Raw genomic sequence first — 121,896 nt, 5'->3', positions numbered from 1 at the left:
TATTGAGTATATGGTTCCATAGGAACTTGTATGTACCAGAGGCACTTTTTATGTATTTTTTCGTTTCGTATTTGTATAATTGGCTTAATGCACAAGGTGTGTTTGATAAGGTGTAAAACATTCCTGCTACTTTAGGCAGTAGCATTTTCATGTGGATTAACCCTTAAAGTAGTTGGATAAAATGGAATATAGATGCGATGAGCTTTAAGGAGGAACTGTTGACTAATCTTGCTACAATTGTCAAGCATTTTGATGGTGGTTTTATCAAAGGCCTTTCCAGTCACTCTTGGTTACACTTGGAACCAAAACTTACTGAAGCCTTTGTGATTCGTGAAATTCTTTCTTAGTTGAAATCCATTGGTATTGATCATATTATTGTTGAGACCGATTATCTTCAAGTGATTTTTAGCTTGAACGATAGTGTTAAGGATATTTATTATTTTGGTATGTTGATTTCGGACTGTAAAGCTCTTGCTTCTCAAGTGCAAAATTTGTCTTTTTGTTGGATGCTTTGGGAAGCTAATATGGTTGCTTATGCTTGCAAGGGTAGCCTTCTTGTATGTGGGCTACATAGAATGAGAAACTTTTTATTCTTTCCTTGATTCTACTTTATGATGGCATGTCTACTCTATCCAATAAGAGTAGAGGACATAGGATAGAATGTATAAGTAAGTCTATTGGCTTGAGTTTTAGTTTATGTCCTCTCTTGTATTGCTTATAGCTTATTCTACTTTGCTTTAATGAAGTTATTTTTCTTAAAAAGATCTCAAACTTCCCTTTCTTTTATATTCTTTCCATTTATTCCTTTGGGTCTTTTCTTTTTAGTTTCATTTTTCAATCATTTCCACATTGATTTCTATGATGTCTTAGTTTTGCCAAGCACCATCATATATGAAAGCTTGTGCATAAATAATAGTTCACTCTATTTTCTTTAAAAGTAGTGGTGGTTCTAGTTTTAATTTTTAAGTTTTAATCCATTTTGTTTTATCTAAAAACTAGAGTGGTTTTTGTCCAATCTGTTCTCTCTAAAAGTAGTGGTGGTTTTAGTTTTAGCTTCTTTTTTTTAATCATGTTTTGGCATATACATGAGAATTTCCAAAGTACGGGTGCTACCAAATCTATTGGGAATCGTTTCCGGATAACTTTGTAATGATAAAGAACTATGATGATGTTCACAAGATTAAACTATGAGATAATGATGATGAGAAGGATAGCGAGCTAGGATAAATCATTTAAGACTTGCCTTTCCGTGCATCATTGTTGTGGTGGGTCTTTTGGGCTCACAATTATGGTTTATTGGTTTATCGTAGTTCGTTGTCAGGTTGGTTTGATGATAACGAGCTAGGATGCAATTATTAGTGGTTAATCAAATTTATGCAATTTTAGTTTGTTTCTAAACGTTCGAGTAATATGGTTATTATCAAGTTGTCTTTCTCCTCTATTGATCTTTTTTTTCTTTGAGGCAATGACATTTGTGCAACAATTTGTAGTATTTATCATTTATACTGTGTGTCATATCCATGTAATTATTATTTATAGTTCCTATAAACTATAGTGTTTTAAAAAAATGACTTTTAAAAACTATTCCTTACAAATTGCTTATTTAAATTTGTCTTTATATCAAATTTGGCGTTGTCTACTTGACTTTCTTCAACTTTTATACATATACATATATATATATATATATTATAGGAATTGAATCATATAGTATAAGTATAAAAAAATTGCAAGGAATAAAGTGTAAATTTGTCATTATATTATATAAAAATATTAAAATTTGTCACAATACTTTATTTTAATTAGTACTTGCTTTATTAAAAATATGAAAAGTTGATGCCTAGTATACTTCAAGAATCTACCTATATAATATTTTCAACGTACTTTTGGAGTTTTGAGGGATTAATAGAGACATTTCTCCATTAGAAGTTAGAGGTAATTTAAATATTTTGAAAATAATATAATTTTTAAAATTTATTATTATATTTTAATTGTTTGTGCATGATCAAATAAATTAATTTTTGCAATGTTTTATCTTAATTTTTCATGGTAATTTCATTTCAATATTTTGTTAACTTGAAAAGGAAAAAAATTTATATAGGTAGAAAAATGATAGCTAGAAAATAATAAAATATTTATACGATTATTTAAGGAAATAATAATATTTATATTTTGTTTCAATTAAAGGAAATAATACTATATTTATTAATAAAAATATGAAATTAATTCATATTATTTTGTAAAAAAATATTACCTTTTTTTTACCGTCATACATAATATTATTATCATCCATAAACATTTTAACTAAAATTTATTTACTTCAACCACCATGAAATTTTTAATTTTTTTAAGAAATAATAAAATTTTAAAGTGTAATAAAATTAATTATTAAAAATTCTATACAACAATTTTTTATGTGACAACTTTACATTTATAAACAATAAACTTTTTTTTTTAAGTTTTAAACATTATTAATACTTTAAATAAATATTATAGTTGAATATTTTTAACATTAATTTTATTTTGTAAATTCCCCTTTTAAACTTTTTATTTTTATTTTTTAACTTGTTTAAAAAAATTGTCATTAACAAGTTGGATTCTCCTAACCAGTGACTACCTCGAGATTATTAGATTGAATGAAGACCCTATCATGACCTTGCTCCTGAAGTAGGATTAAACCATCCTGGATACCCCAACTCGACAGCAAAGGCCAAGCACTTCCCCAAAAACCGATTATATCCTCAATTCCCCATTCCATCTCGAACCACACTTCCTATAGCAGATAGACCAATATTCATCTAAACAGCACCATTAGAATTAAGGAAAAAACACATACCTATTAGTGATTGCTCACAAAGTGGTCCCGATCCCAACACCAACACATCCTTGTGTACTAAAGTATATTGGTTGGCTTAGCTATATGAGACCTTAATAATCTCATTCAGATTTATGGATATACCTTGGAAAATAAAAAGATTTCTATTTTTACAAACGCGTCACACTAGTAACCCAAATAAACAAGCTCAACTTGGATCCATCGTGTTAAGATTTGAGTGAACATGTAAATTCGAGGTCAACCAATCTATTATATTGCTAGAAAAGAAAACATCTTGTTGGCTTAGTGGATAACTTGGTACCAAACATCCTTCTCAACCGAACAGTCTCTAAGCATATTTAATGCATCTTCATAACCATATCCATAAAGAGGACAAGATTCACCCTAACCAATCCTCATTTAAACTCTCTCGACATTGGTTAGGAGTCTCTATTTCAGAACAATCCAAATGAAATGCTGAACCCTCTGAAGCCCAGGAAACTTCCAAACTATGTTCCAAATTACATCCTTGGGATTTCAAAACCCCTCCTTCAACATCCAGCACGCACTTTTAATAGAGAAAATCCCTGTTATAGAACAAGACCAAGAAATCAGATCCGAACCTGCAAAAGGCATTAGTTAGTATCATATATATATATATATGGATACATTGAATTCTATGTCAATTTTTTGAGTTCCCAAATGTTTCATTTTTTAGTTATATTTAAAGTGAGTCTCATCTTTATAATTAAGTTTTAAATATAATTTCCTTATCGTTTTTAATTAGAATTATTTACAATTTTAATGAGATATTTCAATTTATCAAGTTTATACTCATACTTATATTTGCTTTATTGATGATGTATTATCACATCAATCGATAATAATAATTACATTTGCTTTACATATATATTTAGATGAAGAAGATATTTGATATTAACGGGTGTATAATATTATTTTTTTAATTTGACGACATGATATTAGTGCATAAAAACCTTATTTTCGGGGATGATACTAGCATAAGTTAATCTCAATATATAAACATAATACTAAAAATACTAAATTAAATTTAAAGTAAAATACAAATAACTTTACAATTTTTTAAAGTCAACCTTGTGGGATCATTGTGTATATTTACCACTAAATTTTTATGTGATTGAATTTTGCCACTAAACTTTAAATATGCTTTGAATTTTGCCATCAACTTTTTTTTTTATTTTACCCCTCAATATTGATTTTTATGACTTGAAAAAAAAATTAACAAGAAAAATATTATATCAAATATTTCATTTTAATATTGAACAATACTTAATTCATAAAATACAAAAAAAAAATTGAACTTAGAATTTTTATTTAATGACAGAAAGACTTGAAAAATAATATATATATATATAATAAAATGATTGTTTTTATAAATAATTGATTTTATTAATTATTAATATTATATTAATTAATTTATTATTGTCTTAACTTGTATGGAGTGGTTGTTAAAATTCTTATCAAACATTCGTTTAGCACGGGTTCAAATTATGTTAACTCCATCCCCACTCACAATATTGTATCAAAAAAATTAATGAATTTATTATTTTTAAATATTAAAAAAATATATTTATAATATTTTGATTAACTTTTGTATTCAAATAGTTTTAAAATCAAATTGAATAAATCAAAATTTAGCGGTCAAATTTAAAATATAAATATTAAAATACACTTTTTATATATCCAAAGTAATAAATATTAATACGGGTATATTTTTATTTTTTTCATATTTTTAATAAAATAATATTATAATGAAATTTAAACTTAAAACACATAAAATTTATTTTTTAAAATAAATAAAGTAAATAAATGGTTTAAAATTAATAATCAAATAAAAATTATAAGTTAATATTCCTATAATCTTGAAGTTGATAACAATATCATTGTTGGGTGTTGGGCCAAGAATGAGTTTTGGGCCTTTGAATGAAATGTCCATTTATTTGGATTTCTGACACATTTATTACAAGTTTCAAATTGAAATCATTAAAACCTTTTTCAAGTAATCATGATTCTTTTTGCCTATTTCCATACTACAACTTCCCATTCTATGTATAATAATGTTTATGCACTAACCAAATATAGCATTCTTTCCAACTTCTTTTATCAATGATTAAATCCATTATGAATAATTTATGGAAACTGTCTTTTCTTAATAAAAACAATTTTACTAATTTTAAATTTATTAATTTGAACTTAATCCGCATGTTGGTTTGATGGTCAGGTGTGTCTTTCCAACTGCTCTTGTAATTCATACAAAAGAAATTATTAATTTAAATTAAAACGATTTAAATAGTTGAATAAGCATTTAATTTATATAAATAAATATTTTTTTAATATTTATGATTAATAAAACAAGTTTACAATATTAAGTAAGGAATTTAATTCAATTTAATCAAGGAATGAAATGAATGAATTATATTAAAATAAAATTTTGGTTTAGTTTTAAATTAAGACATATGCAAATTTTTTGTTGTTTTTTTAAAAGTAAAAAGACTAAAATACATTTAAATAACGTAATTTATTTTAATTTCGGAAAGATATTTTTATAATTTTGTTAATAGGATTGGTGTTGGGTTGACTCATAATCAAGAATTTTGATAATAGTATAGATAATTCTAATACATAAAATATTTTTTAAATTTTTTTAAAAGAATAATATTTTAATTAAATACATAAATAATAACAAATAAAATATAAAACTATTAATTAACTTTAAAAAGAATGTAAAGAGCTTTGTTAATAGAATTATGAGTTTCTGTCAGGTCAAATTCTATATACAGTGTTGTTATGTATTTATAACTTTATTATTATTATTAATTCTGTCAATTAATTTGATATGATTGATTTTTTTATTAAATTTATGATCACATGAAATTAAATTATTCAAAACGAAAAAATATGAAGACTGATTGTATAAATTAATCTAAAATTTTTGTTTGACATAATGATTTAACGTATCACGTCAGTTTGCCATTACACTGTTAGCGGAAATTAATGACTCAGTGAGTAAAATGTTACAATGAGATAACGTAAGTGACTAAAACGTAACATTTCAAACATAAAATACTAAAATGTAATTTAAGGTAAACAAAAGTGACTATTTTGATAGTTTACCCAAATGATAAGGGACTGAATCCATGAAAAATACATTATACAAGACCCTTTCATAAAAAAAATTATGTTTCTGTTCTACGATATGAAAATATAAATCTGAAAATGAATCAAAGGTGCTTGCTTTTTCTTTTCCATGGAAAATCTGGTAGTCTATAATCAAATGAATAAAAACAGAAGGAGAGGAAAAAAGGGAGTCCCAGTTAAAAGAAGACAACATATAAAAAAATAAATGGAATAAAAAAGGTGAGCAAAAAGGAAAGGTGGAGAGTCCACAATAATTGGCATCAAATGCTTATGGGGATTCGCACTGTTGCTGAATTCCAAGATCTGCAAATTTCAATTATGCACATATTTATACTAATAATCAAATTTCACTTTACAAAAATTAAAAAAGGAAAAAAAACCCAAACTTTTTTCTTTATTTTCCTTCATTGCTTTGCAAAGATTCACTTTCTATTGGATGGAGAGGTGTTAAGCTAATCTCTTGTCTCTCCAGCAACAAAAATGGAGATAGTAAATTAAAGCAAAGAACCCCATTCCCCAAAATTATATATAAAACAAAGTAACAGTAGCAAAGCTTTTAGTTTGTAGTGAGAAAGTAAAACGCATAACCGATTAGGGTTTCGTCGGAAAGTTGCCCACAAAAAGGTAACTTCTCCCTCTTCTTCATTCATTCATCCATCTCTATCTGTCATTTTTCCCCCCTTCTTCGTGTCGTCTTTTGACCTTAGATTCTTTTTTATTCAAATTGATGGGATTTTTTTTGTTTCTAGGATTCGATTTGGGGGATTGAGTTTTCGATATTGATATGACATTTTTCTTTTCCTTTTCGGCAATTTGTCATTGTATGCGAGTGATTCAACCGTTGGGTCTTTGTTGAGCTGAAATGAACAATAAAGTTATACAAGTTACAGAACAAACAAGTTTGACACAAGTTACAGTGTGTGATGATGGGAGGAGGAATTTCTATTTTCATATTTGAATTTGTTTTGGGTTTTTGGTAAAGCCAAAATTTGAGTGAGATAGGTGGGAAAAAGAAAGAAACGGAAAATTTGACCACAGAATCGAACACTGGGTTTCATCATGTGGATGATTTAGCTTCTATTATGAACCGACCGGCCGTATCTTTCCAATCAACTACTACTACTGCTATTAGTAGTAGTTCTGAGATGATTCCGATGGGTGGTTTCTTTGCACCGCCGCCTATGTTCTTGCCTGGGAATTCCAGTATTATTACATCCTCCCCTGCCCTATTACAACCGGGAAACTCTTCTGGATCTTCCTTCCTTGTCGACTCTGTTGCAGGGCTCAATCATGATACAGGGTTGGCGGTGGAGTGGTCTGTTGATGAACAGTATATATTGGAGGATGGCCTTGAAAAGTAAGTGCAAGTGTTATAATTCTGCACTATTAAAATAAGTAGTGTAGTTGAATTTGTCATGTTTTATGTTAAGTAAAAGATCCCTTATTATGTTAGTAGGATTGCCGTGTGTTTTTTGTATTTGATTTTTTTTAATGATAGAACTGTTTCCAAGGAGGTACTAATTAGGCATGTCTTGTTTTTGAGATGAAGATTAGGTGCTAATTTTTGTTTTTCAATGTACATGTATATAGATATAAAGAGGAACCAAATATTTTGAAGTACATAAAGATTGCAGCTAGCTTGCCTGAGAAAACTGTACGTGATGTTGCATTGAGGTGTAGGTGGATGCAAGTAAGCTCCTTTCTTTTCTTAATGATACATTTCTACCATCGTTTGTACTGTTTTTTATTGTTTTGTATCATATGATTTAAGGTCTCATTCTTTGTCTGCATATGATTTGTAAGATTATTAGTTTTGATATGGCAGAGATGTTCGGTTGACAAAACTTGTTCTAGATTATCAGTACTAAAAAGACGATGAACCAAAACGCATGTCCTTAATGAATTACCTTGTTCTTAATGCATTGCAATTTGTTGCATTTGGTGATGTTTTGAATATTTGACTTGATAAACCCTAAACCCAAAATTATCTATGCTAATTTTGTTGATCAAAATGCCTTCTTTCTTAATTCTATTTTGACTGATTCCCAAGTAGGCCAAAATTATTTATTAAGCAAGTTGTTAATTAATGTGTTAGCGATTGCCCCCGACTGAAATGGTAGCAAAAAGCTACAGAAGTTTGTTGCTTCCTCCCATTTTGAAGAGGCTGCTAGCCCCCTTTTGTCTTATCACGGTTTTGTCTGGCCTGGTTAGACTATGCTGTCAAGAAACATAAGTTACTTTGGTCTTATTATTTGTATTTATAATATGTTGTATATGCATATTTGATATATTCATCTCTTTTAAAAGATAAAGGTACTTTTTGGAAATTGGCAGAGAAAGCGTAGAAAACCTGAGGAACATAATGCGGGAAAGAAGGTGAACAACAGGAAGGTATGCTGATGAATTTTTGTAATTTCACGCAACAGATAATATTGATTTCTTATATCCCTTTCCCCTAATGATTTTAAGCATGTTAGTTAAATTTCTAGAGAAAAACACATGCTCCATGAGATTGCAGATTTACTATTCTACTCTTCTATTTATGTTTTGGTCTTTTTTATATTATTTGTTTGGGATTATCTTATAATTATTATCCTTAATATTAGATTTATTAATGGATATGATTATCTGTATGTTTATTACCGTTAGTTACCTACTCATGGCATGTTAATTTGGAACATAAAATTTAAGGTTTGAATTTGGCAAGGAACAACAATTTTCTTTCTTTCATTTTTCAAAAGTTTATGTAAATCCTGATTTGTAGAATTTCTCTAATTTTCTCATGGAAAAAGCAGAGGAGATGTTGGGATGAAGTATAGATTTAAGGTAGGGATTTTGTTTGGGGTTCACGGAACTACCCTTGTGATAAGTTCTTTGTTTATTAGGTCGAAGTCTGATTAATATTTTATACATGTTTAAACAGTGCTTTTTAGGATTGAAAGAAAGAAAATAAGTGCAGTAATAGTCCAGGATTGATGCATGGTAGAAGAAAAATATATCAATTAGAGAAACATTCCAAATATGATACCTAAAACTTAAGAGAAAAAAGAAGATACTATTTTTAAGTGAAAAGAAAAAGGCTTATCTTGGTTCACATTAAAAGTTTGACCTTTCCAAAATGAGAGATGCCAATTACTATAATGCAACACCACTGTAGTACAGAAATTAACTATAGAAATTATTTTTGAATTAGAAATTTCTAATTCATATTTTATACTTTTCAAATGTTCTGACAGCATAATGATACTCTTTACACCTCTGGCTCTGTGGCTTTTTTGGTTTTCTTGGAATTGCCTTCTTTCTTTCATGTTAAATCACAAAGAAAACTGTTAATTATGAGTAAAATTTAACAGCAAGTAAATGTGCTGTATCTCAATTTGTTAAGTTGAATGCCATGACTGGGTTTCCTGTCTTCGTTTCCTGAATCAACCACTGTCTTTAGGATGTAATTTGATTGAGGAACCCATAGTCTAAAGATCATACTTCTTCAGGATAAGCTGGTGGAATCATCTTCTAAGATGACTATGCCTTCACCTCTGCCACCAACCATGGCTGCATATCCTCTCATGATGCGTCATCTGGATCAGAATGAAAGAACGCCTTCTGAAGGTTTGTATTTTATGCCTACACCTAGAAGTATCAATATCTTTCTTCTGGTTGTGGCTGCTTTTAATTAATATCTTCCTACCAGTATTTTTCTGGATCTCCCTTTTTTATTATCTCAAGGAATGTAGGAAAATATTTTGTGTAATCTTCCAAAATAAAAACAGTTTCAAGAAAACAAGCTTTGGAAAGTTAACAGCAATGCATTAGTTATAATTGTCAAGTAGCTGAACACAGAATCAGTGAATATCTGTGAAATATTAGCAGCCTAAACACCTGTGGCATTTAACTACAATGCATCTTTTGGATAATGTGACTTCCTTATATTGGCTTGCAGTTAAAGGTATTGTTTAATGTAAATCTAACTGTTGTGTGTTTTTTAGGAATATGTGGTACAACTATGCATCTTTTGAAGCAAAATGCTCAAACTTTTAGTCAAATCACATCCAATCTTTCTCAATACAAGGTGAGTGTGTCATTTCCTAGTTCATAGCATTTCTTTGATTGATAATATGCAATCATGCAGCAAACAATAAGTTTTAATTGACATGAAGTCGGTGCCTTATTGTTTGTGTGCTACTTTTTAAAGTTCAATCTGAAAGTTATGCTAGTGTTTGCTGTAAAGTTCAAGAGGTTAACTGAGGTGATACTCATTCCTTTAAGTGATGAACGTTGATGGCGTTAGAGTGAGAGTAGGAAAAATATATATCACTGATGAAACTAGGAAGAACAAACATTTCAGATCTATCATCATTGTTCAAAATTTTAGGTTCATTTGCAAACTGATACAAGGTGGCATATGAGATATCTGTGATTTCAACCAATCCAGTTCTTCATTATAGAACATGGCAACAGTCTGGCCCATATATGTCTGTAGGTGTACTTTTATTATTCCATGCTCCTTCACTTCAACTGGCTTAATCTCTATTTGACAAAAAAAAAAAAGGATGTATTTCTTCATCCATGCTAGACATTGTGTATTGGTTTTTAAGTGGGCCTTGTCCTTCAAAGGAGGTCACGGGTCCATTTATTTTTCTTTTTCAAAGTGCTCGTTAAATTTTGTTTTTGATTGCCTCATATTATATATATGATTCTTCTTAGCAGTCTTTTGAGGCTGGCTTATTAAGTAAAGCTTTTTAAACAGTTACAGGGTAACATTGACCTCTTTTGTCACGCAAGGAACAATATTACTGCCATGCTAAATGAGTACGTGGATTTTCTTAGTAATTATCTGTTGGTGATTAATACCTTCAAACTAGCATTTTGATTTTTTCTTGGGTTTACCCTTGTGCACGTGTCCGGGTTATTAACTTCACTGTGACCTTTTGCAGCATGAGAGAGATGCCAGGATTAATGAGCCATATGCCACCATTACCTGTATCTGTTAATGAGGATTTAGCAAATGGCCTCTTGCCTGGAGCAACTAATGTCTTGCCTCAGGTAGGTTGTCATTTAAACTGATTCAGTTTGCATGTGCTGGGGTGGGTGGCCAAAAAAGTGGAGTCGTAGACACTGCCATAAGCTAAAAATTTGTTCAATTTATGGAATCTGTTCTTATATTTATCTAATTGAGGTTTCATGCAAAGCCTTCTTTATGCTGGTTGAGAATGTAACCTTTCTGGGTTGATCTGAATTTTGGTCTCTTTTGGTCTTACACTCTGTTCACGTTATTCAGCTTCACCAATTTGCATTTAGTCATGTAGTCATCTTACAGCTGCTCGACTGCTTGTTGATGTCTATTCTCCTTTCACACCGTTGATGACTTACAGCTGACTTACAGGTCAGCATGCAGTCATCTTAGCTTGATGTTAGGTCACATAAACTGAGCACTTAACTTTATCATGAAATTTCTACTGCCCCTGAGATGGAGAGGGGGGAACGATTGAATTTTACCCCTCGAGGTCAATCCATTATAATGTTATACCACCGACTAATGTTGATTTAGTGGCAGGAAATTAGTAGCCCCCAGGGCAATAGGTGACCCTGCAAATATTTTAAGCAAATAAGCAATGGTTACTTGTATTGGTCCACTTGATCACTCTGGAGCATACTTGTTTCACCTTGTTTTGTTTCTCCTTGTGTACCCAGACAATGATTTTTGGCTCGCCAAGTGGGATCCATCTCAAGCAGGAACCGAGGTGCTGATATGGGATTGTTGAGATCGAGATTGGATATATCTGGTTTGTGTAATTACCAAAAGAAAGAAATAGAAATCGAGTGTAAATGCCATCAGGAGCTGTTAGGATGCTGTCTCTTGTGTAAACACAAATACTCATCACAACATTGGGTGCCACCATGGAAGATTTGTGGAGATCCCCCATTTTTTGGAACCTGAAAATGCTTACCCTCCAGATATCAAATTCAAGCACCGGATAATAATTGCAGACCACTTATCAATCTCCTTGCTCCAGGAAGGAAAAACAGATCTCTAACTGGTTTAGATGAATTTTGCATTGAAGCTTATTCATGTGTATAATTTGTAACTTGCAAAACACCTAGGAGTGAATCCCTATTTGGTGCTTTTGAATTATGCAATTGCTTGTATTCTGCCATCTTCTTTTGTTTCAGTATTTGACCAATTTGAAATGCTTGATCAATTTCAACTCACTGAGTTAGGATGATTTTCATTTTTTTGTAATATTTGAAATTATAAAGGAATTGCCTTCAGATATAAATGCTGAGACTTGAATAGCATGAACTTTACAAATGTTGAACTTCAAAATTTAAAGGTCATCTATTAAATAATAATTACATTAACCAATAAAAAAATATAGCATATACATGACAACAACCATCTCTCTTTTTTTTTTCCCATTACAAATAATTTTTTAAAGAAAAATAAAAACAATATTTTATAATGTGAATAAATAAATAAGTAAATAGAAACCTCTATGCTAATACAGCTTCTTCCTGTATCTTTTCCTAATCAATATAAACCTATTTTGGTTAAATGATTTCATCCCAAATCTTCTGCCATCAGAAAAAATAGCATGAAAGGATTGCTGGTATTAAAAAGCAGGGGCAGTGAGTCACAAATTACCAGACCAATCATAATCCTGATACACAATGGTAATAGGGTCTCTATCACCCAACATAGTCTTCAAAAGCTTGGCGTTCCTTCCTTCCAAGTAATTCAGGACCCACTCCAAGATTTCCTTCTCTTGTCCTCCAAAATCTTGGCTAAACCTGTTAGAGAAAATGCCTACGTTATGTGTTGCTTTAATCTCAGAGATGTCACCATCCCACTCCATCTAAAAACAAAAACCTTACCACTTGATGATCCGAGTTAAATAAACAGTTCTAAGTTCCCTATCAATTTTTATCCCGTCACTCTGAAAGTAGTCCTTGGCTGCAGATATGAGCTCATCTTCCACATTGTGGGCAGTGAAAAACCTAAGCTTGGGGCTTGATCTTGTTCCTTTGCATAATCCGAAATGAATCAATGGATTCACTTTCATAGGAACCAGCTGCCATCATTTATCATGAAAAACAACACATTCAAAAAAGTCGAACATTATGTAAAAGAAAGAAAAAGGGAAATAGGGGGTATACATACATGTAAACGGCGGTCCCCTTTACTAAAGGGTTTGGTCAAAGAATAAGGGGACTTTCGGTTGTTTCTGAGGATGCCATTCTCAATGATGCTGAGGGAATGAGGGTAGCCTCCAATGACGTACTGGAAATCCAAGAAAAAGGCTTTATTATCAAGTATGCCTTCGGGATGGCCGATGCTGATCACAGCATGGATCACCATCGCATTGTATAGGTTCAAGAAGAAGGCTAGCCTCTCATTTGGTGTGAATAATTGAAGATTTATCCTTTGCAGATCCCGAGTTAAATTTATATACCTGCTTCCATATATCAATACCCCATTTAACTCCTTTCCTCCATGCATTCATTAACTTTACTTTTTCATTCTTAAATTGTCTCCCTTTTAAGGCTGAGAAAAAAAACCTGAAATCAAACCGAACCGATAATTTGATTCGGTTTGACTTTTTTATAATTCGGTTTGGATTAGGTTTATTTCATTAGATAAGTCTAAAAAATTTGTTTAAAAATTTCAATTTTTGAACAGATAAACTCAATATATAAATTCATTTAAAATCCAAAACAAAACTCATTACTTTTGAATTTTAAATATAGCGTTTATTATATTTTTACATATTCTATATAATTAAATAAAAATAAATCTTAAATTTAATTTCAATGGTAGAATCTTACGAATTTATTGCTTATTTATTATTATTGTTAAAACTTCCAAGAATCTAAGTTCGTCTCTTTTTTACCTATTGTTGTTAAAATCCGAACCGAACCGATTTAGTAGTGTTCGATAATAATCGATTTCTTATGTTCATCGGTTTGATTTCGATTTGGAAAATGAAAAAAAAAACACCCCAATTCAATTTAAAAAATGAAAAAGAAAAACAAAATCAAACTGATGTCACCCCTAAAACGGTCCACAAAAGTGAAAAGAAGAAGCTCAAATCTACACTGCTTTATTTTTTTGGTGAAATACAAAAACAAGATAAAGCCCGAACAATAAATACGATTAACATGATTCGAACCTAAATCACATTTGAGTTTGAGAACACCCTGACCATCAAATCTTCATACGGGTTCATTTAAATTTTTTTTTTAAGTCCTAATATTTGACACATGTTGATATGGATGGGGATAGTAAAATTTAAGTTATTTCTTGGATTTTGCATAGCTTAAAATTATCATTACTTTACCTCTTATAATATAATTTATTGTTTTTTATTTTATTTTATGTTTGTTTTATAATTTATTTTTAAGGTTTGAAATTTGGGGTTATTTTCCTCAGGAGGTTTTTTAAAGTTTAAATTTGTGTTCTCTACTTAGTGCAATATATCTTGGCATTATTTGTGTTCTAGATGCATATGTTTTCAAAATCTATGCAAATGTGGGGCAACCGTTAGATTTAAAATACATGGAAAATGTCGATTGAGTTTTAACTTAATTGATATAGGTATTGTTGTCAATCTAGAAAGATGTGGGTTTAAGTGCACTGAAAGGCAGTATATATCCTCCTATTCATGGTTTAGGGAGAAGTTATAAGTAATTCTAGATATTATTAAAAAAAAAACATGGATGATCAGAACTTAAATATATTGGTAAAAATACCTGCGGAATTCTTCACTTTTGCTGATGCGGAAATAATCGACATGGAGTCTGTCGTCAGAAACATAGCCATCCATTTCCACAATGGAAAACATTAACTTGGAAAGCCTATCCGCCATAAAAGATGCAGGTTTTGGTTCATTATCGTTGGTTGAGCTTCTGAAGTTGAAGCATCCCATTATAAATGGTTCATGTTCTAGGAAACGATAATAATGGTTCCCATTCTCAAAATCATTTTCCCTATAAAAAAAAAAGTAATGTCATGTAAGATTAAACTTCCTGTGATTCTATTTTTATTAATCAACAGAATGTTCCTAACCCAAAGACGTGGTGGATGAAGTGATTCTGGGCCATCACCTTCGCTGTTGCAATGCCCTACACCATCATCATTACCTGTTAACCTTATCATTGCTTTTTCTCAGATAATAGGATTTCAACCCTAACCAAAGCATCATATTGGATTAAACCTTTTGGATCAAAATTCATGCTAGTTTAGATTTTTATCCTCTTTTCTTAAAAGCACTTAGAGAGACGAAATTAGACTAGTTAACTTTTTGAACTAACTAATGAAATTAAATTGGATAAAATTATGTCTAATTAAGTATAGGGGACTAAAACCACAATTTGACCTTTAATTAACATAAGTATAATTAGATGAACGTTGTGGTTTACTGCAAATTATATATATATACCTTTCTTCTGCCGCAGTCAAGGTGGTTAATAATGGCTTCCACCATATCAGGACCAGCAAAGCAACTCTTGACCATTTTCATCTTAATCAGACGGTCCTGAATGGGCAAGCTCTGTCTCAGAAACCTCACTACCCCCACCAATCCATCTTCTTTGTCTTCCTCATCGTTAATTCCATAAACCGGTGCTTTGGGTGCTTCTTCGGGACATTTCGGACCCAACAATTCCTTCATTTTCTCATGCAATTCCCCACTCTCACTCAACGATTTCAGCATCGCCAATCCGCCTATCAAGCTATCGTTAAAGAATATCTGAGGCACTTCGCAACTCCCCGTTCTTTCCATCAATTCATGCCCACTTTTGGTGAACACATCGATGTTTATTTCCACGTATCTAAGCCCTTTTGCTTTGAAGAATTGGCGAGCAGCGATCGAGTGTTCGCAGTTGGACTTCGTGAACAACGTTATTCGACCCCTTATTTGATCTTCCAGCCTTTCCTCTTCGCTTTTCAGCTTTACTATGACTTTCACGCCGGGGATTTTGAACTCCGTTACCTCGAAGTTTAACGAGTCGTTCTTCAACACGAAATCGCCACTGCCTTCTTTTACCGACGATAAACGGTTCCTGATCGCCGCTGAAAAGCTGCTGCTCCGATCTCTTATGTATTTCCCTATCGAAGGCATGCTTTCGGCGATGGACAACGACTGCGAACGCTCCATTTTTGGCTTCGGTGGCTCCGGTTTCGGGAGATGAACTTGAGCCTTGCTGGTCGGAATGTATTTATTATGGCCATTGCAATTGATTTGATGATCAGCCTCCTTAGCAACGTCGGAATCTGGGGTTTTATTAACTTCAGTGGAATCCGAATCTTCTTTGTTTTCACTACTTTTTCCCACCTCGACATCTCCATCTTGACCGGCCCTCACTCCGCCGTTGGGAATAATCTTCTGATCAGCATCGCAGACTTTGTCTTGCTCAGGGTTGATTTCTATTGGATTCATTATTGAAGAGGGAATTGAAAATTTGAAAAAGAAACAAGATGTATATATGTAAAGAAGAAATGGGGGTACACAAAAGAAACCATAGCGATCAAAACGGAGAGATTTTAATGGAAGAAAAAATATAGATAAAAGAGAAAATTTTAGAAAGCACCCAAAATACCAATGGTGGCCCATTCGCCACAATGAATTTCAATTTTTGATTACTCATATATCTACTTATCTATAATTAATTCAAATGATTTTTATAATTATAAAACCAAATTTATATGTTATATATTTATATCAAATATTAAAATTTATATATGGTATTTGAACACATTGGAAAGTTAACTTCAGACATGTTCAGAGGGATGCCAACAGAGTTGTGGACTGCATTGCTAAGGCAGATGGTGGCGTGATGGACCAATTGGTTATTTTTAGGAACCCCTAGATATGTAAGGGACCTTTTAGATGATGGTATTCGACAATCGTTGCTGGTCACAGATAAATTACATTAGTTTACAATATTTTCCTAAATTTGTTTCTAAATTTTCTATTTACCAAACAAAAAGAAACCACTATTGTATTGAGTATCCTAAGGAGCACTAGAAAACTAATTATTTATTTATGAGTCAAAATCTGTTATTATAAGCATAAAAACCGTCAGTATAGACTCATAAAACTTACAGCGATGGTCAAATGGAAGCCTTTAGTGACACTAGGTTCAATCGGTGTACATTTTTTGATCTATACTGACATCTGTTAATGAATAAAAGTATTGTCCACTGTCTTTACTGTCGCCATTTTTAATAAACCTTTTACTGACAATTTTGTCGCTGTCAGTACATTACTATATGATTTTCTGACGATCATTTACAGGCAAATTTCGTCAAATAATTTAGAAAATATATACAACATTTATCGATGGTTTCCTTTACTAATTTTGTTTAAATTTTTTTTTAATATCCATTGGTATAATTTAAAAATATTAAAACAATTTATATTCTTAATTTCTAATAATTTTTTTCATGTATGCATTTTTCATTATGAAGATTAATTTTATTAAAATACTAATCATTTAAAAGCACTAAATTAAAAGGTATTAAGTATGATATTTTGAATTATTAATTATATTTTTTTAATTAAATATTAATTGTAATTTCATTTGTGTGCATTTGGGATTTTCTTTTTCCTAAGAGGGAAAGAATGTTTAAGGAAATCAATAATATATCAACATTGTTTTTGTCCCCTCGGTGAAGAATCCAGAAGAGACTCTTGAGGCCTATTAGTCTTTGCAACTTTAGCTACAAAGTTATAGCAAAGATCATGGCAAATTGGTGGAGGCTTTTCTTTTTGGATAATGTATCTCCTTTTTAATCAGCTTTTGTTATAGGAAGTAGATTCAAGATAATATGTTGGTAGCCCACATAAGAAAAACTAACTTGGCTTTATGGCTATTAAACTTGATCTAAACAAGGCCTACAATAGAGTGGAGTGCGGTTTTCTTGAGAGACTCTCAACAAAGCTAAGGTTCCATGATTCTTTAAACTAGAGAGTCATAGCATGTATCACAATAGTCAAGTTCTTGATGATGGTTGATGGGGTAAGGGGCAATGAGTTTTTCCCTTAGCGAGGTTTGAGACAAGGTGAACCTCTTTCAAAAAGCTATGTTGAACTCCAAGTTCCAAGGCTTAGAATCAGCAACTAGGCCCTCTTTAGCTCATCTCTTCTTTGCAAATGATTACCTTACCTTGCATGGCTGAATAATAAAATTATGCTGCTATCTTTAGATTACTATAAAGTTTCAACAATATGTCTCGTCAACTAGTGAGTCTCAACAAGTTAGTGGTTCTTTTTTTTCTTTTTTTCTTTTTTTTTTTGAAAATATGTCACCTTAGATCAAGTGTTCTTTAAGAGATATACTCGGAGTCAATGATATAAGACATTATTCCAAATACCTGAAGTTATCGTATGGAGTCTGAACAAGAAAGTGGCCCTGGACTTTGCATATGAAAAGATTAGGAATTGCTAAGGGATTGAGAGAGAAGCTACTTTCTTAGATGAGATATGAAGTGCTTCTAAAAGCGATTGCCATGGAAATTCGAATCTCATCGTGCAAGGGATAAGGCATTAGTTGAATGAATTGGCTACCACTTGCACGCCCTAAGAAGAGTACCGAAGGAATGGAGTTTAGGGATTTTTAACAGTTTAACATTGCTCTCCTCACAAAACAAGTATGGAGAATGATTTTTAATCAAGATGCACTTCGGGCTTGTCTCCCTAGGGTTTCTATTTTCCCTTAATATTTGGACTCTGCGATGTTGAGCTCTCCATCTTGGGCTTAGGAAAGTATTCTTTAGGGTATTTATCTAGTTAAATATGTCAAATTGATTGGTACATGATTTGACATCTTTCCAAGTGTCTTCCCCTGCCTTCTCCGAGTTGGGACTATTATTATTGATTTTGATTTGAGAATCTGAAGACCAATCTATTGTGATCATGTTTTAGTCGCAACGAATGTAAGGCTATTGAGAAAGTCATTATAGGTTCCCATAAATGCATGACAAATTTGTGTGGCACTTTTCAGAATAAGAATTCCACAATGCTCGGTCTAGGTGCTAGTGGCTTACCTTAAGTAGATCTAATATTGGTAATGATACATCTTATCTTGTGACATCTCACGTTTGATTTAGTCGTCAAAATCAATTGTGTAACTCATTATTACGTTTAAAGCAACTTAAACTAAATCAACCACAAATATGTAACATGTCATTTAAGCAATTATACTTTCCTTACATTCTCAATCATTCTTACAAATAAATTAAATGAATGTACATTAATCATATTCTAAACATTTGGGGTTAAACGAGGTTGAAGACGTAGTTAGGATTTGAATGCAACCTTTATTGAAAAATTTTAACATTGTGTCTCAAGATAGGGGTCTCCATTTCTCGAGACAGATCTCACCTTATTTTAGGTATTTTTATTTCGATGTGATCATGTCTCGAGACATACTTCCTCCGTTTTATTAATTTAGCTTCAATGTTTAGATGTCAAATTGTTTGTGTGGGACCCATCTAGGATATTGAAGCTCTTGTTATCCATGCAATATGTCTAGAGGAAACAAAAACTAGGTTCGCTGCAAGCCATCTTTAAGTTTGACTGCCACAATGTGACTGCTCATCGCATCTTACCAAATTCATTCGATGATTGGAATACCTCAACAGCTAAACCAGACATTCTGTACTCAATTCAGTGCTTTTCTCATGCTTCTTTTTCTTTTATAGACTTTGAAAGCAACATGGTAACAAATTGGGTAGCTAGGAATGCTAGGTTTGGGTAATTGTCCTAATGATTGGGTAGCTAGGCCACCGCATGAGCTTCAAACACTCCTGTAAAATTTGTGGGCTTGTTAACTGTTGACTTTGAATGAAAAAAATGTCGAAAGATGGAGGTTGTTCTTTCCTTTCAAGAATATGGGATACCAATGAGTTTCTTTTATCAAATGAAATTTTAAATGATAATGGGTTTTTTATTGATGCTGTATTATTGAGCTTTAAGCATAATAGCATATCCCCTTTTATCATCTCTAAAAGCTCTTACATTTTTGTAGGACATATTAAGGATATAATGTTTAATAATTATATAGGAGATATGATGCCCGGAGATTATTTCTTTTCCCTTTTTTTAAGGAAAATGAGATACTAAGAATTTTTGTTTCTTCTTTTTATCAAATGATCTAGCGTTTTTTTTTTTAATGAGAATTATTGAGCTTGGATCATTTTTTTATTTATTTTGTATTTAAGATTTTGACTTGACACGAGAAAAAAAAGAAATAGAAAAATAAAAATACATTATTTTTCCATTGATATGCTTGACAAAAAAAATTAAATGAAAAAATTGAACATATTTTTTCCTTTTATTGTTTGATAAAAGTCAAAAACTAAGATTAAAACCCTTGCTTCAAGAAACCTACATGATGAAAGAGAGTCCAGGTTCGATAACAATCGCCACCCTTGTTACTTTGCCAACATAGCAAGATTTAAACATCGGAGATCCCGAAAGCCCATACCGCCTCAATTTTTTGATACACAAAGTTTGTTTCAAGATGCCCAATGTAATGTCTGCCGATTCGGATGCCCAGATCTTCAAAAAACAAGCATTCATAGTCTTTTTTTTTTTGCAAGGCATCACACAAAGAAAGCGGCAGCAAGAACACACCCATACAACATACTGGCATAGCCTGTGCCACAATTTTCAAACCAATCTCGAATAAAGGAGAAAATTTGTTTCTTATTACGACCAACCAACAAAGGCAACCCCAACATCCTGTTTGACATTGGCACTAAACATGATAGCCGACTTCTGCAAATTCCGAACATCCTGTTCAACATTCTCTTCTCTTATTATTCCAATGTTTTTCCTTTCTCAATCTTTTTTCTATCAAATGCACTTAAATTTTATTTTGTTGTTCTTTGTTAAAATTTTATTCCCCTAAAAAACTGACATTCAAAATGAATATAGGTTGGCTGACACTTGACTTGAGAATGGTAGGTTTTCTATTATTCTAACCACAAGTCAACCTTCTTAAACAACCATTTATATATGTGACAGCTGTGTGTTAAAATTGAAACTTCATTCCCAGTCCTTCAATGAAAATAATCTCCCTTACCTCCATCTCTGCATTATTGATTTCAGCTATCAAGTATCAAATCGAACAGGCAATTTTAAGTCTTGCCAGGTATGTATGTTGCATCTCTTCTTGTAATTCATATGTTAGAAGCAAAACACATCCATGTCTAAAATTTCACAACAAACATTTATCCCAGACATTAATATTACCATGATACACAAAATCATCCACGTTAACATTCCATAAAATTTAAGAAACTTCAACTCTTCTTTTTTGTTCTTTTTGGTTCTTTTGGGTTTTGCTTTTACATGTTGTATGGTACCAAAACAGACTGATATGTTCCACAATCTCTTTCCCTCAGAATTTACAAACTTTCTAACTTCGACCACACCCGAAGGTTTAGAATCCAGGGCCTAAGAGCAGCTCGTTGAGTACAAACACAACAAAGACCATCAGGTTTTGCCACTCCCCCTATTGCTGTTTTCTGCTCTCTTTTTTTGCAGGGTGCACGATGACCCGTTTTTGAAATCGTTAATTCCTTCATAATTTGTCAATCATTCAGCGTATAGGATGATACTGGGTAATACCTCGTTTTGGTGGCAACTTCCTCAAAATGAAAAGGACTAAGGATGAAGGTAATATCTCCACCAACTGCCCATCAAAAGAAAACAAACCAACCAACAAAATTCATTTAAAATTTCACTTTCCATATCTATAAGCAAGGCATGAAGTTCATGTCCCACGCTTAGGAATTATAATAATAGATATATTCAGTCTTAGATTGTTGAGAGAAATCCAAGTTTAACATCCTACTTAGACTGTTTTATTTGGTTATTTTGTGAAGTCGAAACTACTCGGTAGATAGTATATACCAACTTAGCCTATGTGATTAGTGTCTATATTAAAGTTGCAGATAAATAGCATTTGACTGACATGCAATAGAAATATATATATAGGACAAGAATTGACACTCAAGGATAACATCAGATTGTAATATTAAGTAAAAATAATAAAAGCCATATGTATTAAACTAAAGATTATATTCAGAAAAAAAAAAAGCATACAATTCAAAAATAAAACAAGAATCATATTTAGAATCCACCATGATAAATCTATTTTCTATGATAATAGGCAAAGAAGTATATGTTCTTTAATTTAATTAGTAAAAATTAAAAAACTTAACACATGGCTGTAGATGTAACTCACAATTATCAGTGAAACTATTATTAAACCTTAAGTTCAAGGACTAGGTTGCAATGAGGATAAAAGTTGGGTGATGGTGATCTATTTGACCCAGTATACAACATCTGGTCATAACAATATATGATGTTAAAACAACCCCGTTTTATATTTGACAGCAAAGATAGTCATCACTGCACTTAAAAGCTTCTTTGATGTAAAAATCTGATGGCAAAGACTTATAAATTGCTTGTCAAACTTGCAGTTTCTTGAAATATGAATTTCTAGTTAAGTAAAAGAAGCATGCAACAATCATTTAATTTTTATATGGCAATAAGATGAGTTAAGAAACTTCCACACTGTATTTGAACATGAGTATCTAACTTAATAGAAATAAGCAACATAAAACAACCATTCATCAAACTTACCAGGTAATATATTAAGTTTAGAATTGGATGGTTCAAAACATCAAGGTCAGCACCTTTGTCAAATGCATTAAAGCACATCTACACAAAAAAATAACAATAGAGCTCAAATTACATAAGTTTGAACAAATGATCAATGATTGATCAATTAGATAAATGATCTAAACCAACTAGCAGCTAAAGGGTTCAAGTTGAATACTTCCATTTTTTAACAAAAATGCTATAAACATTATATGCATCTAAAGTTTCACAAAGATCAAATAAAACAAGCTTATAGCTTTCTCAAGAGAAATACAAAGGGTTAGTAAAGCCAGAAAAGAAATGAGGGGTCTACCATGATGCATCTGACTAGGAAACATGTGAAGCATATGGTTGTCACATAACCAACCTGCCCAATCCAAAAAGAAACAACAATCAAAAAATGCAAATGGATGGCAAAATTGTTGGACTCAAAACCACAACTGCATTAACGTAAATATATACTTCTTGCAACTTCTTACGCCGTCCTTTGGACTCTACAGGGAAACGCTGCAACATTAAGAAAAGCCTGCAATGATTGGATATGTTATTATATAGCTTTCTCATGCTCACACAATAGACAAGGTATTTTTACAATACAATCTAACTGGTATCTTAGAATATGAACAAGGGCAAATGCAATTAGGAGATGATACAAGCAACATTGAACTACAAGAGTCGTCGTCAATAATTTTCTCTGACAAAAGCCACATAACCAAGTATTCATTTCTAAATAAACTAATAATATTTGTTCTAATGTTGATGCATACAGGATTATCAACAATGAGTACAAATGTTTAGCAAAGCCTAAGTGTCTGTAACTAGGTGCACACATGTGATCAAAGTATATCCATATTAAAAAGTTTTAGTTGAGCTGCATCATTACTATATTTTACATTCATTGTATGCAGATGCGAGTGTTTTGTAGTACAACATAGTGATATATTGCTTTTTTTATATCAACATGATATATTGTTTATTATATGTAAATGTTTAACGCACTGTTATCCTTCCTGGTTTTGTTATAACAGGGAAAAATCCACTGTTTTAATTCACAAACCAGATATCAAAGCTTATGTCAACATATAAAAAGAAAAATGATATAGAGGTTTTAAAATGTGTGCTCCCTAAACATAAACCAAATTATCACACTAAGCTAGCTCCAATGCCATTAAAACAATTAGAAACAATACAATAAATGTCAATGCAATTACCTTCCACCATACAGTAAAAAGCCAAGTGCCGCAAACAGTGACACACCTGCACATATACAGTGAGGATCAAATATCCATTCATTATTGAAACAAATTACAACAGGATTAACATTTATAAAGCATCTAAACTAAGTGATTATCCTGAATCACGGTACATCAACAGAGCACCAAAGTTACTCAACAGTTAACTACTAAAAATCTATTAAGAACACCAAAAAGACTTACCTGCAAAGAACATTTTAGATAGAATGACTAAAACTGGGATATATTTCCACCACAATATCAGCCACATTGCTATCTGAAATCAAGTACCCCCAGCCTCATGTTAGAGAAACTTTATCAACATCTTGTCCGAAGCAATGTTTCAAAGAAAATCAAGTATGCAACAGCACTTACAAAGGTGACAGAATCATTAAACTTGCTAGATAAGAAAAAATATATACCTATGTTACTTGGACTCAGGTATGAGGGTCAGATACGAGTATGTATCTGACATAGGTGTGGCTAGTTTTTCTATGTTTTTCTATGTATTTGAAGGATCCTAGGAGGTCATATCTTCATATCCGTGTTTCGGACATAAATGTCGGTCATGGGTACTTCATGAAAAATGAAGAGTCCGAACAACTTAGATATATTTTGTGGGTTCATATTTACTACTAAAATTTGCAAGTGCTAGAAACATCCTTGCATTGTTCTAGCAAAAGAAATAGCGTATTCTAACTTACTAACCTATTTTATGGTTTATCCCTCATCCAACTAATGGCAAAATAAATATCATATTCTTCTAACCTTCTAAAATCTGCAAATGCTATATACATCCTTCCCCACTTAACATGTATAGAATATGTGACAAATCAACAATCTAAGTTATGTGAAACTATATAACATTATTGTTCTGGACCAAACATTACTAGCTTTCAAACAGAGAGAAAAACAACTTCAAATTCTCCTTTCTATGGGCACTTTACCAAAATAATAGAACATAAATATCACCTGAATAGTATAAACTACAGCATTAATTGTAAAGAAACTAGGCCTCAATCCATCAGTTGATACAGCACGTGCCTGTTTACGATAGACAAAGTTTAAGATAAAGTCTCATAAAATTAGAAAGCAGGAGGTAGGGAGGCAACTCATAAAGCTCAAATAACCTAACCTGGTAGTAAATCTCAGCCCAAAACAAAATCAAAAGTGCATATGTCGTGAAGAAAGCTAGACTCGGCATGTCAAGCAAGATATGTTGAACAATCTAGAAAAGATGCGAAAATCAAGCAACAAATTATGTACAACTTAAGTCCGAGTATATATTTTCAAAAGATAAACGCAATGAGCAATGGTGTCCCAAACCTCTGGATGTAAATTCTGCACACTCCGTCGGAAAACAAAAACTAAGGCGCGAACTGTGTTAAAAAAGAAATCGCGTTAAATACAGAAACCAAAATACTAAAAATAAAAAGCTTTCATTAAAATTTTATAAATACAAACCCCCATTCACCAGAAAATTTAGAAAATGGAAGACCTTCTGCGTGGTCCAACCATACTCGGGAACTCTGATTTGTATCCGAATCAATTGAACCTAAAAATATCAATTAACGACAACAACGTTAAGACCATAAATATACTAAAACAGAATCTTAATTCCACTTGATTTCTTAAATAAAATTTTCTTATCGCATTAAAAAGGTAGAGAAAGCAAATAAGGAGGTTAGTTTTTAAAATTAATTAATTAATTAAAACACAATCAAACCAAGCTAAGCTCTAATTAGAGAAAGAAAAAAGATAGAAGGGAGGAGAGGCATACGAGAGCAACGGCGGCGACGAGACCGTAAAGAGCGGCGAGAATGTGAAAAATGCGATCTTGCCAGAGCCGTGAACCGTTAATGTCACGCCACCAATTGGTTGTGTCCTTCAGCTTGTATGCTATCGCCGCCACATCGACGCTGTAACTCTCCATCTCTCACTCTGCTTTTCTTTTTTTCTTTTTTTCTTTTTTTTTCTGAATGTATATATATTTCTTACATGAAAGAAGAATCAGAGCACTAAAAATCGAAAAATCATAATTAAACAAAAAAAGAAGTAAAAAGTTTGGATTGAGTTTGTGCTGTGGATTTTTTCTTTAGCTTTTAAGCAAACAACGGCGGCGAAAAAGGAGAGGCGTGGAAATTTTGGAAGAGCGAATGGGTGATTTTCTACTTTCGTATCATTATTGAATTGAATTATTTATTTTGTCTGTGGAAGAAGATACTGGTAATAAGAGGTAATCAGTTAGAGAAATATTAGGATAATACGGATGTATGATCTTAGGTGTGTTTCAGGTGACCGTCATTTCAGCTGCCAACGACGTGTGACCTCTATACGGTAGAGGTGGCATTTGAGATTTAAAATATTATTGAATATAAAAAACATTATTGTTATGAATATCTGGATATCTATTATCAAGATAAAATTTTGATGGATTTTAAATTCTAATAGTTATTACTTTTCATATTTTCTTTGTTCTTTAGTCTCTTTATTTCTCTATATTTTATAATAATTATGATTATTATATAAGAAATTATTATCCATTCAATTTTAGTTTGACTAGCATGAATATTTTTATCAACATGGGAGGATGTGGATTCGAGTGCACTAAAACGCATTATCTTCTTATTTATGGGTTGAGGAGGGGTATGAATAATTAGATTATTAAGAAAAGAAATTATTTAAGCTAATATATCAACAAATCACCACACTTCTTACAAGAATAATCAACTTCATTTTTTATATGGAAGAAGGTTATAAGTGGTTTTACGCAAGTGTTGAGAACCACAAGTTATTTAGGAATGGAGATTAAGAAAAATATTCTTGGGGAAGAAAAGTCGTTCTCCTTTGTGTAGATAGAGGGGGATCTATATAAAGTGGTTAGCAATCTAGCATATGCCTCGTCAAACGAGCACCTTACTAGGTAAAGGTAGAGTCATAGAGAGTAATGTGGCTTTCTAGTTATACAAGCTCTTGCCTAGGTGACTGTGCTTTTGAGTTGGGTGACCCTATACCTAGGCAAGCTCTTCTTGTTTGAGTATTCATTCAAGGAAATTCACTTTTGCACAAGGTAAAGCCTTCTTGGATGATTCTTGTTGAGGCAATGTGGTTTAGGTATAACAATTTCCCTCCCTAATTAAAGGGTTGGTTATAAAGTGATGAGATTTTTTTTTTGTGATGATTTAGAAAAAGCAAAGTTATGCCGACCTTGACTTTTGGTACTTAGGAAAAGTTTTAGTTTTTATTGAATGGGCACTTAAGGATTCATATAGAGGCATGCGAGTTGCGTCGGATGTTGTGACCCTGTCATTTCATTTTTTATATGATTTTGCATTTATTTAACAAGTCGTTTGTCACACTTTGTTTAGATACTAGAACGATGTGTTGATCACAACATTTTCCATGTGTTGCACTATGATTGGTAATGAGTTATTTTGCCTATTAAATTTTCTAATGTCATTTTATTTTATAAATAGATGTCTTCAATTTTTGAAGTTTTTCATCTTTTCGTAGAACTTAGGGAAACTTTATTGCTTTTTTCATTTAAATCTTCTTTGCTTTGGTAATGATTTATTGAAGGAGTTCCATTTGGGTAAGTTTGTTTCTTTTTTTTCTTCTTTTATTGTTTTTGTTTGGGAATTTGTTGCCACATTTTCTAAAATAGTGACTTTTCTGTCATTGTTACCTTTGTTTTGTGGTTTTGTACTGTTATGTTTTTGGTTTTTAGGGTAGTCATGGCTCGTGAAGTGAGGAAAAAAAATATAGAGAATTAACCCCTCCGTAGGCATTGACTCATGTTCTAAAACTTTTGTTTATAAAAAAATTGATGTCCCTATGAAGGGCAATTTGTGGGAATATACCATTAAGGAGGAGGAGGAGATGATGGCAATATTGGAACCTCAGGGAATCAAATTGCCTCATTACGAGTATCATTTTGTTGTATTGATAGGATCCATTGAATGAGTGATGTCTTGAAGAATGAGAAGGGCTTCCTACCTCCTCATATCCTTGATGTAAGTTTCTATCCACCCTTTGCATTATTTGTTCACCATTGTGTTAGGAAATTATGGCATTGCCCCTAGTCAATTAGCAGGAGCCTCTAAGTGTATTTTTCTAGCTTTTCTTCTTGGATTGTAAGATGAGGCATGAGTTGCCTATCTTAGTACTTTCAAGGATTTGCACTCACTCAATACTTAGACAGTAGTAAGAGCATAATGATGTTTTGTTTTATGATGCATTATTATATAAGTATGTTGGTATATTTTTAGAAAAATTATCTGCATTTGGAAAAATGTAAATGCATCTACATAGAAAGTAAATTGATGGATTCGTATTTCTCAAAAAATGGACCACGTCTTCATTAAAGCTATGTGTTTGTGCCCAACATAAAGTAAATAAATGGATTCCTATTTCTCATAAAATGGACCATGTCTTCATTAAAGCAATGTGTTTGTGCCCAATATAAAGGGTGGCACTGCTTGAGGATATTATCATCATAAGAAGGCTAGCAACCCCTTGAATATCAATGAATTGTTGACTCTGAACAACTTTTAGTTATAATGTTTTAAGGGAAAAAGTTTCAACAATAATAAGGTTGGCTTGTATGGCTCACTTGGACAAGGGTTGGATGGTCGATAAAAGATCAAGGCAAGCTAGGAAAAGTAATAATAAGAGCTTCTTGAACCTAAAGATTACATTTTTTTTATATGTTAAACACTATGTGAGGATGAAACATAAAAAAGAGCCTTTGATTGGTTTTGTGAATGGAGGGGATTCGTTAAATGACATATTGGATAGTAACTTGGACAAACATATTGGAATTCCTACAAATGAACCTAAAATGGTGAATGTAAGGGGTTTTAGTATTGTATAAGTGAACCCTTTTGTTTCATATTCGAGTTGGTATCTTCTTGATAATAAAGGGGGTTTGCAAAATCCTTGTGGTCAATAGATCCTGGTGGATTTGTATTATTGCAATGTTTCAGAACTTGGTTTCAATATTGATGTTGTTTTTTTCTTTTTTGTTTTTTAAAGAGTGGCTCACATTTTGGTAAGCCTACTTATAAAAAAACTTAAGGTTAGTTTTAGTAAGAGACCTCGAGAGGATTCTTCTTTAGAGTTGCCAACCTCACATCCATTTCTCCTTCCTTTGATGAGGGGCATGGTGATTTGCAAAGGGTTAATTTACAATGTTGGGTTTATTTAGAATGTAACTGTAGTTAGCATTCAAGCAACTTATGGTCCTTTCAATTTGAGGGATGTTTAGCTTATTTTCACCTATAGAATCCCCATATCTTTTGACATATTATGGTCTTGTGGTTTTGAGTGGAAGGCTTAGAGGGATAATGAGAGAGTATTTGGTAAATTTAAGCTTCCTTCTAAGACTCCTTAAATTGCTGATAATGGTGTTGAAGAATCAAATGTTATCAATGAAATTACTTCTTGTATATTGTCCTTAACGGTTTTTGCACACAAAATAAAATGGAAGCAAATATTGGCCCACTGGTTATCTAATGTTTAACTAGTACTAAACAGTATTATGTGGTTGGATCATAATACGAAAAGACAGCTTGTATTAGTAAATAACCTAAACATGTCATTTGTCTAATTAGAAATGAGCAAACCGATTGAAAGACTAATATGTCATTTATCAAGTCCAAATTGAGGAGATGTTTTATCTTGAGCATCAGAATGGATGACTCCCAAAAGATAGAGACATAGATGTGACTGACTAGACTAATAGTACATTGAGCAGAACATAAGTAGAACAAATCCTAGATTCGTTTATGGATTTATTCACTTGTGATGTACATAATGTGGTATACCCTAATTCTGAGTGGATGATGGGCTATGTATGCATGACTCATATACTTTGATATAAGTAAAAGTTCAAGTTCAAATAGAAAAGGAATGGAAAGTTAGTGCGTTGGGTATACGACTTCTACAATATGTAGCATCATTCCACAATAGCGGAATTCATAGCCTAACTAAAAGGAAAATGATATCCTATCATCGGCATTACATGATAGATGAAAAGTAAATGTGGCCACAAGTCATTTGTCTTTGTGATAAATGACTTAATTACTATTTTATAATATTTTTTTATGCAGAAAGATGTAATAGTTACCATAAAATAAAATTGGATCATATTAGGAGAATGGATTTATCAAAGAGGTTAAGGATATCCTATGAGAGTAACACACTTATGACAAGGTCATTGGACGAACACTTATTAAGTAGCTTTCATAATGGTATATAATTAGGGAGAGCTCAATCATGATACTATAGTGGAATGAGTTTGTGACTAATAAGTTTATAATTAATAGGTGAAAAGTTGGAAGTTAATTATAAATTATTTTATCCCTAATTATATATGTTCAATCGGTCCATTCGTTAGCTCATTGAAACTAGAAATAAATTGCATGTAGAACTAAATTTATAGAAATGAACAAAAAAGAATGGAAATGATGAAGTAAGAGAAATGGGTTGCATTCACAAATAATTTAAGGTTTTCAAATTATTATTAATTAAATAATTAGAGTTTGAAAATAAAATTAAATTAATTAGTCATTATGAACTTGTTGAGTAAGAAAATTAAATATACTTCCTCATAGATTATTTTAAGGTAAAGTTGTTATGACTTTAATGAAATTAGAATTGGGTTGGAAAATTATTTAATTGAGAAATTAATTTAGTTAATTAAATTAACTAAATTAATTGAATAAATAATATTTATTTTGAGAAATAGAAAACAATGATTGGGTTGGATTAAATTATAATGTGTTGAGTCAAAAGTTTAAAAAAGACATATAATTGAACTCAATACATGAGAAGCCCAATCTGCTTCACATAAAATATGAAGGACAACAACCATAAGGGAAATTAAGAGGGTGTGCCACCACCCTCTCTCTTAGTTAGACTATGAGAGTGTTTTGTATTTAAATAATATTATTTTACAAAAATTTATTCAACCAAAATTCTCATACCTCTTCTTATAAATATAATTCACAGATTCACTTAAAATTAGAAGTTTTGATACAACGTTATGTTAGAAAATAGTGGGAATTTATTATCTAAAACTAAATTATATTTTCTAGGAATTATGATATTTGTCGATTTCTATTGAGAGGAATTACTTTCCTACTAAAAGTAATTATATCATGTATTTTCTATGATTTTGGTTCATGTTGCTAGAGCCCACACTCAAAGCAATTCAGGATACGAAGATAACGGAGGTCGTTCAGTTGAAAGCCAAGATTGACTTGTTCCCGTCTCACATAAAACACAAGCATTATTCGATTAAAGTCTATTATTATAAATATTGTAGAAGGGCTTGATTTTGAAATTTTTTAAATCTTCTGTTATAACTATAAAAATGATATTCTCAATTAATTTTTTCAATAATTGGTATCAGAGCCAGGTTGTGCTATGTTTATAGTATAATCTGATATCGAATTTTCTCTCTATTCTTTATGTTTGGTTAATTTTGATAAGATGTGGCATTCTTCTAATTATGTACATGTTTTGGGTTATATATGTAAATGAATGTATTTATATTTTATTATATATGATAAAGTAATTTTGCCAAAGTTGTGATTCCTAAAAATTAGATTATGTGTAATTTTAGGTTTTAATAAATTTTGGGATATGTAATTAGATCATGAACTATCATTTCCATTTAGGTTTTATTTTATTTATTTAGAATAATTCATGTGAGTGGGAATAGACTTAGGTTTTTTTGTAACCTAAATTTTTCAGTGAAACCCAAAGAACTGAGACGTATCCAAAGCTGATTGAGACAAGGAAAACTCGACCCAACCAACTGGTAAAAGACAGGTAGTGAACCGATCGACGAAAGTTGGCAGCGGCAGGTGGTGGTCGGCAATAGGTTAATCGATGGTGGCGATGATGACGTCAACAGTGACGTTGACAATGGTGACAACAGTGACACGTGGTGGTAACGAAGGTTCAACGTAGACCCCTTTGGTGAACTTTTTTCATATTTTTGGGTTTTGGAAATCCTTAAACCAAGATGTTTGGCTTTCACCTAGAAGACCCAAAGAATGCTTTGGGGTAATAAATGTAAATTTAATTTTTATTTATTTTTCTAGGATGAAATCATGAAAACTTTGGTTGGTCAAAGTCAATTTATTTTATGCTTTTATATGATAGCATTATGATATTTAAATTGATTGAAAAGTATGTTAATGCATATGTATGATAAGCATGTCATATAGTTTAGGAAAAGAATAACACATGTACTTGTTATGACATTTTAATCATTCATGATTGAAACCGAAAATAAAAACCTTGCATGTTTTCTAAAAGACTGAGTGGGAGAAGGTCTCTAAACAAGACCTACAATCTCCGTCAATGGTCTCTTGTGATGATATGACAATTTGTTGACACTAAATTAGGTATTGTCATATGGGTTTCACTAAGGAGATTTCCCTAAAAGAGATAACTACCTTATGATGACATATGATAATTTGTCGGCCATGAGGTAGGTATTATCATGTGGATTCCACTAGGGAAGTTTTTCTTTTAAAAAAGGACAACTAGTCATACATGTTGCTCGATGAGATTGTCCCATGATGACTCATTCATAGTACATGTTATGGTAGAAGTTGAGTTGATGGTTATACACTCAATATCATTTTAGTTAAGTAACTTCCCACAAAGCTCTACTTAAGTTAGAATGATGGTCAAACATGAAACAATTATTAGTACGTGTGATTACCTAGGGAATTAGGTTCACAATTGGATGGAAATCCATGTTCTTACTAGTTGATTAATATTGCCCCAATGTGAGTTAATTTAATAAGTGTAAGAATTATCATTGTAACGGTTTATACATGTTTTTCAAGGTTTAATGTAAGACATGTGCATCATTTTAATGCACATTGTATGTTGCAAAAAAATTTCAAATATTTTAATTGCTTTATCGGGTTACTATCTCTGTTTCTTTTCTTGTTTTTTTTTCTTTTGCGGAGTTTTAATAAATTTTTAGCTGCTCATTTTTAATTTGCTTTAATGCTTAGTCACTAAAAATACACAAATGGGTTTTTAAAATAATTTTACTTTTTCCTTTAGACTATGTTTAGATGAAAATTTTTAAATTTTTTAGAAGTTTAAAATGCTAGCATTTTAGAATTCATAATGTTAGGATTTGTAATTGTTTTGTTTTGATAAATAATTGATTTAGGAAAATTAGTTTATTAGAATTTTACAAATTAAAAATAAGAATAACTGTATTAAAAATAAATAATATAAAAATATTTAATAGGAATATTATTATATTTATACAATTTTATAAATAGTTTTAATAAATTTAAAATTAAATATATATTTTAATTAATTAAAAATGATTTTTGAAGTTTAAGCTTTTTATCTTATGATGAAACCTGGTGTATTAAATTAAATAAAATTTTGAAGAATTTTGAAAAATCATTTATTTAAGTGGAATTTGAAAAAGGAAATTGAGCTATGCCCTTTTGAAATTACCCATAAATTCTAAGATTCTCCTATATATTTACCTAAATAAGTAAATTCAAAATTTTGAAAACCTTAATATAAATTAAACTCCTCTTACAAATTACTCATCCAAACACACCCTTCATCTCTCCTTAAACCCAAAAATTAAAAGAAACCAAGCCGTTGAATGAAGTTTTGCATGTCCTACAAGATGGTGGGATGAATTTGACTTTGCTCAGATTATCTATGATGTATTTTGATTTATTTCTTACATATAAAAAAATCAAAATTAATAATACTTTTATTGTCACCTTGTTTTTGCTTTCTAAATTGACACAGTGGATAAATAACCCAATAGAAAGGAGTTCGATGAAATGATGAGTTCGATTCTTTTCAAAGATATTTTAGGAATTGAGTAAAAATAAAGTTTGATGACCTTATAGGTTGAGCAAAAATTGGCAGGTTTGTGTTATGTGTCAATTGCAAGGTATGTGACTTGGATTCCGCATAGGAAAGTAAGGCTTAGTTTGGATGGGCGGTGCGCTTAGCTTCGATAAGGTTAAAAATAATGATGGTGGTGAAATTAGTTATTGTAGAGATGATATTGAATATTGTTACAGTGAGATTAGAAATAGTGGTGGGGTGTGTGTTTGGATTCAAACGCAGCTGTAACGGTACTGTGAGAATAGAAAATAACTATTAAGGATATTAGATTAAAATATGTATTTAAATATAATAAATAACTAAATTTTATTAAAATTATATTTACGTTGATTAATAAAAAATATAATTTTAAAAGTTAAATAATAATTAAAATATATTAAGCATATATATCGAAATTATATTTATGTTAAATAATACTCATTAAAACTTATTAAATAATATTTATATTTAGAAAAAAAATCATATTTATTTTAAATAATAATCATTACAAGTTATTAACATAATTTTTGTATTAAAATAAATATTAAAAATGTTAAGAAATTATTAAAAATAAATGCAAATAAAATGGGTAAAGTGGACTTTTTCCACTTTTACTGGGGTTTCAGTTTCCTCACTACAATCTCTCCTTCCAGTAGGAGTGTTATCCAAACACATCTCCTATAGAAGCCAAACTAAGCCATGTTCCAGTTAGAGTAAATTTTAGCTTGGAATCTGAACGCATTGAGGATCAATTGCATTCAAAAATGGTCTAATAGATTTTCTAGTGGGGTTTATATGGACCTAGGCTCTCTAACTTCAATAGCTAGCTTTTGGGGTGTGGTTCTCTAAAGGTTCTTATCAATTGGTATCAGAGCTAGCCATCATGCTTTTCAGTTGCAATTGTGTAACGCAAATAGTGTCGTTAGCATTTTAGTGTTTGCTCGGGACTAGATTAAGCTAGTGCAAAGCTAGCCCGCGTGAGCGTCGGGGCTGCAAAGCGTGATGGATTGTTATGTGCCAATTGCAAGGTTTGAGATTTGGATTCCACATAGAAAAGTAAGGGATTTTCTAGTAAGGTTTATATGAACATATGCTCTCTAACCTCAATAGCTAGCTTTTGGGGTGTGGTTCTCTAAAAGCCCATATTAGTTTGCTTATTTTCGATTGATGAATTTTATTTTTGGTTGAGTAAGAAGAAAAGCATGACTCAGTTGCTAGTGAATAACAGATCCAACTTCAATCTTCATCAAATCATCTCAACTAATATTAATTTATCATTTTTAAAATTTTTAAAATTTTAGGTTATTTAATTTGGAATCTCTTGGATGATTTTGAAATATAAATTTTTTTTGACAAAAGTGACACATGGCACCTTATAATTGAGTCACGTGTCCTAACAAATCATAAATTAATGTCATTAGTAAGAGATACCACAATGATAAACAATGGAAAAATACATGTATCAAAATGAACTTTTTCAAAATAAAAATATCACATTAAAAGATTTGATAAAACTTAAGTATCAAATATGACATTATCTCATTGATTAATCGCTAAGTTGTAATTTTATATAGCTACTGTCTAATTCTTTTAATAAGCTAATTTAGAGTTTAATAAGTTAATATTTTAATTTGGTTTAATTTTGTGTGTGTATATATATATTAAAAATGTATAATGATTTATTTAACCCTTCAACTTTACAAAAAAAGAGAGTCATTTTAGCTTTTCATTTAATTTATTATATCTTTCTTAGCTTTTAAATTTATGATGTTTATCAAAACACTTCAAAATAGATAAAAAAAAGTTAACATTTTTTTAATTTTCCTGATGTGGCATACACGTGGATGCCACATTAGTAATTAATTAATTAATTTTTAAAAATTTAAAAAATTAATTAGTTTTTAGTGTGGTAATCCATATGTATGTCACATCAGTAAAATTAACAAATATTAATTTTTTTCATTCATTTTAAGGTGATTTCATAAACAAAACGAGTTCAAAGGTTAAAAGAAGTGAAAATTAAATGGATGGATAAAATAATTTTTTTGACAAAATTAGAGGTCCAGAATAATTATTATTCCTTTTTAAAAAAATAAATGAAATCTTCAAATAAGTCCATTTTTTATTAAGCAAATTGAAAAGAATTAATTTAGTGTAATTGGTTGAATTTCAATTTGAGAAAAATATAAAATTAATTTTCAATATTTTTTAAATTGAATCCCTAAGTTATTCGCTCCTAAATGTAATAATATTATACATAATCTCGATTCAATTGACTTGAATTATATTTTTAAATTATGAAAAATATTTTATTTAATTAAAAATATATTAAATTAGTTGAATTATAATTTTTCAGTCAAATACACACTTAAAATAAATAAATAAAGAATAATGAGAAAAGATAAAAAGATACGTGACCACAGCATACCATTGAGTGCCACACACAATTCCCCCATTTGTTTGGCTCGTCTTGCTGTCCATCACATCTTTGCAATCTAACAATTCCCACTGGTTCCCTCCTTTTCTTCCATTTCGACTTCCTATTCCATTTCCCCCCCATTTTCTCTAAACCTTGGAAGCTCCAAAGAGAAGAAACCCAAGCTCTCATCTTGATTTTTTTGCTTAATTCCTTCACATAATTCTCCAGTTTATTCATGTTTATTATCATCACCAACAACTATGGTTTCTGTTATCCCCACATTTCAATTGGGGCACTAAAGATCTTCCTCTCATTACCCATACTAAATGATCATTTTACAATCTTCTACTTCCAGTTTTAGCTACCCTCTTCTTCCTCCACTCTGTTGTTGTAAAACCAACATCTCTTTCCCACCCAGGAACAGGAAAGCTCGACTCATCACTCTTTTCATCCCTCGCAGGAAATTATGGCTTCTTGCTTGTGCAATTCCCACTCCAGATTCAAACAAGCTTAATGTAAAAGTGGCTAAAAACCTGGTAGCCAAAGGGTTTTCAAAGGACTTCGTGGATGGGGAGAGTCAAGAATCTTCTATCCCAATGGGCTCGAATTTCACTAATTTCCAACAAGACCCCATTGTTGACAAGTTAAGGACTCAGCTAGGTGTTATCCATCCAATCCCTTCCCCACCAATTAACCGAAACATTGTTGGGTTGTTTGTGTTTTTCTTTTTTGTTGGGGTTGCTTTTGATAAAATCTGGACTTCAAGGAAAAAAAGAAGCAAATCGGGGAGTCTCGATGGGGAGGCTGTTAGAATGGGAAGTGGGGTTTGGCCACAAGTTCCAACAAGCTTTTCATCCTTCTTGGAAAAGGATTTGCAAAGGAAAGAGTCAGTTGAGTGGGTTAATATGGTGTTGGTGAAGTTGTGGAAAGTTTATAGAGGTGCGATTGAGAATTGGATCATTGGGTTATTACAACCTGTTATTGACAATCTCAAGAAGCCTGATTATGTCCAGAGAGTGGAAATTAAGCAGTTTTCTTTAGGGGATGAGCCTTTGTCTGTTAGGAATGTTGAGCGCAGGACTTCCCGGCGCGCCAACGATTTGCAGTGAGTTTTTTGCCACTTAAAACTGTACTTACTCTGCCTTTTTTTAATCACAATTGAACTGTCTATGATTTTTGATTCATGTGTTTAATTACACATAAAAATTCTAGTTGTCAAGTTTAAGGTGTTCTTGAGAATAAATAATTTCTTCCTATAGAAGTATGATGTCAAGTTCGATGCTTAATTGGCTATGACTTGGGGATTATTTATGGAGGTTTCATTATGCAAATTTGAAAGTGCATTTTGACTAACTTCCATTTACTTTGATACAGGTATCAAATAGGACTTCGTTATACCGGTGGTGCTCGCATGTTGTTAATGTTGTCGTTAAAATTTGGTATTATCCCAATTGTCGTGCCTGTCGGTGTTCGAGATTTTGATATTGATGGAGAACTCTGGGTTAAATTGCGATTGATACCAACGGAACCTTTCGTTGGAGCTGTTTCGTGGGCTTTTGTTTCTCTTCCGAAGATCAAGTTTGAGTTATCACCATTTCGCTTGTTTAACTTGATGGGTATGTAATTGTGATGACTCCCTTCTTAAACATATTTCTGTCTTTAAGCTACAGATTAAAAAATAAATAAAGAAGTTATTTGTTAAGGTGTTGGTATGTCTACCGTCAAGGGAAACTAGGACAAATTTGAAAATTTTAGCATTGCTTAATTTACTTAGTGTTCTTCAATGACTCAAGTTTGCTCATTACTATTGTGTTCATTTCATTGTTGACTCGAAATGTTAGTAGAAACAATTACTGGATGACGAGGAATTAGATGGCAACAAAAGAAAACAGTTCATGCTAATCTCTTGTAGAGAGTACATGGTTTTTTGATTTTGGTTATATAACTATGTAGTCAAGAGAAACATTGTGACTTTGTTCATTAGAGTCTTTTTTTCTTTGGAGATTGCCTTCAATTCCTTTGTGTAAGTTTTAAATAAAAAATTATTAGGAGTTGACTATTTATGGGCTGACTTCCATTGAAGATGCTGATACGTATTCCTTTTTTCTCTTCTTTTGTGCATGCACGGCCAATACCAGCAATTCCAGTTCTTTCAATGTAAGTGCAATTTGTTTCACAGTTGTTGTAATTTATTCAAGCTTACTGATTTGGTTTGTAAACATTTTTTATTTTTATTTTTTTGTACTGGTATGTGGGTTAAGACTATCTAAGTATAGGAGTCATTTACATGAAATGGTTGCCTGAAGCAAATACTATGAGAACCTTTCTGTTATCAATTTAATATAATCTTCCTTTCCCTTTCACAGCATTGGAGTCATTAAATTACAGATTTCTTGATGTAGGTTTTTAGAACTTGTCAGAGTAGAGGCAAATGGCAGACATTTGTTTTGCATTTTAGCCTACTAGTCTACTTGTAGTTTTAAGTTAAGATTTTACGTAAGCTTGGTGTAGTTGTACCTCAACGTTCTTGATATTATAAGAACCTCTCTGTTATGAATTTATGATAATCTTCCCTTCCTGCGTATGAAAATGGGTACTGAATTTGGCATTCATTAACTAGTACTTCTAATTATTGTCGCTGCTGCTGCTATTAATATACTTTTTTTATGCATCATTCAGCTTATGTAAATGTTTTATCCGGTGATGGAGCGGAGGAATTCTCTTTGGCTCTTTTCTTGTTAATATTTTCATTTTATTTTAGGTGTTATTTTGTATCTTCTGGGTTTGGCCGCTTCTCTGTATCTCCTTTTTCTACTTTACTCATATTTTGTCTCCCTACATTTATTTTCAGGTTTTTGACAAAGCTTCTCACGGTGGATTTGCCTCGACTCTTTGTACGCCCAAAGAAGATTGTTTTGGATTTCCAAAAAGGGAAAGCAGTTGGCCCTGTTCCAAATGATTCGAAACGTGAGGAAATTCAAGAAGAGAAAAACAAGGATTTTGTTGGAGAACTATCTGTGACTCTTGTAGATGCCAGGAAACTTTCTTATGTATTTTATGGTAAGAGTGCTTACAACAAAAGCAATGCCCAAAACTTTCACCCAAGGTCCAATAAATAACTCACCTTTACTAGTGTCAGTACTCTATCAACATGAGTATGGGATAGCAAAGAGATGACTCGGAGCAGCAGATATATAAATTACTTACCAATGTTGCCTAATGTTTATATGTGCGGAATTTTGATGGGAGATAAGCAATGAGGATGAAATATATTAGTCTTCCAATAGTTATATGTTTAGCATAATCTTTTGTATGCATGCGTAGCTTCACTTCCATTTACCATATTCAAATAGTGCTCATCTTTTGTCAGGCAAAACAGATCCATATGTCGTTCTAAGCCTGGGGGACCAAGTTATACGAAGTAAAAAGAACAGTCAAACTACTGTGATTGGGCCTCCTGGTGAGCCAATTTGGAATCAGGTGCAGCGTCTTAACATTGGTTTTCCCCATATAGGAGTCTATCAATCTCTAGTGGAGCTTCTGCAAACTGGATGGAACTTTTATATTTGAAGCTGCAAAATTTCTTTAATCACAAGTTGTTATCATTTTTCCAGGATTTTTATTTACTTGTGGCAAACCCAGGAAAAGAAAAACTTCGCATCCAAGTGAAGGACTCCCTTGGGTTCACTGATTTCACAATTGGTACAGGAGAGGTAAACTTTTTTTATTTGTGAAAACAGTGTATATTATTGTGGAATATCACTTATATGTGCTTAGATCATCTTCTGGTACGGCCATACTTATTTAACTTCGTGATTTAATGTTTACAATAGTTGCCATTCTATCTTTTAAGGATTAGAAATTACAGACACATGTACACACACATGCATTTTGAAACTGTTAAGAATTGGAGAGGTAAGAGAGCAAGTACATGTGGTAAGGCAGGGCTAGCGGGTTGTTCAAGGAACTTATTAACTGATAGGCGCAATGATCCATCTTTGACATAGCAGTTGATATCTATTTCTTGTGATGAGGAAGCAAGGGTTTCCATTTTGAGGCTGTTATGTTGCATAGTGCATGGACTATTCTAGATAGAGCTTTAGATTTTATGAATATGTCGATGAATACTTGGTCCGTCCTAAGATAGTCAATGGATTAGATGTCACTAATGTAATGCTGTTGCTGTTTGTTTGATTGAGATGGAAAATAGTCAACAGCTGAAGTTGGATTGGTGATAAAGTTTCAATGTGTTCAAAGGCCTATTGATGATAATATATATTGCAAGATTTTCACAGTTATATTTTTCTTCCCTTTTTTATGAATTTGTTTATCTGATGCATGGAAACTTTCAGGTTGATCTTGGGAGTCTTCAGGACACTGTTCCAACAGATAAGATTGTGGTCTTGCGAGGAGGTTGGGGAGTGTTCAGAAAGAGATCTCGTGGAGAAATATTACTTAGATTGACATATAAAGCTTATGTCGAGGACGAAGAACATGACACAACTGCAACAGAATCCGTCAGTGCTGATTTTTCAGATGACGAATTGTCTGATATTGATGAATCAAATGGGACATACGAGCAGGGTATAAAGCTAAATACAGATGAAACCAACAAAGAATCATTTATGGATGTTCTAGCAGCTTTGATTGTGAGTGAAGAATTTCAAGGGATAGTGTCATCTGAACCATTGAGCAAAAACTTGGATGACATATCAAGAACAGGACCTTCAAAAACAAGATTAAACGGTGTTAACACGGAAGCTGCACCGTCCGATTCCGATAAAGGATCTGAACCGCCTGGAGGTATGACATTTAAGTCTTGTATCTGAGATTTCATTTCAATTATGTGTTTTTGTTAATTGATTAGACGTTCAATATCTTGCCTTCTGCAGGCTCAACCTTATTATGGTTTGCCGTGATCACAAATACATTAGTGCTAATTGCACTGAATATGGGTGGCTCAAGTTTCTTCAATCCTTGATGTCAAATGATGCGCTTAGCTGAAGTGTCGTTGCTTACGCTTGATCAGGTAATTCTCTAACGCCTCTTTTCTTCTCAACTTTCTCTTGAATATGATTATAGTTGTCTGCATGTCGTCTTTTCACTTATGTTACTCAGATTCTTTATTTTTCTTAAAATACTCATGTCTAAGTCTAACACATATTCAAACATGGGAACGAGACAATGTATTAAAACCCCAAAGATCAAACCAGTGAGTTACCTCTAGTTATTGGTTCAATCAGTCCAATCGGTTGGATCAATTGAACTGGCTTTGTTTTTATACAATAATAGGGGTGGGGGATGGCCTAACATGGTTTGAATTCATATCAAATAAGTGTCTGATAAGAATTTTAACTACTGTTCCATTTATTGTCAGTTCAATCAATTTTTATTGCTAATTCTCAGTTTAATCGATCTAACTGGTTTTTTTTTTACCATTGATAAGTGTATGTTCTTTCAATTAAATGAAAAAAAAATTGATTGGATGCACTATAGGATTTCACCATTTTCTAAGTGGTTATGTTATGTTATGTTTTCCAGGGGCAGGTATTAGGCCATCGTTTTACGAACCTAACATTGGGTTCTGAAGGGATACAGAGTTTTGATTCCCGTACTGAAAATACCATTATGTAGATTCATGATTGTTAGCAGAAGAGTGTTCCATGGCGGCACGAAAATTTTTGGCTTCTATTGTTATTCAATCCAAAATAAATGTCATTTTACCTTTTATATCTCTTCATTGTTCATGGCGGCATTTCATTATCAGTCCATTTTTATTTTTCTTAATAGTATTTTATTTAAAATTTTAGTAAAATTAGTTTTATTTATAAGCAAAATAAAAATAATAATTTTTAATTAAAATATCATTTCAATAAAATATTTAAATTTTATATAAAATATATTAATCATGTTTTATATTTGGAAATTAAAGATGTTGATTAATATTATTAATATATTATAATTTTTTTAAATTTAAATATTTAAAAAAATTTAATATAATATAAATTTTAAATGTTGTTATAAGTGTCTTAAATACGATTATAAGTATATAACAATTATCTAATGGTATTACGTGCATTCAAAGTCTATTACAGGAATTGATTGAATAGTCATTCCTTTCTCTCATCACTGAATCGTCTTTCAACGCTTAGAATAAGAATTTTTTTTCTTAATTTCAAGTTTTGCCCTCACCTCTGCCGCAAGAAGGAAGAAACTGTAATTTTCTTTTCTTCTCATCTCTACGTTTCTTTTTCTTTTTTCCCTTTGATTACAGAGGAGACCTAAGTCAATCTATTGAAGCATCATTCCTTTGTTGACATATAAGTTATGATATTTGTTGGATTAAATAAGTACAAACAACAAACTCTGTGTGTTGGTTTGATGGTTAGGGAGTTCACTGCCACAAATGTAACCTGAATTCGAGTCGTGCTAGTCACTTTGCTGTTATAATTAAAAAAAGAAAAAGAAAGAGTACAAACAGTATGAGTTTATAAAAGGGAAAAAAAAAATAAAGGAATGCTTTCAATTTGATCATTATGCATATATATTATACTAAACTCATCTTGTTTTACAACTTGGCCTTACTCATTAATGCCAGTGAACTTCTTTTCCGTACTCAAAATAAATTATGTTAAAGGAACAAGCTTTATATGTGGTAATGTGATTCCTTTTTTCAAATCCACTTCTCATTTTGTTGGGGACTCATCTTTCATACTTTTTTTTATTATTCTTGATTAGATTCAAATTACTATCAAAATTATAAAATGTATAAATAAAATAATTTTGTTTTAAATGTTAAACAACAATAAATTCAAACTTATAGATATTTTATTTTATTTTTTTTAAATTATAATAACAGTGTAAAGCTCGAACAATTAATACGACTAACATAACTCAAACCCAGGCCACGCCTGGGCCGGTGAACACCCTTATCATAATACCATCACATGGTGTTCATAGATATTTTATTTTTCGTATATATAAAATACAAATAAATAATGGGTCAAAAAGAATACAAATAAATAAGGTAAATTATCACATTACGTAGTTCGATTATTTTGACCACTCTCGTTAAAATCACAAACGATAAATTGACGTGACAGTTAAAAAAATCATTAATAACAAATTTAGCTTTCAATTTTAGCATATTATATCAATTTAGTCATAATTTTAAAAAATTAACCCTCAAAATTTACAAATAATTTCAATTTCATCCTTATCTTCCTTCCTTTCCTTTTTTTTTTTTTTAAATCTGAGTATGTTTACTTCTCTGCTGATTTGCAAAGAAAGGTGAGCAAATATATAAAGGGAATTGTGTCCCTTTGGTTGCTTGGGGAAAGAAAGCCACTTTGATTCTACAAGAGTTCGGGGTTTTTCAAATTTCTCTTTTTTACTGTGTATTACTAAAAGGAAGGGTCTTCCTCTTGCATATCTAGATATGTGAGCAGCATTTGCTTAAACGATGGTGTTGGGGAGATTTTTATTTTATTTAATATTATATAAATATTAAAACAAAATTTAAATTAATTATTATATATTTTTAAAATAATTACTTAGTTTAAATTTATATATTATTATTATTTGTCAACAATATTTATTTTTATATTTTTAATTTAATATTATATTTTTTGAAATATTTATGCATTTTTATATATTTCTTTAATTTTTTAAAATTAAGATCTAAATGAAATTATTTATAAATTTTGAGAATTAATTTTTTAAAATTATGACTAAATTGATATAATATGTAAATATTGAACATTAAATTTGTTATTATAATCATCATTCCAAAAATTAAAACTTTCAGGAAACAACAAACACTCCTTACAAGTAAAAATAATCTCAAAAATGGACCAAGAAGGACTACTGAAGTATTTGGGTAGACAAAATTAGAAGGATAGACGGCTTTTGAATAGGGAAAGAAACAGGCGGATAATGACAGCGGGATGCGGGGGCAATTCAAGGCGATAATTACGCGTCGCCCACATTTTCTGCACGAAATCGCCCATAAAGATATTGTGATGGACGCCCTGCTTCCCACACGTGCATTTCATTTTCTCAATTTCTATTAAACAAATGATAAACAATTAATTAAAATAAAGAAAAGAAACATCAAAACTGCACTTTATTTCTCAATTCATGCAATTGAAAATTATATATAATATTTTTAAAATATATAAAAATAAATAAATTCATGCACTTAAATATGTATTACCAATATTGAGTTTTTTAGTATTTTTATTTAGGTCGGGCATATGTAAAATTTTCTATTCATTTTTCGGATTGAGCCTAATAAACAGGTCTAAAATTTTAGTTAGATCTAGCGCGGCCCATGAGCACCTTTCCAAATGCAATGTTTTTTATTTTATTTTTATCTTTTTTATGATTGTAATTGAGGAAGAACTTATTGTGCAGTCAGATGCTTTTAGGGTGGATTTGGATGAGCGGTGCGTTTACTTGCGGTTAGTGTAAAAACAGCGGTGACGGTGAGATTATATACTGTAGCGATACTGTAACGTGAGACAAAAAGTAAGCTAAACGCACCGCACCGCACCCAATCGCCCATCCAAATCCACCCTTAGTGTAGTTGTTATGCCACTCATGGTTGTAAGTTTTCGAAAAAATTTGTTAATAAAGTTTTATTGTTAAAAAAATTATCTTTTGTGTATTTTTCTTCAATGATTTTTGTATAAAAAGAAAAATGTATAAGTATATATTAGCTCGCTGATTACTTAATATTTAAATAATATTAAGTTGTATCATGTGTCAGACTATGATGGAGAAGACAACCTATATTAGTAAGTAATCTAAATGGTTCGTACTCTAAGGAATTAAAATTGAGCAAATTGTCTATAAATTCCAATTGGGGAAATATCATGTCTTGGGCATCAAAGTAGATGAGTTCCAAAAAGATAAAAACATATATGCATTTTTTTGGACTAACAATACATTGAATATTGCCTAAGTTGAATTTATCCTAAATTCGTTTATGAATTTATTCACTTGTGACTCTCATGATGTGATTTATCTCAATCTTAAGTAATTGACTATGTGCATATAACTTGTATAATTTAACATACTAAAAACCTGAGTTTAATCTGTGGGGAAGATGGTTAATTACTACCGACACCATCTGAAATCTTTGATGGTTAAAAAGTGAAGTTACAACACTTATCACTATTTTCTAAGTATAGAAAGAAGAACCCAGAAAATGATGGATATCTGATTAAAATAAAAATAAGGTTTGCAAGGCAAAGCTATAGGAAGAAGAAGTGCGGCAGCCATAACAATTAGTTGAGGTTCAAAAAAAGGATCCTCATCTTCAAAATTTTGAGGTTAAAAAAATGTCTTTACATTCAAAAGTATCAAATCTCAAACCCTAATTTCCAATTTCTCCACCATCAATCAACAATTGTTTCTTATTTGATCAGCTCTCTTAGAAATGCTTTCAAAATTGCCCCTTAAAAATCCCAAATCTCTATGGTTGGTTGAATGAGTTTTAAGCAAATGGGCAAAAGATTAAGGCAGTGGAAAAGAACAAAAGAGACTGCTTGATTTACATGAATGGGTTTTGAAGAACTGTAAAATGAAATGGAGTGGCGTGAAAGAAAAAGGACAGCATATCAATTTATTTTCTTCTACTTTTTCTTTTTTTTTTCTTCTCTGTTTTTTGCCCAATTGGGGTTCTTAAATTAGGGTTGTTTAAATGACAGCAAACACTCTAACGTGGCTAGTTGAATCTAGGTCACATTTTCATTATGTCTATAACAGAAAATGAATAATAAAATTAATTTGTTATTTTAAAAGTTGAATGACTGAATTAAAAGTTAAATAAATGTTTTTTCATTAAAATCAAAATTGATTTACTAATTAAAAAAAATTCAAACTTTTCCACCAGGTGAAACCTTAGGCATTGCACGAATGCCGCCACCGTCATCATTGCTCATTACCATCGCCTTTCCTCCAACCAAGCTCATAGTGTCATCTTTCTCCCTTTTTCTTCTTTCTTTCTCGCTTAACTCAAACCCCAAGTAAAAAGCTAGCCACCTTATTTTGTTCTTACTCCTGCTACCTTATTCCGGCATCGGAGCTCCGATTGAAAGCCACCCTTGGGCTCCCCTTTTCCCCTTCCTTCAACTAGTCGACTTAGTTTTTCTAGAAAACCCTAGGAACACGTTTAAGGTTCATTAAAGGTATGAAACTCAAGCTTTCAATCCACCATTGTTCGTCAATCTGACACTGTTAGTGCCCTGCTCTGGCCACCATGGCCACCGTTCGTCAACATCTTCATCACCACCACGTTCCCTGTACTCCGCTATAAGAACCTTGGACCAATCTGGGATGTTGGTCGACAATGAAGTTGGAGCAGCCATTTTTGGGTCTTATGAGCTTCCATCTTTCTCAAAATTTTGTGTTATTTCCATATTAGTGATGGACAATACATTTCCTGACTCTCAAAACATTTCATGTTGAATAATAAATGAATTTTTTAGAAAAGAATAAGAGAAAATGAAAAAAAAAAGGAAATAATTTATTATTAAGGAAAAAATAAAAAATACATGTTGGCATTTCAGTCATTAAAATGACGTGGATTAAGTGTCCACATGTTAGCTTTTATTAGCTCAAACAACCACATCAGATTTTTTTTAACAGAAAACAGTTAAGGGGTTAAGAGTGAGTTTGGATGGGCGGTGCGTTTACCTGCGGTTAGTGTAAAAACAGCAGTGGCGGTGAGATTAGATACTGTAGCGATACTGTAACGTGAGACAAAAAGTAAGCTAAACGCACTGCACCGCACCCAATCGCCCATCCAAACCCACCCTAACTTGAGTGAGGAACTGAAAGTATGGGGTAAAATGATCGAAAAAAATAGTAAAAGGGTTTAAGTGAGAATTTTCCTGTAGTCTTGGGCTAAAAATGATATTAAGCCTTTTAAATATTAACCCACATGTTTTTGTTCAATTATTTTTGTGATATGACATATTTTAGTATTTTCAATATTCATTCTATTATGTTTCAATTACTTCATACAAATACTTCATAATTTGTATAATTTTCTCATAATTCAAATCACCTGTAAATTAATTTATTTAAGAATAAAATTATCAAATAATTATATATTAATATAAATATTATATTAATTAAAATTTTAATCTGATATCAACTATGTAGTGTAATAGTAATGAAGTTCTCTGTTTTTTTTCTCAAATGGTGCCTAAATTATTTTTTTTCCGAAGTTGATACCTTCATTAGTCGAATCGTTAAATGTATTTTAGAAAAGCTTAACCCACAAATTAATACTTAAACTATATTTTTTTTCCAAGTTAATACCTAAATTATTTTTCTTACTCATTTTACACCAAATGTTATATCCATTAAAAAAATTCTAACCAAATAATAAACCACCACGTAATATACACATAAAAATATATTTTTTAATTTTTTATTTCTTTTTTTTTCTATTTCTCCTCCCTCTCTTTTTTTTCTTTCTTCCTTTATAATGTCTAATAATACTAATAATGCTCAAAATTTGTCCTCTCTAGGTCGAGACGTTAATGATTAATTTTGTTTTCGAAATTCACCACATGCTTGCTTAACCTGATGGGATAAAAAAATTTATCCTATTGATCAAAACTAGTGTTTTTAGAATTAGACCAAACCAGTCGGTCGTTCGGATCGAAAACTAGTTGGGATACTAGTCTGGAGATAGGGGTTGAACCGATTGACCTATAGATCGATACAGATCGATTGAACTGATTTATTTATTTATTTATTTTTATGAATTCTTTAAATAATTTATTTGATTGAATGGAATAAATTGATCAAACTGAAAACTAGGGCCTAATTAATTCGACCATCAGTCTGGTCCTAAAGAAAGAAAGAAAAAAAGAAAAGAAAAAATATTTAAAAAATAGTTTTTTTATCATGTGCAAATTTTTAATTGGTTATTTAAAAAAAATGGATTTAAGAATTAAACTAATAGATGTGTTAACTTGGAAAAAAATAGTTTAGCTACCACTCGTGTCTACTAAAAATTTATTTAAGTACCAAAATGAGAAGGCATAACTTAGGTATCAATTTGTGGGTTAAGTTATTTATTTATTTATTTAAATTTAGTGATTTGACTAACAAGATATCAACTTGGGGAAAAAATAAGGCTTAAAGGTGTAAAAAACCCTCAAACTTTTTCAAAAAAAGCAATTAAGCCCCTTTTTTTTACACTCAATTGGGTATTTGAACTGTTAATACATAAAAAAACCCTCAAACTTTTTCAATTAAAGTTAACGGCCCCCAATTTTTTTCAATTAAAGCCATCATGTATCGCAACACAACATGAAATGTGACAAAAATGATAAAAAATAAAAATCAATAAAAATTATATAAAAATTATAAAATGCTTTTTTTTTGGTGCGATAACTTTTATGAGTTTTATATTTCTTTACATTTTTATATTTTTCTTATGACTTTATAAAAGTTTATAAATTTTTTTATATTTCTATATATTTTATATATTTTTAATGATTTTTATAATTTTTTCCTATTTTTAATAAAATTTAAATATTTTTTATATTCTTTTATTAAAACTTAATAAATTTTATTGATTTTTATTTTTTATTAATTTTTTGCCACATGCCACGTCATGATTATGACACGTGGTGGTTTAATTGCAAAAAATTAGGGGCAATTAATTTAACGGTCAAAATGTATTTTTGATATATTTTGACCGTTTAAATACCTAATTTTGTGTAAAAAAAACTTAATTACTTTTTTTTTAAATGCGAAGAACTTTTCTACCATTAAGCGAAAATAAATTAAATATCAAGATGGAAAAAATAGTACAATTTAAGTACTAATTCGTATGTTAAGTACTAATTCGTACTGGTTATTATAATTTTAAAATTTAAATAATAAATAAATAATTATTTTTAAATCCAATTAATGTGGAAAATAATTCTAGTTTAATAAGAAATTTCCTGGTTTTTTTTTCTTTTAAAGATATGTTTAAAAAATAGAAACATAAATAGACACGTGGAATGAATGTAAACGGGGAGTTTGCGATATTTGTGATATTAATTTTTAATAATAGACAAGTGGAATGAATGTAAACGGGGGGTTTGCGATATTATTTTTACTTTTAAAAAGCAGATAACTCTTTTTACATCATATAAAAAAAGTTATTTATCTCAAATTACATTTTAATCACTTATATTTGAAATGTTATATTTTAGTCACTTACATTATCATTTTGTTACGAAGTGTTCATTTTATCATTAAACTTTATTACATCCAAGTTGGTATTTAAAACCTATTTGGACTGTCATTAGGGAGATAATAGAGTTTACCAGTAGAATGACCATTTCGTAACAAAACGATAATATAAGTGACTAAAATATAATTTAAAGCAAATAAAATAAAAAATTATTTCCATTTTATATTTTATATTTTAATAAAACTAAATCATACATGATACATAAGTTTAACAAGCTTCATGCAAGATTCGTGTGGATTTTTTTTGAAAAAAAAAAATCAGTAACATAAGAAACTCCGTCAAAATTTTGTCGTTATTAACTAAAGGCACGTTACGCATAAATAATTAAATACATAAAAAAATATAATTTTCCCACTAATTGCTCACTAATACAAATTTTTTTGTTTTAAAGATAATCACTAATACTTTATTAATAAAGGAAATCACATTTTGATACGTCAGGTGGTCACATGATTTTGGCCTTGTGAAACTGTCAACGCCAGCGAATCTATTGGCCCATCCCCTTTTCAAAATTTATATGATCTGTCTTCGATTTTTTCAAAAAAGTAATTATTTTAATTAATTTATAAATATTCCCCTTATTTTAATTATGTCTAATGTAAATAAAATAAAATAAGATAATAATATATCCGCAACCATTAGCGACACTCTCACAGTACAGTGAAGCTGAGCTCACTATATTTATACTCAACTTCCCTTAGCTCTTCATGATTCCACCTTGTCGGCGGTTCTTTGGAGCTTAAGGTCTTATCATTTCTCTCTTCGCTTGTCTTTCGGTTTGAAATTTTCTTTTATCTGTTTGGTTACCAAGAAAAATGGAGGAAACTGTTATTTTTTTCCCTTTATATATCTACCTTTCAATTTCAACATTTGAATAGTGTTTTTCGTTTTAGTCTTTGTTTGTTTCGGATTTTCTCTTCTCGTTTTAGCCTTTTTTTTGCTGTCGTTGTTACTTGTGTTAGATCTCTGCTTAGTTCCAGTGGAAAATGAGGAAAGATGAAATATTGTTACTGCTACCTTATAATGCTTTGTTTTATGTTCTTAAATTTTGAGAGTACTTTTGATTTCTTCCGTAATTTTTACTATTTTCTTGGAAACAAAAGTATCACTTAGTTTTTAAAAAAAAAAGTAGATCTGCAGCTTTAACAGCGATTGATGGTCTATTTGTTATCTTTTATTTTTCTCCTCCTCTAAGTGCAAGTTGCTAGCCAAGCATGTCTTGGTTAACTGTTGACTGTACATAGAGAAGGAATTTTTTTGTCTTATGTGTTTATTAGACTATTAGAGAAGTAATTGTTTTATGTACATAGAGAAGGAATTTTTTATGTGTTTTCGTCATAGAAATGGTTGAGCCGGTTCGGCTTTTGGGTTATTTTGGAAGACAAAAAGTGAAACCATGGAAAGATCTGATGTCCTGAGCTAACTGGATTAATCTAATACTCTAAATATAATATTTTCATGCGTGGTTTTTATGATGCTGGCAAGACTGTGTCTTGCTGAATGTTTCTGATGTGGATTTTGAGGGAATGAAACATAACCAGTTAGCCATACTAGACTTGTTTTAGGAGTTTTTTTTCTTCTGTTTTAGGAGTTTTTTTTCTTCTTTTTGTAAGTAAAATGTTTATTAATCCAAAAAAAGAAGCAGAAACCTGCTTTAGGAGGTTTGCATTTGTTGTTTGAAGCTTAACTTTCTGTTTTCGTGAATAGTAAATGGATGAAAATCTAATGTGTTGATGTGCAATTTGGTACTGATTGCTTGTCAGCTCGAAACAAGTCAATTTTAGAATTCTCATGTAACTGATGCATCTTTGATGCTATTGAAAATGCCTTTGCAATTTGCTATTTTCTCCTGCTTGAATAATATACTGATCAGTATGTGATTTAAGGAGCTTTTTTCTTCAGAGGATTTGATCTTTGCTTTGCTTCCTATGTGTAAGAGATCGAACCCTTGACATGCATCTCTAGGTATTTTAGTTTTGCCACTTATTTTGTTAACGTCAATCTGATCCTTTTGTGCTAAATGTTTGTCCTGTGCATATTTTTGGATGTATATAGTTTGGTAGAATTACGGGTCCATGAAAATTAAACCTTTTGGGGTTTGTTGTTGCCTCCTCGAACAATGTTGTTTGTAAGGTTTGAACTTGAGTTCTTTCCTTTTGAGTGCAATGTGCCTTATCACTATACTCTCACTTATTGGTGCATGTAAACTTTAATCTCCTAGGTTGACAATGAATGAGTTTTTGGCATTCTTAATCCTTAAATGATAATTTTCTTGGGTTCCTGTGAAGGTTTCACTTTCTAAATCAGCAAGTAAAGTGTCTGGTTTAGTAGTTTATCTCATTTTATCATGAGAAGCTAATCTGTTACTTTTAGAAGTCTGAAAACCCTGAAATGTAAATGCTGTATGGAGTGTTTATATTTATTTAAAACTACTGTCATTGTTGTTGCAGAGGAAGAAGCATTCTTTCACTCCCAAAATGTCAGATCTTCAAGCACCCCTTCGCCCAAAGAGGAAGAAGGGCTTGGTGGACTTTTTGGTCCAGTTTCGTTGGATTTTTGTTATATTTTTTGTCCTTCCTTTTTCAACTCTGTATTACTTTCTCATATATCTTGGAGATGTCAGATCCGAGATGAAGTCCTACAAGCAGCGTCAGAAGGAACATGATGAAAATGTTTTGAAAGTAGTGAAGCGTCTCAAACAGAGGAATCCAAAAAAGGATGGTCTTGTATGCACAGCCCGTAAACCATGGATTGCGGTGGGGATGCGGAATGTAGACTATAAGAGAGCTCGCCATTATGAAGTTGATTTGTCTGCTTTCCGTAACATTCTTGAAATTGATAAACAGAGAATGATTGCAAGGGTTGAGCCACTTGTAAACATGGGGCAGATAACACGTGTCACAGTTCCAATGAATCTTTCCCTTGCTGTGGTTGCAGAGCTCGACGATCTTACAGTAGGTGGTCTCATCAATGGCTACGGGATTGAAGGAAGCTCACACATCTATGGCCTGTTTTCTGATACTGTTGTAGCTTATGAGATAGTTTTGGCTGATGGCCGTGTTGTTAGAGCTACCAAGGACAATGAATATTCTGATCTTTTCTATGCTATCCCATGGTCTCAAGGAACTCTTGGATTTCTTGTTGCTGCCGAAATCAAGCTTATACCTGTTAAAGAATACATGAGACTGACATACACGCCTGTAGTGGGGAATTTGCAGGACCTTGCTCAAGGTTATATGGACTCTTTTGCACCCAGAGATGGTGATCAGGATAATCCAGAGAAAGTTCCCGATTTTGTAGAAGGCATGGTCTACTCACCCACTGAAGGTGTGTTCATGACTGGGAGATATGCCTCTAAAGAAGAGGCCAAGAAGAAGGGGAATAAAATTAACAATGTAGGTTGGTGGTTTAAACCCTGGTTCTACCAACATGCGCAAACGGCCTTAAAGAAGGGAGAGTTTGTAGAGTACATTCCTACAAGAGAATATTACCACAGGCACACAAGATGTTTGTATTGGGAGGGGAAGCTCATCCTTCCATTCGGAGATCAATGGTGGTTTAGGTTTCTCTTGGGCTGGTTGATGCCACCCAAGGTTTCCTTGCTCAAGGCTACTCAAGGTGAATCTATAAGAAACTATTACCATGAGATGCATGTGATTCAAGACATGCTTGTTCCTCTTTACAAGGTTGGGGATGCCCTTGAGTGGGTCCACCATGAGATGGAGGTAAATTTTATGTTATTGCCTTGTTTTTCCTTTCATTACCTCATTATTATTTTATGTTACAATTATTCCATCTCTCACTCTTAATGTTTTTCTTATGATGAAATGACTGTTTTGTGGGTTACCTTGATTGTGAAAACACAAGAAAGATTGGAATGTCATCATGGATAATTTCCTGATTGAACCCATTTAAATTTGTAACTTAAGATCTTAATGATGCTTGTATAAAATGTGGATTCTCCAGATCTATCCCATTTGGCTCTGCCCGCACCGACTGTTCAAGCTTCCTGTCAAGACAATGGTGTATCCTGAACCAGGCTTTGAGCAGCATCGCAGACAAGGCGACACACCATACGCTCAGATGTTCACCGATGTTGGGGTGTATTATGCTCCAGGCCCTGTATTGAGGGGTGAAGTATTTGATGGTGCAGAGGCAGTTCGTAAATTGGAGCAATGGCTGATCAAAAACCACAGTTTCCAGCCACAGTATGCAGTGTCGGAGCTCAACGAGAAGGATTTCTGGAGGATGTTCGATGCTGACCTGTACGAGCATGTGCGTAGGAAGTACGGAGCTGTGGGAACGTTCATGAGTGTGTACTACAAATCCAAGAAAGGAAGGAAGACCGAAAAAGAGGTCCAAGAAGCGGAACAAGCCCACCTTGAAACTGCGTATGCAGAGGCTGATTAGTAAGCATGGGGGAGTTTGGTAGAAGTTATGTGAATCTTTGCATTGTCTTTGTTGTCTCTTTAATTTAGTATTTGCTTTCAGCGATGGTATTATGTGGGGTCGGAACTGATGTTATGGGATAGGTTTAAGCAGTGGTTGTTGTGGAATGATTTATGGCTTTAGTTTAGCTATTATGGATAGACTTATGATAACGAGAGGCTTCTGTTTTTAGCTCTCATATTTGGCTGCGCCTGCTTCTATCACTCCAACATTACCTTTCAACAAAAAATTGCTATTGCTGGTTTGTTGGTTCTCGCGCACCAACATGCTTTCACTATTACGGAGTACAATTCAATTAGGGAATTATTAAAAATTTATTTTATTTGTAAAATAAATTATATGACTATATGGTTTTTTTATACTTTAGTAAAAATTAAAATTTTATCGATTTGAACCAAAAACATTATGTTTTTACCATTTGAACTCGATTTTTTTATTTTTTATATAAATTTTAATAAATATATTTATTATATAAATTTGTATATATATATTAATAATATGATTGGTTGAGTTGGTGTCACAAATTAACTCGATATTAACATTGGATTGATGACAGCACAATAAAAAATAACTGTATTTTTAATCTGATATATTTTTATATTTAAATTGCATTTTACTCACAATCTAATCTTTTTTTTTATTTTAATATAATATATATTTCATGTGTTATTATTAATTAGTTCCAAACGTTCATTATTTGTTGTATGTTATTTTTAAACATATCTCTATATTCTAAAGATATGATTTTCACCCGCATATACATGTGATAAAATTTCTAGTAAAAACTAATAATTTAAATTCCATCATTTTTGAAGATAAATTAAAGGAAACATTTCTTTTTGTTTTTCGGTTTAAATTTTAAGTTAGTCTCAAAATTTTAAAATTGAGTGAAATATTAATATTTATATCAATTAAATAGTTGTTAGCTTAGATATCCTAATTGTTCATTCAATTAATTACTCTTTTTCAACATTATTTGATACACATGTTTTAAATAAGTCTAACGTGATTGTTTAAAATTTAATCACCAAATTATATCTAAATTAATTTTAAAATTTAATTGTTACAATATGAATATTTTAATATTCATTTAAAATTTAGAAATCAATTTAAAGATTAAATCCTGTCTAATCAAATTAACCCTGGATTAAATGAATTATTTGGAAACTTCTTTGCAGAAGTGAGATGGGCAGAGCGAGCGATAATCGGATCCTCTGCAACGCACAAAAAGATGTAAAAGAGGAAATGGCGCTCTTACACGGCTTATCCTTTTTAACAGACTGTTATTATCTGCCAATACAAAAAACTACAATGAAATTCATCAATCACTGAAGCCGTCACATCATCGTCATGAATGGAGTATATCTAAAAAGTCGGAAGCTTTCAATCTCTTTCGTGTGAGTGTGTGTGTGTATATATATATATATCACTTGGCGTGTCTTTTAGGTGAATTTCGTAGGGTAGGCAGATATCTGAAAATAGAATATGGACAGCCAAAAAACCTGAAAATATTTTGGCAATCTTTTTCTTCAATGTGATCACCTCCACTACCCTGTGAGCTTAAATGGCTGAGGTAAGTTTTGCCTTCGTATATATAACATAGCTGCTGCCACAGCAGAACACTTAAACCGATCTGCAACGAAACACTCGAAACAAATAGATAAACAAGAATAAGACCCCTGGCTGAAAGTTGGACCGCTGAGCTCACCAAAGCAAGCATAACTTCCTTGAATGCTCGAATTGCCAAATCTCTGCCGGAACCATTCAAGTGCCCAAGGGATCTGTACTTTACTGGTGGCCAGATATGTAACCCGGCATACGCAGATAAGAATGAAATGTAGATTGTACTGAAAACAGCTGAAAAAAGGAAGGCAATGAAATGCCGATGATTTGCTGCACCAACGCAGTTCCCTATCTGTATGCAACAAAAATCAATCCCGACTTCAAAAATTAATATTGAATACTCTGAGAAACCTTCTTGTTTACCGTACATTTTGCATCTACACTTTCAGAATATGCTTAATACTTACAAAAGGACAGTGATGATCCATGTCTAGAACACATGTTCCACACGAACGGCAGTGATGCGCTCTTGGTGATTTCGGTTTCACACAATAGTGGCAGAAGGTATAATTTTCGAGGTCACCTTTCCCTACAACTGGATAGCTACCCCACAACACGGTTGGAGGTGTGCTGGCACATCGGAATGCAGATAAGCTGAAGGTTGAAACAGTAGTTGCAGCCAAAATCGCTGTTAAGATGTAATGAAATATCCCAAAGGTATAGCTGACAGAGAAAACAAACCAATGCACCGCCCATACTCCCCCACCTGCAATTTCATGTCAACATATTATGATCAGAAATATAAAAATTCATGAAACATTATTAGTGCAGTTAGTAACAAGCTGGATGTCGTCCTATTAAAAGAAGGATACAATTAAATTCAGCAGCAGCAAAAGAATCGACTACGTGGATATACATGATAAAATATTTCTTAAACATCTGAGATCTAACTATGAATCTAACTACACAAAAGTTTCCACAATATTTTTCGTAAACAACTAATCCAATATAATACTATTGTCAAAATTCTTAAACATTTATTTTTCACTTCAAAGTCACCCATGAAAACTTATAAGCAGATGATTTTCCAATGTTAATCTTGACAGCTCCATTTTGGAATAACTATTTTTGTAAATTGAACAGTGAATTTGGAAAGTTAAAATAGTCAAGTCCAGAAATTCTGAGGTTGAGATTGAGCAAAAACAAATACAAGGGATGATTTGAAAACTAAATGCAGAGCTTCAGGGTATCAATTGTAATTTCCTAATACTACTTAAACCTCAAGTCACACTGAAGATGTGCCTTTTAAGTGGAGAGTTTCAACTATTATATAAACCACAATGGAAGAGAGAGAGAAAGAGCATACATATCAAAAAGAGCATAAATACGGAGAGAATCGTAACAAAGCAACGGTCTTGCAAGCGCCTCCCCCAAAGACACTTGGTTTCGGGTTTATTTACATTTTGACTTGTAATGGCTCCACACCAACCACACTTGAAAACAGGTGCATGAGTTGGAAGGAGGAGACGCAATCCACAACCCCAGCATATAGTTGCACGATCCTCATTGACTGTTGTTACGAAATAATCCTACAAAAGTCGAAAACTGTTTAGTATTCTTCAGTCACCTGATTAAGGAAATCCACTTTTTCATTGTACTTGCCCATAAAAATACAAATTTCAACAGATACAATTTTTATACCTGTCTCAACCTCTATATTTGGAGATTGGAAGTGACACACAAAACACTCAATCTCAATCTGCTTTTTTATACAATTTTTATATCAATCTCAACCTCTATATTTGGAGATTGGAAGTGACACACAACCACTCACTTATGCTCCACTTTCAGTATAATAACATAATTTATTTTCTTCCTCACATTTTTTCCCTTTAGGATTCCATCAAATGGTTTTTCATAAATGTTATCAATCAAATCCACAACTGCTCAATCGCCATAGAAAACAAGATCATACAGTTACATATTCGAAGTGGTTTTTACATTTCATGTTGCATTTTTTAATCATTCACTTTGCACTTTCTTTTCCTAAATAAAATCCGACTTTTTATATCTTTAAATCTTTTCTTTATTTCCTTCAATCTTTTACAGGAAAATAGCATATCAAAGAAATGACAGGGAAAAACTTCAGACGTTTTACTTCTATCATTAATTTTAGTTTAAATTTAATAAATTATCTGATAAAACAGCTCAGCAGATAGAACTTGTTTGATATTCCGCAAATAAATGTAAAAAGCATAAGCAAGAGCAAGACTGAAGTTCTCTACATGTTTTTGTAGAAAAAAAAGGTAAAATAAACCAAATCCTACCAACCCCTTCATTTCAGAATGCCGGAAAAAGTCCTAGAGATTACTTAGAATGCAGATAAATTTCAATAGTCAGAACAGGAAATAGAGCATGAAATGCTATACCATCTAGAAGGGCAATATGCTGGTGATAGTTTCATTTTCCTTTATTTTAAATGGATTCATCAAGGATTCTTAGATTAGGGTTCTTAACTATACTAGGTAGAAATTTAGTGGTAGTTTATGTTTATTTTACTAAGGTAGTCTGCTGTGTTGTACAGTTATACCATGACCACTGAATTTCTAGGAGGAATAATATCTACCTGTCTTTTTCAAGTTTTTTTCCCCTTCTTTTTTAGGGTTTGAGCTTTGATTGTTTTTCCTTCCTAGATTACAGGAAACACACAATTTGCATTGTGCAATTCAAACTTAATTTTAATAACTAAGTTTTTTATGTGGAATTACTATGAAATAAAGCAACATACAACTACAAATTAAATATACTGTTTAACATTTAACCATAACTTCATCACCAAAAAATAAATAAAAAGTAAGCAAATAAAACATCCTACTTATATAGCTTAATTATATCTACACAAAACTAATAATAATAAATAATAACAAAAGTAACATTATAAATTGAGCAAGCTAATTTTTCCCTTTCCAGACTGCAAGAAACACACGCAATTTGGATTGAACAATTCAAACTTAATTTTAACAACTAAGTTTTTTTTTAACAAAATTAATTCAACTACCTCATAATTCAATTAGTTTTCAAGCAAAATTTGTGTGCAAATTACTATGAAATAAAATCAAAAGCCTACTACTAATGAAATATACCGATAAACATTCAAGCAAAACTAAAATTCCTTCATCACATCAACAACAACAAAAAAAAAATCCTACTTATCATCCAACTTAATTACATAAACACAAGACTAATAAATAATAACAAAAATGGCGTTATAAGTAGAGCAGGCTTCTTTTTAAAAAGGTAAAACAGAACACAAGAAATAGAAAAGTAAAAATTTAAAAAAGAAAAACGATATGAAACAAAAAGAGGAAAAAAGATCTTAGAACTACGATGAAAGGAAGAGGGAACAGAAGAAAATAAAAGGAAAAGAAGAAGAAAAATAGAAGTAACCTTGCTGGACTCAGCCGACTCAGCCATGTTCTTCGAGCTTTTGTTTTTCTCGGTGAATTACTTATTGTTGTGCGGTATTCTTATCACAGTTCATTTCTAATATTTTACTCAACTCGAGAGAGGTCGTGTCCCTTCTTCCTTCCTCACTTTTGCTTGGTTGAAATCGGAAAAACATTTGAAAATTATTAGATTTGGAATTTGGAGATTAAAACAATAAGATTAATCAATTAAAAAAATCCACTTCGTGTTCTTTTTTAAAATCACGATGGGCCTTAGCCCATTATCCACCAAATTTTGCATTTTCAGAAAATTGACTTTGTTTTTTTAGGGAATTGAGCTAAAAATATTTGGATATTTCTTAATTTGATTTAATTTTTTTTAAATTGAATTGAGTGAAATGAAAGGGCAAATTACCAAAAAAAGTTCTTTTTTTTTTAAATTTATCGAAATGGGCCCTTTATGTAATTATTTACCGGAATGGTCCGTTTTCCGCGAAATCACGTCCACGTCAGCGCGATGTCAAGGTACGCGCCAGGAAATCGCGTCCACGTAAGCGTGATTTGCTGACGTGGACACTAATCGCGCCCCCTAGGACGCGATTTGCTGACGTGGCATGAACAATTTATGTTTTTTAGCTTGGAAAACTTTGAAATGTCATAACTTTTCGCTCGGTTGTCCGATTAAGACGAATTTTTTTTGATTTCGAATAAATTTTCGAGATCTATGTGCTGAAAAACAGCCGAAGGCGGTTTGCCGCAGTTTTCATCGAAAAAGATCCTTTTTGCCCCTAAATTTTGATTTTTTCGGTTTAAATAAGGAAAATAATGATTTGAATGTTTCAAAATTCAATTTTAAACCGAAAAAATCGAAATTTAGGGGCAAAAAAGGATCTTTTTCGACAAAAACTGCGGCAAACCGCCTTCGGCTGTTTGTCAGCGCTTAGATCTCGAAAAGTTATTCGAAATCAAAAAGAAATTCGTCTCAATCGGACAACCGAGCGAAAATTTATGGCCTTTCAAAGTTTTCCAAGCTAAAAAACATAAACTGTTCATACCACGTCAGCAAATCGCGTCCTAGGGGGTGCGATTTGTGTCCATGTCAGCAAATCGCGCTTACGTGGACGCAATTTCCTGGCGCGTACCTTGACATTGTGCTGACGTGGACGCAATTTTGCGGAAAACAGACCATTCCTGTAAATAATTACATAAAGGGCCCATTTCGGTAAATTTAAAAAAAAAGGGTTTTTTTGGTAATTTGCCCTAGTTTAAAAAAAATATCACATAAATTTTTTTAATATTTTATTAAACCTTATAAAACACCGATCAATTTCTCATCTTACTTGTAAAGTTCAAAATTTCCGTTAATAATGTATCAAATATTTTCTCTTAAAAACATAGTTAATAATAAAACTATTGATGAAGGTAATATTACGAATTAATTTTAAATAAATGTTAAAATACACCAACTTAGTTAAGTAAGGAAATATTGCAATAATGCAATTACATAAATACAAATGGGATATTTAAGTAATTATCCACTTCTCATAATTTAATCCCTCATTTTTAGGTTAGCAAAAAAAATCGAGAAATTAAAAATTAATCTATATCAAATTGAAGTATTTGAACAGTTTATGTAATAAAAAACCAGTGATTATTTGAACCAAAGTAAATTATGATGAATGGTTCAAAAAATTTTACAAAAAAATCGAGCCTCATCTCGTTTTATAGATTCTAGTTAAGAGTATATTGTGAGGAAAATTACATTTTTGTACCCAAAATTGGGATTCAAACCCCTTTTGCATCATATTAAATATGCAGTTTAATCCTTGAGGAGGAACCAGCTTAATGGTTATGTTACAAAATCACAGTAACTTCATCATACAGCGGCTGGTCGCTATCTATCACCCACCAATCCATCTCTACCGTCCTTAACCTCCAGTAGGCAAAACCAGCAGCCAAGCAATCAAGATTGCAAGGCAAAGCAATAGTTTTTGGTGACTGCTAGGCCTTGCTGTTAAGCATAATCCTTATAATAATAGATTATTAAAATCATGTTAGCTTCTTGGAGATTCCCATATTTTTATTATTTATCCTTTTATGCACATAGTTAACGAACAATACATGGATATCTCAACTTCTTACAATGGTTGCTTCCAAGGTATATGTAAACACTGAACTACCAACACTTTATTATTAACCAACCTTATGTTTCTAACACTATAAGTATCAATGTGATTCTTTCAATTCCAGCACACACACACAGAGACACAAAAAAAAAATCATAAGCATTTACAAAAAAATGGCAATGCAGCTTGATAGTTGCTTTGGGTCATTTTTTCTCTGCATTTTCTGCTTTGCTTGGTTTCTGACTTTTCCAGCTGAAGCTGCAGTGAGGAAGTATCAATTTGATGTGGGTGTTCTATTTTTTATTATTATAATTTTCGGAAGGGTTAAGGGCTTTATCTAACTCTTTGTTTGTACTTCTGGGTTCAGATAAGAGTCAAGAATGTAAGCAGGCTTTGCCATGCAAAACCAATTGTCACGGTGAATGGAAGATTTCCAGGACCAACCATTTATGCTCGAGAAGGCGATCGAGTTCTCGTCAAGCTAACCAACTATGCAAAATATAACATTTCCATTCATTGGTATGTCTTTTACATCCATCTCTAATCTATCTTTATGCACAACATATGGAAATGGTTGAATCAACTTATTGTTTATGTCTATATCCAGGCATGGGTTAAAGCAATTTCGTAATGGTTGGGCTGATGGACCTGCATACATAACACAATGCCCTATCAAGACCGGACATAGTTACACCTACGACTTTAATGTCACAGGACAACGAGGAACATTATGGTGGCATGCACATATTTTGTGGCTACGAGCTACGGTCTATGGTGCCATTGTCATTATGCCGAAAGAAGGAACAATGTTTCCATTCCCTAAACCTCATAAAGAAACTGAGATAATCCTAGGTTTGTAATGGGGTTAAAGTCACTAATATTTCAAAGTTCTTTGATATAGAGAAATGGAGTATTTAACAGCCTAAGTTTTATATGCAGGGGAGTGGTGGAATTCAGACGTTGAAACACTTGTAAACCGAGCCAATAAGATGGGGTTGCCACCACCAACGTCTGATGCTCATACGATTAATGGGAAACCAGGGTCTCTCTTTCCATGTTCGTTGAAACGTAAGTTTTAGCTTCATGGTTTAGACCAAAAAGAACAACTTTTAAGAAATGATCATCTTCAAGAATTATGCTAATGTAATGCAATGTGACTTGTTTCAATTTTAGATACCTTCTCGATGGAGGTTGAGGCAGGCAAAACTTACTTGTTACTGATTATCAACGCTGCACTCAATGATGAACTGTTTTTCACGATCGCGGGTCATAACATGACTGTGGTAGAGATTGATGCTGTCTACACCAAGCCCTTCACAACCAGGGTCATCCTAATCGCGCCAGGTCAAACTACCAATGTTCTAATCAAAGCAGATCAACCTCCAAGTCGATATTTCATGGCAGCCAGGCCTTTCAAGGATGCACCGGTTCCCGTGGATAACAAAACTGTTACAGCAATTCTACATTACAAAGACATCCCGAAGACTGTTATTCCATCCATGCCCAAATTGCCTGCACCAAACAACACCAATGTGGCCATAAGCTATAACAAAAGACTTAAAAGCCTAAATACCCCACAATTCCCGGTAAAAGTCCCACTAAAAGTCGACCGCCATCTATTTTACACAATTGGTTTAGGTGCAAACCCGTGTTCAAGTTGTCAAAATGGTACACAACTCACAGCTTCATTGAACAACATTACCATTGTGATGCCAAAGGTTGGTCTTCTGCAGGCTCATTATTTCAACATCAAAGGAGTATTTAAAACTGACTTCCCCGACCAACCTCCGGTCCCATTTAACTACACTGGTGCTCCACTTACATCAAACCTTGGCACTTCATTAGGAACAAGGCTCAGCAAGGTGGCTTTCAATTCCACCGTTGAGCTGGTATTACAGGATACAAACCTCCTCACGGTGGAGTCACACCCATTCCATCTTCACGGTTTCAATTTTTTCGTTGTCGGAAGTGGTATTGGGAACTTCAATCCCTCCAAAGACCCTGCTAGGTTCAACCTCGTCGATCCCCCGGAGAGAAACACAGTTGGAGTGCCAGCCGGAGGATGGACAGCTATAAGATTCAGAGCTGATAATCCAGGTAATTTCTCACATATATGACCCTTTCAATAAATAGTTTTGGAGCTTATCGAACATACTCAGGCTTTTTGGACTAATTTGCAGGAGTTTGGTTTATGCATTGTCACTTGGAGCTGCATACAATGTGGGGTCTAAAGATGGCCTTCGTGGTCGAGAACGGGAAGTCACCGGAAGAGTCTATTATACCACCACCAATGGATCTTCCACCTTGCTAGAACATTGCAAAAAACGATTATTAATTCTTTCTTGATGAACACATTTTATGTATTTATTTCTTCTTTTCTTCTAAACTAAACTGCTCCCCTTGTGCAGTTCCAGGCTATTCTTTCGGGATCAAAATATCCCATGATCATAATGCCTTATTTGAGATTGTTTTCCCCATTTATGGGATACCGAGTTTCATCAATGAAGCTTTCATACACTGGCTCCATAATAGTCCTTTCATTTTCTCCATTAGATTACTCTGGTTGTCCAATAATCAAGTGACTACAGAAGGGAGAAAAAAAAAGGGATTGAGTGATCCACAAAACTAATGCAAAATTCTTAAAAAGTGTTGGTGCGGGGATAAAATAAACTTACAAAAAGTTAACAAAATTTTTAATGTGTGGATCAATGTCATCTTCTTTAAGACTCTGTTCAGCTCTACGTTTTGCATGGACGGAAACAATTCACTGAAATACGAAAGATGGTGGAAAATAGAAAGAAATTTTGTTGCATTTATATATTGTTCTAACAAAAACAATCAAGATATTGTTGCATTTATATGCCAGAAATTAAACGAAGTTTTTCAATTAGTTGACCTTCAAAGTTTCAGTTGCCACTACCTCAATATTTTCACAAAATTGTTATCTGTTTACAGTTGATGGGGGGATTGCTCTTAGATTCGAAGGCTTCGATCTTTTTGAGCAACAAGATTGTGACTTACTAAATCCTAACCTTCTAGTGAAATTCTTCCAACTTCTCTTATACTTCACCAGCTTCCGGAGCTCCTCTTTCATACCCGAACAATCTTTTTCCAGCTCGGAAACTCGATGCGTCACATCATCCTCCCCATCGGTTGCATGATGAGACCCATCTTTCTTGAGTCCAACGTTTCCACTGGGATTTGCTGAGTTTTCAAGATTGTCAGAGACGAAGAACCATCCAGAAATCGACTTACGAAGTCGTAGTTGTTCGAAGAAGAGTACTTGGACAATTACTCGAAGCGGTAGCCTCTCGTTCTGGGCTGCATGTGTACTAGCATCCAATGAGAGCTTTTGACAGTTCATCAGTCTACATAGTTGCTCTCTCTCGGGATCCGTAATCCATGGATGTGCCTGTAAATGCGAAATATGTAAAACGAATCAGGGACTGGACCCCTTAAGAATTAACAAAATTGAAATATAGAAGCCAGGGGAGATAATATTACCTTCAAATACATATCAATGGCATGATAGAGGCCATCATCAAGCGGTCTTGCATAATCCGGGATGCTAGAAGCAAGAGCCTCGAACTTTGGAAGCTTGAAATTAACATCCGGTGCTACTTCAGCTAAAAATCCGTCTATCAGCCTAGCCACCGTTGTCATTGGCGCCATTGAATTGGATTCATTCGTTAATTGCCCCTCCTCAACTATGTTATCCGGAGTTGCTACAGCCGCAGCCTGCTCTTCTAAGAAGAAATGATCAAGTATCCTCTGAACACAGTCTATATCGTAAAGTGATACGGGGTTGCGCGCGGACCAAGATCGAGTTGCCAAGTCACGAGAAACTCCTACGAAAACCCTAAACAATTAAATCTGAAACGAAACAGAAAATTAAAAGATTAGATTTTTGAATTTTCAGATCTGAAATAAAATCCTCAAATCAGCAAAGAATTAAATTGAGAATAGAAATAAGGGTTAGGGTTCTTGAAACCCTCAAGGAGATTGTGATTCTGCCCAATTGAACACCAAGATAGTTTTCCCCAAATTTCGACAATCTAATTTCACCCAAAAAGAGTATGGAAAAACCCTAGAAATTGGGGATTTTTGGGCTGATTCCTTAAGATAGAAAAAGGCTGAAAACACAATAAGAATAGAAAATAGATTAGATAATGATTCAGCACAAGTAGAAATAAAGAAAGAATTGACAGTAAGAAATTAAAAGATAAGTCCTAAGAAGCCTTGAAATCTCGAAAGATCTCACAACTCCCTTCAAACGGCTCTAATCTCCCCTCCAAAGAATATCAATGGCAAGAAGAAGGTTGAAGATGGCTCCCACAATCAAAAAGATTGTTAAAACAACTTCTAAAGAAAACTCAAGAGAAAATCCTTGAAGAACTCAAAGAGAATTTTCACTCAAATCAAATCTGAAATTTTCAATGTAATTGTAATGTAGGGTGGCTGGCCAAGCCATATAAATAGGCCTTTCAAATGTTTTCCTAATTTAATTAGAACACTAAAACTAAAACTAAAAAAAACTCCTAATTATTTTAATATGGAAATTCGGCCAAGGATCTTTTATTTGGGACTCTTGGACTGAATATAAAAATTTAAACTAAATAAAATAAATAAATAAAAATAAAACTTTACAATTTGGGCCACTTTGACAATTTGGCCTGATTTTCAACTAAGTATGGGTGGATTTCTTGATTGGGCTGGGAATTTGCTTATTGGGCATTGCCTTCAAGAATTTGGGCTTTTGTGACTCGTATCATAAAGGGTCTCAGAATGACCCATATTTGGTATAAGCAAGTCAACAAGTGAAGCTTGATCCAACTGTGCTCCAACCCTCTTCTCCAAAATTTCCCGGCACGATGGACTTGCATGCAGTACCATAGCCGTACGAAGGAGTCTAATGAGAAACTTGGTTGATGTGACTCCCTTCTTGTTAGGAATTAACCCCACAATCTCTTCCAAGAGAGCCCTTTGTCCGGATTCTGAAGGATTCAGAATATTTGGCCCGGGGTTTGCATCGTCGAAGCTCGATTGTCGATTCATCAAGGGCAGATACCTCCTAGCATAGTATACCACTGATGCAGCAATGCTCTCAGGCCTCATTCCTCTTGATTCAATGGCTAAAATCAGTCTTCTATATAGTGGTAAACTAAGGAACGTTACATCTTCGTACCACCAGTTGTCACTCGTAGGTTTCGTCTTGGTCATGGTCGATATTCCGTTCCATAAGCTGGTGGTTTCAGGACTTTGATTGCTCTTGCGTCCCGCCAAAGGCCAGCCAAATAAACTTGGATCTGCACAAGCCTTGGTTGCCAACGAATCAATGCACCTGGACACAATGTGAAGGTCTTCAGCATGTGCCATAACTTCCTCACATGCTTCAAGAGCTCGTATTGAATCCGCCCAATTGCCGAGCACTTCGTTAAGGAAAGACTCTGTTTGCGATATGAGATTCCCTTTTCCATATTCATCGGTCATATGGAGATACTCTGCAGCACAACGAACACTAACTACGTTTTGTGCATTGAGTTCTATCTTAACACCATAGCAAAACTTGGATATAAGCTCAAAAGCTATGGCTCCACCAGGTAAATCATCAAGCCTCAGACTAAAACTTGCTCCATCACCATTAGAACACTCTTCAATAAGCTTCCTTAGTAATCTACTTCTCGAAAGCAATGGAAACTGCAAATTGGTGTCGAGATCGAATCAACTTAGCATCCATTTCAAAGACAAAATATAGATAAAATAACACACCTTATGGAGCTGGAAAGACATTTCACCAATGTTAATGTTAACATCACTAGGAAGTCCAGATGTACAGATCCTGAAAAGAAAATAACCATAATCCAGATCTATGAATCCCAACATTGCGGTAAGTCCGTACGTTCTTACCGTCTCATTGTGCCTTTTAGTTCAATGATTGTTCAAAATCCAACACACCATGTTTGCTAAGGCTCTCATTAACAAGACATTCTACTTATAACAAGTCTGACATAGACCAAGATTTGTCTAGGATTTTAGGTCAAATTCAAATTATTTATCATAAAATGTTAAAATCTACAATGCTATCAAGAATACGATTAATGCATGCATAGTACACAACCTTAAAGAATTGCACACCAAAAGTCAACAGTGTTTAATGCAGAAACTTATAAAATAGCAAAAACCCACTTCTTTCTTTTATATATAAAAATGCTTACCAAGAATTACCTTCACGATGAAATGCTTCAGACTTAGAACCCAACCTCAAAATTGCCATTATGGTTTGTAGTTTCTTAAAATGGACAACCTTGAAAGCATGAAGAAAAAAACAAGACACAAGAATGAATAAAGAACCATTGTCAACTTGAAAGAAAATAATTAAGGAAAAAAGAAAAATAGTAAGTTGGCGAGTCTAAAGCAAAGACGTGAAGAAATATAAGGAAGTGGTTCCATTTGGCTTCCTTAGGAGTTAGCACTTGACTTTCGTCTCCTTCTTTATCTCGCATTTATTTAAAATCATTCATTTCTATCCATTTTCACTTTCTTATATTTCAACAAGTTAATTCATTTAAACCACTAATTTTTGCTAATTACTTGTATATAAATAATTAATGATAATGCTTAACAATCTTATCAATCGGAATAAATTCTTAATTTTTTATAAAGTAAAAAATTGTGAAATTAAAGTAGTACTGATTGTTGTAAAACCAAAATAGTAGAGATTGTTCTGTTTTTGTAAAACAAAAGATTGGAGTTAATGATTAAAGAATAATATTTGGTACACTTCATTGTAGTATTTAGACTTTACAAGTAAGTTAAGTGTCTAGAAGTGTTCATGAGCTGGGTTAGGATCAATCAAAATTTTAAGCCTATTTGCTAGGCTCGGGCTCAGATCGGCCCAAAAAATGAATCTAAAATTTTGCTCAGACTTGGTCCGGATAAAAGTGCTAAAACTCGAGCTCGGCCTGCCCGTATTAATTTTTTATATTATTATTTTTATATATATTTTTAAAAAATATAATACATACAAAATACTAAAAACATTAAAATAAATGTTTCCAAACAAATTAAAAGTAAATTTAAAAAATATCTATACTTAAATAACACTAAGATAGGTGCAACTTAACAAGCAAATGCCTCTAAAATAGTAACAAAATTAATAATAAAATAAGAGTTATACAATATTCAAACAATAGCAACAAAATAATAGTAACATAATAGTGAAATGGTAGCAAAATAGTGAGAAAAGAACAATAAAATAACAATAAAATAGTAAAAAAGGCAAGAAAATAGTAAAGAAGACCAGGAGTTTTTTCTTTTTTGCATATTTGGGCCGGGCCAGGCTCAAACCAAAAAAGCTTTACTCAAAGCTTAACCCGTTTTCTAAACGGACATTTTTTTTGTTTAAACCTATTTTTTAGATTTTTATTTTTACTCAAACCCTTCCACTTTTCGAGCGGTCTGACTCATGGACAGGCCTACAAGTATCCAACAGGAGTACAAAAAGTATTTAAAAAAAAATATAATAATTTTAAGACTATTTGTGAAATAAAAAATACATTAGAAATGTACTAAATACAAACCCAATAATTAAACCATTCAAAATAAAATTAATCCCTTTCACACAAAATTCCAATACCCTTTAACCTCTCAATTTTCAACCCATTAGTGAAGGCTAATGTAATTGTGTATTTTGGGTGGTTGGTTTAAAAATAAGATTAATTTAAATATGAGTTTGATGTGATTCTAAGACCAAGTTTCATGGAAAGTTTCGGTGGGCTTATGCAAAAACATTGGAATCAAGTCTAAATTAGTCATGTCTAAGTTGGGTCGAGCCCAACTCCCATGCTAATTCAAATCAATCAAGTTGTGGACGAATTCTTTAAGGGGCCGATTGATTTAATCATGCTAATTTTAAAGGCTATTGAACCTAAGTTTATTTTAATAGGCTTGCATTTTTAATTTAATTCCACATATTCTTATCATGCATGTTTTTATATGTATTTTGTGTTTCCTAAGTTTATAATTATCTTTAGCTTGTGTGCATGTGTAAATTATCACATGGTGTCTAGTTTGTGACATTTTATATGTTTTAGTTGTGTGCATGTGTTTGTGTCCATCACATATACATAACTTGAATTTCATGCGTATGGGATCAAGGATCAAGTGTCTAATTCTTTAGTTCTTTGTCTTGTCGAATTTTGGAATGAATGACAAAGTTTGATGGCTATTTATATTTGTTGTAAGTGTCTGATTGATAATATCCCAAGATTGACCATTTATTTTCCAAATACATGCACAAGGAGAGCTTCTAGAATGTTCAAGATTCAGCCATTATGAAGATACATGAGACTGTTCGTATGAGAGGGTCAAGTTCATGCCTTCATGCATTCCTTAATGAGGAAGAGTTCATGAACAAACAAGGGAAATGTGCCTCGTTAAATCGGCCATTGAACCAGCACATACATTAACCAAAATAGGGGAAGAATTCAAGAGATTTATGTTGTCCATTCATGTATTCAAGGCACATTAAAGCTTCAATTTAAGTGATGCATGAGCCATGCAAAATCCATTCGGCCAAGGGGGGATTTTTGGAAATTAAAGGGCTGCACCTACATTGAATTGGACGAATACTTCCCAAACTAAGCATGCATGAATGCCCAAGTGAAGAGACACTACATTTATTCGGCCAAAACATGCACCAAACATCAAGCATGAAGCGAATTTAATTCCTAGTGTGTGAACATATTGATGTCAAATGTGAACAAGTTTATGTTTGTGTGTGAACGTTTTATGTGATAGTATGAACATCATTCTGCCGAATTTGAGTAGTCATTCTAGGAATCTATAAATAGCTTTGTAAAAGGATATTTGGGTGGCACCATTTTTGAATATAAAACAATATTGTGAGAATTTTCTCTTCAAGGTTCTTAAGTGACTTTACTTAACTTATTAAACTTTTCGAGTTTGTAGCGTTCACTGTTTTGACTTATCACTTTGTTTACCACCCTGAAGTGTGGCGTCTTCATTATACCAAGGTTTTAGCATTTGTCAAATTTACACGGGTCGAGTTTGATTATAACTCCGGTTTCATAAAATATTCAAGTGCTACAGGTCACGATTTTCTTTAACCTTTGAACCTATTCAAGACAATCCTTCAAAATAAGCAATTTTCCGAATTATCCTAAAAGTCTCAGAAAATCGCATCAGAGTTAGTATTTGGTACATTAGTAGTGTACTTTATTTATTTCATAAGTAGCTTTAAAACACTTGTCAACCCCTTCACTTTGCATGTAAAGTTTAAGAACTCTACTACCAGTACATTTAATATTATTCCTTTTAATAATAACATTGTTAAAATATAATATTACTTAGTATATTAAAAATTATTTATAAAAATTTAATTTATTCTTTTAAAAATTATAAAGATATAAACTATTTAACTGGTGAAATTATATTTTTATTATTATAAAAATTAAATTTTTACCCGTAAAAACAATTTTCCCAATGGAGGTTGATTGTAAAGTTGGAGTTGATAACCAGTGGTGACTATTTCCAAGTTGCAGGCCAGAAGTAAGATAATGAATTCGGGTTTAATGATTTCATGATCAGGTCCGTAAACGAAACACTAGGCCCACTCTTCACCAAACTAACGGCTCAGATTCAACACCGTACAATCCCCCATTGACTTTTATGAGTAAAGTCAGCTAAAGTGAGAGCTTAGTTAGCACAGTTGGTTCGTTCGTTCAAGACACGGGGAGCTCAACCCGCATTTCCCCCCCCCCTAAAACTTCCATTTTCACAACACAATGACAAATTAGAGCTTTGCTCCTTCCATTTCATTAAAAATCCTATATTTTCTTTAATTTAAAAAAGGGGAAAAGCAATGAGCGTCAGCCGTCCGGCGGTGCACCCGGTGGAGGCTCCACCGTTGACGGAGGCTGCGGTGGATGGTCCTAGAGTGAGGATGAAGGACGTTCAAGGCATGCCCGGGACTAAAGGTGGCCTTTTTCTTCGTCTTTCTCAGTTCGTTTTCGCCATTATTTCCGTCTCCGTAATGGCCACCACCAGTGATTTCCGCTCCGCCACAGCTTTTAGGTAATTAACCCCATTTCCTTTTAGATTCTAATGTTTCAATCTTTCTCTTTCCTTGGGTTTTCTATTATGTTATATGGAATTTATTTGTGAGCCTTTTTTCTAGCTTGATTTATGTTCTGATCTTTTTCATTGTGAATTCCAGTTTCTACCAATAGAGTGCAAAACTTGAGCTAATGAGAGTGCCTTGATCACCACCAAAGTTTTATAATTATCATTTTATCTTTATACTCAACCAATACTTCCAAATTTTAAGTTAAATTTTTCTATAGAACTCTGATGCTTAGGTTTTGGGTAATTAACCCCCTTTTTTTCGATTCTAATCTTTCGATCTTTTCCCTTTCTTTGGTTTTTCATTTTATGTTGTATTGAATTTATTAGTGAGGCTTTTTTAGTTTCATTTTATGTTCTGATCTTTCACATTGTAAATTCCGGTTTCTACCAATAGAGTGTAAACTTGAGCTAACGAAAGTGACATTCAATTTATTTGCTTTGATCATCACCAACCTATTATGATTATAGTTTTAGCTTTATAATCGACTAGAATTCCTTAGTTTTTAAGTTTTTCTATAAAATTCTAATCTTTCAATCTGACATATGGGAAAATTGTTATGTTTATAATGATCTTTGGGTCAACATAAGCTACCGGTTCTCTGTAAGTAAACGAAGTTTGAGATTGAAAGTTAAAAACTAAATCCTCTTACTTTTCCAATTTAAAAGTTCTAGTCCAATCGTGGACGCCAGCAGTATTGCCCTTCAAAATTTGCTTACTGTAAGGTATGCTTATAGAGTTCATAATGATTTGCTTTTGAAGTTGGTATGATTGTATCTTCGATGGTAAATTTTGACAAAAAGTGCCAATAATGTCAGCTGTTGGACTGAGATTTTCAAATGAAAATATTAAGAGCATTGAACTTTTTAAGTACATGAACTAAATCTCAAACTTCATTCAAGTATGGGGACTGATGACATATTTTGACCTGATGTTTGTAACACATTTGAACTAATGTTAAGACTTTGATGATCAGTGTAGTTGTGGATCAAGAATACCCTTACTTTTGGGATTAAATCAAACTGTTATGAGCACATAATAGGATAAGATGTTGAGGTAGAAATTGGCAATTTAGAGCTGAATGTATATCATTTAGGTATTTTCCACAGGCTTCCTTCAAAGAAGTTCCGGATTTTACTTTGATGCTTGGTACTAGTAAAAAGATGCTATAGTTTAGCATTCTTTCTTTTTGCAGGTTAAACGATTATATGTTTGTTTCCCTATAAAACACGGATAGCTTTCGTCTCTTTGGCCATATGAATTCTGGATTTCTGTTTCCATCTGTTAGTTACTTGCTTTCATGGGTGTATATTAAGCTTTGTTTAAAGTGTATATTAGGTTAGCGAAAATGTGATAGATTAGTACCATGCCTAAGTTAGTGACAAAACTATGCTGTTTTTTTGGTTTACAATCTGAGATTACGAGATAGTTTCAACGAAACTGTTGTGTCTTTTAGATGAGATGATAATTTCTTGATTTTTAGTCTTATTTGTAACATGAATATTTGATGATTCCAATGCATCAGCTACCTTGTTCTTGCTGTTGGCTTGCAAAGTTTGTGGAGCTTGTCTCTTGCATTTGTTGATATATATGCCCTTTTGGTGAAACGGAGCCTGAGGAACTACAAAGCAATCCGCTTGTTCACCATTGGTGATGGGGTAAGAGACTTTTAATCGAGCATACAGGGTCTGCAACAAAACTTATCATTAGATTATTCCCTTTTTTATTGTTTGCCATTTATTCACTGGTTTAACTCTCTTTTCATAAATTTATAAGGCCATCACTTGTTACCTAAAGTTTAGTTTCAGTTTGATGGGAGCTATGATTTGGTTTCATTAACCAATGTTTCCCTTGGGCATCTTTGATTACATTAAGTATGCAAGTCAAATTTATACACCCAAAACCTCTTCGTGTTCTTTAGAGTAAAAGTTATTAAAACTGAAGCTCGACATGATGGTCGCTCTTGCATTTTACCTTTTCTGTTCATACAGATATCTTTTAATAGAGAACAAAGGATCTAAAAATTTTAATCGTTAAAGAAAGAGGCCTTATACTATTAATTTATTAAGCCTCGTTGCTGTATATTTCACTAAGCAATGGTTATTCTGATTTTGCAAATGAAACTTCCATCTATGGGCATAAACATTATCTACTCTGCATTCACTACATAGCTATGTAGAACTGATGATCTGACAGTGTTGATCGCATTTATTGTTCTCAATGCACATGCTACCTATGTTACTCCGATCTCTACTATTCATTTTCCTTGAAGTACCCATGTCCAAAGCTATAGGCTCTCAATGCACATGCTAGTTTGCCATTTTACAATCTTTAGTGGTTTAGCTTTGGGGGTTTTTCTGGGTGGGAATGTTTAGTTAACTTAATTTGCTAGTTGAATAAAACCAGTGATGTCTCGATGCAGATCACGTCGACCCTTACATTCGCTGCAGCTTGTGCATCAGCTGGAATCACAGTTCTGATTGGCAACGATCTCGATAAATGTGCTTTGAACCACTGCACTGGATTCGAGACCGCCACAGCAATGGCATTCATCAGCTGGTTCGCCATATCTCCGTCGTTTCTAATGAATTTCTGGTCACTGGCATCCCATTGATTGTACTTCTTTGTTATAGCATTGTGCAGCCATTTTCAATCTGTTGTATTGTCAATTGCACCAGCAGTGTAAATAGATCAGTTTTGCTAGGGTTCCTAAGCTAATGTTTTTTTCTCCATTTCTAAAGTACCATATTTGGATCTTTGAGGGAAAGCAACCATGAAATTATAAATTACTTGTTTTCCCCCTTTTTCTCTCAACCTAGTATTATTGTCTTATAGGCTCTGATAATATGGTACCTTTTATACATTGGGTGCTCACCTATTTAAAATTAAAATTAGCTCGGGTTCGAATCATTTTTGTATCTCACTCTAATCGACTTTGAATCTAAAATGATCCGAATTTAAAATTGATCCAAATTCAACCTTAAAAACTCGAATTAATTAGGTCAATATTACCTCCAAACCAATGTCATTTGTTTTTGGGTCTAATAGACAAGTCAAAGACTCTTCGATATTTCAACGGCCCAACATTTTTTGACACCCTAAAGCCCTAATTTTCAACTCCTTTAAACCCCTCAACACTCTTCTCATTTCCTCTTCGCCGCCGCCCCAAAAACCCAGTTTCTCTCCTCTCAAATTCCGACCCCTAAACATGCCGCCGAAGTTCGACCCAACCCAAGTCGTCGACGTATTCGTGCGAGTCACCGGCGGTGAAGTCGGAGCAGCCAGTTCACTCGCACCCAAAATCGGTCCTTTGGGTCTATCCCCCAAGAAAATTGGTGAAGACATCGCTAAGGAAACCGCCAAGGAATGGAAGGGCTTACGCGTCACCGTCAAGCTTACTGTCCAGAACCGGCAAGCTAAAGTCACTGTAGTCCCATCCGCCGCCGCTCTGGTCATCAAGGCTTTGAAAGAGCCTGAAAGGGATCGTAAGAAGACGAAGAATATTAAGCATAATGGGAATATTAGCCTTGATGATGTGATCGAGATCGCGAAAGTCATGAAGCCTAGATCCATGGCTAAGGACCTGAGAGGAACCGTGAAGGAGATTTTGGGAACTTGTGTTTCCGTTGGGTGTACGGTTGATGGGAAAGACCCCAAAGATCTGCAGCAGGAGATCTCCGATGGGGAAATTGATGTTCCCTTGGAGTAAAACCAAATGAAAGAAACTGGGTTTTTCTCTTTTGCTTTAAATTGTTTTATTTTCAAAAGTTTGTGTTTTATAAGTTCTTTAGGTAGTTGTTAAAAAGATGATAATGATTAAGTTTCCTAGGGGGTTTAATGATTAAGGAAATTGTCTAGCTGGTGAGCCTATGTTCTGAATTTTGCTTATTGTGGAACTTCATACTTGGATGAAATTTTCAATTTTGATGAATGCATTTTTCAACTGCATTTACCTTGCTTCTGTTTTTGATATTAATACCTATAAATTCTTTTAGAAATTGATAATCTAAGGGGTATTGATGATGTTTATTTCATTGGTTTCAATGTGGTATTTGCTTAGATTGACATCTAGCATGCAATTCAACTAGCTAGATTGATCATCTTGAAGTCAATTTTTTTTCTATTTTTGGGTTTGACTGCTAAAAATTACCTTGGAATCAGCGTTTGTTGTTGATCTGGTAGAATACCAATTTTGGTGAAATAATTTCATTGCTCTCGTCCTTGGTTTTCGGGGACTCTTCTATATTTGATCTATGACTCAACTACTCTGTTTAAGCTGTCTATTTAAAGCTGTTTCATTCTTCACAAATCTCAATTGATCCCTTGGTTCTCTCTTTAGAACCTTAAAAATCAGAAGGGTATTGTGTTTTTTGAAGGTCTTCCCCAGATTTTTTTAACATCTCTCTTCTTCTTTGGATTAGGAGGAAGAGAGGTATTTCATTGTTTTAACCCTTCTTTTAATCAATTGACCCTTCATTAAAGACTTTCAATGGCTAAGGAAAGCAGGCAAAGGAGTTCCTGGATGGAAGTAGCACCAGCCCCCATCATTTACCCTGAAAAGCCTTCATCTTCTCCAGGTTTGGAAACCATTTTTGAAGATGTTGCAGAGGAATATGATGACCTTGCATAATATACCATTTGAATTCTTTTTAGATTTCATAGCTATCTAAGGAATGCTTTCATTGACTTTTGTTAGAACTATGGTGGTTCCATTGAACTGCTTCATCCATGAGAGGTTGAGAAAAAAAAAAAAACCATTCCTTGAATCAGCAATGTAAATTGTAAATTTTGTATATAATATTTTTCTTGTAATTTTGTATATATATATTCTCTTTCCATAAAAGAAGGAAATCAAATATATATTTAAAAGCTTTGTAACTTTTATGTTGAAAGTGTAAATGGGATATTGGTAATATTGCCTAACGTCATCTTCATCTCTTAAATCATTTTTCACTTTGGCTTTGTACTGCAATTATGTTATAGCACTTTACTGCAAAAAGTCCACATGCAACACACAAAAAGGAAAAAAGAAAGGAACTAACATGAAGAAAACAAAAGAGGGTAATTAAGCAATAAGCACACAAATAATTTGCGAACTTTTTATTAAGGAAAGTAGAGACCCTAGTGGTTGCTTATTTTATAGCTATAATGCTCAACCACCATAAGGATACATAGACTGACTCATGACTCAAACAAGACAGTTAATCTGAAACAGAGTCCCACCATGGCAATGGTGGTCACTGATCTCCCCACCATTGATGGACATAAACACCAGTTCCTCTAAGGGACTTGAAGAGATCCATCCAATCTCTGTTCACCGCTCGGTTGGAACAGTGCAGGAATAACTCATCAATGGAGCATATGGTTCCACTTTCAAACAAATCTGAGAGAATTTTCAACTCCACTTCCCCTGCATTCATCTTCAGAACCACACAGTCTGCATTTTGCACCGTTTCTTTAATCCAAAGAAGGAAGTCGAATCCTTCGTCTTCAACATACGGATCGGAATCATCAGAACCAATGGAAGCCTTAGAATTGGATGTAGCTCTATTTCCAGCAAGGCTAGGATAATAAACAAAGTTGATACCAGGCTTGTTGACATAGGATAGCATCACTGAAGTATTGTGATCGATGAAATAAACATGGAATGCTTTTCGATCCACGGGATAAGATGGCAAGAACCAATCTGTAACGTTAGAGTTCAAATGCTCACTTGCCCCAACATCAATATACACCAAACGTTGCTTATGAGAAATGTTTAACAAATTCAGGCAAATAAGCAATAGTTTTCTCAAATCCAACTGGCCTCTTCTCCAAAAGAGGCTCAATGTTATCCAACATAGGTTTGGTGTTTGCCATAGACCGACAATCGGCTGGTAGCCGATATTGCTCGAAGTAAGTGCCGTTTTTGAGTTTCTTCTTGAATACAATCAATGCGAAGCCATTCACATAATCAACATGAACAACACTGGAAGCTTTCAATAAGGAAGAAACTGGAGTTACAGACCTGATCAAGCTACCACTACGACCAACAAGCATGGACCCTATCCCACCAGGAGTAAGAACACGTTCAACCTCAAGCACCAGCATAGCAGGGGCTGAAACCTTATCTAAGTCCCTAGATATCACAAAATCATAAGAATTGTCCTCATAATCAAGCTCATAAACAAATTTCTTATGCTTCAGAGAGAAACAAGGGTGCCTATAGGCCCCAGTAACATCACTGAATCCCAAGTCTTTCAATGCCCTAACAGCTGACATTGAGCCTTCACCCACACAAGGAGCTTTTGCATTGTAACTCAAAATTTGCTTTTCCATTAGCTCTTTAACCACGCTGGTTGTCAAGTTCTTGTTTTCCTCGCATTGAACCGGTCCAAATGATCTCCAAACTTTGGAGAACAAAAATTTGCCAGGGAATATAGTTGAGGTTGGAGAACCGGTTCCAATGGCACAGCTTGCCGAAGCAGAAAGGGTATACAATATATCTGGACCGGCACCAGAGATGATTTGCAGCAAAGGAACAACCGACAAAGCAGCAGCAACCATGAGAGCGCGTAAAAGCACACGCCTCCCTAAAGACCCATGAAATATCATCAAGTTAAAGGTCTTAAAATCCATTGTCTTTTTTAACACTTTGAAACTCTTAGTAAGGAAGATCCAATATCAAAATATGAGAAACCAAGAGAAATTTGAAGCCAACACATAGCAAGAAACCAAATTTAGCGAGTGCAAAACCTGGAGGATGTGTGATTTCCACCCACAAGGAGACCTGTTGATCTTTGAGCAGTTAACCATACCTTCATTGGAACCCTTTTTCTCGACTTCATTTCTAACAATATTTCCTCACTCCCCCCCTGGAAACATCCCCAATACTCAATCTTTAACTACGCTACATTACATCCTTTGATGAATTAGCTTCAATCTCAATCTGGGTTGTCAACCTTTGATTGAAAATTTGAAACAAAGAAAAAAAGAACGAAAACTTAGAGTGGGGATTTCTTTTCCAAAGAAAGGTGCTCGTACTTCATGAAGTGAAGTGTGAAAGAGGTCAGACTTTAATAGCTGAAGCAATGAAAAACGTGATAGATCTGGCCTCTGGGCTCTCTCACCATTAGCAGCTCAGCAAGATAATGAGTGGGACCGACCAAGAGGAAGATGCTCCGGTGACGTGTTGTTGGGATTACGTGGCAGGTATAGGAAGTTTCTAATCTGTATCGAAGGGGGCACACTAATCAATTATGAAAGATTTGTTTTTGTTTTCTGACAAAGCGCGTGGGCTATGGGACCCCTTCCACATGTTTTTCGGCACTTTCTATTATTTATTGCAGTGAGCGACTGACATGGTACGATTTATTGGATCCACCTTTGTCGGTCCATTGAACCTGTTTCATCTTCCGATATGCTTGGCCCAGCAACAAGCTTTGATCTTTCTTGTTTGTAGCTGCCCATCACTGCATTTCAAACTAACAAACGCCTTTCCTCCTCCTTCAGTCTTATTGTCCCAAGACAGCCCTTCATCAAACTAACAAGCTTGTTTATTGGATTTTCTTTTCAGTTGGGTATTTTTGAAATTTTCATTTCAGATCATTTTAGGTTGAATCATTTATTTTTATGATCATTTTTAATTGTTTTAATGGTTGAATTAAGTTAGATTCTTTTTTCTTTAAACAAAAGCCACGAAGGTCCATTCCATTCATCATCGAAGTCAAGTAATATCCGCAAGTACAATATCATGGAGGTCGATTGGTTAATCAAGCCCAAAACTAACCTCTTTTAAGCTATCATGAATCATGAGCTTGCTCAAAACTTGGATATTTGGATCAAAATATTAGACCCAAAAAGGGTTCAAACAAGAAAATTAGACAATATAGATCAAACTTGGGCTTAAACATTCAAAACTCAAGCCCAGCTTAGCTTTCTTTTTTTAAGATTGTAATATTTATATTATATTATTTTTATACATTATGTAATTTATAACCCATAAAAATTAAATCTATAATACTATAATTTAAACATTAAAAAAAGTTGAAATCACTATTTTTTTTTCAAAATAATATAGGCGAGCCAAGAACAAGTTGGATTATCTATTTACAAATATAAGTAGATTTGAGTAAAATATTAAGTTCATATTTTAGGTCAAGTCAGGCCAAATATAAAGTGCATTAATATCATACTTAAACCTAATTCAAACTTAGTCTACGGCCCTCTAGGAGTATAAACAAAGTATAAAGAATCAAAAAAATTGAAACAGAGTACATGCCTCTAGACTTAAATGGCCCATAATGTTAAATCTAGTGTATCAATTACAAAATGATTATCCAATTTATAAGACCCATGTTTTCAAGAGCAAATAAAAGAAACCAGTGAAGATTCTATCGTAAATAGTATTAAAGAGATTGTACAGAAGAGACATAGGAAAGAAAATAAATAGAGATGATACTATAGATGTTGGAATTTTTATAAACCGAGACTGTAAATGGGGTCCTGTGTTGCTGTTGAAGCCTTATGTAGCAGTTGACTGTTTATTTTGGACAATACAGAAACATGCAAATAAAAGAAACTACTGAATTTTGTGGTTATATCAGGAGAAACAAAAGATATAGCTAGGTAAGAGATTTTTACTCGTTTGGAAACTCATGATAACAGTAAAATCTTATGTTTCAACCCAATCATCTGCCAAGATTTCAGGACATATTTGACCCACTTCATTTTCATGAAGCTATCTGCATGTTCAACATCAGTATTATTATTTTATTTTTTTGGAGGGTCTTATGATCCAACAAAAATCATACTGTAGTGATGATGATGAATCACCGATCATAAATAATCACTCAAATGCACCTCTAAGATATATTACAAATCTTAAAGGAGCAAACTTCATGTGATTCCTATCGTATCCTAAATATATTTCTAGAAGTAGCCGTTTCTACTTACAATGGAAGTTCTTTATTCCTCCATACCTATTTAGCTCTATCAATGGCCTTTTTGTCCTTCAATATACAATGGATTCAGTTGGTTAACCTCATTGCAATTCCATTACAAAGGCGGAACTTTATTCTTTGCCATCCTTTTATTGATGGCTGGTCATTGTTTATGGCTAGTACTGCCAAGTGTGTTGGAAACTAAAGGTTTATCCTTGGAACCGGATACAGTTTCACTGTTGCTTGATTGGCTTTCTGCACCACTGGGTCTCATCCAGACTTTTATGTGCCCCTGTCGACAAACAGTAAGTACGGATCCCGGGTTAAAAATCAAGCCTGAGAGAGGTTCAGTATGAACACGATGAGCAACCAGTGGTGAAATTTTCGGAACATCTCGAATGCTTGGGGCAGGTAGCAGGGTACCCAGTGGGCATACATTGTCCCAGTGGGAAGATTGGCTCCCAGTGCTGAAAGTGGGAGATCCACCAGGAGGGCATCGACGCAATGGCACAACAATTTCATCCATTTCCAGGTCCCACAATAACAATTGTGTATCCTACAATGGAGGCAGTAATGAGATGTGATGGGCACACACTGCAGATGGACGACACCTTTTATATCTTTTAAGGAAGGAATAATACAAAAGGTTCATCAAGTTTATTAAGGAGCCTCCTAAATTCCAAATTCTAATGTATTAATGCTTAAAACCTGCAGTTAGTATTCCCTAGACCTATCAATTGGGCAGGATGGATTGGTTTTGGTTCGGGTCAATCTGGATCAGCTTAATTCAAGTTTTAAAATTTTCAGGTTTGGGTCAGTTTCAAGTTTAGGTTGTTTTGGGTTCAAGACATTCGGGTTTGCCGGTCAGGCTTTTTGGGTCAGATAGTCTCGATCATGTCATTTGGGTTTGAGTTGTTGACTTTTTAGGGTCAAACTGGGTTGGCACTTGGCTCGGGTTTGGATTTGGGCTAATCAGGTCTGGTTTGTGGGTTAGGGTCAAAATTGATAGATCTAGTATTTCCCCCTCAACGGAAAAGAAAGACCTACTTGTGTGTGGGGTGTGTGTGTTTGCTTTTCTCCTTTTTCTGCCTTTCCCCAGCCGTGCTCTTTGACTACAAAATGTTGGTTAAAATGTGGACACAGTTCTTGTACTTGGGTAAATTTTGAGAAATTAAAAGTCTCTTACTTTATCGGTTTAAAAATCCTAATCCAATGACCATCATTAATATCGTCGGTATTTTTTTACCAAAATTTGTCAATTTTGACATGCTGATTAAGCTGCTCTCTTATGAAGCGGCATATGATTGATAAAAAATAAACATGCCAAGTTGACAAAATTTGATGGACAATGCTAACGGTGTTAATGGTTGGATTGGATTAAGATTTTTAAATAAAAACAGTAAGGATTTTATTTTTAACTTTTAAAGTATAGGGGCTAATTCTCTAATTTTGTGAAAGTACATGGACTGACAGCACATTTTGACCCAAACTTTTTTCTATGAATATACGGCTTTCGATAAAAATGAAATAAATACAGTCATCAGAGAGTACAAGTGATGTATTCCCTTATTCTTTGAAATATGTCTTGGCTTTCATGTTTCACATTTGTATCCTAACCTAGAAATGATGTTCATTAGATTAACAGTTCAAGATGCTGTTTCAACAAGAACCTAATTACAATGTATAGTAACCGAAGCAGACCTAAGTTTCATATGGTTAAAATCCTCTAAACATTTCTTACAATCTAAATAGTCATTCCATGTGCTATAGATCACCACTATTCCGTCCTAAAAACAGACATCAAGATGATAAGTAGAGAAAGAGGCAACCGCTAGCTCTATAAATGTTGCTTCAACCACATTAAGTTAGTGTCAGGCATCAATAACTTGTGAAAGCTAGACATTTCTGGAACTAAAGTTGATTCCACAAACCCACAGAAATACACGACAGGAAATAACTATGGAAAAACAAGGCATCAAGAATTCAGGACAGCCATTATTTTTACCAGACACACAGCATTTACATACCTGACCAACAGAACCAAAGCGGTACATGACAGTCTCCCCTGTGCCATCTGAATTAGGCGATGACCAATAAGAATCGAATGCCACTCCACTAACCTGCCGGCACCATTTTAGAAGAAATGAATATAGAGCCATTTGTCATCTGCAACAAATAAACAAGCCTTCGCTACAAAATAAGAATCTTACCCATGAGTTGTGCCCCTCACCCCATGCCACAACCTTTCGATCTTCCATACTCCAAACTTGAACCAAGTCATCTTCACCTCCAGTCAGAATATATTTCCCGTCCATACTGTTCAATGTATGTGGTTAATAACAAATTCTACTTTCTCCAAAGGTGATAGCTTAGATAGTATACAAAAAAGAATACAAAGTGACAGCTTGAAAATGAAGTATGGACAAGTTTAAAGAGTTCTCTTTGGGGGGAAAAAAAGAGAAAAAAAAATAGAGAACCTCCAAGCACAACATAGTAGAGCACCATAATAGCTTTTGCCACCACAAACTAGCTGTTCTTTTGAATAGTCAAAAACTCGCAGATAACCTGCACTCAATATGTGAAAAGAGAAAAAAACTGAAGTTCAAACAACCTAGAAAAGGAAACAGCCATAAAATCCAAATGGTGTCAAATTGACTTGATACCATCTCTTCCAACGGTTGCTAAGCAGGCCCCATCAGAGGAGAAAGCAATGCTATTAATTGAACCTTGACATACATGCCATCTCGCAATTGGGTTGCTCTGCAAGTAAATAATGGCAAGTCAACAAACAAAAACGATAAATGGAAAGATATGAAGAAAACTTATGCAGCTTCTTCAATGATTTCAAACAACAGCCAGACTGATACCAATTATGGTGCCAAGGCAGGTCCTATCATGCCCAATATCAAGACTATCATGGCATTTACTGTAATGTAATAAAAAGACAGGTATAATCCAGAAGGAACAAATGCATCGTAATTTAAAGAGAGCGTTATCTAGCTAAGACCTAGAAATACATAATATGAAAAGTAAGCTATAAGCTATGCAGCACCTACTATAAATATACAAATGATAGGATCATTAATGGCCTCTAGCTTTAGATGATAGTTTTAAGGTAAAGGCTACAAATTTTCAGGAGGCATGCAAAAATAAACATTGCCGAGTACCTTACTGTATCGTGCATGCGCAACAGAAAATTGAGTTTGGTCTTTGATAACAGGGAATGAAGAATCACCAGCACCATCCTTGTTCTAGAGGGCAAAAAATGAAATGAAAAGAAAAGAAAAGAAATAATAATAACTTAAATAACTTACTGCATAGAACATCAAGAAACTTGTAAGTTGAACTCCCAGAAGCAGAAAAAGCCTTCTTTAATTATTAGAAACTTGCCTTTTCATATATGTACATATTTCCATCAGCATGGGCAACCACAAAAGCACCATCACCTCCGGGGATCCATGCAATACTGGTACATCGACTGCTGGAGACAACAAATTTTAATCAGATAGGAGATGGAGCCAACATAAAATATTTTTTTTCATGAGTTGACACAGTTAAAAACATCGATTCAAGATAAACCACTATTAGTCACAAAATTCATTGGTCCTTTAATTATCCTCAGGGGAAGCCCAAGAGGGAAGCAAATTCTAGAAAGACCAATTACAAGTCCAATATTGGTAACAGGGTTAACAATCAACTTAGTGAAAGACGAAGCCAGCTGCCGATAGCATATTTCTAGTATTGATAGCCTAAAATTACAGTTGAAATATTAAAAGGTCAGAGAAAACAAAAGAAGCACTCTACAACAAGGTCTCAAGGTGGCAATACCCTGTAAAACAACAAAATAAAATCCAGAAAAAAAAACATTTTCATAATGATTAAAAGGACTAAGCTGAACAAGCACTATTTGGAAGAAAATTAAGCTACATATTCATAAGATGTCATAGAAAATTATCCTGCTCCGAGCAAATGGGTTTACAATCTATCTTTACAGCATCCAAGAACTAGAACGTATAAATCTAAAAGAGTCACCCATGTAACAACCTAAAACAAAACAGCTTGCACGTAAGTTTAGAAAAGAAAACTCCAATGATGAATAAAGGTTCAGAAAGTCATACTTCTAGAAAATAAGAACATGCAGAAAGGATGTAGTAATCTAAATCTTGCCTGTTATTTACAGAACCATCTTTATTGTAGTGCTGTGCCCCAACAAGCTTCTTTCCAACATCTTGCAACTGCTGTCTCAATGACACTGAATAAACTACAATAATGAACATAGAACCCATAAATTTGGGCATTTAAACATTGAAAGTAAAATTGCAAACTATAACAAGCTAAAGAGCATTACCATCACCGGAATTCAACCCAATAAGCAAATCATGCCCATTCTTGGCATCCTGATCAAAGGCATGGCAGACAGGGTTTGAATTACTGAAATGGATAGATTTTATTGGATCCTACAATAAACACCATGATTCTTAAAATACCACCATAGCCAATCCTTCCCATTCATCAAAAACCTTAACAGAGAAATGCTAAATTACCTTATCCTGCGAATTCAAATCACTAATAAAAATAGAATCACTGACATTGAAGATTAAATAAGTTCCTTTCCCATCAAAATTTGTATTAGTCATTGAATTACTCGGACTCGAAGAACCCAATGATCCAATCCTGCCAGCACTGCTAACACTTTTACTACTACCATTCCCTCCAACAAAGCTGAGTGCACGGCTCCCATTCCCCGCACCTAGCCACCTCGCTGCTGCTGATTTTACCCCACTGCTGGCGGTGAAACTAGAAGATGAAGCTGTTGGAGTTGATGGAGCTGGCTTCTCTTTCAGATGCGCTAAGGTAACCTGCCAATCAAACTTAATCAAATACAATCCAAGAAAACCAATACTGAAACTGAAAATTAACTTTAGAAATATGAGCACTGACTTAAAGTCCTTAAAATTCAATATTTCGACCACAATGATCAATATATAAAATAACTAAATAAAATATGTTCATTCAGTGCTTCCAACATATGGGTATTTCTTGAAAACCCTTTTTTACTAATAAATTGGAAATGCTCACTTATTATGAAATTTAAGTTAGAAAAACACCAAAAATAAATCCCATACTAAAAAAAGTAGACCAATTTGAAGTGATATAAAATGATTAAAATCCGAAAATAGTCTTTTTACCTGAGTAACAGTTTTGCCATGAGAATGGTGAAGAAGGCCAGAAGGGTAAGTCTTTTCATAGTGAAGCTTATATCGACCTTCTGGAGTTTTAAAATAAGTCTTCAAACCCGGCGATTGAGCGTTCGCCGATGAAGACGGTGTCGAAATCATACCGTTGGCTGTGTTGATCATCTTGTCTCTTATAATACACCCGATAACACCTGATCATGACAGTCCAGGGTACCTTTTCTTCTTCTTCTTCTTCTTCTTTATCTTCTCAATATTGAAAATTTCTTATTTCCTAAGACACATAAACAAAAGCCCAACTTTCTTTATTTCCTTTTTTGTTCTTCAATGGCTGTGGGATCAGGAAATTTTCAGTTTCAATGATCTTTTGTAAACTTCTTTTTTTCCTTCTTTTATAACTTTTGATTTGAGGTGGTTTAAGAGGTTTGACTATTTTGGTGTAAGAAAAAAGTCAACGAAATGGACGGTGGCAGATATGAGGTGTAGGATTGAAAGAGAGTGTTTCTTCTCAGGCCTTGAAGCTGTAAAAGCGTAAACTGATAATGAAAGGGAAAAGACAATGGGAGAGATGATTTCTGCTTTTCTATTTATTTTGATTTTGTTTGAGACTTTCAGTTTGTTCCAAATTGTTTCTTTCCTTTTCTTCATTTTGGTTTTTAAACTTTTCTTTAATCATTTTTATAGAAAATATTGTTTGGGGACTCTTTTGAAAAATCTTATAAATTTATAATTTATTTTATACATTATTGGTTTTTTTTTTTAATTTTAACAAGATTCATTTTAGGGTAAAGGCTTTTTAGGCCCATCAAATAGTATTCCCCTGTTACCTTATCCAATAACTAACATAGATAAAAGATGTTACGATTGTATATGCTGGTCATTTTCAAAACATATTTAAAGAAAATAGAATTTTATAACATTAATCCCTCCATTCGACAACTTGAATTTGAAATTTTAGATTGAGATTTCAATTATCATGTAAATAGTAAGCATGAAGTGTACAAACTAGTTGAGATTCAATATAATATATTCAAGAAAGACATGAGAATTCAGAGTGATTCGGCCCCAATCATCTACCTCCACTACCTTAGCTTACCACAACTAAAGATTTCCCAAATTCACTAATTTGAACCTTTCAATGATAAGGTTTAACCTTTAAAATCACTTTCTTTTAAGTATGCAAGATAGAACCACTTTCCCTTAAGGTTTTTTTTTACCCAAAACCATGTAAACCCTCACAAAAATGAGAAATAAGGTTGTGAATGAATAATCACCTCTAGAATGTATACATACAACAATTAAGCTCTCTCACAATACAAGACAACACTTGGAAGAATGAATCACAAATAAACCCACAAGTGTGTACAAGTGAAAATAAGAATAACAAAGAGAAATGATTAGATTTTTGCTCTTGATCTTTGTAAGTTTGGTGTTGATAGAGAATGGATTGAGCTGTTGGAGTCATTAATATGGGCATTAAATGCACTTGCAAAGCTAGAGGTATCAATACCTTAGCCTTTGAGGTCTAGTTCTTTTCTTCAAAATTTGACTATTGAGCCACAAGTATCGCACCACAATTAGGAAAGGTTTTGTACCTCATCATCAGGGGTCTGGTACCTCTTGAGTAAGGGTCTGGTACCTGGGTTTTGAGATCCACCAAAAAAGAGACTTGGGTGTGGTACAAAAGTAAAGGGGGTTCGGTACCCTTGTGCCAACATGCTTACTGCCTACTTGGTATCACACCCTTTGCCAAAAGAGTCTGGTACCCTTAAGTTAAAATTACTTGTAATGCTTCAAAATTTTCAATATGACACATCACATAATTTTAGGCTCGAATATTAAGGAATTATGAGAAAAATTCAAGGAGCAATTCGGTTAAGAAATTTTTATAAGAGGAATTTGATATTCGAAATGGAAATGTGTGAAAAGAGTTATAAAAGTGAGAATATGTCAAAATGAACTAAATTCTAAAATTTGAAAAATATAAAGACTAATGTGTAAAATTATCTGAATATGAAGAATATTAATTATTATGTATTGTTTGACATGAAATGGATTGGAATGTGATTTGGTGAGATGAAAATCACTTTTGGGACTACATTGGGAAAATTGAATAGTACATGGACTAAATTGTAATTTTTATATTTTATTGGGAAAAGAGCCAAAGTTTGATTTTTATTACTCATGGAGTTATAGTAAAGATTTATGATAAATCATGAACTTAAATTGGTCTAAGTATTGAATTTTGAGAAGATATCATTAAAAGGGGTAAAATGATAATTTTCCTAAAAACGTAATTTGGTCAATTCTTGAGATTTCAATGATGAAAATAATATTTAAATATGATATTTGGTATCTAAAATTTATTTTTGATTGTTTGAATCTCGTATTAATGGAAATGAGCTTCAAATTGACATAAAATGGACTTAAAACATGTAAATATGTGCCCAAAGCCCATTTGTTGGTATTTTGAAAATGGGAAAGAAACCTCGGCTCATTCTCTTCTTCTCCAATGACAGCAACAAAAAAGCATGGAAACTTCCCATTCTTCCATTGTCTTGCTTATTTCGTCAATTTCTCTCAAAATTTCCACTACAAAATCTCTCATTAAGGTAAGTATCATGGACACTCATTTTTCTCCCATAAATTGGTAAGCTTAGGGTTTATGTAATTAATTTTATAATTCAGTATTTAATGGTGCTAATATTAGTGAGAAATTCCATGACACTAGATATGAAATAACACATTAAAATGTGAAGTTGTAATTATATAGCTATGAAGTGCTTTATCAATTAAATTTATGATGTGACAATTTTGGGTTGTCATGGAAATATAGGTGGACACGTATGAACCATGCCACTATTATGGAAAGATTAGATAAAACATTATGGTAAAAATACATGTCAAAGTACAAAGTCCTAATTTAAGTTGACAAGTGCCGATACAAGTCTAAAGTACCAAAATGACCGTAAGATATGGAAAAATAGATTAAAATTTTTACCTTGAAATTATGTTAATTTTAATTGACTTATTGTTATTGATTTTAGAATGTTAGTGTATAATATTGTTCACATGTTTGTGAAAATGTGGTTACGGACATGTTATTCAAAATTCGACTATAACAAATGATGTTAAAAATTGGTTAATAGTATGTAACCTATTTTATAAATGGTTTTAATTAACATCCATTTACAGAGATGTAAATGAAACATATTCTAGTGTCACGGGACTAGAACTTAAGTCCAGCAAACTGTGCGGCCTTAGGCGATTTCTTTGCTTCAAATCTGCCTAAGTCAGCTTAACTTTCAAAAAGTGAGAATTCCCCCGAAAATTCTCTTAGGCACTGAAAATAAAGCGAAAGCAACTCGAAAAGAGAAAGAAGCCACGAACGAACAAAATAACAACAAGAAAAGAATAAGCCACCAAGTGTTTGAGTAAATGTCCTCAAAAGTATTTTTAACTCAGGAATGGAATTAATACAAATGAAGGGGGAGGACTCTACTTATAGTTGAGTTTTCCTAGATCCAACGGTACAAATCGAATTACATCAATGGCTGAGATTAGTTTCCATTTACAATAAGAGAGTCCTAAGAAACTTTATCCTTTAATATTTAATCGGAATTCAAATAAACAGGCCTTGAATCTTTTCCAAATAATGGGTCACTCCTGTCGACCCGAATAACCTCCAATGAACAAACAGGAATCAAAGTATACCTTGATCACGAGCTCTTTTGCGCAATCCATGACACTAACACAAAATTCTCCTCATTTATTAGTTTAATAAGATACAATCAAAACCCATGTAATAATTAAAAGAAAACTTTAACTACACCAGAATTGTTATTCTATTTACTGTTGAAACATAAAATGTAACAAACAACAAAAGTTTCCGACAATATCTTATTTAATATTGTCGGGATTCATGACCAATTAAGAATTCAAAGTATATATATTACAACATCATTCATGTTCATTACAGTTCAACTAATCAATCGTGTAGTTAAATGTATCTTGTATTCTCGTGACGAATTTAGAATGTATACCGACAGATTTCAAATGTCGGTAGTAGTGTAATGAAATGAAATAAAGACGTTTTTTTTCTTTTTCTTTTTCCGTAATGAATAATACGTTTTAGCGTACTTAAACTCATGTCCTCTTGTATTGACAATTTTTTTCATAAATAGAAGGATGATACGCTTAAACACACTCGAACTCATGTCATTCTGCATTGACAATGATTCTCATGCCAATCGAATTAAAACTCAATCAACACATTTTCTTTTATTTTTAACGAAAAAAAGGAATAATTCAATATATCAATCGTAAATCAATACTTTTAATCACTCATACTTTATAAAAATCCTAAAACAAAATATTTTTTTTTACAAAATAGAGGTTGACTATTACAATTTAAAAACCTAAATTAACCAATATTATTTCTCAATTCTCACATAAAGGCTTCACATCTAAGCAGAGAAAGCAACCAACAAATAGCCAAAACCTAGCATGAACATTCTACTTCTTTCCAAATAATCACCCATGGATTTTCCTGACCTGCAAAAGAATACCAATAAAAGGAAAAAAAGAGTTGTTTGCATTTAAGAATCTAAAATTGGATAACCAAAGCAAAGTTTGAAGATGTAATTTGTTGAGTTAACCATAATAGAAACTTACATTTCTTCTTTCATGGGGTGACAAAGTATTGGTTTCTCGATGAATTGAATGTTGGCGGCGATGAGAATTATCGGGTGGAGGGATTGAAGAGTGTGTCTTCGGGCCTCTATAATCAATCTCATAAATTTCTCTATCTGAAACATCAAAGCTCCCTTTATATAAAAAAAACAAATTAATTGATTTTAAAATAAAAAGAACAATTAAAACTTTTACAAAAATTTACCTGCAAAAAAATAAGGCATGGAAAGCATGAGAAGCAGCAGCAAAACAATAGAGATGGGTTTCCATTTGATGACAATCAGCTTCATGGAAATTGGTAGTTTTTCAAGCACCAAAAATATGCTTGCATTTGAGTAGATGCTCATGGGGTCATTTATAAGAAAATTATTGGTAATTTATTTGAATTTCCATTAAATTATATATTTTGATATATTTATATTCGTCACATCCACACAGCAATAAGTTCTGAAGGATGGATGTTGATATGCTGAGTTGGATTGGGTTGGGTTGGGGGCATCTATGAAGCATAACTAAAGACCACTTACCTAAAATATTTTATTTTATTTTAAAATTAACATTTTTTAGCAGTTAAAAAAGTCAAATACATTTAGCCAAAACATGAACTATATCTAACACCAACGTTACCTTGTAGAATCTCTATCTCGATTATCTTGAGAGAAACATCGTAAATTTTCAAATCAATAGGAACATTTTTTTTCTAACGCTGCCATAAAATCTGTAGCCATATTTATTATACGTGGAGTAAACATCACCACCATTAATATTACTTTTTCATTCTCAATTCCTTTAATTACAGATAAATCATTCCAAGTTTCTTTTTATTTGTAAAAAGATAATTTAATTATTATATACACATATTGAACCATGTGTGGGACAACTCCATGTGTGTATTATTATTGAAGGTCCCAATGAGAGACATGACATGCCATGCCATTGATCTCTTGTTGGCTGGATCGTCAGGCCTACTCTTTCTGTTTTCTCTCCTTTGCTTAATTATATCTTTACTCCCATTTCTATTCATATGTTTATGGTCAAATTGTAGTTTCGCCCCTTCCACTATATTAAAATGTGAGCTTTGATTTTTATACTTCAATTTAGCATAATTTTATCCTTCTACTTTTATAACATTATCAACTAATCTAAATTATTAACATTTTTAACTATTCTTATAAAAGTGCTCAGGTAAAAATTTTCAAAGAGAACTTACATGACACCCTAATACTTAATACTTAAGAAGTTCAATTAAACAATTTAATCCAATAAAAAAGATTACATGTCAACCAATGACTTAGGGGTGTTTTTAAAAAATTCATGTTAGCACTTTAAAGGAACCATTATAATGTTAACAACCTAGACTAAATTTTAGCATAATTGAGGGATCAAAATCATAAATTGATATTTTTAAAAAATATATATATAAGCTAAGTAAAAAATAATAATAAACTTATATTTTTTAGATGGATTAATTTTTGGTACATTAACAATAATTTTTTTATTCCACAAGCTGACGTCAAAAATTGTTATATGTATATTTTAAATATATATTTTATTATACACTTGTCAACTCTTTAATCTTACTTGAAAAGTCTAAAAACTCAACTGCCAATGTTACAAATATTTTCCTGTTTTAGATTGTATTGATTAATTATATATTTATATTTTTCTTATGCAACATATTGTTGCCACTATAGGAGGACGAGAGTTCGAGTGCGTTGAAGTGCATTATCCTCCTATTTAAGAGTTTGGAGGGACTATGGGTAGCCTAAGCATTGTGTTAAGAACTTATAATGAGATTAATGTTCAAAAAAATGTTTTTAAATGAGTAAATTCATCATTTATTACTATGGTTATGAAACCCTAGATGGAAAAACAAAAAGTAATGATTTTTCTTTTTGTGTGTGCGTAAACTCAAAGTGTTCGTAAGTCATATGGCAATCGAGACGAGCTTTATTGGGTTAAGAGTTGAAATTAAAGTACTCTCAACAAACGTGTTTTATTTTGCAATTCTAATTATTTAAAAACCTTTCTCGATTGACTCAATTCGAGTTGAATTTTTTATACATAATTATTCATCTTGCTTAGAGTAGGGGTTACCTAGAGGAAGCATATTCGAATAAAGGCTAAAGTTAAGGCGTCCGCTTAAATAATATTTCGCCTCTTAAGCTATGTGGCTCGCTCTAGATCACAAAGAGATGCATAGTGAGACACTTCCTATCGCATCTCATCATATCTTATTATCCCCAAACTAGCTCCCCAGGAGCAGGCCCATTCATGCCCGCTTACTATTAAAGTCCCTTTGTAGTGGGCATGAATAAATTGCAAGGTTAGTTAAATAAGTGAATTTGATTAAACTTTGAACAAACCCTTAATGTGCAATAAAACCAATAACCGAAAAGGTAATATTTTAGTTTCCATGTATGATCAAATGCATATATAACCAAGTGACATTTTCCCTAGTCTAAGTAGCATATTGTTATAGCATGACATGCTTAATCAATTTCATCATACATTAGTCATACTATATCAATAATATTTATCTAACAATTGAAAATAAAATCGATTCTAATCATCTAAAGGTTTTCATGATTCTATCCTAAGAAAGAGAAAAAATTGCAAGTAGATTTTAAAGTTTACACCAAAGCATTCTTTGAGTCTTCAACTTCTCCAGGTAGTTAACCATGCCATTATTCAATCACATGAACTCGTCTAATCTCCATCAAAACTTGCTTCTAAAAAATAATTGAAAGTTTATGAAAGATGAATAAGGCAAGATTACCCTAATAAGTCAACTTTTGGGTTCCTAAAGACCTTAAGAATCGATTTTAGAAACCCTAACATATGGTTTCGTCAAAATCTATTTTGTTTTAGTTCAAATCCAAAAGAAGTCTACCTTAGTAGTTTTCTAGAAAATTCAACACACATTGAAGTCACAAAGTTAAATACAGTTTCAAATTTGGGTAAAATTAGGAAGCCATAATTTTCATGAAACCCTAATTTGACTTTTTATACCCCATAGACCTTAATCTTGTTTTTGACATCTAACTTTTTCATGATGTCCAAAACTTAAATCACATGAAAATTTTAAATTTTTGCATCAATCGAAAATCAGAAACTAAATCAAATACATATCTAACCAATATCTAAAGTTCTCTAGATGAGGGTTTCGTCTAGATATAGGGTCTCTATTTTGATTTTTGCTACAAGATTCCTAGTTCGCTTCTCACTCACAAGATTCTCTAATTTCAATAAATTGAAAAACCTACGTGCAACAAATGGTCTAATTACATATTAAAAAATAACCTATGTACAGTCATTCTAATCTTAGGAACCACAACCTTGTCAAAATTGCATAACAACAATTATATAATTCACCAACATCCATTCACATATGTTTTCATAGCAAGCAAAAGATCCTAAAATGCCACTTTTTATCAATTGAATTCATACATAGAGAGAAGAGAGTTTTAGATTATTTGATTTATGTTAATAACTAAATCAAGATGGCTCTAATGCTTTAGAAAAACATGGAAAGTGTGTACAACAAAGTTTTAAAATTGTTAATACATCCAAAACAAACTTTGATAGTTAAGAACAATACATAATCCATAATCTAGTATTTGGATGTGTTTTGATCCGTTTTCACAAGTTGGAGAAGAGTAGATTTGCAATTGAACTTGAATTGCTCATAGAGAATTGTACTCCTTTATGGAAACGTCCATATCGCAAGCTGTATAACTCGAAATTTGGTGATGCAAAAATGAGTCAAATATCTACAATTTGGGCACAAAAGTCGCCCCAGAAGGTGCCTAGAAGGTCTAATAAAATCTAGTTGAAGTTACCCTTGTGAAACCCACGATTAATCTGGAACTTCTCGTAGGGAATTGCACTGTTTTACGAAAATAACCATATCTTGGGCTGTAGCACTCAAACTTTGGTTATTCAAAAATCGTTATGAGGAGAACTTGAAGATATACTATTTGGACAGTAGAACCGCCCCAAAAGATGGTTAGATGGTCTAGTCCAATTTGTGAAACCCAACAACTAATCTCAAAATTCCTATAGAAACCCAACAACTAATCTCAAAATTCCTATAGAAATTACATTACTTTACAAAAAACAACCATATCTTGAGATTGAGGACACGAAATTAGGTGATTCATAAAATATCTCGAGGATAACTAAATGATCTATGGTTTAGGCACTAAAATCATCGCAAAAATTAGTCGGACCATCTAAAAATGTATAGTTAAAGTTGACCCTATGAAATCCTACAATATTGGTTTTTTTATTCTAACATAACTTCAATATTTGCCTTCAACTAATCAGATCTTCTCCATTATTCTCTAACTCATGGATTGTCAAAGCACAAACATATGTAAAAACTTGGAACTCCATAAAGAAAAATGATTCCAAACAAACACTCTCTTTTTAGTCGAATGAGTGAATTGATAGCTAAGGTTTTCTAATTCTTATCAATTGGTTGATTTTCATCAATCATTTCTGTTTAGAAAATGTGTGATATTTATAGAGAACTTACTAGAAATCTAATTACTTGGAACTACCAATAATAATAATAAGAGTCTTAGGCTGAAACAACTCTATGGGCGGCAAATGGAGTCTATCATGGACTCCCTATGCCACTCACCATTCCCCATATGCATTATTGGCCTTACTTCGACCCTATTTGGGTCACCTTCAGACCCAAATACATATTTTGGACTCTTAATTAATTTCAGTAAATAAACTAAAATTAATTACCCAATTAAATAATTTACACAAACTCTATTTTAATCTCGTTAAAATCATGACAACTTTACCATATTAAAAAGCATGCATAAATTTATTTAATTAAATTCGTTCCATTCAAAATAATTATATAACATGATCACTTAAGTTAGCTCCACTTTGGATTCTTCATTTAATCTAATTAAAAAGATATCCCAAATGATTAAATTAACCATATATCATTCTCATCATTAAATTGAGAAAACACGTTTTACTCTAATGAGTAAACCCAGTGTACTATTTCTCCTTGTTCAATCGTTCGTGGTTCTATGCAAATATTCATATTAAATGCAATTCGTTAAAAGTGAAAGAATTGATTGGACATATATAATCGGGGTTTAAATAATTTGTAATTAAGTTTTGACTATGTTTCTATTAATTACAAAGTTATTTATTCATAGAGACATTCCACTATAACACCACAACTAAACTCCTTATTATATATCATTACGAAAGCTATTGAATTCAAGTTTTAGTCCAATGACCTCATCATATGTGTGTTACCCTCATAGAATATCCATGATCCCTTTAAGTTAAATCTATTCACTTAATTCAACCAATATTATCTGATGGTCACCATTGTATCTTTTACAAAGAAAATGGTCATTACTCAAATTAGTAATGACGAAATCATTTGTCCCAGACAAATGACCCTTAACTAGGTTCTATTTTCATAATCCATACAATGTCAGTAAGACTATACCATTTACTCTTTTATCGAGCTATGATTCCACTACAGTGAGTGAAGCCATATCATGTATAAGTCATGTACCCAACATACCAACTTCCGGTCCACTATCATTAGAGCAGATGTTTTCAATATATCAAAGCACATAGTTACACCCGTAAGGTCACCATTGTATCTTTCACAATAAAAATGATCATTACACAATTTATTAATGAAGAAATTAGGTGCCCTAAACAAATGACCTATGGCCAGGTTCTATTTTCATAATTCATACAATACTAGTGAGAGGATATTATTTACTCATTTAACGAGCCATGATTCCACTATTGTGAGTGACTCTATATCATGCATAAGTAATGTACCTAACATACCAACTTCCAATCCACTATCATGAGTGCATATTTTCACTATATCAAAGCACATGAGTTACACAAACATGGTCATTTAGGTACTTGGGATTTAGATAAGTCACACTATGAATGTCACAAGTGAGTGAATTAATAAACAAATCTAGGATTAATTCAATTTGGGTCTTATCAAATGTATTGTCAATCTAAACAATAATATAGATTTTAATAGTCCACTGACTTAAATGAAAATTTTGAAATAGTTGTGACCAAAACGAAATTTACCCATAGTTTAATGAATAATGGTATAGCTTACCCTAATCTTTTACTTTCGTTTAATTATAAGTTTAGGGATTTTAGTAGAGGCGTCCGTAGGCCGGGCCCAACCAAAAATTTAGGCCTGTTTGCTAAGCCCAGGCCTGATCTGAAAAATGGGTCTAAAATTTTGTCTAAGCCCATCCCAGATAAAAATGTTGAAACTCGGGCCCGACAATATTTATTTTTATATATATATTTTTAAAAAATGTAATACATCAAAAATACTAAAAACATTAAAAATAAATGTTTCTCAACTGTTGACACCATTTTTTTGATGAAAACGGGGTCAACTTGGGTTTTGAAAAATGAAAACAAAAATGGGAGTCGCCACCAATCCTTTTTTTATGAGGTGTGATTGGATTACCTCGAAAAATGGTTGTTTTTAATAAACGGTTTGATTTTTTTAAAACAACGGTTTTGGTCCACGAAATTTAGAAAACGGGTTCGGGAGTCGGTTACGCACGAGGAAGGATTAGCACCCTCGATACGTCCAAAATTGGTACCTAGTTGATTACTTAATGTCTTAATGTCGAAAATTGAGAATTTAAAAGAGTTTTAAAAATACGACCCTTGTATTAAAATGTTAAAAATTTTCAAGAAAAGGAGGATATTTCATGTTATTCGAGAAAAAGAATCATATTCAGTAAGTTAGAATACAATATCTCAAATTCTCGATACGCGAATGAAAAAGTTTATTTAAGAAATTTTAGCCATCTCGAACTTAAAAATGAGATCATAACCAGTAAGTTAGGATGCGACCTCCTTTTTTTAAAATTCGAGATCATTTAAAACTTGATTTTGAAAAGATTCGTGTATTTAGATTCATCGAGAAAATCGAAACCCAGTAAGTTAGGGCACGATTTTCTCGAATCCAAACACGAAATGCCATTTTAAAAATTGTTACATCAAGTAAGATAAAACACAAAATCATAGTGAAAGCAAATTACATTTTTATGCATGGTAAATAATAAAAAGTTAACAAAAATAAAAAATAAACAAACAAGAATAAAGACATTTAAGCAAATAATAACGAACATGTAGATAAATAAATAAATCAACATGAAATGATAATTATAATAATGAATAAAATGGTGATATATATATGTATGTATGTTAGAAACAAATTATACGGGGTAAAAACATAATGTTAAATACAAAAAAGAAGTATATATATAATTATAGAATGCATGTATATACATAAATAAGGAGATAGAAATGCTCTTAAAATAAAAAATAAAAATATTCATATGCACGTGTATTATATTGTAGGTATAAATATTATATAGTATATATATATAAATATATAGATATAAAATAAATAAAAAGCAGGATAGATATAAAAAATATTGAATATATAATATAATATTATTATTAGATATATATTAAAGTTTGTAAATATATAGATTCGTAATAATTTTAGACATATATATTATAGTATAAGCACATATATATAAATAATAATATAATAATAATAAATAAATAAATGAGCAAAAAGGAAAAAAAACATGCTTAAAAGGGACTTAAATCGAAATAAAACAAAGTTTCTGGGCCAATTTAAAAATAAAAAAGGCAGAGGGACCTAATTGCAAGCGCGCGTAAAAAGGAGAGACCGAAAGGGTAATTAAACCCTCAATGTCAAAACGACGCCGTTCCAGGGAGGAGGGCGCAGATGGTCGAAGGACCAAATCGAAAAACAAACTAAATTAATGGGCCAATTTGCAAAAATTAAAAAGGATTAAATTAAAAATAATTAAAACTGCGGAGGGGCTAAACGAGCAATTAGCCCCTTTGCAAAGAAAACACGCGGATCCTCCTGGTAACGGGTCGGGTCGATCCGATCCAAAGCAAAACGACGTCGTTTTGGGCGTTATGGAGCTGGGCCAAAACGGCGTCGTTTCACACGCCTATATATCCAAAAAATTTCCAAAAATTTCATTTTTCTCCCCATCTTTTCAAAAAAAGCCCAAAAATGCTCTCTCTTCCTCCCCTTTTCTTTCTGGGCGCCGGCCAAGGGTCCGGCCGAGAACCACCGTACCGGCCGCCGGTCGCCGGTGCCGGCGCCGCCGTGCACGGCGGTGGGGAGACCAAAAGTTTCCCCTTTTCGCTGAATCGCCTCTCCTCGGTGAGTTTCCCTCTCTTTTTATTATTATTTATATTATATGTATATAAATAGATGAACAAAAAAAGAAAAGTAAAATAAAAAATGGTAAATATGTAAAAACGAAAAGGGTCGGAAATCACCTTTGATTTTCTTGTTTCTTATTTCTGTGAAAAACGTTACAAAAAAAATCTCTACAATGGTTTTTCAATCGGTTTTGTACCGAAAAATAAAAAAATCCCCCATTCTTCTGTTTGAATGGCTTTTAAATAGCCATTTTACAATTTTTCTATTGTCTCTACTACTGTTTTGTCCTTCTTTGCGTGATTTTCTTCTTTGCAGGCAAGTGGGGTGATGGGACGGTGGCAGAAAGCAGGTGAACGGCGGAGTTGGTGGCGGTGGCAGAGGGTAGGTGATGGGGGCATTGTAATTGGGTCTGCTGGTATGGGTTAGTGTTTAGGTGGGTTATTGGGTTTGTGGGTATTGGGTTCTTTTGTTAGTGGGCCGGGCAGAAATTGGGTTTGTACAGCTGCCCCTCTTTGCTCGTTGTCGCGTCACGATAACAGAGCAAAGACTAAGAAAGACCAATTTTTGCCCAGTCTTTGCCGAGTATTGACTTCTCTTGACGCTTCTTTTCAAGTAACTTTATTCTAGTCCACTGTGTCTTGTTGCGTCGACCCACTCCACTGTAACTTCCAAAAGACAAAACTTGTAGCTTCAATCCACTCTATTGTAGCTTCAGGGGGTAAGGTCCATCATTTTGACCCGCTCCACTGCAACTTCGGGGAGATCGGACTCATATCCTCAACTTGCCCCACTACAACCTCAGGGGGATAAGATTCGTGACTTCAACCTGCTTTACTGCAACTTCAGAGAGACAAGGTTTGTGACTTCGCTTCCATCTATTCTACTACAACTTTAGGGGAATAAGATTAGACATGATAAGAATCACTATCTTCTGTCCGCTCCGCTACAACTTTAGGGAGACACGCCTTATTGTTTTCAGTCTGTTCCACTGCATCTTCAGGGAAATAAGACTTGATGCGATCTACTCTGCTGTAACCTCAGAGAGATAAGATCCTTTATTTTAATCCGCTCCACTGTAACTTCAGGGAGATAGGATAGTGTCTTCGATCTGCTCCGCTGTAATCTCAATGAGATAAGATCTCTGGCTTCAATCTGCTCCACTGTAACTTCAGGGAGATAAGATCCGAAATTCTTTGGTCTATTCCACTGTAATCTCAGGGAGATAAGACTTGATGCGATCTACTCTGCTGTAACCTCAGAGAGATAAGATCCTTTATTTTAATCCGCTCCACTGTAACTTCAGGGAGATAGGATAGTGTCTTCGATCTGCTCCGCTGTAATCTCAAGGAGATAAGATCTCTGGCTTCAATCTGCTCCACTGTAACTTCAGGGAGATAAGATCCAAAATTCTTTGGTCTATTCCACTGTAATCTCAGGGAGATAAGACCTGATGTGATCTTTTCTACTGTAACTTCAGAGAGATAAGATCCTTTAATCCGCTCCATTGTAATCTCAAGGAGATAGGATTACTATCTTTAATCTGCTCCGCTGTAATCTCAGGGAGATAAGATCTGAAATTCTTTGGTCTGTTCCACTGTATTCTCAGGGAGATAAGACCTGTATAATAAACCTAATTATGCCTAATGATTAGGATGACATGATCAAAATGAAACAAATGCTCCTAACTAGACATATGTGAATAGTGTTTGCATGAATGCAGAATTTTATTTTTCCGAGAATGATCTCGCTTAGGTTATCACCACTCGAAGTTTATCAAGGTTTTGTGACTGATGTGCTACAACGCCTTCTCGCTTGACTGATTTTTTCTGAAGAAACATTTAGCCAGACTGTCCCCATTGTAAACCTCAAAGTTATATCCACTGGGACGCCAAAATTTGTACCATCATTCTCTCACAGTAATCTAAGGGTAGAAATATGTGGCTTTTCCTCTGTCCTCTTTTATCACAATTCGGGGATATAGGATCTGAACCGTTCTGGTTTCCTACACCATTCTCAAGGTGTCGTACCAAAGTCTTATGCGCAAGTGAAGGCTCTCTTCTCCGAGGTAACCTCTTCCTATTGCCTGATGATCATTGCTTGCTTGTTCATTTAAGCTTTGTAATTAACACGACAGCTTGTCATTTTGTTCAATCAATGCTTAGACAACGAAATCTGAAAGGATAGTCTTTAACTTAGACTCTTCTTTCCTAGCTATTTCACCCTTTAAACTTGGTATTTTCTAAACAATAGTCATGTTTCAGGTCCCTATATTATTTAGAAATTTTCAGAGTAATATGCAAAACTTCTTTCCTGAAAGTTTTATTAGTTCGTTAATCATTATTCCTATGCAACATGTTTGCAAAAAGACCATAACAATGGATAAGAATAAAGCTCGTTTCTGATCATAACTCAAATAAAACATCGAAGATGGCGAAAGAAAGGTAACAAAGAAGTGGATTGAGAATGTGCGTTTTCACAAAAGGAAAGGAAGAAAGAAAGAAAATAAAAGAAATATATTTTCAAGAATACACATAAGAACTAGGTGCCCCAGTTATCGCCGCTTGAGTTTCTCTGTACAAACTTTCCGAAGACCCTTCTAAGTTTGACATGTGTTCAGGAGATCTGCAATACTCTGTCAATGTTCCAAGACGTTGCATATCCTTTCTTATTGGTTCAAGTAAAGGAAGATCATCATATCCCCCCGATCAAAATTTGATCCGCTTAAGTCCTGATGTTCCAATCCTGCCCAATACTTGAGTCGCCCTTTTCGGGTTTTCGACTCAAGCCCTCTTTGGTCTCAAAGTGCCCTTTACGGGTTTTCACCTTAGCCTCTCCAAAGTCCCTTTTTTTTTTTTTTTTAGGAAGCAAAGCGCCCTTTACGGGTTTTCACTTTGGTTCCCCTTTCTTTCAAGTGAAGTATTTCTTGACGGAGTCTGCGTTTACAGGATTTGGTAAACTTTTGCCATCCATCTCGCATAGGATCAAAGCTCCACCGGAAAAGGCCTTCTTTACAACATAAGGGCCTTCCCAATTTGGCATCCATTTTCCTCTAAAATCTTTTTGCATAGGAAGAATCTTTTTAGTACCAAGTCCCCTTCACGAAATTCTCGGGGGCAAACCTTTTTATTATAGGCTCGCATCATTCGTTTCTGGTACATTTGCCCATGGTGAATAGCTCTTAGCCTCTTTTCTTCTATTAGGTTCAACTGATCGTACCGAGATTGGATCCAATCGGCTTCATCCAACTGTAGCTCAGATAACACCCGTAGAGAAGGGATTTCAACTTCAATGGGTAATACTGCCTCCATTCCATAAACCAGAGAAAAAGGCGTTGCCCCAGTAGAAGTTCTAACAGATGTTCGGTAGGCAAGGAGAGCAAATGATAATTTCTCATGCCAATCTTTGTAGGTTTCAGTCATTTTCCCCACAATCCTTTTAATGTTTTTATTGGCCGCCTCCACTGCACCATTCATTTTGGGACGATACGGCGATGAGTTATGATGCTTAATTTTAAATTTGCTACAAACTTCAGCTATTGTGCTATTATTCAAGTTCATCGCATTGTCAGATATGATCCTCTCAGGCATTCCATATCGACAAATGATCTCCTTCTTCAAGAATTTGCTGACTACTGCTTTCGTGACATTTGCATATGAAGCAGCTTCCACCCACTTGGTAAAGTAATCAATGACTACGAAGATGAAGCGATGCCCATTAGAAGCCTTTGGTGATATTGGCCCAATAACATCCATACCCCACATGGAAAACGGCCAAGGAGAGGTCATGACGTGAAGAGGTGAAGGAGGCGCGTGTATTTTGTCTCCGTAAATTTGGCATTTGTGGCACTTCCTGGCATGATCAATACAATCTCCTTCCATGGTGGGCCAATAGTACCCAAATCTCATGATCTGTCTGGCCATCGTGAAACCACTGGCGTGCGTCCCACAAATACCCTCATGGACTTCTTCCAAAATTTTCTCGGCTTCCACAGCATCCACACATCTTAACAGTACTTGATCCTTCCTTCTTTTATATAACACTTCTCCATCTAAGACATATTCAATGGCTATCTTTCTCAGAGTTCTTTTGTCATTCTCTGTCGCTTGATCAGGGTATTCCCGATTCTTCACATATTGTAAGATACTCTGATACCAAGGACAATCATCTTTTCCCTCCTCCTCAATATTGCAGCAATTAGCCGGGGTCTCAGAGATACTCATCTGAACAGGCCTCATTGCCTCAAGTCTATTCACCTGAATCATCGAAGCTAGAGTAGCTAATGCATCAGCCATTTGGTTTTCCTCCCGTGGGAGGTAATAGAAGGTGATATCGTCAAACTCCTCAGCCAATTCAAGAACTAGTTTTCTATAACCGATTAGCTTAGGATCTCTAGTCTCCCACTCCCCTTTGAGTTGGTATATCACCAACGCTGAATCCCCGTATACTCTCAGTACTTTGATGTTCCGTTCAATGGCTGCACGAATGCCCATAATACATGCTTCATATTCTGCCATGTTATTTGTACAATCGAAGTCCAACTTGCTAGCAACAGGATAATGATCTCCACTTGGGGATACCAAGACTGCCCCAACTCCATTACCCGTAGCATTTGAAGCTCCATCAAAATTTAACTTCCATACGTGATCCATTTGAGGATTTTCTTCAGTATTCGCCACATACATCAAGTCCTCGTTTGGAAAATCGAAATTCAAAGATTCATAGTCCTCCAAGGCTCTACTGGCTAGGAAATCGGCTATTGCACTTCCCTTTATGGCCTTCTGACTGACATATACTATATCAAATTCTGAGAGCAAGATCTGCCATCTAGCCATTCTCCCGTTCAAAGCAGTCGATTCCATCATATATTTTAAAGGATCTAACTTTGAAATCAACCAAGTCGTGTGATACAACATATACTGCCTCAGTCTTCGGGTTGCCCAGATTAGAGCACAACACAACTTCTCAATTGATGAGTACCTCATTTCGCAATCGGTAAATTTCTTATTGAGATAGTATATTGCCCTTTCTTTCTTTCCCGTCTCATCATGTTGGCCCAATACGCATCCCATGGAATTCTCCAACACTGTTAGATACAATATCAATGGCCTATCTGGACTTGGAGGTGATAAGACTGGAGTATTAGCCAAGTACTGCTTTATCTTATCGAAAGCCCTCTGACACTCTTCATCCCATTCGCCCGGGTTATGTTTCTTTAAGAGCCGGAATACTGGATCACATTTCTCTGTCAGTTGTGAGATGAACCGAGCAATATAATTCAGCCTCCCTAGGAAACCTCGAACCTCCTTCTGAGTGCGCGGGGGAGGTAAATCTCGTATTGCCTTTACTTTGTCTGGGTCAACCTCGATCCCCTTTTTGCTAACTATGAAGCCTAATAACTTCCCTGATCTGGCTCCAAACGTGCATTTGGCCGGGTTAAGCTTGAGCTGAAATTTCTTTAATCTCAAAAATAACCTTTTCAAGACCTGAACATGTTCTTCTTCCGTTCTAGACTTCGCGATCATATCGTCAACATAGACTTCGATCTCCTTGTGCATCATGTCGTGAAACAAAGTCACCATAGCTCTTTGATACGTTGCTCCCGCATTCTTCAATCCGAAGGGCATTACCTTGTAACAGAATGTTCCCCATAAGGTAATGAATGTGGTTTTTATCATGTCTCCAGGATGCATCTTTATTTGATTGTATCCAGAGAAACCGTCCATGAAAGAAAACAATGAATAGCCCGCCGTGTTATCTACCAAAGTATCAATGTGAGGCAGTGGAAAGTTGTCCTTTGGACTAGCCTTGTTTAAATCCCTATAATCCACACACATTCGTACCTTTCCATCTTTTTTGGGAACAGGGACGATGTTGGCTACCCAATCCGAATACTTGACCTCTTGTAAGAAACCAGCGTCGAATTGTCTTTTGACTTCTTCTCTTATTTTCAACACAATGTCAGGTCTCATTCTCCTAAGCTTCTGTTGAACGGGTTTACAATCCTCTTTTATGGGCAGACGATGCACCACAATGTTAGTACTTAGCCCAGGCATATCTTGGTACGACCACGCGAAAACATCCTTGAACTCTCGGAGCAAATTAATGAGGTCTTGCCTTGTCTTTGCGGTGATTTCAGTTCCAATTTTCACCTCCTTTCCATCCTCTAGGCTCACTATTTCTAACGATTCCCTATGAGGTAGGATATGCTTATCCTCTTGTTCCATCATTCTTAACAAGTCCGGAGATGCATCATAATCTCCGTCATTTTCAAAGTCGTGGGATCCCTCTGAACACACTTCTTGCTCAAAAATAGGATCCGTGTTTGAGGCAGCGCCACTCATGTCATTGATATCTGAAGACCTATGAGGGCGCATCAAAGAATATACCAAGAATATAAATTTATGAATATGTTTGTGCAAAAGAATTACAAATGAAAGAATTATTTGTAAGACAATCAACCAAATGAAAAATATGAAAGGAAAAAAAAGTGACTGATCGAGATGAACGTAGACACGTATTTCATTAAAATAATGATATTTAGGCCCAATGCCTATTTCACAAAAGATTTTATATCGTTTCTAGGCCAACAAACAACAGGAATGTTTTGGGCATTACTCTGAATAAGCCCTAAAGACTACAGGGATTTCTTCAGCAGTCCAATTGTTTAGCTCGCTTCCAGGCTCATAAGGGCAGATCTCCAACAAAGCCCTCCTTTCCGTTGCTTCTATGGCGTTGGTATAAACGTTTTCCAACATTCCTCCCATGCCGCTACCGGACACTCCACATTCAGAATGAATAAATCCTCCCGACACAAAAGATGTAGATATATGGGGAAAGGTTAAAGGCTCACACTTAGCTTCATGTCCATTCAAACGCGCCCTTCTTCTCTCTTGTCTCTTCTCTACTTCTTTCTTCTTCTGCTTCATGTCTGGCTTGTACCCTAAACCAAATCTATCAAACTTTTCCTTCGGCATTGGTGCCTCAATCCTTCCCTGAAGATATTTTCCCAATCCTTTCCCGGGTAAGGCTCCTCTTCCTACCATCAATCGCAATCCCATCTCAGTGGTCCTGGATATTTTCGGTACTGGAATTCTATTTCCCTCCGCAATAAACATCGCGTTCACAAATTCTAACGACCGAAAAGAACATTCTAGTGCCTCATCGTTGATGTCTACATAAGGTGCATCGCTAGTCATCATTGCGATAATATCCTCCTCTGCATCTATTGTTACCAACCGATCCTCCGATACCAACTTCACCTTCTGATGTAATGATGAAGGTACTGCCCCTGCTGAGTGTATCCACGGTCTCCCCAATAGACAGTTGTAGGAGGGTTTAATATCCATTACCAAGAAATCCACCTCATAAGTGACTGGGCCAATCCTTAATGGTACCTCAATTCTCCCCATAACCTCCTTTTTTGTTCCATCAAATGCCCTTACTATGTTCTGGCATGCTTTCATGTGCGAACTGTCTATTGGTAATCGACTAAGAGTGGACAAAGGCAATACATTTAGTGCAGATCCATTATCAACCAAGGCCCCCGGGAGTGTGTACCCTTTGCATCGGACAGTAACATGCAGGGCTTTAGTAGAACCTCTTCCTCCGGATGGTATTTCATCATCACTGAAGAAGATAAAATTGTCAGCACCAATATTGTTGATCAGCCGATCCAGCTTGTTTACCGAAATATCGTCAGCCACATATGTTTCGTTTAGCACCTTTAATAGTGCATTCCGATGTACTTCCGAGTTTAAGAGTAAAGCTAATACAGAAATGCGGGCTGGCTGTTTGTGTAGTTGCTCCACAACACTGTATTCACTGTGTTTCAAAAACTTCAAAAACTCCTTTGCCTCCTCTTCTTTTATTGGTTCATTTACCAATGGTTCAACTTCTACTGCTTTCCCTTTCCTCTGTTCTTTCTTCCAATTCTCTTCCCTGGACGACTCTGCTTGAGCGTCATATATTTTTCCATTGCGCGTGTAAGAACCTATTTCCTGATTTCTTTCTGCTTCTTTTCCCAAAATGGTCACATTACACCCGTAATTCCACGGCACCATTTTGTTATCCCTATAAGAGAAATTTGATGGTTTCTGGATTACAATTTTCGGTGTTACCTGAGCCCTAACCTCATTACCCTTAGGGCGTGAGATAATGACCACAGGATGATTTGGAGCCTTCGTTCCCAACTCTGTCGCGCATATGCTCCTCATTTCTTTCGCATCTTCGTAAAACCTCATCTCCTTGTTATCCATCATGCTTTGAACCAAAGCCTTAAATCCTTCACATTCTTGGATTTCGTGTCCTGTTTTATGGTGAAATTCACAATAATTTCCCATCTCATGCCCTTCCTCAGAATCTGAAATAACCAAACCTCTTTTCGCCATTTCTTTCCAGACCCGTTTCAATGGAGTTTTTACTTCAGCAATGTCAGTCTTGGCTTCTTCTCCCGTACCTTCGCTAACCATATTCACCCCTTTATCTGCGTGATTAGGTAACGGATTCTTTGCGTTAGGTGAGTCGTCAAGTTTGACGACACCTAAATTGATAAGTCCTTCTACTACCTTCTTGAAGGCAGTACAATTTTCTATCGAGTGCCCAGAAATTCCCACATGATAATCACATTGCGCGTTCATAACATACCATTTTGGATACGGGGGTTGTAGAGGACTCAAGTATCGAGGAGCAACAACATGTGCATCGAATAAAGTCTGATACAACTCATTGTATGACATCGGGATTGGCGTGAATTGGGGCTTTTCAGTAGTTTGCCTAGCTCCCGACTCTTGTCTTGATGATCCCTGTTGATTAGCAACCACTTTCTTTGGTTGATTCACGGTAATTGACCTACCATAAGCATTCACATTATTCACTTCATTTTCTCTTTTCCTCAGGGGTGCCCTCCTATTATTTTCTCCTCCATCTATTTTTCCACTTTTAATGGCATGCTCAATCATTTCACCATTCATGATTATATCCGAGAAATTTTTTGAAGCGCTTCCCAACATGTGAGTGATGAACGGGGCTTTCAAAGTATTAATAAAAAGCGTCGTCATCTCTTTTTCCAAAAGCGGTGGTTGCACCTGAACTGCCACCTCTCGCCACCTCTGCGCATATTGTCTGAAGTTTTCGTTCGATTTCTTCTCTAAATTTTGCAGAGTTATCCTGTCAGGCATCATTTCTGAGACATGATTGTATTGTCTCAGGAAAGCCTGTGCTAAATCCCTCCAAGTAGCAATTTTAGCTCGGCTCAGCTGATTGTACCACTTTGACGCCGCTCCCGTAAGACTTTCCTGAAAGCAATGTATTAATAATTGATCATTATTAATATGCCCTGTCATTCTTCTACAAAACATAGTAATATGGGATCCTGGGCAACTAGTCCCGTTGTATTCCTCAAATTTCGGCATCTTAAATTTGTAAGGGAGCACCAAGTCCGGAACCAAGCTCAGATCCTTTGCATCTATTCCATAGCTTTCGATGCTTTCTATTGCCCTAAACTTCTCTTCTATCCATTTCCATTTCTCCTCAAATTGTTTTGGAAATTCCTCCTTCGCCTTGTCCTTTTCAACCATCTCGTCAAGATCTGGGACAGCAATATTATTCGGGCTATCACCGGGATTAAGGCCCGCTCCGGGTTGAAAATTCATTGGGATTGAAGCATCGCCTTGGAACTGCTGGGGCCTAACCGACACAGAGGGTCTCCGCGGATGCAGCTCAGTCTGTACTTGCGCATGCGGAGGCGTGAAACCTGGAGGATAAAGTGGTTCACCATTGTTTTCTTCTTCACTAACAATCACAGGACCTTTACCCTTATCTACTCCCTTCAATAATTGCGTCATCTTAGCCACCAGATCATTTTGGGACTCCTCCATCTTTTGCACCATGTCACGCTGAATCTTTTCTATTTGCTCTTTCATTTGCGCCTGCAACTGGTCTTGCATTTCTCTTTGAAGTCGCTCTAGCTTCTCCAACCTTTGGTCCATAATTTTTGTCTTAGCTCGGGTGCCGTAACTTTGTTGGTTTTCCAGGTTAACTGAAATGATTTTATTCGATTAGGTTTTTAATGGTCATTAATGCATGTGATGTGATGCAATGCATGAAAAGAATGCAAAGAAAAAGAGGCACTGATTCTAATTCAACTTCATTAGAAAACTTTACTAGATAAAGAGTTTCTTTACATAAAATAGACTACATATATGGCTTTGCCCTTACACTCAAAGCCTTAACCTTTCTAAGAAGCCAAGCTAACTCTCGGCCCCTGTCCGACTCCAACTCATACTTCAAACTTAATAGATCAGCCTGAACCGCTAGAGTTTGCAGATGATCAGCTACTTCGCGCACTTGAGTCACCGCCTCTCCCATAATATAATCTCTTTCTCTAATCTGCTCTTGAGACCGACGGAATTGTCTTTGCCACTGCTCATTATTTTCTTCCAGAAGCTCTATCCGGATTTCACTATTGTGCAATGCATTCTCTAGCCCTCCTATTTGTCTTTTCAATTCTTCAATTTTGTCTAAGCTCGCCCTTAATTCAACCGTAGCATTACGATTACAGTACTGGTGAAGCGATCTTTCTAGTTCAGTTATCCGGACCTTCAACTCCGTCTTCTCGTCTTGGCAATCTAGTAGACTCTTTCCCAAGGTGACTTCTCGAGCCCGAGCATCCTGGAATTTCTTTTCCCATTGATTAGCTTTCGTCTTTTCCTCCTGAATTTCTTGTCGCCATTGTTCTGGTGTTTTACCCAAGCCAGCAGCTCTTACCGACCTACGCAACTTCTTGTAATCTGTCTTCAGGCTGTCCAAATCTTCTTCTGCTTTGTTCTTTCCTTTTCTCAATTTGTTGGCCTCTAATCTTTGAATGTCCACATCCAGTCCTAACTGTATTTTTTCTTCCTCTAGTTGTTCTATCTTCTTCCCCAATTCTAAACTCCTTTTTTCGAATTCTTGTTTGATGATTTCTATCTCAGAAGGCAAAACTTGTAAGTGTTCCTCTAAAGATCGAGCAGTTTCTGAATTTGACGCCGGGATGTTGTCGTTGATCCTTTGATCACGCCACTGACCATACTCGGGGGTAATTGTCGGACCCACGGCTAAGATCTTCATTCGACGAGTCTGGTTCCAGGCACTAGATATTTCTCGAACCTTCTTCTTGTAATTGTCCTCCCTATAGGAAAAATCACTATAAGCCAACCCCTGGGTTGCTGGTATGAATTGTCGTGATCTATACTGTCTTGATACGAGTAGAGGAGCATATCCGATAGCTCCCCATATCCCGAGCAGCGGAACCCAGTCAAAATCTCCACATCGGTACAATATCTCATCAGGAATTAACCAATGAGCCCTCCATTCAATATCTTCATCTTGGAGATTCTGGAGTATCTCTATCCATTTTTCTTCTGAAATATCATCCCGTCTTGGCGTGGCCACCAATTCTCCTAGAGGGGAGTAGCTATCGGAGAATACCCGATAAGAGACCTTTTCGACTTTCCAGAAGTGGCTATGGAACCATGCCAATAAGAGCTGCGCGCATCCAATAAACCTTCCCTCCCCTGCTTTTCGACACGCATTCAAGGATCTAAAAGTTTCAGCTAGTATTGCCGGAACCGGCGTAACCCCTTTACTAAGCCGATCAAACAAATCAGATACAGCCTCGTCTATGTGTCCTAAAGCTTTGGGGAAAACCACTAGTCCATAGATACCTAAAGCGAAGACATCGACCCTTTTCTTTAAGTCAGGATGTACAAGCACCAAATCTCGCAAACTTTTCCAAGGAACACATTTACTGTCGCCCTTCTGTTGGATCCGGGCAGCGACCCACTGCTCGCTCATCCCAGTGATGTTCATTAATTTCTTTAGCAACGGAGGGACACAAGCAGCTCTGGAATAAGCCTTGTCGACTTGAATCTTCGGGCACCGAAGCAAGGTCGTATACTCCTCCACAGTAGGCGTCAATCTACCTTCCCAAAAGTGAAACAACTGTAGGCAGGATTCCAAAACTGAGCAAGGGCTCGGAATAAATACTTGTCCACTTTGACACTAAGCAGATAAGGTAGGTCACCGTAGTTACAATAGAACAGCTGCTTGGCCTCGACATCCCATTGATCCCAGACTTCTTTCATTTCTCGAAGGTCATTCTGGATTACACTGATACGGGTAAAATCCCACAATTCTGATACGTACCCTTCGGTAAGACTATCGCCTTTCTCCCGTTGTGTCGTTTCAGCCCATATTCGCACAGCCGCATTATCCTCTACTTTATCAACAAACCCCTTTTCCATGATAAGCTTTCTACCAAGAAACTGAACGTAAATCGACACCTATTTTAGAATGAAGATGCCATGCAATCACAAACAAAGTAAATTAGCATTAAACACAGAATAAGATTTAAAATAAGCGTCAAATAAATACAACATTCATTTAGGTAAGCACTAAAAATTTGGAGTAGCTCTACCTAGGTCGGTTCCTATGGCTCATTACATGTGGTTTGGTTCTAAAGTAGGGTACCTGAACCAGCAAATTCCTCGATCCTCACCCATTATAGGCTCATACAGACCGAGTTCGGTTCAGGGGAATACATTTCCTATGGCCATGCGGAGATGAAAATCTCACGAAGACATAGGTACGGATGTATCCCGAAAGCGATTCACTATCCCATGCGGAGGTGAAAACCTCACGAAGGCGTAGTTTCTCACTCCCACTTAAAAGGGTGTGACCAACGGTCATGCAATGCAATGTGCAGAAAGATACAAAAACTTAAACTAACACAGCAATTATAAACCACAACGATGAAAATTGTAATAAAGAGCAATGAAATGCGATGAAAGGATCGTATATTTAAACCAAGTTTTTGATTTTCGACAAAAAGACAAAAAATAATCAACTCGTGGCTCGACTCACTTATACGTCCCCAGTGGAGTCGCCAAGCTGTTGACACCATTTTTTGATGAAAACGGGGTCAACTTGGGTTTTGGAAAATGAAAACAAAAATGGGAGTCGCCACCAATCCTTTTTTTTATGAGGTGTGATTGGATTACCTCGAAAAATGGTTGTTTTTAATAAACGGTTTGATTTTATTAAAACAACGGTTTTGGTCCACGAAATTTAGAAAACGGGTTCGGGAGTCGGTTACGCACGAGGAAGGATTAGCACCCTCGATACGTCCAAAATTGGTACCTAGTTGATTACTTAATGTCTTAATGTCGAAAATTGAGAATTTAAAAGAGTTTTAAAAATACGACCCTTGTATTAAAATGTTAAAAATTTTCAAGAAAAGGAGGATATTTCATGTTATTCGAGAAAAGAATCATATTCAGTAAGTTAGAATACAATATCTCAAATTCTCGATACGCGAATGAAAAAGTTTATTTAAGAAATTTTAGCCATCTCGAACTTAAAAATGAGATCATAACCAGTAAGTTAGGATGCGACCTCCTTTTTTTAAAATTCGAGATCATTTAAAACTTGATTTTGAAAAGATTCGTGTATTTAGATTCATCGAGAAAATCGAAACCCAGTAAGTTAGGGCACGATTTTCTCGAATCCAAACACGAAATGCCATTTTAAAAATTGTTACATCAAGTAAGATAAAACACAAAATCATAGTGAAAGCAAATTACATTTTTATGCATGGTAAATAATAAAAAGTTAACAAAAATAAAAAATAAACAAACAAGAATAAAGACATTTAAGCAAATAATAACGAACATGTAGATAAATAAATAAATCAACATGAAATGATAATTATAATAATGAATAAAATGGTGATATATATATGTATGTATGTTAGAAACAAATTATACGGGGTAAAAACATAAAGTTAAATACAAAAAAGAAGTATATATATAATTATAGAATGCATGTATATACATAAATAAGGAGATAGAAATGCTCTTAAAATAAAAAATAAAAATATTCATATGCACGTGTATTATATTGTAGGTATAAATATTATATAGTATATATATATAAATATATAGATATAAATAAATAAAAAGCAGGATAGATATAAAAAATATTGAATATATAATATAATATTATTATTAGATATATATTAAAGTTTGTAAATATATAGATTCGTAATAATTTTAGACATATATATTATAGTATAAGCACATATATATAAATAATAATATAATAATAATAAATAAATAAATGAGCAAAAAGGAAAAAAACATGCTTAAAAGGGACTTAAATCGAAATAAAACAAAGTTTCTGGGCCAATTTAAAAATAAAAAAGGCGGAGGGACCTAATTGCAAGCGCGCGTAAAAAGGAGAGACCGAAAGGGTAATTAAACCCTCAATGTCAAAACGACGCCGTTCCAAGGAGGAGGGCGCAGATGGTCGAAGGACCAAATCGAAAAACAAACTAAATTAATGGGCCAATTTGCAAAAATTAAAAAGGATTAAATTAAAAATAATTAAAACTGCGGAGGGGCTAAACGAGCAATTAGCCCCTTCGCAAAGAAAACACGCGGATCCTCCTGGTAACGGGTCGGGTCGATCCGATCCAAAGCAAAACGACGTCGTTTTGGGCGTTATGGAGCTGGGCCAAAACGGCGTCGTTTCACACGCCTATATATCCAAAAATTTCCAAAAATTTCATTTTCTCCCCTCTTTTCAAAAAAAGCCCAAAAATGCTCTCTTCCTCCCCTTTTCTTTCTGGGCGCCGGCCAAGGGTCCGGCCGAGAACCACCGTACCGGCCGCCGGTCGCCGGCGCCGGCGCCGCCGTGCACGGCGGTGGGGAGACCAAAAGTTTCCCCTTTTCGCCGAATCGCCTCTCCTCGGTGAGTTTCCTCTCTTTTTATTATTATTTATATTATATGTATATAAATAGATGAACAAAAAAAGAAAAGTAAAATAAAAAATGGTAAATATGTAAAAACGAAAAGGGTCGGAAATCACCTTTGATTTTCTTGTTTCTTATTTCTGTGAAAAACGTTACAAAAAAAATCTCTACAATGGTTTTTCAATCGGTTTTGTACCGAAAAATGAAAAAAATCCCCCATTCTTCTGTTTGAATGGCTTTTAAATAGCCATTTTACAATTTTTCTATTGTCTCTACTACTGTTTTGTCCTTCTTTGCGTGATTTTCTTCTTTGCAGGCAAGTGGGGTGATGGGACGGTGGCAGAAAGCAGGTGAACGGCGGAGTTGGTGGCGGTGGCAGAGGGTAGGTGATGGGGGCATTGTAATTGGGTCTGCTGGTATGGGTTAGTGTTTAGGTGGGTTATTGGGTTTGTGGGTATTGGGTTCTTTTGTTAGTGGGCCGGGCAGAAATTGGGTTTGTACATCAACAAATTGAAAATAAATTAAAAAACAATATGTACACTTAAATAACACTAAGATAGGTGCAACTTAAGAAGCAAATGTTTCTAAAATAGTAACAAAATTAACAATAAAACAAAAGTTATACAATATCCAAACAATAACAACAAAATAGTAGCAACATAGTAGTGAAATGGTAGCAAAATAGTGGAAAAAAAATAAGAAAATAGCAAAACAAAAACAACAAGAACAGTAAAAAAAGTAGCAGTTTTATTTGCCGGTTGGGCCAAGCTCGGGCCAAAAAGCCCTACTCGATGCCCGACTCGTTTTCTAAACAGGTCTTATTCTGTCCAAGTCCATTCTTAAAACTTATATTTTTACCCAAACCCTCTTACTATTCGAGCGGGCCTTTGGGTCGGGCCATCTTTGAGTTTGTTAGTAAATTTTTTGAATTGGACTATTTTTTTATTCGGTTATTTTTTAAGTTTAATGAGCTTAAATTGTTAAATTTTGTTATGGTCAATATGAAAGAGTAAAAAAGAAAAAGATTGGGATATGGTTGTAAATGGTCCCTGATTGTTGTGCCTTCAAGACATGATATTCCAAGAATGAATGTCTACGTAATATGGTTGGCTTGCAACGTCAAACAGCTATGCCATGGCTGGACCTTGATGGGTATGATTAGTATGATGTAATAATTACCTGCAGACTGTTGAAACCCTTTTCTCAATGCCAATCCTTCGAGATAGGAACATGTTGATCGGTTTAGAGCCCGCACTGGCGGCAAATATCCAAAAGATCTTTAATATCATTTATTAAATAAAATTTTTTATATTAAATTAATATAATTTGTAGTAACAGGGTATCAACTTTAAAAAATTATCAAGAGAATTAAATAACACTTTAAAAGTAATAAAGAAAATAGGAAACGACTGGTAGTAAAATATTAAAGTTTTTTAATTTATATGTATTTGTATTTTTCGAACAAAATAATCATCAATTTCATTGATATCTTCGTATATTATCTTCAATGGCTTTTGCATGCGAAGCGATATAACGTGATCGGATCGTTGTACAGCCCAATATATTGCCCGGGCCCACTACCCAAAATTTCAGTACCAAACCCACTTAATCTAAAAACCCCGGCCCATTTCCAATAGACCTAAAACCCAATACAACATAACCCATAAACACCCCAACCCAAAAACAGACCCTAAACAAAACCAAATTTGCACCCAAACCCGAAACCCAAACAGGCCCAAATTAAAAAATAGCCTAACAGGCCCAAAAGACAATAGCCAAACTAGGGTTTCAGTTTTTTGAAACCCTAGCTGCCGCCAGCTACCCACCCTGCCTCTGACTAGCGCCGCAAGCCACCAACTGCTGCGCCGCACCTACTGCCGCCTGCTTCAAACGCCTGCAAAGAGGAAAGAAGGGACAATCATAGCAATGAAAATGATGACACAATCAGTTATAAAAAGCCAACAAAAGAAATTTGAAAAAAAAAGAACTTTAGTAACAAAAAGAAACAGACATTAACAAAAAAGAAATAAAAACAAGAATATTTGAGAGGTGATTTTCTCTCATTTCTGTTTAGTTTTTTTTCTCTATTTTCGTTTTTTTTTCTCTTCGTTTGTATGGTTTTTTTACATAATAAAAATAGAGAAAGGGACCTTACCTGCGCCGTGTCGGGGAGGAGAAGATGAGCGGTCTTCCCTCGTTCTTCAGGCTTCGGGCTCCTTTTTTCGGGGTTTGGCCTTGGATTTGTGCCTAAGAGAAGCCCGGCTTCAAAAAAGGATAAAAAAGATTCGATTTTGAGTCGCCGGCAACCGCACGCGGCGGTACTAAGGTGGAGGAGCGCCAGAGACCTTAATCAGCCGATGACCGGTGCCAAGGCCCGAGAGAATGAGGGAGAGAGAGAGAGCTCCTCTCTGTTTATTTTTTTTTAAAAAATGGTTTTAAAACTTTTTTTAGTGTTTTTTCTAGTATTTATAGTAATTTTAAAACGGCGCCGTTTTGGATAAGGGGATCCGCGCGTCGACCCGACCCAACTCAGGGGATCCGCGTGTCTTCTATTAAGGGGTTATTTGCGCTTCTAGCCCCTCCGCTTTTTAATGATTCTTCAATCAGATTTGTTTTATTTTCAAATTTACTCCTTTATTTTATAATGGATCTCAATTTGACCCCTCATCTGGGACGACGTCGTTTTATAAGCGTGGGGAATTTTTCCCTTTTGGTCCCCCTGTTTCGGCGTGTGTCACAATCTAATCCTTTTCGTCCTTGTTTATTTATTTCGAATTTGCCCAGTATTTTTGTTTTTACTTTAATTTAGTCCCTTTTAGCAATTTATTATTTTGTTCATTAGTTTAATGTTATTATCATTATTATTTATTGTTATTGGTTTTATTTCCCATTTATTTAGTCATTACAATCTTATTAATGCCTTAACTAGTTTTTATTTATTTATTATTATTTAGCTTTATTTTCATAATATATGTACATATACCTATGTATGTTTTTATGTATATGCGTACACATATATGTTTCTATATTTTATTTATATATACCCATATACATGTCTATACTTCATTTTCATAAATACTTATATATATATATATATACTTACATATACTTTATACTTTCAAAATATATCTTATATATATTCTTTACATTTTATGATTCATATATACCTACACATATACTTTTATATATTTGACGATTTGTTATATACGTATATATGTATGTACATACACTTACATAATTTTTCATGTATAAAAATTTCGAAATATGTACACATACATATGTTTTTCATATTTTCGTTATTATATATATATGTTTATATATCTTTTATATTTGCATCATTTTGTTAATTTTGTTCATTTATTTACATGTTTATTATTGTTTGTTTTCTTACTTTAGTTCCTAATTATTTGTTACCTTGCCCGTATGATTGTTTTTATTATTTATTGTCTTGCTTGTATCATTTTATTTACATTGTCATCATTATTATTATTTTACATCCATTTTTACTCGGATTTATTAAAAACGAAAAATTTCAAAATAAAAGCAACACTCGGTATTTGGGATCTTCGAGAGAATCGAGCCCTAATGTATTGGGTTCCGATTTTCTTTGTTGGATCTAAATAATCGAGATTACTTTTTTAAATGAATAAAAGCTCATTATCGGGAATTCAATATGTCGTGTCCTAACGCATTGGATGTGACACGTTACTTTTCTCGGGATGAGGATTTTCTTAAAAATAACAAAGGTAATATTCAATGTTTGGAAAGTTGAGACATTGTGCCCTAATGTATTGGGCTGCAATTTTCTCATCTGACTTGAACAATTGAATATCCCTTTTAAATTTTATCATGAGTTTTTTTAAGACAAGCAACTTTTTATATAAGTCTCTTAAAACAAAGGATCGTATTTTTAAATCTCTTTAAAATTTTTAATTCTCGACATTAAGACATTAAGTAATCAACTAGGTACCAATTTTGGGCGTATCGAGGGTGCTAATCCTTCCTCGTGCGTAACCGACTCCCGAACCCCTTTTTTTGAATTTCGTGGATCAAACTTGTTGTTTTAATAAAATCAAAGTCGTTTATTAAAAACAACCACTTTTCGAGGTGATCCAATCACACCTCATAAAAAAGGATTGGTGGCGACTCCTATTTCATTTTTCAAAACCCAAGTCAACCCCGTTTTTTTCATCCAAAAAAATGGTGTCAACAATCGTAATACAGAAAGACAACTTATATTAATAGATAATCTAAACACGTCCTTAGTCTAATCGAAATTGAGCAAATCGATCGAAAATCTAATATGTCATCTATCAAATCTAATTAGGGAGATATATTATCTTAAATATCGGAGCGGGTGACTTCTAGAGATAAAGACATAGATATGACTGATTGAACTTACAATACATCAAATAGGATTCAAGTAGAATAGATTTTACATATTTTTATGGATCCATTCACTTATCAGGTTCAAAGTGTGACATATCTTAATTCTGAGTGGATGATGAATTATGTATACGTGACTTGTATAATTTAATGTAAATGAAAACCTGAGTTAAAATAGATAAGAAACCGAAAGTTAGTGCCTTAGTTATATGACTTCTATACAACAATAAAATTCATAGCTCAATTATAGAGTAAATGATATAATATCTTTGACATTACATTAAATTATAGTAGAAATATAGAATTGCATTTTCTATTAAAATATTTAAAAATAACTCTTATACTTTTTCTCTATAAATAGGAATTACCGGTTAAACAATTTAGAACACTTGATAAACATTGTAATTCTGTCAGAATATAGTGAAAATTTATTTCACAGAGTAAATTCTATTTTTTTAACACATGTAATTACCCGTTATAGAGAGAAATTAAATTTTTTATTGAATTTAATTAAACGTTTTCATCTTCTGATTTGATTTGTATTGTTCGAGCCTACACTTTAGACAATTCAGGATTCAAGGATAGAGAAGACAGTCAATCAGTTAGAAGCCAAGATCGACTTAACCACTTCATACAAAACACAAGGGGACGTTGTGACCTGAAGGACTGGGGGATTCAATGCACGACCGCAACAAGGGAGAATCACGACTTTAAAGACAGAAGCTCGATGTCGCGACATTAAAAGGGGTAGTTTTGCGACTTCAAAGGCAATTATCCCTGATCTTTGCATCTATCAATTCAATCTACCAGATCTTAATACCAAATAGTCTAAGTGACCTAGAAACTAAGTAGCAGTGCAATTTAGGCATTAGTTCAAATGTCGTATTAACATCCCTAATGAATCAAACATCTATCCATATTTCAGGAACGTATTTTATTAAGTTACTTAGCTAACAAGAGACAATTCAATCATGAATGCAACCTGACTTAATGGCAATTGGACATTACTCACTAAATGTTCCTACATACTTATCATCGACATATTTGGTCACACCCAAAATATACCCATTTCATCATATATATCAAAAAACAATTTGAGCTTAAAATTCTAACTCAATTTCATCATATATATGAAATAACAATTTGAGCTTAAAATTCCATCTCAACCATAGGCAAAAGCTATCTACTAATAACATAACAAAATGCTTAAGTTTGCTAAGTCGTAAGTTGAGTTCTGAATATTGATTCACTCCTCAAATCCTCGAGATCTATTGACATCTACGCACGAGATAAACAAATCGTACGATGAGCGATAGGATTCAGTGATACTTTCATGATTTAAATTAATAATATAATAAACATAGCATGTCACAAATACAATCAAAATATGATTAGTTTTCAACAATTCAATTTACCATTCATGTCTCATGCACCAAAATTTATGCCATATCTCATTTGATAACCACATGAATATATCATACTCTGTTTTCTATCATCATATCACATTCACTTTTATTTCATAACGTATCACTTATTCATTTCTTTATCTCATTTTTCTCTCGAATTTATTGATTCGTTTTATATCCATATCGACCCTCAAGGCTCATTTTAAATCGGTTCACATGATCTTTCACATGCTATCTTTTGTCACATAGATGCAAATCTCACCATTATTAGCTATTAGTTTCACATATCATATGTCATTAGGCATAGTCTATGTTTTATTATCCCTATTAATTGGCTATTAATTGGACATGGACACAAGACGGATACGCAGATTATCCAACCAACACACCAATATATTTGGCACCCAATGCCTCATGAGAATGTTTGAAGTATAAATTATGTTTCGTGCCTCATTGGTATAAACCGAAGTAATGTGTGCTCCACACCTCATCGAAACGTCTGAAGTATAAATTGCACTCTGCACCTCATCAATATAATTCAAAGTAATTCTCATACACTAATCTTATGACATGCCAAATATATCTGACTCTATCCGAGACAATTAATAGGGTAACCAATTATTTGAACACATATGAGCCCAATATTGTACTTATTAGGTTTTATTTATTATTTATTTATTTTGAATTTTAAGATAATTTTAAGTATTTAAAGTTGTTTTGAAATTTTATGTTTCTTAATTAACAAGAAAGTTTAGTTTTACTAAAACTACTCTCGTTTAAATTAATTAGGATTTCGATGGTATTAGCCTGCCTACATAAAGATCTCTTAATTGTTTATTAAAGGCATCCATTGATTATTCATTAATAAAGTTTTTAATTTTGAAAGTTAAGTTCTTGATTTTCTTCAATGAGTGGAATCTATTCTTTCTTTCTTTTTTTTCTTGAATAATCCCATTATAAGTTCTAATCATATATATTCTTTTTAACATAATACCTAAAATTATCCATAGCCGCTCCTCAACTCACAAATAGAAGAATAATTCGATTTAACACATTCAAACCGACATCCTCTTGCATTGGCAAGAATACCATGTCACTTGAGCTAATACTCCATCAATAATGAAATCTATTTATCATACGCTATCATTTCCAACTTTATTTGTCTATATTTTGAATCTTTGCTTTCTTGCTTTTTAAATTTATTTGTTTCTTCTTTCTGGTCAGATTCGATCGAACAACTTAAATACAATTACCTCTTGTGATTTGCAAGAGAGCTTTGTCATGACAGTTTTTGAATCCCCTTCTAGTTCGATCTGAAAAAATCTCAAGTCCGCCGCAAATCGAAAAGCCTAAACCGCAACCATGGCTTTCGCAGCTAAAGCATTTGGAATGCGAGTATTCTTTCATTAAACAGGAGCCCAGTACTCTACCATCTGAGTCTCTTGTAATAGAACCAAAATTGACTGAAGCAGCTGTTACTGGAAAGCCCCCTTAAAATTCACTCTCAACAAATTTAAAGGATTTACATCGTATATGAATTAGATTCTTATTTAAGATATTAGTATAACAAATGTGATTCTTTGCTCGTTTAGATTCAGTATTGTTTTCGGTGAAAAAAGAATTAGATTCGAGTTCATCGAATAATTTTATACATTCTATAAAAAAAGAAAAAGCAGATCGACCCAGAAAGTTTGATTATAGATTAACTGTGATAACTGTGAATTTACCCAGTCTTCTCTCGGTTAACGTCGCCTCCGTCGAGACCACCTGCAGCAAAACCCGCTTGCCAAGCAGTTGCCTTTTGATTGAGGGCCTCTTCTTTCCTCTCTCTCCCCATCTCTTTCTCAGTAGGTTCTCTGCTCTTCTTCCTCTTCTTCACCTAATTAAATAACCATTTTCACTTCATTAATTTACATAATGTTTTAATAAGCAACATACTAGTTACTAATCATGCATTTTAGAGAAAGAAAAATCTTAATATATGATCAATGCAAAATGGCATGAAATGATTATGAAACCTTTTCCTGTATGGTGGCCTTCCCCGCATCGGCTGCTGCTTCCATCATTGACTGCATCTTTTTAGACTCTAAACCTTCAAAACTAAAAGGGGTTTTAGTGTGGAAGACAGTGCTTGGTTATCTGTAAACTACTACTGCTTTTGCAGATGAACATTTAAGTACTTCCGTTGTTTCCCATCAAAATATATGTTTGACATGTGGATTCTTTTGATTATACAAATTCTTACACGTCTTGGCCATATGGCAGATAGGATGTGTATTGTAGACAAAAAAAAATTGATTATGGATTGAGTGTCACATAGGCATATGCATATGCATATGGCTGCTGTTGGTGTCAGATGATGCAACCCAAATATATATGCACGGAAACAACATACTGTTATTCTTTTAGTAATGGTGAAGGCATGAAGAATGAAATCTCCTCTTCATCTTTCTTTCTAGATTAATTTTGATTTTTTATTTGGAAATAAAAGAACTTATGTAACACCATCTTGCAGATGGGCTCCAGTGATATCTAGAAGGATGATAGACCGCACCAACTCAGGGGGCTCCTCAAATACGCGCAAGCCTATATTTGCATTCCTAGTAACAATTAGTAAAAAATATCTTTTTCCTAGTAAGTCTTCATGAATAAACATTGATTCTAGTAAGTCTTCTCCCACTACTTTGTTTATATTTGACCTTCTGTCCCTCTCCCTCACCCTCTAGAACCCCAAACCATACATGTATATAAACCAAAATTACCTTATCGAACTTTTCAAAACCATACCCTCCCATATTTCTTTCTCAAAAAGCCCATTTCTTTACTCTCAAAAAAGAAAAATGGATACAAAGAATACTTACAAGATCAGTCATGAGGATCTTGAAGAAACTCTCTCCTTTTGTGATCTTTCACTTGAAGATTACCAAGACATTGATGATATTTCTCACCACTCACTAAGTTCTCCTTCTCATGATCATCAACATTTTGAGTTTCCCATCGTTCCAAACACTCCCTTAAACATCAACAAAGCAA

At 33.7% G+C, this 121,896-nt stretch overlaps 14 protein-coding genes and 1 long non-coding RNA gene across 28 annotated transcripts in view; 8 read left to right on the top strand and 7 right to left on the bottom strand.

Annotated features, from left to right (window-relative positions):
* Nucleotides 1-6,091: 6,091 nt before the first annotated feature.
* LOC107920411 (uncharacterized) lies at nt 6,092-12,199 on the top strand. 5 transcript variants are annotated; one of them, XM_016850122.2, is made up of 9 exons: nt 6,092-6,613; nt 6,739-7,346; nt 7,580-7,679; nt 8,324-8,380; nt 9,481-9,598; nt 9,976-10,058; nt 10,737-10,798; nt 10,924-11,032; nt 11,681-12,199. In XM_016850122.2, exons 2-9 carry the CDS (start codon nt 7,072-7,074, stop codon nt 11,735-11,737), a joined length of 861 nt encoding a protein of 286 aa, XP_016705611.1. In that variant the 5' UTR covers nt 6,092-6,613; nt 6,739-7,071; the 3' UTR covers nt 11,738-12,199. The 5 variants fall into 5 exon arrangements, 4 of the variants coding, with proteins under 4 accessions (XP_016705611.1, XP_040965875.1, XP_016705608.1 ...); XM_041109941.1 differs by having other exon boundaries at nt 6,094-6,613; nt 10,743-10,798; XM_016850119.2 differs by having other exon boundaries at nt 6,094-6,613; nt 8,297-8,380.
* A 92-nt stretch (nt 12,200-12,291) lies between these two features.
* LOC107919055 (uncharacterized) lies at nt 12,292-16,579 on the bottom strand. Its single transcript, XM_016848583.2, has 6 exons — nt 15,427-16,579; nt 15,054-15,109; nt 14,738-14,974; nt 13,149-13,440; nt 12,863-13,059; nt 12,292-12,778 (listed from the first exon to the last, which is right to left on the bottom strand). The coding sequence occupies exons 1-6, from the start codon at nt 16,423-16,425 to the stop codon at nt 12,622-12,624; spliced, it is 1,938 nt and encodes a 645-aa protein (XP_016704072.1). The 5' UTR covers nt 16,426-16,579; the 3' UTR covers nt 12,292-12,621.
* Nucleotides 16,580-20,297: 3,718 nt separating this feature from the next.
* Nucleotides 20,298-25,967, top strand: LOC107919882 (uncharacterized). Its single transcript, XR_005923441.1, has 3 exons — nt 20,298-21,145; nt 21,399-23,244; nt 23,691-25,967. It is a non-coding gene; the product is annotated as an uncharacterized lncRNA (long non-coding RNA).
* A 10,261-nt stretch (nt 25,968-36,228) lies between these two features.
* Nucleotides 36,229-41,940, top strand: LOC107918441 (tricalbin-3). Of its 2 annotated transcripts, none has more exons than XM_016848006.2 (9): nt 36,229-37,315; nt 37,585-37,826; nt 38,349-38,367; nt 39,062-39,270; nt 39,581-39,690; nt 39,825-39,923; nt 40,563-41,013; nt 41,103-41,239; nt 41,758-41,940. In XM_016848006.2, exons 1-8 carry the CDS (start codon nt 36,537-36,539, stop codon nt 41,189-41,191), a joined length of 1,998 nt encoding a protein of 665 aa, XP_016703495.1. In that variant the 5' UTR covers nt 36,229-36,536; the 3' UTR covers nt 41,192-41,239; nt 41,758-41,940. The 2 variants fall into 2 exon arrangements, with proteins under 2 accessions (XP_016703495.1, XP_016703494.1); XM_016848005.2 differs by having other exon boundaries at nt 41,752-41,940.
* An 8,139-nt stretch (nt 41,941-50,079) lies between these two features.
* Nucleotides 50,080-54,107, top strand: LOC107919941 (delta(24)-sterol reductase-like). Of its 2 annotated transcripts, XM_041108559.1 has the most exons (4): nt 50,080-50,224; nt 51,383-51,445; nt 51,931-53,205; nt 53,447-54,107. In XM_041108559.1, the coding sequence occupies exons 3-4, from the start codon at nt 51,958-51,960 to the stop codon at nt 53,888-53,890; spliced, it is 1,692 nt and encodes a 563-aa protein (XP_040964493.1). In that variant the 5' UTR covers nt 50,080-50,224; nt 51,383-51,445; nt 51,931-51,957; the 3' UTR covers nt 53,891-54,107.
* A 1,056-nt stretch (nt 54,108-55,163) lies between these two features.
* On the bottom strand, nt 55,164-59,159 carry LOC107918391 (protein S-acyltransferase 11). Its single transcript, XM_016847948.2, has 4 exons — nt 58,940-59,159; nt 56,859-57,081; nt 55,960-56,258; nt 55,164-55,844 (listed from the first exon to the last, which is right to left on the bottom strand). Exons 1-4 carry the CDS (start codon nt 58,964-58,966, stop codon nt 55,356-55,358), a joined length of 1,038 nt encoding a protein of 345 aa, XP_016703437.2. The 5' UTR covers nt 58,967-59,159; the 3' UTR covers nt 55,164-55,355.
* Nucleotides 59,160-61,204: 2,045 nt separating this feature from the next.
* On the top strand, nt 61,205-63,598 carry LOC107918390 (laccase-11). The gene is made up of 6 exons (XM_016847947.2): nt 61,205-61,348; nt 61,432-61,583; nt 61,672-61,916; nt 62,004-62,132; nt 62,238-63,161; nt 63,245-63,598. The coding sequence occupies exons 1-6, from the start codon at nt 61,238-61,240 to the stop codon at nt 63,373-63,375; spliced, it is 1,692 nt and encodes a 563-aa protein (XP_016703436.1). The 5' UTR covers nt 61,205-61,237; the 3' UTR covers nt 63,376-63,598.
* A 295-nt stretch (nt 63,599-63,893) lies between these two features.
* Nucleotides 63,894-67,539, bottom strand: LOC107918393 (BTB/POZ domain-containing protein At5g03250). The gene is made up of 5 exons (XM_041109939.1): nt 67,280-67,539; nt 66,834-66,903; nt 65,828-66,761; nt 64,569-64,846; nt 63,894-64,476 (listed from the first exon to the last, which is right to left on the bottom strand). Exons 1-5 carry the CDS (start codon nt 67,336-67,338, stop codon nt 64,006-64,008), a joined length of 1,812 nt encoding a protein of 603 aa, XP_040965873.1. The 5' UTR covers nt 67,339-67,539; the 3' UTR covers nt 63,894-64,005.
* Nucleotides 67,540-70,650: 3,111 nt separating this feature from the next.
* Nucleotides 70,651-74,009, top strand: LOC107919843 (CASP-like protein 5A1). Its single transcript, XM_016849233.2, has 3 exons — nt 70,651-71,159; nt 72,734-72,866; nt 73,631-74,009. Exons 1-3 carry the CDS (start codon nt 70,948-70,950, stop codon nt 73,820-73,822), a joined length of 537 nt encoding a protein of 178 aa, XP_016704722.1. The 5' UTR covers nt 70,651-70,947; the 3' UTR covers nt 73,823-74,009.
* Nucleotides 74,010-74,188: 179 nt separating this feature from the next.
* Nucleotides 74,189-75,156, top strand: LOC107919844 (60S ribosomal protein L12-3). Its single transcript, XM_016849235.2, has one exon. The coding sequence runs from the start codon at nt 74,417-74,419 to the stop codon at nt 74,915-74,917; it is 501 nt and encodes a 166-aa protein (XP_016704724.1). The 5' UTR covers nt 74,189-74,416; the 3' UTR covers nt 74,918-75,156.
* Nucleotides 75,157-76,273: 1,117 nt separating this feature from the next.
* Nucleotides 76,274-85,954, bottom strand: LOC107920530 (probable catabolite repression protein creC). Of its 3 annotated transcripts, XR_005923439.1 has the most exons (12): nt 85,319-85,954; nt 84,674-84,988; nt 84,478-84,586; nt 84,297-84,390; nt 83,520-83,610; nt 83,297-83,380; nt 82,793-82,889; nt 82,607-82,694; nt 82,340-82,445; nt 82,157-82,249; nt 77,944-80,685; nt 76,274-77,780 (listed from the first exon to the last, which is right to left on the bottom strand). XR_005923439.1 is itself a non-coding variant. In XM_016850276.2 (11 exons), the coding sequence occupies exons 1-11, from the start codon at nt 85,487-85,489 to the stop codon at nt 80,293-80,295; spliced, it is 1,641 nt and encodes a 546-aa protein (XP_016705765.2). In that variant the 5' UTR covers nt 85,490-85,954; the 3' UTR covers nt 76,274-80,292. The 3 variants fall into 3 exon arrangements, 2 of the variants coding, with proteins under 2 accessions (XP_016705765.2, XP_016705766.2); XM_016850276.2 differs by having other exon boundaries at nt 76,274-80,685; XM_016850277.2 differs by having other exon boundaries at nt 76,274-80,685; nt 83,520-83,607.
* LOC121225467 (uncharacterized) lies at nt 76,446-78,657 on the bottom strand. Its single transcript, XM_041109785.1, has 5 exons — nt 78,572-78,657; nt 78,318-78,417; nt 77,978-78,062; nt 77,011-77,780; nt 76,446-76,952 (listed from the first exon to the last, which is right to left on the bottom strand). The coding sequence occupies exons 1-5, from the start codon at nt 78,655-78,657 to the stop codon at nt 76,446-76,448; spliced, it is 1,548 nt and encodes a 515-aa protein (XP_040965719.1).
* Nucleotides 85,955-89,655: 3,701 nt separating the features above from the next.
* On the bottom strand, nt 89,656-90,429 carry LOC107918850 (uncharacterized). 2 transcript variants are annotated; one of them, XM_016848431.2, is made up of 3 exons: nt 90,222-90,429; nt 89,999-90,132; nt 89,656-89,878 (listed from the first exon to the last, which is right to left on the bottom strand). In XM_016848431.2, exons 1-3 carry the CDS (start codon nt 90,361-90,363, stop codon nt 89,858-89,860), a joined length of 297 nt encoding a protein of 98 aa, XP_016703920.1. In that variant the 5' UTR covers nt 90,364-90,429; the 3' UTR covers nt 89,656-89,857. The 2 variants fall into 2 exon arrangements, with proteins under 2 accessions (XP_016703920.1, XP_016703919.1); XM_016848430.2 differs by having other exon boundaries at nt 89,999-90,150; nt 90,222-90,407.
* Nucleotides 90,430-112,584: 22,155 nt separating this feature from the next.
* LOC121225466 (uncharacterized) lies at nt 112,585-113,549 on the top strand. The gene is made up of 3 exons (XM_041109784.1): nt 112,585-112,624; nt 112,912-113,069; nt 113,388-113,549. Exons 1-3 carry the CDS (start codon nt 112,585-112,587, stop codon nt 113,496-113,498), a joined length of 309 nt encoding a protein of 102 aa, XP_040965718.1. The 3' UTR covers nt 113,499-113,549.
* A 5,012-nt stretch (nt 113,550-118,561) lies between these two features.
* Nucleotides 118,562-121,896, bottom strand: part of LOC107918671 (uncharacterized) — a 3,942-nt gene continuing 607 nt past the window's right edge. Inside the window, exons 2-4 of one of the 5 annotated variants that reach the window (XR_005923435.1) lie at nt 121,725-121,896; nt 120,882-121,449; nt 118,564-120,742 (exon numbers count right to left, since the gene is read on the bottom strand). The exon at nt 121,725-121,896 is cut by the window's right edge and continues 204 nt beyond it. Coding sequence is in view for 1 of the 5 variants with exons in the window: in XM_041109938.1 (XP_040965872.1) it covers nt 120,587-120,742; nt 120,882-120,955 (230 nt within the window). In the remaining 4 variants the exon portion in view is untranslated. Of the gene's footprint in view, nt 120,743-120,881; nt 121,450-121,724 lie in introns of all 5 variants that reach the window. The other 4 variants (XR_005923437.1, XR_005923436.1, XR_001690194.2 and 1 more) reach the window with 4 other exon arrangements.

The sequence above is a fragment of the Gossypium hirsutum genome, chromosome D13, assembly GCF_007990345.1.
Source record: "Gossypium hirsutum isolate 1008001.06 chromosome D13, Gossypium_hirsutum_v2.1, whole genome shotgun sequence".
NCBI lineage: Eukaryota > Viridiplantae > Streptophyta > Magnoliopsida > Malvales > Malvaceae > Gossypium > Gossypium hirsutum.
Note: the sequence above shows the minus strand (reverse complement) of the source record. Positions and strands in the feature narration are given on the sequence as shown.

Coding starts and splice junctions, on each gene's coding strand:
- LOC107920411 (XM_016850119.2), top strand. CDS start 7,072: ATGAACCGACCGGCCGTATCTTTCCAATCAACTACTACTACTGCTATT. Junction 8,381..9,480: donor AGAAGGTGAACAACAGGAAG/GTATGCTGATGA, acceptor ATACTTCTTCAG/GATAAGCTGGTGGAATCATC. Junction 10,059..10,736: donor CCAATCTTTCTCAATACAAG/GTGAGTGTGTCA, acceptor CTTTTTAAACAG/TTACAGGGTAACATTGACCT.
- LOC107919055 (XM_016848583.2), bottom strand. CDS start 16,425: ATGAATCCAATAGAAATCAACCCTGAGCAAGACAAAGTCTGCGATGCT. Junction 13,441..14,737: donor AAAAGTGAAGAATTCCGCAG/GTATTTTTACCA, acceptor ATATGGAAGCAG/GTATATAAATTTAACTCGGG. Junction 13,060..13,148: donor AAGGGGACCGCCGTTTACAT/GTATGTATACCC, acceptor AAATGATGGCAG/CTGGTTCCTATGAAAGTGAA.
- LOC107918441 (XM_016848006.2), top strand. CDS start 36,537: ATGATCATTTTACAATCTTCTACTTCCAGTTTTAGCTACCCTCTTCTT. Junction 39,924..40,562: donor TCACAATTGGTACAGGAGAG/GTAAACTTTTTT, acceptor GGAAACTTTCAG/GTTGATCTTGGGAGTCTTCA. Junction 41,014..41,102: donor AGGATCTGAACCGCCTGGAG/GTATGACATTTA, acceptor TGCCTTCTGCAG/GCTCAACCTTATTATGGTTT.
- LOC107919941 (XM_041108559.1), top strand. CDS start 51,958: ATGTCAGATCTTCAAGCACCCCTTCGCCCAAAGAGGAAGAAGGGCTTG. Junction 53,206..53,446: donor GGGTCCACCATGAGATGGAG/GTAAATTTTATG, acceptor TGGATTCTCCAG/ATCTATCCCATTTGGCTCTG.
- LOC107918391 (XM_016847948.2), bottom strand. CDS start 58,966: ATGGCTGAGTCGGCTGAGTCCAGCAAG. Junction 56,259..56,858: donor ATTTATGCTCTTTTTGATAT/GTATGCTCTTTC, acceptor ATGAAATTGCAG/GTGGGGGAGTATGGGCGGTG. Junction 55,845..55,959: donor TGGATCATCACTGTCCTTTT/GTAAGTATTAAG, acceptor TGTTGCATACAG/ATAGGGAACTGCGTTGGTGC.
- LOC107918390 (XM_016847947.2), top strand. CDS start 61,238: ATGGCAATGCAGCTTGATAGTTGCTTTGGGTCATTTTTTCTCTGCATT. Junction 61,584..61,671: donor TATAACATTTCCATTCATTG/GTATGTCTTTTA, acceptor GTCTATATCCAG/GCATGGGTTAAAGCAATTTC. Junction 62,133..62,237: donor CTTTCCATGTTCGTTGAAAC/GTAAGTTTTAGC, acceptor TTTCAATTTTAG/ATACCTTCTCGATGGAGGTT.
- LOC107918393 (XM_041109939.1), bottom strand. CDS start 67,338: ATGGCAATTTTGAGGTTGGGTTCTAAGTCTGAAGCATTTCATCGTGAA. Junction 66,904..67,279: donor CATCGTGAAGGTAATTCTTG/GTAAGCATTTTT, acceptor TTTTCTTTTCAG/GATCTGTACATCTGGACTTC. Junction 64,477..64,568: donor CCATTGATATGTATTTGAAG/GTAATATTATCT, acceptor TCGCATTTACAG/GCACATCCATGGATTACGGA.
- LOC107919843 (XM_016849233.2), top strand. CDS start 70,948: ATGAGCGTCAGCCGTCCGGCGGTGCACCCGGTGGAGGCTCCACCGTTG. Junction 71,160..72,733: donor CGCTCCGCCACAGCTTTTAG/GTAATTAACCCC, acceptor CCAATGCATCAG/CTACCTTGTTCTTGCTGTTG. Junction 72,867..73,630: donor TGTTCACCATTGGTGATGGG/GTAAGAGACTTT, acceptor GTCTCGATGCAG/ATCACGTCGACCCTTACATT.
- LOC107919844 (XM_016849235.2), top strand. CDS start 74,417: ATGCCGCCGAAGTTCGACCCAACCCAAGTCGTCGACGTATTCGTGCGA.
- LOC121225467 (XM_041109785.1), bottom strand. CDS start 78,657: ATGGGCAGCTACAAACAAGAAAGATCAAAGCTTGTTGCTGGGCCAAGC. Junction 77,781..77,977: donor AACTGCTCAAAGATCAACAG/GTCTCCTTGTGG, acceptor ATGGGTCTTTAG/GGAGGCGTGTGCTTTTACGC. Junction 76,953..77,010: donor CTCTTTTGGAGAAGAGGCCA/GTTGGATTTGAG, acceptor ATTTCTCATAAG/CAACGTTTGGTGTATATTGA.
- LOC107920530 (XM_016850276.2), bottom strand. CDS start 85,489: ATGATCAACACAGCCAACGGTATGATTTCGACACCGTCTTCATCGGCG. Junction 84,989..85,318: donor ATGGCAAAACTGTTACTCAG/GTAAAAAGACTA, acceptor TTTGATTGGCAG/GTTACCTTAGCGCATCTGAA. Junction 80,686..82,156: donor GCTTTGGTTCTGTTGGTCAG/GTATGTAAATGC, acceptor CCTCCATTGTAG/GATACACAATTGTTATTGTG.
- LOC107918850 (XM_016848430.2), bottom strand. CDS start 90,363: ATGAGCATCTACTCAAATGCAAGCATATTTTTGGTGCTTGAAAAACTA. Junction 90,151..90,221: donor CATGCCTTATTTTTTTGCAG/GTAAATTTTTGT, acceptor TTTTATATAAAG/GGAGCTTTGATGTTTCAGAT. Junction 89,879..89,998: donor CACCCCATGAAAGAAGAAAT/GTAAGTTTCTAT, acceptor ATTCTTTTGCAG/GTCAGGAAAATCCATGGGTG.
- LOC121225466 (XM_041109784.1), top strand. CDS start 112,585: ATGTCAAAACGACGCCGTTCCAAGGAGGAGGGCGCAGATG. Junction 112,625..112,911: donor CAAGGAGGAGGGCGCAGATG/GTCGAAGGACCA, acceptor TTTCAAAAAAAG/CCCAAAAATGCTCTCTTCCT. Junction 113,070..113,387: donor CGCCGAATCGCCTCTCCTCG/GTGAGTTTCCTC, acceptor TCTTCTTTGCAG/GCAAGTGGGGTGATGGGACG.